The sequence below is a fragment of the Rana temporaria genome, chromosome 10 (assembly GCF_905171775.1).
Source record: "Rana temporaria chromosome 10, aRanTem1.1, whole genome shotgun sequence".
In the NCBI taxonomy this organism is placed as follows: domain Eukaryota; kingdom Metazoa; phylum Chordata; class Amphibia; order Anura; family Ranidae; genus Rana; species Rana temporaria.
In genome coordinates, this window is record NC_053498.1 from 17,301,601 (window position 1) to 17,445,779 (window position 144,179).

At 45.0% G+C, this 144,179-nt stretch overlaps 1 protein-coding gene across 1 annotated transcript; it reads left to right on the top strand.

Moving 5' to 3' along the window:
* Positions 1–29,704: 29,704 nt before the first annotated feature.
* Positions 29,705–65,471, top strand: DEDD2 (death effector domain containing 2). The gene is made up of 5 exons (XM_040327313.1): positions 29,705–29,822; positions 44,714–45,254; positions 48,925–49,035; positions 49,786–49,908; positions 63,574–65,471. The coding sequence occupies exons 2-5, from the start codon at positions 44,804–44,806 to the stop codon at positions 63,945–63,947; spliced, it is 1,059 nt and encodes a 352-aa protein (XP_040183247.1). The 5' UTR covers positions 29,705–29,822; positions 44,714–44,803; the 3' UTR covers positions 63,948–65,471.
* Positions 65,472–144,179: the final 78,708 nt, after the last annotated feature.

Here is a 144,179-nt window from a genome sequence, read left to right on the forward strand (position 1 = left end):
AAGGTCCGAACGAACGGCGCATGCGCCGTCACGTGATCGCATCCCCCCGCGTCCCACTGCGCATGCGCCCCAATTCGCCGATCGTATTCCCCCCCACGATAACCCAGCCCACCGTTTCCGCCCAGGGCATAAATCCGCACGGACATGCGCCAGTCAAGTGCAAAAGTACACCTGCTGGTTTTGGTCGTTTGGTGTGGCTACTTTTGCTTTGTTCAGATCAAAAAAGATGTCTGAGGCTGGCACGAAAGATAGGAGGGAAAAAAACTTTATTATTGAGGAGAAGGCGGTGATTATTGATGCCATGAGGAAGTATAACAAGTTCCTCCACGGCAAGGAAAGTGGCTCGACCAGCAAGGTCCGTAAGGATCAAATCTTGGCACAGATTGCAGCGGAGGTGAGTGCCCTTGGCTATGCCAACCGGACCCCAGACAAGATCGCCAAGAAGATCAACGACCTGCGGCGTCTTGTGAAGGAGAAGGTGGCCAAGATAAAAAAACACAGTAGGGGCACCGGAGGTGGACCAGCCCTGAAACTAAGACTGACACCTGATGAGGAGGTCATTGCCAGGTGCCTGGAGAAGGAGCAGGTGGAGGGCCTGGAGGGCTTCGAGTCAGTTGATCAGCCCTTGAGGACAGGTGAGTGTGTTTTTTCTTTAATCTGGTGTATAGCATGTGGGGGGGGGTAGTGAATATGTGACAAGTGTGTGGGTCCACCAACATATTACTGTTTTGTGTCATCCACAGATATGCAGGATGAAGCGGGCCCATCCTCGGCTGCTGGCCAACCAAGCCCATCCCAGGATACCAGTGTCCACACCTCTCCATTAGAGGAAGTGGAGGAGGAGCACGGGCACCTGGATGATGGCATATATCTGGGGGATGAGACCACCGTCGCTGGACCCTCCCATACCTCCATAGGGGATACCCCCCCAAGGGACTCAAACTTTATTGTAACCCCCCCAAGGGCCTCAACCCTTTTGGGAAGCCCCCTAAGGGCCTCCGACCTTTTGGGAAGCCCATCCTCCCTAAGGGAAGTTCCCTCAGGGTCCTCCCCATACATTCGTCCCCAAGCCTCACCTGCACCCAGGAAGGCAATTAGGAAGACGAGGGGTGATCCTGATGCCTTAGAAGCCACTTTGGCTATGGACCTGGCCAGGCAGACCCAACATGTGGGTTCTGTTGCATGTGATATGCGCCGGGTGGCAGCCAGCCTGGCCTCCATGCAGCAGACCCAGGCTGCTTTCACTGCCACCATTAGTGAAAATGTGCAGGAGGTCAGTGCCAACAGCACTGCGTTGGTGACCTGCGTTAGGGACCTGGATGACACTAATTCAGGCCTTGTGGCAGAGGTCAGGAGTCTGGGAGTGGCCATACAGGCCAATACAGCAGCCATTGAGGCGGTGGGGAATCAGACCACTGCGGTCCTCACCCGCATAGCCCTGGCTTTAGAGGGTATCCAGGCAGCCAGGGAGAGACCGGGGGATGTTCCTCCTCCCAATGACCCACCCCCCCCACCCGCGGCTGCCCCCAGGCAACAGAGGGCACGGAGCCTTGGCACTAGGCGTAGTACACGTCGGGCCAGATGAGTGCCATTTAGAATATTTTATTTTTATATTCTATTTGATTTTTGGTTATTAATTGATACTCATGATATGAGTGATATTTTGTTATTATGATACTCGATTGGAGTTGTATTTATTTTATTATTATTTGGGATATATATATTGACAATTATTTTCTGAAAAACATACAGCAACATAATTGGAGCCTTGACGTGGCGTTGCTGCTCCCAAGTACCGCACGGTGTACTTCGGTCTAATCCAATTTATTGGTGTTTGGGGGGGGGGGTGTGTTAGGGACCACAGTGGGGTGCATGCGTGCATTAGCATTGTGACATGTTTCATGTGCGTGTTGCACGTGAAAATAAGCCTACCACGAGGCATCTCCTGACTGCTCTTCCCTCAGCAGACGGGGGACCCTCGGGTGGGGGGGGAATGTCTGGTTCGGGGGTCAGGTCATGACGGACTTCAATCTGCAGGCCCCTTCTCATTGCGAAATTGTGCAAAATGCAACATGCACCGATAATCTGGCACACAAAGTCTGGGGCATACAACAGTGTACCCCCAGACCTATCTAGGCATCGGAACCGTGACTTCAGGAGGCCAAACGTGCGCTCCACCACTCCCCGGGTACGTATATGAGCCTCATTGTAGCTTCTTTCTCCTGGGGTTTGTGGGTTCCGGAATGGGGTCATCAGGTGGGGTCCCAGGGCATATCCAGAGTCACCTGTAAGGGAAAAGACAGGAGGATGTTAGTCATGCATGTGCCCCTCGTGATGTGTGCATCATGGGGGGGGGACAGTCATACCTGACACCCATGTCACTCACCAACCAGCCAGCTGTCCCCATACACGTTCTCTTCAAATTGTCTTGGGATGTCGCTTTGCCGGTAGATAAAGCTGTCATGGGTGGCCCCAGGGTGTTTAGCACAGACGTGCCATATGAGGCCTTGAGCATCGGTTATTACTTGTACATTAATGGAATGCCAATTCTTCCTGTTACGGTACATATGCTCAGTGTCACGGGGGGGCTGGAGTGCCACATGAGAACAATCAATGGCCCCCACAGTGCGTGGAAATCTGGCTATTTTATAGAAATCGGTTCTTGCCTTTGCCTGCTGGACCTCCTGGGTGGGTCTCACAATGTGGTGGGACATCCGTCTCAGGATAGCGGGTACAACTTGGTGCACGCACCTACTCATTGTGGATTGGGACATCCCAGCCAAATTTCCACTGGTTCTTTGAAATGATCCACTGGCAAAAAAATGCAGGGTTGCCATGACCTTGAGCAGTGGCGGCACTGCTTGTGATCGATGTGTTGGGTTGGTGAGGTCATCCTGCAGGGATCGTACTATTTCTATTTCCTTCAGTGTCAAATCTCAACAAGCGAAACACCTCCGATTCAACCATGCCAAAGAGGTCCATGCGATCTCGGGGTACCCTCTCCTGTGCCCTCCTCCTCCTGCGTGCGCGTAGACGCCGTAGTACTATGACCACGGCTGCCCCTGACATGTTGGCACACAGATGTGTTGTCCTGCAAGTGTTGTTGCTCAGCTCCTCTGTCACGCTGCTGCTGTTGCTGCTCTCCAGCTGACCTGTGCAAGTCCGTTGCAAAGTTACCCCTGCTTTTATGAAGGGTAACTTTAGATCGGGCTAGCAGCTTACGCGCACCGCGCGTAGCCTACGACGGACAATCGTACGCATGTGAATCGGCATTTCTCCCTCATTTGCATAATTGAATAGCTAATCAATGGGAACGAAGAATACGCCTAGCCTAAATATGCGCCTAAGTTTCGCCGGCGGAGGACAGTTGCGTTGGACGGGTGAAGCCTAAGTTCACGTGTATGTGCTTCTGTGGGTACCGCGCATCGATACGACGGCGCACATCTACACTTACGCCGCGTATCTCGAGATACACTGTCGTATCTGCTTCGTGAATCTGGGCCTATATGTGGGGAAAAAAGGATGTCAATTTTGTTTGGGAGCCACGTCGCACGACCGCGCAAATGTCAGTTAAAGCGACGCAGTGCCGGAAGCTGAAATTTTACCTGGGCACGAAGGGGGTTTATGTGCCCAGTAAGCAAGTGGTTAAATAATCTAAAACATTAGTAACTATAAGGCCTCATTTAGATGTGCATTTGAGGGGGGGGGGGGGGGGGCGGTAAAAATGCACGGTTAAGGAAAAATTCTGCCGCCCCCAAATGAAGATCATGCTTCAGAGGAAAGGTAGATTTAGACGCACATCTAGATCTACCCTAAAAGTAAAAGGGCTGGTGACCAAGTACACTTTGGAGATACATTTTACTACCTGAAGTAGGGTTTTGAATATCATTTTTTTTTTTTTTTTATGATATACTATAAATACTATATAGAAAAATATTTCCTGTTTTCCTTTAAATAAGAAATTATGCATATATATGTTTTGTGTTTACATAACCAGCCAGCAGGTGGAGATCTTGTCTCCTTTTTATGTTTTTTTTTCAGGCTATCCTCTAAGCCAGGGGATTCCAAACTTTTCAAGCAAAGGGCCAGTTTACTGTCCTTCAGACTTCAGGGGGGCTGGATTCCGACCAGTGGGGGCAGAAAATGCCTCGGGCCAAGCATCAGTGAGAATAAACACGGCCTCAGTGTTGGTGGTCAGTAGGAGCAGGAATAGTGCTCCATCATTGGTGTTAGTGGAAGAAATAGTGCCCCATTGTTGGTGTCATTGGGAGGAATAGTGCCTCATATCATTGGGAGCAATACTGCCCCAAGGGCCGGATGAAGGCTAGCAAAGGGCCACATTCAGCCCTCGGGCCGCAGTTTGGAGACCCCTGCTCCAAGCTGAATTCCAGGAATTCAGCTCCTTTGTAAGAAGTAAAGGCACACTATGAGTTAAGTCCAAGGAGGTGCACAGCAACATCTCCTGGGCTTATCTCCATTATTTACATCTGAAAGTTTTTTTTTTGCAGCGGCTATCACCATATTTCCAGGAGCACGATGCTAATGCTTCAGGTCTCAGCATCTTTAACATTAGAGTCAGTTCAGCTGCTATTCCTGCCCCTCCCGTCCTCCTGCCCGATCAAAGTTGCCTTTGTATGATGAGAAATTATTCATAAAATACAAAGGCTTCTCTGAATGGGCAGCAGAGGGGAGGGGCAGGCAGAGCTGCTCTGTGTGCCTCTTTCTCCTCTTTCACAAGCCCCAGGTGTCAGTGTATGCTCCATCAGAGCCATAAACCTGTTAGATATAAATAATAGAGATAAGTTCAGGAGATGTACTGGAATTTAGCTTTAAAGCCCGACTCTGGTAAACTTGAAAATTCTCCCTTGCTGTCATGAACAATCTCGGCCACTAGATGGCAGTAGCGGCACTTTGGCGCGCACGGGCGCGCGCACTAGCAATCGCGGCGCAATCGCGGCACAATCGCGCACCGTAATGCTTGTTAAGGTCTAGGGGCATAGAAAAAAAGATTTACTTACCCGAACTTCCATGCTGCTGGACCAGTCCCCTCAGTGTCTTCTCTCCTTCTCCGGTGCGCTAAGGTCTTGATGTCATCAAGACCAATGCAGGGTCAAAAGCCTTCCGTTGGACGTGATACCAATGAGATACAGTCCACCACTGTAGCACTCTCCTGTAGAATAAGCGAGTAGTTAACCCTTGCAATGCAGGTGCAGCCCCCCACTGTAAGGGAGAATTTTCAAACTTCCTAGAGTTGGGTTTTAACCACTTCCTGCCTGCCATATAGCAGAATGACGGCCGCAAAGTGGTTAAGTTAACCTGACTGGGTGTCATAGGACGTCCAGCAAGATAAGTCGCTTGCGCACGCTCACGCTCTGACACACCGTATCTCCGCTCCTGGTAAAAGGCCTATGATGTAGGTTCTTTACCATGTGATCGGCTGTGTCCAATCACAGCTCATAACATGATAACAAGGAAGTGCCGCCTATCAGTGTCCATCAGTGCTGCATATCAGTGCCCATCAGTGTTGCTTATCAGTGCCGCCTATCAGTGCCCATCAGTGCTGCATATAAGTGCCTCATCATCAGTACCACCTCATCCGGTCCGTCAGTGCAGCCTCATCAGTGCTCATCAATGACGGAGAAAACATACTTATTTACAAAATAAAAAAAAATCATTTTTGGTCTTTTTCTATTTGTGGGAACAAAATGATGCACAGTTTTGATCCCCTGCAGATTTTGTAAGGAAAATGTGCTTGATTGTAAGGATGGTGTTCTTGGAGTCGTGGTCAACATTTTTCTCTTCCTCCAAACACGATGAGTCAAGTTAATACCAAAGAGCTCAGTTTTGGTCTTATCTTCCACAGCACTTTCTCCCAATCCTTTTCTGAATCATTTAGATGTTCATTGGCAGACTTGAGACGGGCCTGTACATGGAACTTGCGTGCACTGCAGGATTTCAATCCATGACGGCGTATTGTGTTACCAATGGTTTGTTTTGTGACTCTGGTCCCAACTACCCTGAGATCATTCACAAGCTCCTCCTGTGTAGTTCTGGGCTGATCCCTCACTTTTCTCATGATCATCCTCACCCCATGAGGCGAAATCTTGCATGGAGCCCTAGACCGAGGGCGATTGATGGTTATTTCCGAATGATCGTTCCAACAGTTGTCTCCTCTCCAAGCTTCTTGCTGATGGTCTTGTAGCCCATTCCAGCCTTGTGCAGGTCTACAACTGTGTCCCTTTTGACAGCTTTTCGATCTTGCCCATGATGGTGAGGTTTGAATAGAAGAAAGATTCCGTGGACAGGTGTCTTTTATACACATAACGAGTTGTCGTTGGAAGCACCTTCTTAAAACGGAAGTTCACATTTTTAAGATTAGATTCATGCTCATTTTGTCTAGGGGAATCGGCTAGTTTTTTTAAAAACGAAGCAGTACTTACCGTTTTAGAGAGCGATCTTCTCCGCCACTTCCGGGTATGGTCTTCGGGTCTGGGCGTTCCTTCTTGATTGACAGGCTTCCGACGATCGCATCTATCGCGTCACGAGTAGCCGAAAGAAGCCGAACGTCGGTGCGGCTCTATAAGGCGCCTGCGCACCGACGTTCGGCTACTTTCGGAAAATCGTGACGCGATAGATGCGACCGTCGGAAGCCTGTCAATCAAAAAGGAAAGCCCAGACCCGAAGACCATACCCGGAAGCGGCAGAGAAGATCGCTCTCTAAAACGGTAAGTACTGCTTCGTTTCTAAAAAAAACTAGCCGATTCCCCTAGACAAAATGAGCATGAATCTAATCTTAACATTTTTTTTGCGGATGAACCTCCACTTTAAATTGACAGGACTAATCTGTGTACCACATGAGCACCTACTGTAGCCAGTCTGTGGGAGCCAAAATTATTGTTGGTTGGTAGGGGGTTAAATACTTATTTCTCTCACTGAACTGCAACTCAATTTATAATATTTGTATCAGTTTGTATGAGTTTTTTTCTGGATTTTTGGTTGATATTCTTTCTCGATCTTTTAAAAAAAAAACACTTATTATAACAATTATAGACCCTTCATTTTTTTGTAAATGGGCAAACCAACGATTCTTCTCCTTTCTCCTGTACAACTCCATTTGATTCTTCGTTGGTCTGTACAGCTCTGATTGATCCATCTTTAGTAGCTAACAGCCTCTGTTAGATCAGCAACAGCCCCTTACAGGCTTGGAACTCTCAGTCCCTTAGGAAGTAGCACAATGCGGTCTCTGTTAAATCAGCAACAGCTCTTTACAGGCTAGGAACTCTCCCTTAGAAAGTAGCATAATATGTTGTAAACTGCATCCTGGAATAACTTCAACTCCCTTGAAGACACTGGTCCCAGCTCTACCACTGCAAGAAATGATAGCCCACTGGCTGCTTCTCTTCACCAGTCTACCCGACTGACCCTTCTTCACCAATCTACCTGACTGACTTTCTGGAGATCTCCCAGGGCAAGGTAGGAATGATTTAAACACACCGCTATCTTCCAGAAGAACCTGCTACATGTGGCATTCTCCCCCCTTGTAGGTCCCTGCACCGTGCTGCAGTACTCACACTGTCCTCTCCTTGCTCCCATTGCCTCTCAGGAAAGCCTCCTTGCAAGTTCTTCTGTGGTAGGATCCTTCCAGGCCAGCCATCTGAGCCCTGGTCTGAGGTAGAACCCCCTCCCCACCAGGGGTCCCTTGAGGGCCACGACAGTTTCCCTCAGCACTGCATTTCCATCTTCCACCCGACTCTTAAGGGCTAACCCAACCACCAGGCCACATCACCCGTTGATTGGTCAAGCTGACCTAAGGATGCAGATCAATTCTCTTGGCCTCCACCCACTAGCCTCTAGAAGTTTCTCCAAGCTTCCAGACCCAGGGGGAGGCACCAGAGGCTTGTCTGCATGAGTCACCCAGCCTTGAACTTGACCCAGATTAAGACTCATAGGGTTTAAACATGAGTCAGAATATGTTTTACCTACTCTACCACTAGTAGCACACTAGAGGGTACTACACCGTCATACAGGAACCTTGGGTTAAGAGTTAAGGTTACGTTTTAGGCCTCGTACACACGACCGAACATGTCTGCTGAAACTGGTCCGCGGACCAGTTTTTCGCGGACATGTTCGGTCGTCTGTACGGCCGACCGGACAATTTTCGGCGGATCGGACAGGTTTCCAGCGGACAAATGTTTCTTAGCATGCTAAGAAACATGTCCGCTGGAAGCCTGTCCGTCGGACATGTTCAGTCGTCTGTACGACTCACCGGACATGTCCGCTCGGCCGAAAGCCCTCGCATGCGTCGAAGTGATTCGACGCATGCGTGGAAGCATTGACCTTCCAGGGTCGCGCACGTCGTCGCGGCGTGGCCACGTCACCAGGTTCGCTGTCCGCGGGAAATTTGGTCTGATGGTGTGTACAGCCATCAGACCAAAATCCGCCAGCGGACATGTCCGATGAAAACGGTCCGCGGACCGTTTTCATCGGACATGTCCCGTCGTGTGTACGAGGCCTAAGGGTTATATTCGACATTGTGGAAGGAAGTACCAGGTAATTAATTTCACTCTGGCAAACAGAGATTGGAGGGGTGAAGGAAAGGTGAGTAGAAGGCAAGGTCAGGTAAGACATTTCAGGTTTTATGGGAGAAGGGGAAGGGGTGTTTAAAGACAAATTGATCCCGGTCACAAAAAGCACCAGAAAGGAACAGATTCTGGCATGACTATCAGGTATTTATTTGCATAAAGAAAAAATATTGTATATTTAAAAAAAAAATGCAGGGTATCATAATAGATTATAAGGCACCATATAAGAGCAGTTCCTGGTTGGAGTTTACATACAATTTAATCAATTTCTTTCTTTCTCATCACACATTTTATGGCTTTTCTTTGATGCCTTTTCTCCAATTATATTAGAATAAGGAAAACCATAGTATAAGCACATTCTCCCTATAGGATGCAATGAATTTTTATGACATGCATATCGACCACAAAACAAAGACATATTGCTTGAATCAAATGAGAAATTACAGTTCAAATCCACTTGTCTGATGTAGGTCATTCAGCAGGGACAAAAAGAGATTCAACAGGGAGACAATTAAGGAACAGGTTGGTCAGGTAAAGCTCTGCATGGAGCAATAAAGTAGGTTTTTAGTTTGAAGGATGTGCTGGCAAATACCTTTGTGGGGGGAAAAAAATTAACTGTTCTATAAAAGTCGCACCTTTTATGTGTAACGAGAAAAAATTACATTGCAAGGTTTTAGGTCTCTTTTGAACTTCATACATCCGGATCAATATAGGGAAAAGTACTGATAACATCAGAAGGTTATATACAAATATCTACACCACCTGGCAACTACAATGTCCTGATTTGACAGTGTCTATGGATAGAATGGAAGCTTTTGACACTGTGTATTGGAAATATTATAATGCAGAATATGGGCATTGGTCTATCTTTTCTATGGTGGGCACGGCTTTTATATGCAAACCCAAGTGTAGGAGTGCGCTCCAACTTACTGTAGATGTGTCAGGACTGTTCTCCCCTCTGGAAATGAACTAGGGTTTCCCATTATCACTACTTCTATTGACTATTGTAAGGTAAGGTGACCAGATTTTTAAAATGAAATCCGGTGACATATTTTTTCTTTACTAGTAATGGCAACAATCAGCGACTCTCTGCCCGTCGCCGCCCACCTCACAGCCTCTCAAGTCTTACTCTTCAGGCCCCCGGCTACTACTGGATGGGGAGCGGAGGAAGATCACTCTGCCAGGGAAGGCAAAGAGATAGGCAGGTGGCTGGCCAGGATTTAAGTCTAGGCAGAAGAACATGCGAGCGGAGCTGAATGGGCATGCGCCCAAAACTGAAGAAATATTCCCTCCGCTCCGACCAGCACATGGTCATCAGAAAGGGGCACAGATAATGGGAAAAACACAACCCCCCTATGCTAGTATGCACGGCGGAGCGGGGGTGTGTAATTCAATTCTTTTAAAGCGGTGGTTCACCCTCCTTAACAACAGTATAGCATTAAATTCGGCATAGTAGCGCGAGCTACAGTATGCCGGTCTTACATTTTTTATCCCCGTACTCACAGTGCTATTGTACATTGAAGATTCCGTCTGCCGCGGGGAATGGGCGTTCCTATGGAGAGGGAGGATGATTGACGGCCGGCTCTGGCACGTCACGCTCCCCGAAGACAGCCGGAGTAGGTCTCGGCTCTTCACGGCGCCTGCGCACAGGATATGCGCAGGCGCCGTGAAGAGCCAAGTCTATTTCGGCTATTTCCGGAGAAGCGTGACGTGCCAGGGCCGGCCGTCAATCACCTTCTCTCTCCATAGGAACGCCCATTCCCCGGAATCTTCAATGTACAATAGCACAGTGAGTACGGGGATAAAAAAATACAGACAGGCATACTGTAGCTCGCGCTACTATGCCGAATTTAATGCTAGAGGAAAATAAATGTTTTTTTATATAGGGTGAACCACCGCTTTAACTCTGCACTGACTGTCTTTGAAATTGCCCCTGCCCCCTATTAAATCCAATCTGGGGACAAAACCAGGGACAGACTTGGTCCGGGGACAGTGTCCTCAATCAGGGGACTGTCCCCTGAAACTGTATGTCTGGTCACCCTATTGTAAGTGAACCCTTAGCATGCCAGCAACAGCAGTAGGCCAGTCGGATCTAGCACAGCTTCAGGCGTATCTTGTTTTGTGGATACAAAACAATGATACGCCGGAGCAAAATAGAATTTACGCGGCGTATCCATAGATACGCCAGCGTAACTCTTTTGTGGATCTGGCCCTATGTTTGCAGAAGTTTAACCCTAATGGCAGCCTCCATCCTTTCCAGGCACAGAGCTCACACTCTGAGGAGCTGAGATCAAAGGGGATTGTCCCCTAAGACCCCCTGTAGGTTTAGCCCAAGACTAAAGGAATTTTATGATCATCCAAACACTGTATGGTAGGTCTTCAAGGTTGTTAGATATCAAGGCCTACTAGTTTTCCATTAATATCTTGGAAAACATCATTATGGACTCTCAAAATTCTAAAAAAAAGGTCATGCCTAAAGCTAAACTGCTGGATGTCCCCAGGTCACGTGAGTGTTCACAGCTGTTTTAACCTTGTTTTTTTTTTTCTTCAATATACCTATTGCACTATCAGAAGCCTCTTTTTTGTGTCCTGAGCATTGCACACTTATATGCTGTGACAAGAACATACCGGTACTGATTTGCCAGAATTATATCCATCTGCACAGAGTTCAATATCATAGAGGTAAACAAGTTTGAATTCTTGGAGAGGAGCTTATAAAGTGCTTTTTAACTTACCTTTTAACAGGTCATCATTTTGACGTGGTGAGCTCCAGCCAATTAGGTTACAGCCTTGTACCTGGAGTACTGAGTGATACACATCGGTGGATTTATGGATTTTTCAAGATTGAACCAAGAGAGACAGACTATTGTCTCATGTTTTATTTAGTTGGATTTACACATTTTATTTTTTTACATTGTTGTTTTTATGTGCGTTGCCTATTATTATTTTAATTTTTTTCGTCGTTTATATATCTTTTATTAATGTGCGCAACACATATTTAACCACTTCAGCTCCGGGTAACACCTTCATGACCAGGCCATTTTTTGTGATACAGCACTGTGTTATTTTAACTGACAATTGCGCAGTTGTGTGACGATGTACCCAAATAAAATTGATATCCCCTTTTTCCCACAAATAGAGCTTGCTTTTGGTGGTATTTGATCACCTCTGCGTTTTTTTTTTTTGCGCTGTAAACAAAAAAAGACTGCCCAATTTTGATAAAAAATAAAAAAAATTACTTTCTGCTATAAAACATATCCAATAAATAATAAAAAAAATGAATTTCATCAATGTCATTTTATTGTTTTAAATATTTTTTACTAGTAATGGCAGCCATTAGCGACTTATAGCGGGACTTCAACATTGCGGCAGACAAATCGGACACTTATGCCCTGTACACATGATCGTAATTTCCAATGGGATAAAATCCGAATTTTCCGTCGGAATTCCGCTCAAGCTGTCTTGCATACACACTGTCAGACCAAATTCTGACCGTCTAAAACGCGGTGACGTAAAACACTACACTGAGCCGAGAAAAATTAAGTTCAATGCTTCCGAGCATGCGTCGACTTGATTCTGAGAATGCATGCTTTTTTCTCCACACAGACGATCGGAATTTACGATAGGATTTTTTTCCATCGGAAAAAAATGAAACATGTTCTATTTCTAAAGTCCGATGGAAAAAAGTCCGATGGGGCCCACACACGGTCGGAATATCCGTTAATAACTATAACTGCCCCCGCCGCCGCACCGATCATCCCTGACTGTCCCCTGTGTGTTTCTCCAGCTCCCCGGACTCTCTTCTGGTTTCTAGAGTCCTCCTCCCTCTTTCCGGTGTTCTCCTCCCTCTCTCCCCGTCCTCTACCGGTCCCCGTCCTCCTTTGGGTCCCCCTCTGTGCTCCCCGGCTCTCCGGGTCCTCCTCTTGTCCCCCCTCCTAGATCTGTCAGGAAGTAGAGAGGCGAAAGGAGACGGTATATGTGTCATCTACCAGCTCCTTCCTTTTCCGAATGCACAGAATCAGTGATTACTGACTCTGTCCATTCATAACTGAGCATTGTAAACTATGCCGCTGTCTCCTGTTCATTCATCTTCAGTGCAACTGAGGCTGCTGCTCACCAAAGACCCCCCCCCCCCCAACAGGGCTGATAATTAAAAAAGAAAAAAAGAGAGAGAATAATCAATAATTAAAGAGGTTAAATTGTAAAAAAAAAAAAAAAAAAAGCTGACCCCCCCAAAAAGAAAGCATTGTAAAAAAAACAAACAAATAATAATATATAAATTGTAAAAGATAATAAATAAAAAAAAAATTAAAAAAAAAAAAACAAAGAAAAAAATGCCTCACCAGTGCCGTCAGTGCTGCATATTAGTGCCGGTGTCACATGACATAAAAAAAAAGTATCGGTATCGGCGAGTACTGGAAAAAAAAGTATTAGTACTTGTACTCGGTCTTAAAAAAATGGTATCGGTGCAACCCTAGTGACTGTACTAATGACACTGGCAGGGAAGGGGTTAACATCAGGGGCGATCAAAGAGAAATGTGACCCTAGAGAGTGCTTGCTAACTGTGTGGGGGATGTGCTTTAACTGTGGGAAGACAGAGATCCTTGGCCCTACTTAGCAGAAACACAGGATCTCTGTCTTCCCTACTAACCGAACGGCGATCTGACTTGTTTACAGGCTGCCGTTCTGCCTCTGTCGGGAACGATCGGTGGGTCCGGTCTGCCGAACCCGCTGTGTCCAATCACAGTGGGAGCGGGTCGCCAGTGGTGCAGAGGAGCCACTGCCCTGCAGTACATGTACATGGGGAGATCGGCAACAGGTTAAAGCAGAACTTTACCCATAACAAGTTGATAAAAAATAATAGGGTTGATTTACTAAGAGCAAATATACTGTGGGCTATGACTAAGCATTAGTTGTTAATGCGAAACGCGTCAGCTGTCTATCCCACTGTATGCTGTTGTGTGCTGTGCATTTTTTCCTTTTTACAATAAAGAGCACGTCTTTTTTCAACAAGACTTTTTGGAGTGCGGCTGTCCATCCATTCTCCCACCTGCTTAATTCTATGCATTGCCAGCACCCGTGTGATTCCTGAGTGGACATTGATTACCTGCCTGTGCTCACCTGGAGCGGCGGTCTCCCTACCAAATATACTGTGCACTGCAAGTGCAGTTGCTTCAGAGCTTAGTAAATGAGGTAATACGTCACTTTGCAAAGAATACTCAATCAAATGCAAGCAAAATAAAATACATTTTTTTTGCTTGTACGTGATTGGATGATAGAAACTAGCAAGCTTTTCCTCATTTCAGAGCTTCCCCTCAGATCTAGAGCAAATGAACTTAAAGTGCACTTGCAGTGCACAGTATTACCTTTAGTAAATCAATCTTGTTGTCTTGACAGGGAGATTTCCCTTCACTTCTTATCCTGTATTCCCATATACTCAACAAGAATTGATTAGTTTTCTATTCAATGCAAGGTAGATCCCCTCTTAGACAGTTATGCAACGCATACATGCACATTATGCCTTTGCCTTGCAATTAAGGAAGGAAAAAAAAAACGTGCAGTGTACCTCTTTAAAATCAGGGGCGTGTGTATTTGAGACCGCGACTATAGTAGTGCCAATGAAACCACAGAATTTCATAACAACATTCTTTAGAATCTATGATTGTTTTGGGGAGTTGGAAATTAGTTGTGTAATTCAAAAGAATGGCCACACCTGCCACTTCAAAAGCAAGGAATGCGGTGAAGTATCTAAAGGCAAAGTTATGCCGCGTACACACGATCATTTTTCGGCATAAAAAAAAACGACGTTTTTCGGCATGTAGAAAAAACGTAGTTTTTTCCAACTTCATCATTAAAACGATGTTGCCCACACACCATCGTTTTAAAAAAATGCTCTAGCAAAGCGCGGTGACGTACAACACGTACGACTGCACTATAAAGGGGAAGTTCCATGCGGATGATGCCACCCTTGGGGCTGCTTTAGCTGATTTCCTGTTAGTAAAAGACGATTCACGCTTTTCTGTCTGTTACAGCGTGATGAATGTGCTTACTTCATTACCAATGGTAGTTTTACCAGAACGAGCGCTCCCGTCTCATAACTTGCTTCTGAGCATGCGTGGGTTTTAATGTCGTTTTAGCCCACACACGATCATTTTTTACAGGACAGAGAATGGAGTCGCACTCCATTGCTACAGCGCGACTCCATTCTCTGTCCTGTATCATTTTATGTTGTATAACATTTTTGAGTTGCTGCTCTATTTTCGTTTTTTCTTTGCAAGGTATGCGCAATTTTTTTTCCTTTTGATAATTTTTTACAACCCGAAAAATGACATTGTTTAAAACGTCGTTAAAAAATGCAGCATGTTCGGAAACCCGAAAAATGATGTGACGCCCACACACGATCATTTTAAATTACATTTTTTTAAAACATAGTTTTTTTCATGCCAAAAAATGATCGTGTGTACGCGGCATTAGGCCTCTGCGTTTTTGGAAAGGGTCGGGGACTTTTTTTCCTGCAAAAAGCAGCATTTTGCATGTAATAGAATTCAATGGACCCCCATCCAAAACGCAAGTACCACGTTTTTACCGCGATTTTGCTGCGATTTGCGGTTTGCGTTTTTTTTAACCTGTTTATAGCTTGTTGTTAAAGGAAATGTAAAAAAAAAAAATTGCCAGCTAAAAAAAAAGATGACCTCCTTCCTCTTCTTTTTTTGGCACTTTCTTGGGGGGGGGGGGGGGGGTTACCTGATTTGACAGGTACCAGTTTCCACTTCCGGTTGGATTGCCGAAGCAGACCCCCCCCAGAGGTTCTCAACCCCACATGTCACAGGTCCCAGAAGGCTGCAGGACCATTCACAAAGCATAGCCGGCTGCCCACAGTAAACATGATGGTGTCGGAGACCCAAAGAACCAGTTTGGAGGATGGCGCCGGATCCCTGGACAGGTGGGTGTGCTTTGATTAAAACTCAGCAGCAACATTATTTGTGGCTGCTGACTTTTAATATTTTTCAAACATGGCGAAGAACCTCTTTAAATAAGCTGGAGTTTTTAACCCCTTCACGCCGACATCACACAAATATCCGGCCCCTCTGAACTGGGCGTTTTGTCTTGGAGCTGCATATTTGCGCATCTCCCTCCCTTTGTGCTGGGAGCACGCCGCACAGTGTGCTCCCAGCAACGAGACCGGGGTCTCACCTTGAGCTCAGGGCCCCGTACTAACAATCGAGACCCGGAACTTCCGGATTCCAGGCCACCTGATTGCCATGATAGCCTATGATTGACTATCACAGTGATCAACCACTGTGAAGCCCGTCCCGTGTTTTCTTTTTCTGTGAATGGAGGAAACAGATACAGTGGGGGGAGATTTACTAAAACTAGAGAGTGCAAACTCAGGTGCAGCTCTGCATAGAAACCAATCAACTTCCAGGATTTATTAGCAAAGCTTAATTGAACAAGCTCAAGTTATAAACTGATAGGTTATTGTAAATCTCCCCCATTGTATCACTCTCTGTTCAACCCGATAGAACATCTTAGGGATGGATTCAAGCGGAGACTGCGAGCCAGGCCCTACTCATCCAACAGTGCCTGACCTCACAAATGCGCTTCTGGAAGAATGGTCAAACATTCCCACAGACACACTCCTAAACCTGTGGACCGCCTTTCCAGAAGAGTTGAAGCTGTAAGGCCCCGTACACACGACGAGCTTCTCGGCAGAATTCAGCCAGAAACTCGATCGGAGCTGAATTCTGCCGAGAAACCCGGCCTTGTGTACACTTTCAGCCAAGGTAGCCGACGAGTTCCTCGTCAAAACAAATAGAGAACATGTTCTCTATTTCCTCGTTGTTCAATGAGGAAAGTTGGCTCGCCGAGATCCTCGGCGGCTTCACACAGAACTCGACGAGCAAAACGATGAGTTTTTTGCCCGTCGAGTTCCTCGGACGTGTGTACGGGGCCTTATAGCTGCAAAGGGTGGGCCAACTCAATATTGAACCCTATGGACTAAGACTGGGATGCCATTAAAGTTCATGTGCGTGTAGGCAGGTGTCCCAATACTTTTGGTAATATAGTGTGTGTGTCCATGCATACACACTATAGCCATTTACAGGAGTTTAGGTGAAGAAAAAAAAAAACATCACTTGCATGTTCTGAGAACAGGCGTTTGACCTGAAAAAAAACATGCAAACGTGCATAAGTGAGCACTTATGCGCTTTGATGCACTAATGTATTATACGTGCCATAATAAATTAATATTCTGGCCAATAGTGCTAAATGCGCATAAAAACACATAAACATACATGCAAAAATGTGGCTTTACTGCATTTTTTTGCCGCTTTTCTTCTCTAAGAAGAAAATGGGTGTAGCGGGTGGTTGCTATGAGTTACAACATCCACACATTTCACCCTGCAGCCAGACATCCATTAGACATACTCCTTTAGTCAATGGACAGTCTTTTGCTTGTTTTTGTTATTTTATTAGGGGATTGAAGTTGGTTGGGGAAGGGACATGGGATGCCCATAGAACAGATGAACACTTGAAATGTTATAGCAATAGATGCGTTACACTTCTTGGAAATGATATGGAAACAAGTGCGTCACACTTTTCAGATAGGACAAGATGGCTGACAATGAACTTGACAGACTTTTACCTCAGAACATATCTTCCTCCTGCACACAGCTTGACAGACTTTTACCTCAGAACATCACTTCCTCCTGCACACAGCTTGACAGACTTTTATCTCAGAACATCACTTCCTCCTGCACACAGCTTGACAGACTTTTACCTCAGAACATCTCTTCCTCCTGCACACAGCTTGACAGACTTTTACCTCAGAACATCTCTTCCTCCTGCACACAGCTTAACAGACTTTTACCTCAGAACATCTCCTCCTGTCACTGTCTTAGTATTCCTGTCACGCCATCAAATATGACTAGGCCTCACTCTGAATAAGTCCCAGTTTAAGTAGTAGACAAAACCGCTGAAGGCCCAGGGCCTGCAGTACCCCCTCATGGCAGAAAACAGTTATTTTAGTAGATTTAATGGTGATGGACCATTGATCCCAGTGGTCCGACTTGCAGATATAATGGTTATGGACCATTGATCCCAGTGGTCTGACTTGCAAATCCTGTCTGTCCTCATGGCTGCATCAATGTGCTTCCACTCACCGACACCTGCCCTGGATCCTTTCTGAAGGACTTACACCAGACCTACGGACCAACTGTCCTTCCAACTTCTGTTCCAGCACACTTCTCCATGACCGAGTAAGGAGAGGCTCCATCCCAGCTCCTGAGCTCCTCCGCCGGAGTTACATCCCCCCCCCCCCCAGATGGGAGTGTTCCTCCTGCAAGACAGTCTAGCACTCCATCCTTCAGTTCCCCCAGCCGATAACTCCTTCCCCAGCAGGCTGACCATGGGTATATTTGGAGGCATGCCCCCTGCCAACCCTAGATGGGGATTGGTCAGTGCATCTCACATGTACCCCATGTCACTCCAGCACTTAGCCCTGCCCCTTTTCCAGAACATTATCCCTGAAAACAAGGGAGGTGCCCAAGAGCTACTACTCACCTACTGTTACACTAAGGCTGCTTTCACACTGAGGCGTGCAGCCGCGGTGACGGTATAGCCGCGCTATTTGTAGCGCGGCTATACCGTCGTATTTACCGCGATATTCGGGCGCTAGCGGTGAGGTTTTAATCCCCGCTAGCGGCCGAAAAAGGGTTAATACCGCGGTATTGCCGCGCTTTCCCATTGATTTCAATAGGAAGGCGCGGTATAGGAGCGGTGAACACACCGCTCCTATACCGCGGTAAAGATGCGGCTAGCAGGACTTTTGGAGCGCTCCTGCTAGCGCACCGCTTCAATGTGAAAGCCTTCGGGCTTTCACATTGAACACTACAGGGCATGATTTTTCATGCGGTATAGCAGCGCTATTTTTAGCGCTGTACCGCATGAAAAACGCCCCAGTGTGCAAGGGGCCTAAGGCTGCTTTCACATTGCAGCGTGGAGCCGCGGTGACGGTATAGCCGCGCTATTTGTAGCGCGGCTATACCGTCGTATTTACCGCGATGTTCGGGCGCTAGCAGTGAGGTTTTAACCCCCGCTAGCGGCCGAAAAAGGGTTAATACCGCGGTATTGCCGCGCTTTCCCATTGATTTCAATGGGAAGGCGCGGTATAGGAGCGGTGAACACACCGCTCCTATACCGCGGTAAAGATGCGGCTAGCAGGACTTTTGGTGCGCTCCTGCTAGCGCACCGCTTCAATGTGAAAGCCTTCGGGCTTTCACATTGAACACTACAGGGCATGATTTTTCATGCAGTATAGCAGCGCTATTTTTAGCGCTGTACCGCATGAAAAACGCCCCAGTGTGCAAGGGGCCTAAACCACTCCCCTGCCCCCAGATCAAAAATAAACAGGCCTAGCTCGCAGCATAGGCCTGCCTAAATTTACCTGCACTGGTAGCTAACACAAAAACCCTACACTTAGCACCTACCTAAGGTAGAGGGTGCTACAGGGGTCTTAAAGAATACAGCGTGCATGAGGCTTTAACATTAGAAAGAACATAAATTATTGTCATTATATCTGGGTTTTCCCAGCTTGGGCTCAAATCATCAAACCTGTACCAGACAGTGATTTCCTCACCACGTACGGAAACAATTGTGTTACATACATTCCTTTGGGGTAATAGAAAATTATTGAGAAATGAAGCTTAAAGACACAGATTTAGACATGTGCAGTTTGTTTGTAATAGTAACTAATTTAAACGAATCCAAAATAACGAAATTAAATTCGGATTCAAATTGAAAACAAAATCGAATTTGAAAACAAGAATAGAATAAAATAGAATAGAAAATAAAATATTATAATATAATAGAAAAGAATATCGTAAAACACAAAGAAATAGAATAGAAAATAAAAGTATAGAACAAAATAATAAGAATATAATCGTCTTCCGAAATTCGAATTTCAAATAGAATAAATTTGAATCTGAATAGAATAAATTTGAATAGAATACATTTCTCCCTGCTCCGGGTGCCTCCTTAGCAAGCCAGGTGCTATGGAGGCACATGTGTGTGCTTTCCCAAGGCAAGCTGTGCGCATCCATTGACACACACAGCACTGATAAGCCACATCTTCGCTCCCTCCTCACAAAAGTTAGACTGACAGCAGCAGGGGCATATGGCTCCTGCTGCTCTCAGTGTCCTCTGCAAGGTCAGGAAGGGATAGGAGAGGTGCTGGAGCTGGAGAAAATGCTGGAGCAGTGACAGGAGCAAGTGTTTAGGGACAGAGGGGTCCAGGAAAGATAGTTGGATGCTTTTTTTTACCTTAAAGGGGTTGTACACCCTTGTGGTTTTTCACCTTCTCCAACGGGGCACTCGAGAAGAGGAGGAGCCAGGAGCGCCGCTTAGAGTTTCCAGAAGAGGAGGATCAGGGCCACTCTGTGCAAAACCAACTGCAAAGAGGAGGTAAGTATGACATGTTTTTTTATTTGTATTTTTAAACCCAAACCTTTACAACCCCTTTAACCACTTCCCGACGGCCGTACGACTATATACGGCCGCCGGGTGGCTCTACTTCTCTGGGAGGCCGTGTTTTTACGGCCGCCCCTTTTCGCGTTCCCCGCGCGCGCTCCCGAGCGCGCAGCGGGGAACTGCTGTGCTGGCCGTGTCCCTTGGACACAGCCAGTCACAGATCGCCGTGAACGGCCAATCGGAGCGGCCGTTTCCTAGGCGATCTGTGCGGCCAATGAGAGATGATCTCATATGTTTACATATGAGATCATCTCTCATTCCCGGCTCTCGCAGACAGCGGTGCTGTCAGGGGAGAGAGGAGACGGATCTGTGTCTCTTGTACATAGGGACACAGATCGGTCACCCCCCCAGTCACCCCCCCTCCCCCACAGTTAGAACACTAATTAGGATACACATTTAACCCCTTCCTCACCCCCTAGTGTTAACCCCTTCCCTGCCAGTCACATTTATACTGTAATTAGTGCATATTTATAGCACTGATTGCAGTATAAATGTGAATGGCGCCAAAAATGTGTCAAAAGTGTCCGATGTGTCCGCCATAACGTCGCAGTCCCAATAAAAATCGCAGATCGCCGCCATTTCTAGTAAAAAAAATGTTTTATACAGTAATTAGTGCATATTTATAGCACTGATTGCAGTATAAATGTGAATGGCGCCAAAAATGTGTCAAAAGTGTCCGATGTGTCCGCCATAACGTTGCAGTCCCAATAAAAATCGCAGATCGCCGCCATTTCTAGTAAAAAAAAAAATTTATACAGTAATTAGTGCATATTTATAGCACTGATTGCAGTATAAATGTGAATGGCGCCAAAAACGTGTCAAAAGTGTCCGATGTGTCCGCCATAAACGTCGCAGTCCCAATAAAAATCGCAGATCGCCGCCATTTCTAGTAAAAAAAAAAAATAATAATAATAATTCTGTCCCTTATTTTGTAGGCGCTATAACTTTTGCGCAAACCAGTCGCTTATTGCGATTTTTTTTTTTTTTTTTTACTAAAAATATGTAGAATACGTATCGGCCTAGACTGAGGATAAAAAAAAACATAAAAAAAAAAAATTGAGCTATTTATTATAGCAACAAGTAAAAATATATTTTTTTTTTTCAAAATTGTCGCTCTATTTTTGTTTATAGCGCAAAAAATAAAAACCGCAGAGGTGATCAAATACCACCAAAAGAAAGCTCTATTTGTGGGGAAAAAAGGACGTTAATTTTGTTTTCGAGCCACGTCGCACGACCGCGCAATTGTCAGTTAAAGCGACGCAGTGCCGAATCGCAAAAAGTCCTCTGGTCAGGAAGGGGTTTAAGTGCCCAGTAAGGAAGTGGTTAAAGTAATTGTAAACCCTCACATATACTTAGTGAAGTGACTGGCGTCAGGTGATACACAGAGATTAAAAAAATCCTCCTACCGTATTTGCCGGCATATAAGACGACCCCCTATTTTTCCAGCTAAAATGTTGGTTTTGGGATATACTTGCCGTATAAGACTACCCCCTTCCTACTAGTCTGTCTGGAAGCTGAGGGGTAGCCAGAACAACCGTTGACTGGAACAACTGCTGACAGAAACAGGCAACTGTGCCGTGCCATTACATGCCCCCACTGTGCCATTCCATGCCTCCACTGTGCCATTCCATGCCTCCACTGTGCCATTACATGCCCCCACTGTGCCATTCCATGCCTCCACTGTGCCATTCCATGCCTCCACTGTGCCATTCCATGCCTCCACTGTGCCATTCCATGCCCCCACTGTGCCATTCCATGCCTCCACTGTCCATCACATGCCTCTACTGTGCCGGCCAAGACGATCTCCCTACCTTATATTTTTGCTGCGGACATCCATGTTTCAGGCTGCAGGCATCCATGATTCAAAAGCCACGCCTCCTCCTCAGACTGTTCCGTGATAGGCGGAACACTAATTTTCCCAGCGGGGCCTCTGTTCAGTGTTCCGCCTAACACGGACGTCCTCTCGTCCGAGGATGAGAAGGCATCCGTGATAGGCGGAACACTGAACAGAGGCCCTGCTGGGAAAATAAGTGTTCCGCCTACCACAGAACAGTCTGAGGAGGAGGCGCGGCTTTTAAATCATGGATGCCCGCAGCCTGAAACATGGATGTCCGCAGCCTGACGGTGACAGATCCGGCGTATAAGACGACCCCCGACTTTGGATGCATTTTTTTGCATCCAAAAGGTCTTCTTATACGCCGGAAAATACGGTACATAAGTTGTACCTGTTTATCTACAGCCTACGACCCTTCAAAAGTGCAGAATTTACACAAGCTCTTTCAGTACAGTACATCAGTAAGAAGAGCTCTGAGAGCTGATTGGTGGGAAGTGACCAGTGGCAGCTGGTGGGCTTTTCTTCTGGGGGTCGCGGCAAACAACCAGCACTGCCCCCCTTCGGGCAGTTTGGCACTGATGCACTCCCCTCGCACCAGGGGTGGCTGTAGGGCTCATGGCACTGTCAGCCAGCACAAATCCTCCACCCCCCCCCCCCCGGGAGGTCCGGCACTTAAGATGTGGTGGGCTGTGTCCTGCTCTCTTCTCCTCTCCTGCTGTGTCCTTCTCTCCTCTCCTTCTGTGTCCTTCTCTCCTCTCCTTCTGTATCCTTCTCTCCTCTCCTGCTGTGTCCTCCTCTCCTCTCCTCCTGTGTAGCGGCAGAGGTGGGTCCAGCTCCAGTGTGTCTCCTCTTTTACAGCGTAGGCATCCAAAAGGATCGCCTGGCGCCAAAGCGTCTCACTGACATGCCTCCTGATTGGTCGCACAATTAGGTGGGATCGGGGAGCCCCCCGAGCCCATCCTATTTTAAATCGCTAATCAGGTGCTACAAAAAACACACCACCGCCCACTCCCACACACAATACATGGGCCCCCACCTGTCACACAGCACACAGGGACAGAGCTGGGGCTGTCAATCTGCTGGAGTCCCCTCCCCTGTCACCTTTTTTCTCTTGGTGTCAGGAAAACTCGTCAGAAGTGACTCATGCTGATAGCAGAGGAATGAACCAGCAGACTAAAATGACACTTAGTGCTCTGGATTGAGACAAGTACACACTATAGAGCGAATGCTTTGTTTATATTTCATGTCTTAGGTTTACAATCACTTTAATGCAGAAAATGCTATTAAGCAGGCCATACACGGTCGAATTTCAAACAAATTTTCTTTTTAAATTCAGAAAGTTGTTTTTTTTTGCGATCCGATAATGCCACCATTGATTTTCGAAATTCGGCAGACCAAACCCTCATGTTGCCGGGAATATTCGTTTCTCTCCGGGAATATTCTTTTCTCTCCGGGAATATTCTTTTCTTGCACATACACTTTTTTTTTCTATTACATTTTTTACACGATTCTCCCATCATTGATCAGAAAAATCGGTGGTTTTTCAAAAAATTTCCAACATGTCGGATTCCTCAAATTTGTTTGCCGCACGAAAATCGGCTGTTGCTGCAGCCCACTAACGGTGCGCAATTCGTACGAAAATTCTTTGATACGATTTTCGAAAGAAAATTCTTTTCGAAATTCGAACCTTTAGATTTTAGAACCACTTTAAGATTCACCTGTGAAGAAAATCTATACACTTCTTGGATTTGACACTAAAGGGTGTAGTGGGTGACAAGAGAGCAGAAGTGGAAGTGTATAGAAAACCTTTTTCTCTGAATTGTCTCCTCCATGCCGACAGTTGCCATCCTAGACATGTCATTAGAGCAATTCTGAAAGGACAATTTATTAGAATTAGAAGAAATTGTACTAACATAGAGAGGTATTGGAGAAGGAATCAGCGACTTTGATGGACAGATTCCTGGAAGGAGGGCACTGGAAGGATTCACTAAAGCAGTACATTTATTTAGTACCCAAAAGAAAACATTTATTATATTGCAGCTTACCAAATGTTAGATGTGATGGCTGCATTCTAGGGCTGTTACTGATTAAAATTTTTGTGTTCGTGATTTTTTTTTTAATCGATTAATCGACTAATTTTGATTTATTATAACTGTAATGTCATCATCTCCCCCACTGTAATATCCATAGACATCTCCCCCACTGTAAAAAACACATTTCCCCCACTGTAATATCCACATCTCCCCAATGTAATATCCACAGACATCTCCCCCACTGCAATATCCACATCTCTCCCACTGTAATATCCACATCTCCCCCACTGTAATATCCACATCTCCCCCAATGTAATATCCACAGACATCACCCCCACTGCAATATCCACATCTCTCCCACTGTAATATCCATATCTCCCCCACTGTAATATCTACTTCTCCCCCACTGTAATATCCACATCATCCCCCCCACTGTAATATCCACATCTCCCCCACTGTAATATCTACTTCTCCCCCACTGTAATATCCACAGACATCTCCCCCACTGCAAATTTCCACATCGCCCCCCACTGTAATATCTACATCTCCCCCACTGTAATATCCACAGACATCTCCCCACTGTAATATCCACAGACATCTCCCCCACTGTAATATCCACAGACATCTCCCCCACTGTAACATCCACATCTCCCCCACTGTAATATCCACATCTCCCCCACTGTAATATCTACGTCTCCCCCACTGTAATATCCACAATCTCCCCCATTGTAATATCCACATCTCCCCCACTGTAATCCACAGACATCTCCTCCACTGTCATATCCACAGACATCTCCCCCACTGTCATATCCACATCTCCCCCACTTTAATATCCACATCTCCCCCACTGTAATATCCACATCTCCCCCACTGTAATATCCATGTCATCTCTCCCACTGTTATATCCACATCTCCCCCCTGTAATATCCATGTCATTTCCCCCACTGTAATATCCACGTTATCTCCACCACGGTAATATACACATCTACACCCCTGTAATATCCACAGACATCTCCCCCACTGTAATATCAACATCTCCCCACATCCCCCCCACTGTAATATCCACGTCACCCCCCCCCCCCATACTGTAATGTCCACATCTCCCCCCCATACTGCAATGTCCACATCTCCCCCATACTGTAATATCCACATCTCCCCCCCCCCCATACTGTAATGTCCACATCTCCCCCCATACTGTAATGTCCACATCTCCCCCATACTGTAATGTCCACATCTCCCAATAAAGAAAAATTATTCAGCGCTGGAATGTAAATATAAACTAAAAAATGCAAGCCAGCACTAAGGTAAATTCAAATAAAACACCTCACATTGACATCTAATATTAATAGTGCAGCGCAAAACAAACAATTTTAAACTATACATACAGAAAGTTAAAACATATGATATATGATATATAATTAAAAATGATATAATAAAGTCCATATAAAGTGCTCAAGTGCAAAAAGATGATCCAAATCGGAATATAATAGTGCAAAAATCCAAAGGGTGATATCCAGAAGGAACCTCCACCAAATAGCAGGAATGGCCTCTCACCTTACAACCTTCGACCTGCAATAGGTCACAAAGCATAATCAGAGAACCACCTGTTCTCAGAGGACAGCAAGCAATGCAGCAGTAGAACCACGATATCAGTCAGACTCAGGATCAGGACATGGCAATCAGGGCATAAAAAACAAAGGAGAGGAAATCTAGTGCTCTCTGAAGCCAAAATACATTTATTTAAGAATAAAAAACGAATACACTCACTGTATAAGCACTCTCAAACGAGTGCAGCGAAACAGCATAAAACATCCATAAGAGCATGGGTTTCAGTCTAGGTCGGCGATCGCGGTTGACGTCGCATGTGGCCCCTTCCCCTCGTACGACGTTACGTCCCTATGAGCGGGACTTCATCAGCGTGGGGTGAAAAAAGGCAGCAAAAAAGGTTGCTGGGGTGAAAGGTTGCTGCCTTTTTTCACCCCACGCTGATGAAGTCCCGCTCATAGGGACGTAACGTCGTACGAGGGGAAGGGGCCACATGCGACGTCAACCGCGATCGCCGACCTAGACTGAAACCCATGCTCTTATGGATGTTTTATGCTGTTTTGCTGCACTCGTTTGAGAGTGCTTATACAGTGAGTGTATTCGTTTTTTATTCTTAAATAAATGTATTTTGGCTTCAGAGAGCACTAGATTTCCTCTCCTTTGTTTTTTATGCCCTGATTGCCATGTCCTGATCCTGAGTCTGACTGATATCGTGGTTCTACTGCTGCATTGCTTGCTGTCCTCTGAGAACAGGTGGTTCTCTGATTATGCTTTGTGACCTATTGCAGGTCGAAGGTTGTAAGGTGAGAGGCCATTCCTGCTATTTGGTGGAGGTTCCTTCTGGATATCACCCTTTGGATTTTTGCACTATTATATTCCGATTTGGATCATCTTTTTGCACTTGAGCACTTTATATGGACTTTATTATATAATTTTTAATTATATATCATATATCATATGTTTTAACTTTCTGTATGTATAGTTTAAAATTGTTTGTTTTGCGCTGCACTATTATTATTAGATGTCCACATCTCCCCCCATACTGTAATGTCCACATCTCCCCCCCCCCCATACTGTAATGTCCACATCTCCCCCCATACTGTAATGTCCACATCTCCCCCCCCCCCCATACTGTAATGTCCACATCTCCCCCCATACTGTAATGTCCACATCTCCCCCCCCCCATACTGTAATATCCACATCTCCCCCCCATACTGTAATGTCCACATCTCCCCCCCATACTGTAATGTCCACATCTTCCCCCCACCTACTCTAATGTCCACATCTCCCCCCATACTCTAATGTCCACATCTCCCCCCATACTGTAATGTCCACATCTCCCCCCCATACTGTAATGTCCACTTCTCCCCCCCCCCCCATACTCTAATGTCCACATCTCCCCCCATACTGTAATGTCCACATCTCCCCCCATACTGTAATGTCCACATCCCCCCCCCCCATACTGTAATGTCCACATCTCCCCCCATACTGTAATGTCCACATCTCCCCCCATACTGTAATGTCCACATCTCCCCCCCCCCCATACTGTAATATCCACATCTCCCCCCCATACTGTAATGTCCACATCTCCCCCCCATACTGTAATGTCCACATCTTCCCCCCACCTACTCTAATGTCCACATCTCCCCCCCCCCCATACTCTAATGTCCACATCTCCCCCATACTGTAATGTCCACATCTCCCCCCCATACTGTAATGTCCACTTCTCCCCCCCCCCCATACTCTAATGTCCACATCTCCCCCCATACTGTAATGTCCACATCTCCCCCCATACTGTAATGTCCACATCCCCCCCCCCCCCATACTGTAATGTCCACATCTCCCCCCATACTGTAATGTCCACATCTCCCCCCATACTGTAATGTCCACATCTCCCCCCCCCCCATACTGTAATGTCCACATCTCCCCCCATACTGTAATGTCCACATCTCCCCCCCCCCATACTGTAATGTCCACATCTCCCCCCCCCATACTCTAATGTCCACATCTCCCCCCATACTGTAATGTCCACATCTCCCCCCATACTGTAATGTCCACATCTCCCCCCATACTGTAATGTCCACATCTCCCCCCCCCCATACTGTAATGTCCACATCTCCCCCCCATACTGTAATGTCCACATCTCCCCCCATACTGTAATGTCCACATCTCCCCCCATACTGTAATGTCCACATCTCCCCCCCCATACTGTAATGTCCACATCTCTCCCCCCCCCATACTGTAATGTCCACATCTCCCCCCCATACTGTAATGTCCACATCTCCCCCCCCATACTGTAATGTCCACATCTCCCCCGTAATGTCCACATCTCCCCCGTAATGTCCACATCTCCCTGCTCTTACCAGAATAGAAAGTACAGCAGGCAGCAGACCCGTCTGCAGATGACACAAGCAGGCGGGTGATGATGACGTCAGCACGCCGCTACTAGGCCACCGCCGGGTGTACCAAGATTAGGGTGACCACATTTCCAAACTACCATTCAGAGACACCCCCCCCCCCCCCCTCTTCCCAAAAATCAGCTTGTGCTGTAACGAATCACAGCACAGTGATTGGACACAAGAGGCGGGATTTATGATTTCTCCAATCACAAGCAGGGGCCGGAATTGTTCTCCTCCAGGCATTCCCGGCCAAGACAAGTACTGTCAGTGAGTAAAGCGGTGATGTGGCGGCCTTTTTGGGGGCATCAGATTGTCCCGGGGGTTGCTGTGTCAGTTTCATTCCGGGACACGGTATTGTTCTGGAATGAAGGTGCCCGGGACAGACCTGCAAAATGTGGGACTGTCCCGGGCAATCCCGGACATGTAGTCACCCATAGGGGATCAAATACTTATTTCACTCATTACAGTGCAAATTAATTTATAGCTTTTTTAAAACACATTTTTCTGGATTTTTTTGTTGTTATTCTGTCTCTCACTGTTATAATAAACCGACCATTAAAATTATTGACGGATCATTTCTTTGTCAGTGGGAAAAAACATAAAATCAGCAGGGGATCAAAGACTTTTTCCCCCTCACACATTATAACCTTTCCTTGTTCTATCCAGAGTAAAAAATACAAGTTTTTCCTTTAGTTCTAGTTTATTGGCCTACACCTGATAAGGAACGTAGGCCCGGATTCACATACATCTTTTATACGCTACGCCGACGCAGCGCAGAGAGGCAAGCACCGAATTCACAAAGCACTTGCTCCCAAATCTGTGCTGGGTTTCTAAGGCGTAAGCCGGCGTAGGTGGAAGTGGGCGTGAGACATGCAAATGAGGCGTGACCCCATGCAAATGATGGGCCGAGTGCCAGACAGATACATATAACGAACGGCACATGCGCCGTCCCGTGGCCGCATCCCAGTGCGCATGCTCACAATCACGTCGAAACAACTGCCTAAGATACGTCGAATCACTGCCTACGGCGTGAACGTAACCTACGCCCAGCCATATTCACGTACAACGTAAAATACGATGGCTTGTGGCCCGGATTGTTCCCTGGTCCATACCTTTGCATGGGTTGCGCCTCATATATGGGGAATAACTTTACGCCGGACGTACGACTTACGCAAACCGCGTATATTATGCGCCGGGCGCAAGTACGTTCGTGAATCGGCGTATCTCCCTCATTTGCATATGTGCATAGAAAATCAATGGGAGCGGCAAATGCGCCCAGCGTAAATATGCGCCCACGATACGACGGCGTAGGCAAGTTACGTCAGTCGTAGGAAGCCTATTTTTCGGCGTATCTCAGATTGTGGGCACGGCGCATAGATACGACGGCGCATAGTTACACTTACGCGGCGTATCTCGAGATACATCGGCGTAAGTGCTTTGTGAATCTGGGCCGTAGTGTTTACGTTCTATTTTCAGAGGTAAAGCAACTCTGTGGTGTTTGGTGTCAAGTTTACGACATTGTCCATAACATTGACCAGCCGACGTCTCCATAGCGACAAGGCCGAGTCAGGCAGCTCAAACTCCGCAGTGACTCACAGACGCCCTTCCCCTACTCTCATAATGTAAACATACCGCGAGCTCTCTCTCAATTGGCCGCAGCATCCCCTGCGTCACGTGGGCTAGCTGCGTGACAGGACCTGAAACCCACCGCGGTCCGGGGTTGTGCGCCTGCGCGCGTCGCGAGATGGCGGACGGAGGCGTGGTTCGAGAGCTGTGAGTGACGGCAATCAAACCAGAGCGCATGCGCAGTCTGTGTTGGAACGTACGAGAAGCCGTTTATCGCTGCGGAAGGTCGGGATTGCGGTGTCCGTTCGGTGAGGTGTTCGGTCGGTGGTTGCTCTTGGTAAGGCTGGGTGTTGTGTGTGGGGTGTTGGGTCGGTCGGTGTTTGGTGGAAGGAGGAATGTTTACGGCGCAGTGAGGAAATGGCTGCCTGTGTGGGGGAGAGGGAGCTGTGAGGGGACAGCTGTAATGGCGGCTGGCTGGCTCTGCGCCCTGTCTGAGGTAACTGTGCACCCCATTGGCTGAGTGGACACCTCAGACAGGTCATTGTGCCCCTGATTCCTCCTCATAGAGAGACTATAGAAGATTATAAAGCGGACCTGTCACCTCAGAGAAGATTTCAGGACTTTGCTGTCAATTTTCTCCTCCTCACCTTTTGTGTTGTCAAAGATTTGTCATGGAAAACACAAATTTGGGATACAATGAACTAACTGTCTCTACCAGATAAAAAAAAAATCCTTTATTTTTTTTTGTTTACTTGGTCACATGATCAGCCACCCTTCTTCTGTTTACTTCCTAGAGGGGTCCTTTTTTGGGGTGTTCGCGTCTCTGCCTGAGTGACGTGGGCAATTCCCATTGGCCAGTCAGCCAGCCAAGGGGTTCTCTTGGGATCTAGAAGACTGCTGACATTGGACCGAGAGGCGTGAAGGGGCCCGATGGTGAGAGCTAAAGCCGTTGTAAACCGCTGCACTTTTTTTTCCCTTACCTGTAAGGCAAAGGCGCATATACTAGCTAGAGGTCGACCGATATGGGTTTTTCTCTGGCCGATGCCGATATTTGAAAATCTGGGCGGCCGATTTATTTATTTATTTTTTCCCCTCATCTCAAAAAACCTAGGATGGAGAGGAAATAATTGTTTAGGGTGGGGTGCAGCCTATCAGTGCCTACCAGTGCAGCCCATCGGTGCCACCTTATTAGTGCCCACCAGTGCAGCCTATCGGTGTCCATCAGTGCCACCTCATCAGTGCAGCCCATCAGTGCCACCTCATCAATGCCCACCAATGCACCAGTGCATCACATTGGTGCCAACCAGTGCATCACATTGGTGCCAACCAGTGCATCACATTGGTGCCAACCAGTGCATCACATTGGTGCCAACCAGTGCATCACATTGGTGCCAACCAGTGCATCACATTGGTGCCAACCAGTGCATCACGTTAGTGCCAACCAGTGCATCACATTTGTGCCAACCAGTGCATCACCTCATCAGTGCATCACCTCAGTGCCAACCAGTGCCCACCAGTACAGCCCAATGTCATTCACTCATCAATACCCACGTATCTGTATCTGTAAGGATTCTGTACTCTTCAGTCGATACTTTTTTTCACCTCCTTTTTAGAGATTTACATGACAGAAAAATGTGTTTTGTTTAAGATTTATTCTCATCAATGCCCACCACCACAAGACTCCATTCGTCCCTGACGTGCTGCTGCCCCGCCTCTGCCTACAATCCCTAGAATGCAGAGCGGGCCGTTGGCGGCGGCGGCGGCGGCGGCCGCCGCTGCTGACATCCTCCACTGTAAAGAAAACGTCCGCTGACTGCTGCGCGCCCTTCCTCTGCCTACAAGCCCCAGGATGCAGCGCGGGCCGGTAACTGCCGGCCCGCGCTGTATTCTGGGGTTTGTAGGCAGAGGCAGGGCGCGCAGCACGTCAGGGGACGTTTTTTTTTTTTTTCCAGAGTGGAGGATGTCGGAAGCGGTGGCCGCCGATTGGCTGTTACAGGCCGCCGCGCTGGGTGTACCAAGATGGCCGCGGCTCCGGAGCTAGGCCGAAGCCGCGGCCTTTCCTGATGCTGTGAACGCGGCGGCAATCCGCGGATTGCCGCCGCGTTCACAGCATCAGGAAAGGCCGCGGCTTCGGCCTAGCTTCGGAGCCAAGGCACCGCTAACGGCCATGTTAAATATCGTCCTAATTTGGATGAAAATCCGCCGATGCCGATTTCTCCAAAACGGCCAAATATCGGCCGATATATCGGTCGACCTCTAATACTAGCACATTATGTGAAACTTGCCTCAAAACAAAGCTTTCCAGCGATGCGATATACACTTCCATCTTCACCCGCCTTGCAATCCGGGGGTTTGCAGAACTTCGGCTCTGTGACCTGCCAGAGCCGAAATGACGTCACTCCCGCGCATGCACGCCGGAGCCGCTGGTCACGGCACAGGGCTTTGAAGAAATTACACGGGAGCGCCCGTACCTTCAGTGATGTCACTGCCTGCATGTACAGTAAATATCTCCTAATTGGCTTACAGTTAGTAGATATTTACAGCATAGAGAAACACATATGTGAGAGTCAAGAATGCGCTGCACACCTCAATACTGGTAATTGAAAAAATGGAAGAGTTTTCCCACAGGGTTTTTTTAGCAGCAAAATAAGTAAATGCATAGGCGTGCGCAGGGGGTGTGCCAGGTGTGCCTGGGCACACCCTAATCCTGAGGTTGGCAACCCGTCAATCGTGATCTACCTGCCGATCATGGGTAGGTGACAAGTAAACTGCGATCCTTCCTTGCCGAGCCTCAGAATCTGGACAAGAAGGGCAGCGGGGCTGGGATAAAGTGTAAGGATGAGCTCCGGCGTGTTCTCATAGAACACGTGCCGAGCCCGCCAGGAAGTCGGCACCCACGCTGCGCTAATCACAGCCAGGCAGACATTTCCCGATCTCTGCAGCCGAGCATCGGACAATGTCTGCCTGGCTGTGATTAGCGCAGCGCGGGTGCCGACTTCCTGGCGGGCTCGGCACGTGTTCTATGCGAACACACCGGAGCTCATCCTTAATAAAGTGGAATCGGTCTGTATTTTCCTCCTGCAGCAGCTGAAAGTAGACTTCTCCTCCCTCTCCCCGAAATTCAACTGCTACGGGAGCAAAATACAGGTACCAATATATGCCACCCCTCCTGTCCCTGTTCATCTCCTTTCTGCTGCCCGGGTCCCCCTTGCTCCCTACCATTGTTTCAGGATGGATAGTGGGGGAAAAGGCCAGTACATATGTGTTGGAGCTTTGAGGTGCACACCCTAATGATATAGGCTGCGCACACCTATGATAAATGGATATTGGTTTATAAAAAAAACAAGTTCTTTAAAGGGGTTGTAAAAGTACAATTTTTTTTTTTTTTCCTAAGTAGCTTCCTTTACCTTAGTGCAGTCCTCCTTCACTTACCTTATCCTTCCATTTTGATTTTAAATGTCCTTATTTCTTCTGAGAAATCCTCACTTCCTGTTCTTCTGTCTGTAACTCCACACAGTAATGTGAGGCTTTCTCCCTGGTGTGGAGTGTCATGCTCGCCCCCTCCCTTGGACTACAGGAGAGTCAGGGCGCTCTCTACGTTGCAGGTAGAAAAAGGAGCTGTGTGTTAGTGGGCGTCCTGACCACTTCAGCCCTGAAAGAATTAACCCCCCCCCCCCTGACCATCGCACTTTGCGCTTTCGTGCAACGTTGTACCCAAACAAAATTGACGTTGTTTTTTTTTTTTTTCCACAAATAGAGCTTTTTTTTTGGTGGGGTTTGTTAACCTCTGTGGTTTTTATTTTTTGCGTTTATAAACAAAAAAACACTGACGATTTTGAAAAAAAATTATGGCAGATACTTTTGACACTATTTTGGGGCCATTCACACTTGTACAGCGATCAGTGCTATAAAAATGCACTAATTATTGTGTAAATGTCACTGGCAGGGAAGGGGGTTAAACGCTAAGGGGGCGTTCAAGGGGTTAAGTGTGTCCTAGGGAGTGATTCTAACTGTGGGCTACCACTGACATGACAGCGATCACTGCTCCCGATTACAGGGAGCAGTAGATTTCTGTCATGTCGCTAGGCAGAACAGGGAAATGTTGGTAAAGCCGCTGCTGTGTGTTTTTTTTTTTTTTTTCCATACCTGTGAAGCAAAAGCCATAATGAGCTAGTATGCGCCGCATACTAGCTCATTATGAAATACTTACCTTGGAAAGAGGTTAGGGGAACTTACCTGGTCCACGCAGAGGGAGATGTCATCTTGCCTCGGCGTGTCTTTCGGGTATCGCCTCTCCAGCGCTGTGATTGGCGATGACGTCACTCCTGCGCAGGCTGCCGGGCCTTTAGCCAGCGGCGCATTGCGAGGGGAATATCTCCTAAACTGTACAAGTTTAGGAGATATTCTTTATACTTACAGGTAAGCCTTATTATAGGCTTACCTGTAAGTGGTAGTACAGAGTTTACTACCACTTTAAAGCTGAATCCCATGTTATGGTATTGTTTATATAGTCCTTATGGTTCAGCTTGGACCAATGTAAGTGTGTATGTGCCATAGTTGTGAGATCTCGGTAGAAGCTGGAAATCGGAGTAGGCGCCGCTACTACAGGGGGTCTCCATTTCCAGGTCCCGGGCAGAGAGGCTGCCCTGCTGTTTACTAAACACGTGACTCCATTAATAAACATTACATTACTAAACATGTGACTGGATAATTAAACACGTGACTACATTACTAATAGCATGACTACATGATTAGTAAACATGACTACATACTTTTATTATTATTTTTTTGTATTAAGAGTTTTAAGGCATTACAGGTAATCAATCCAAACAAAAACATACAAGTATCTTGTTCCAACAACATAGCAAAACACACATATACCAGGAGCAGAACATTCAGTGTAACGTAAAGGTAAGTGTGATTACTGTCTATAAGGCATATGTATCAAGCGTATTATCTAATCTAGCAGTATATGCAATAATCTAGTAAAGTAGAATAAGCATTTGAAAAGTCCATGTAATTAGAAGGCCTAAAAGATGCATCCATTGTATGTAAGGATACACTTGCATTAGGTAGAAGTAACCAATACCTTATTGGGGTGGATATAAATCAATGTTTTTTTAAAAAAAAAAAATATATATTTTTATATATTATATAATTTTTTTTTTTTTTTAATCAAATATTTTTTTTTTTTTTTTCAAATGTATTTTAATATATTTTTACTGCAAAAGTATTTTATGTAAAGATTTTACATATACTAGATACTCATTCTCCTGAAGAAGCACTTCAACGTGCGTAACATGTAGAGCGACTTCTCAACACGATCAAACCAAATTTGGATTTACATTGCTACATGTTTTAGCTATTGTACATTTATGTATATTTATGATTCAGTTTTTGTACTATAGGTGTAGTCATTGAAGTCATTCATTCACATTTTTTTTAATGTGTTTTACATACATTGGCCGAGATTCACATACCTCGGCGCATCGTTAAGCGGGCGTAGCCTATCGAATATACGCTATGCCGATGTTGCGCAGAGCGGCGAGCACAGTATTCACAAAGCACTTGCTCCCAACGTTGCGCCGGCGTAAGGTAAATTCGTAGGCGTAAGCCGGCCTAATTCAAAGTAGGTGGAAGTGGGCGTGATCCATTTAAATGAAGCGTGACCACATGCAAATGATGGGCCGAACGGCGCATGCGCCGTCCCGTGGACGCTTCTAGTGCGCATGCTCAGAATCACGTTGGAAAGTACTCCTAAGATACGTTGAATCACTGAACGTAACCTACGCCCAGCCCTATTCACGTAGTACTACGTAAACAACGTAAAATACGACGGCTGTTCCGTGGTCCATACCTTTGCATAGGTTGCGCCTCCTATATGTGGAATAACTTTACGCCGGACATACGCCTTACGTAAACGGCGTATATTACTGCGACGGCCTGAAGTAAGTTCGTGAATCGGCGTATCTCAGTCATTTGCATATTCAACGCGTAAATCAATGGGAGCGCCCCTTGTGGCCAGCGTAAATATGCGCCCAAGATACGACGGCGTAGGAAACTTACGTCGGTCGGATGAAGCCTATTTTCAGGCGTATCTAGTTCTATGGGCACGGGGCATGGATATGACGGCGCACATTTACACTTACGCGGCGTATCTCGAGATACGTCGGCGTCAGTGTTACGTGAGTCCGGGCCATTGTTTTTTACTTTATCAGATTTAAAACTTACATTTTTTGCATTTTAAGTCCATACTTCTATCCAACTTTCTTCTTAAATTATTTGGACGTTGGCACACCACTACCTGTGTATCCACACTATGACCCTGTGATGATGCATCAAATTCATCTTGTTTGTCTTTCTAAAGATGGTTTTCTATTTAAGATACCCTAATAATTTAGTTTATTCAGCATGGAATGGAGCTTAGTTATGTAGCATGAAGCTGTATATTCTGCAATATTTACATTTTTGGTAAACTCTTTGAATGAATCCAAGCTGAGATAACATGCACTGCATTGATGCATTAACACAATTTAACAGTAACCATGAGATAGAACAAAGTTCAGGAATCTACCTTTTATCCCATTGTTTTGCAAATCTATGTACACTACAAACTGTGATTGAATCTGTTCTGATATCGCTGTTTTACTAACCTGACAGCTTATTACTCTAAATAGAAAACTTTCATTTTGTTTGCAAATATCAAAGATTTTAACTACCAGCAAAAATCAGTCCTTACTTTTTACCACTTTAGCAGTGGCGACTGGTGCTCAAAATTTGGGGGGGGGGGGGGGGGGGCGCACAAACGGAAAAATAAATAAATTGCAGCCTCACCGTGCCCAGCAATTGTAGCCTCACTGTGTCCATCAATTTTCGCCACTGTGCCCTTAAAAATGCTGCCACTGTGCCCATCAATTTTCGCCACTGTGCCCTGTAATATGCTGCCACTGTGCCCATCAATTTGACGGCACTGTGCCCTGTAAAATGCCCCCTCCCCGTTCGGCACTTATCTTTCTGGGGTCAGCTATCCTGCTTCCACCGTCCCTCTATGTCTTCTCCCGCTGGCTCTGATAGGCACTTCCAAAGCCAACCAGCTGCCGTTATTTAGATGGTCGGCGCTCACCAGGGGGCCGGCCATCTGAATAGTGGGCGGCAGCAACAATACAAAGATTCATGCAATGCATGAATCTATGTATTGTATTTCAGTGGCGGTGCAGGAGTGAGGGGGCGGCGCTCCTGCGCCCTCTATGGTCGCACCGCCACTGCACTTCAGCCCCTGACCATTTGGCTGGCCAAAGATCGGAGCACTTTTTGCGATTCGGCACTGCGTCGCTTTAACAATTGCACTGTCGTGTGACGTGGCTCCCAAACAAAATTTACGTCCTTTTTTTTTTTTTTTTCCACAAATATAACTTTGTTTGGTATTTGTTCACCTCTGAGTTTTTTTTTTTTTTTGTGTCTTTTCTCTAATCAGCAATGTTGGCTGTATGCCCAGACATCACACACTGTGTTAATCGGGAAGAGAAAATCTGAACTTTCTAAACGGTATATAAATGGGAAGACAGCAGATATACATGTAAAACCTATGTAGGGAGATTTGGTTTATCCCTGTGTATCATCTGAGGCTGTTCCCTTCACTGGGTGTATGGAGGGTTTACATCCACTTTAAGGTCTGCATGAAGGGAAGGGTGATTGTGCTCCCCCACTGCCATACATTGCCCTTTAAAGGAACATCAGGCAGCCACCTTGGCACACAGCCTGCCCATAGTCTGCACACATCGATCAGCTTTGGAAGTCTAGCCAAGGCTGCAGGGATTTCCAGTGATCAGAAGCCCATCTACTGAACTGTGGCCTAAGGGGTTCAGCAAGTGTGTGTGTGTATATATATATATATATATATATATATATATATATATATATATATATATATATATATATATATATATATATATATATATAATGTGTGTGTGTGTGTGTGTGTGTGTGTATATATATATATATATATATATATATATGTATATATGTATGTTTTTTTCCCATTTCATACAGTATGGCTGAAGGGACACATGGTGCCCTCCTTATTTTTATTTTTGCCTTTACAGCTACTTTAACCACCTTTCAATTGCGAAGATAACCACAACAAACTGCTTTGATCATTCTTTGATTAAAGCAATATTAAAGTCTTGTTTTAAAAAATAAAAATAAAATGAATACAAATAAACTGTTCTACTAACCTGCTCTGTGCTATGGTTTTGCACAGAGCAGCCCGGATCCTCCTCTTCTCGGGTCCCATGCCGGTGCTCTTGCTGGGTGCCCCCAGCAGCTTCACACTGATCCACTGTGCTTTGGACTTAGCACGGTGTTGTCTGCTGTTCCCTGCTGTTTAGCTGGGCTTTCCCATAGCTTTCTAATATGTCCCCACTGTGTTGATGGAATTTCTGAAAGTGCACCAAAACCGCAGGGCATAATAGAAGTCTATAGAAAAGCACGGCTAGCCTGCACCATAACTGTGTGCACATTGCGCTGCAGCCAGAGTGCATTGGGGTAATGTGTTAAATGTTGACTTTGCAGTCGAATATTTTTTATTTTTCTCCCAGGTGTCTTCCAGGACAGCCCCCGAGAGATGGAGCTTCTCCCACTGGGGCTGGAAAAGCATTGCCACCAATCTTTTAAAAGGCGGTCCTACAGGAACCTTTAATAAGTCTGACCAGTTATATTGATTTAGGGTGTAGTAATAAAAATGTTTGTATTATTATATCAAAAATCTGCTCATCCTTATTTGGAGTTGGCAAGTCTGACAGTGCTACTAAAGTATGTATGGTATCTTAAAAACATATAGACATTTGCTGGGCGTAACACACACACACACTCTTTTTTTAACATTCAATTTTTTATTTAGTTATCAGAACATAAAATAACAGACAACCGCAAGGCCCCACTGCCTGTTTCCCTTAGTACGAATGGCGGCGCCGGCACCCGATCCGATGGACAGGGGGGGGGGGGGGCGACATTGCGGGCACCCTGGACAGGTAAGTGTGCTTATTAAAAGTCAGCAGCTACAGTGTTTTTAGCTGCTGACTTTTTTTAAAAAGATAATTTTTTTATTTTTTTCAGCTGGAACACCGCTTTAGGTCAATATAATAATCGTAAAATAAACACGCACCCATTCTTTTGCTGAAGATAAGGAAACTTCCAAATCTCAAAGGTGGAAATGACCAGTTAGGGAATGTGGCAGATGGGTCTCGTTGTACTATCGAAAACGTAAAAGAAGCCAGGGGCCGGTGCATTGCCATGAAATGAGATTTGCCATGGAATGAGATGGTCCGCCTCCATCTCATCCTATTGGCTCACTCATGTCACGTGACAAAACATCAGTCACAGCTAGGCTATCATAGGGAGAGGATCTCCTCTCCCTGTGATAGCCCGATAGCACTGTCAGCAGCGTGCCTCCCGCTCCCCGATTAAGTACACCCCGCGCCCGCTCTACTCCCCGTCCCCCGCACTCTACTCCCCATCCCCCGTTAAGGCTCAGGGAACGGGGCGAGTCTACGCTATTAGCGTAGACCTAGCGTTGGATACGTTAGTAGCGTAAACCTCATGCGCAGGTTTACGCTACTAACGTAGCCTACGCTAGGTCTACTGGGCTGGTGTTGTAAATACTGCGCATTCGCAGGTTTACGCTACTAACGTATCCAACGCTAGGTCTACGCTAATAGCGTAGACTCGCCCCGTTCCCTGAGCCTTAACGGGGGATGGGGAGTAGAGTGCGGGGGACGGGGAGTAGAGCGGGCGCGGGGTGTACTTAATCGGGGATCGGGAGGCACGCTGCTGACAGTGCTATCGGGCTATCACAGGGAGAGGAGATCCTCTCCCTATGATAGCCTAGCTGTGACTGATGTTTTGTCATGTGACATGAGTGAGCCAATAGGATGAGATGGAGGCGGACCATCTCATTCCATGGCAAATCTCATTTCATGGCAATGCACCGGCCCTCAGCCTCCTCTTTTATAACCAATTTTACATTTGGGTGAATGGAACCTTTAAATGGATTGGTATCTCTCCTATGTTACTCTTATAAAAGCCAAAGGGGGTTGTTGTTACACTTCGATTTATGTAGCCTTAAACTCCTTTCTTCCAGTGCACAATGTAATGTTTGTTTGCCATTCAAGATGAACTCGGTCATATTCAAATCCTTGTCCACATCCTACCGGGAAGCTGTCATCTGTCCTGTGCCACTCATAAGCGGTCACTGCGCTTTCTGCCCTGTAGCCACACATTTACAAAGTGTGTGTGTGTGTGTGTGTGTGTGTGTGTGTATATATATCTACAGCTGTAGAGAGGGGAATATCTTGGTGCTAATTATTGGCCCAGTACAGTGGCCCCTTGCTGGTGGGATCACTTTGGTAGGTTTGGACTAGGATCTGAACACGGCTGAGCTAACCCCTACTAGCATTGCATCCGATGTGAGTATTTGCTGCTGTAATTGAGACATTAACATTTGGAATTGCCTAAAATGTTTATACAGTACTGATGAAAAGTTTAAGACCACTTGAAAAATGGCAAAAAATCATATTTTACATTGTTGGATCTTAACAAGGTTCCAAGTAGAGCTTCAACATGCAACAAGAAATGAGAGTGAGACAAAACATTTTTTGAGCATTCAATTTAATGAAATCAACGAATAAACTGAAACAGGCTGTTTTTCAGCTGATCAAAAGTTTAGGACCACACCTCCAAAAAAAACCTAAACCCCCCCTCCAAAACAGAAATCCAACTTCCAAACATGAACTCAGTAATGAGTAGCTCCGCCGTTATTGTTGATCACTTCAAAAATTTGTTTGGGCATGCTTGATGCCTCGCGTTTCCATGAGGTGAGTGGGAACATTTCTCCAAGTGGTGAAGACAGCTAAGAGAGCACTCGCCAGCACGCTCGCCGCTCATGGAGAACTGCAAACCATCTGCTGTAATAGTAGCTGTAGTTCATTCACAGAATTATGTAAATTAATGATACAGCCATGTAGGCAGAGCCCCTCATGGCCGCTCTGTTTTTAAATTGTGACAGTGGGTGTGGGGAGAAAAACCTCTGTCCACGGTCATGAGAATGCTGGAGCACGTTAAGTCTTAAAGGTGAACTTGTCCTTTTAAGTTATAGGTAGTAGTTGAAAAAGTAGCACAGCCTAGGCACCACTTCTCACCATCCATGGTAATCACAGCTGCTGCCAGTTTCCATTGACTAGCGTAAGAATTACAGTGAGTTTGGGGGTAATAATCAGTGTTGAGTCTCTCAGTATGAGCCAGAGGGGTTAATGATGATTGTTTCACCTTGAAATAAGAGCCCAAAAGGTGACAGCTGAGTGTGCGCTCTCCTCTCCACACTCCTCTGGAATAATACGTATTATTATCCTTTTATTTCTAGCTTGTGGTGGTTAATGATGGTTGTTGGTTCTTTCAGTTTGTGCTCGACAAGTTAAAAACAGACTGATATTCTGCTGGCACGTTTCAGATTCACTAGGTGCTACCAGTTCTGCCAACATTCATTTATTGGCTCCTTTGCAGAAATGACTGAGGTGAACTGAGTTTTCTGTAAAGAGCTATAGAATATGGCAGCAGTTTATGAATTAAAATAAATGGACTTAGGAGATATATATATATATATATAATTACACTAGATGATAACCTGTTAGCGTGGGCAAGAGTTGGAAACCCTATCCAAAACTAAGAAAAAACATTTTGATTGGACATGTACCGTATTTATCTGGGTATTGCGCGCTATTTTATTTGAATGATCTCATTTGTCTCTGGCAGGTTTTGCAGTAGTTGCGACCCTTTTTATCCCTAGGCATTCTTGTTTGTTAAAGGATAAGATTACCTAGGGTTGTCCCGATACCAATACTAGTATCGGTATCGGGACCGATACTGAGCATTTGCGCGACTACTTGTACTTGCGCAAATGCTCCCGATGCCTGACCCGATACTTTTTTCGTCAGCTGGTGGAGAGGGGGTGGAGAGCAGAGCAGTCCTCGTATAGAGGAGAGCTGCTGCTGGAGGGACACAACGGCTTTCATTTGAATAGCTGTGTGTTCCCCGCCGCGCCTCTCGTGTATAGACACTCCCCCTTGCCCAGAAACTTTGAAAGACAGATCACCTGTCCCAGGATTGGACGAGTGATCTGTCTATCAAAGTGTCCGGGCAAGGGGGAGTGTCTATACATGAGGCGCGGCGTGGAACACACAGCTATTCAAATGAAAGCTGTTGTGTTCCTCCCCAACCCATCCTCTCCCTGCTGTACTTGCCACTTAGCTGTTAGGACTCCTGCACTCATTCCACTGATCTTGTACTGCCAGGATGAACCAGAGGGAATCTAATTGATCAGCGTCCCCCAGTTTAGGATGGCGCTGACCAATCAGAATCCATCTTGGCAGTGCAGGAGAGTGAGCAGCAGAGATTTCAAATCCCTGGACTGGTGGAGCCTGTGTGGGAGCCCTTATAGCTAAAGATTGCTGGTGTTCACCTTTTTTAGAGAAAAATTGTAACGGTGACCTAACACTTCAAACATTGCTGCTATTTTGGTTGGTTCTTTCTGTGACTTGGCTTTCTATTAGGGGACACAAGACTGCATTATGCACATGGCTGCATTTGGGGACACAAGGCTGCATTTAAAAAAAAGTATCGGTAATCGGTATCGGCGAGTACATGAAAAAAAAGTATCGGTACTTGTACTCGGTCCTAAAAAAGTGGTATCGGGACAACCCTAAGATTACCTTTTAGAACATTTTTGCATGTGATAGGATTAATGTAAAAAAACTAATACATTTTGCTTTTCACTTTATACATATTCATCATTTGCAATAACGCAACTTGCACCACAGGTTCCAAAGACTGGCATTTTATTTCTGGTCTCCTAGAAAAGTCCTTTATCTTTCCATAGAGCAGGGTTCGTTGTGTTGAGCAAATTCAATGACAGCTTGTAGGTTTGGAATCTCTTACTATTGGACCTGTGGGTGAAACACTCTGCGTTTTATCTGTTGGTGGAGGACACACCAGGGTATTGGATTGATATTAACAGTTGTATAAACATCATTGATCAGAGCTGGGTTGAATTAACACTTGTTGTATATTTATAGATTGATGGAAATGAGCCATATATCCCGCGTCCTTATTAAAGCACTTTTGTCAGTATGGGGAATATATATGATTCGCCTGTGGGGTAATGAAGTCAGAAGTGATTAATGAGTGGCTTATGGATGGGATTACTCCTGGTTTATTGATCATTAGACATTCCATTCACAGCATTGTGCTAGTAAATCTCTACAGGTTTCTGGTGCTTCAGAAAAAGGGCCCCATGCAGCAGTTGGCAAGAAAGCCATCTTATTAAATCTCAATGTATTTTCCAAAAGTACATCAGAGGAGTGCTAAAAATATAATCTTCTTTTTTTTTTTTTTTTCTTAGCAGTTTGAGTAAACATAAACGTTTCACTGTAGCAGAAAAGGATTTTACCATTCTCCCCCAAAAATCGTATTGCCAACTATAATATTTTGCATTCCTTACAATTATTTTGCACGTTGTATGCCCACGCTGGCTGTCTATATGCACATTTCCTGGGTTTATTTAGTTCCAGGTAATTGCTTGATGGTTTACTTTTAAAGATACAAATACTGTAGCTGCTGACTTTTAATAGAACTACACTTGCCTGTCCAGGGATCCAGCAATGTTGTCGCCTGAACCGATTCTTCAATCGGCTTCGGGTCGAGGCGCCATATCACTAGTAAGGGAAACAGGAAGTGAAGCCTTATGACTGGTCCCGTAGTCTTCTGGAACCTGTGATATGTCCCAGAAGACTGCAGGGGAAGGGGGTGGCCAAACCTCTGGTTCAAATCGGCATGGTAATTGTAGCCAGAAGTGGGAGTGGCTACCTACTCATGCGCCTCCCCCCCAAAAGAGCTCTTGTGTGTTTTTTTTTTTTTTTTTTTATGGTAACCCAGCTTGTTCAACTACGGAGACCTGTTGCAGCATTGACTGTCAACATTAAAGCGGATGTGCCAATAAAAAAAAATATTAAAAGCCAGCAGCTACAAATACTTCAGCTGCTGACTTTTGATATTAGGACACTTGCCTGTCCTGGAGTCCAGCACCGTCCGCAGCAGAGGACAAGCGATCGCTCGTCACTCTGCTGCTCCCCCCGCCATCCTCAGTGAGGGAACCAGGAAGTGAAGCTCTCCGGCTTCACTACCCGGTTCCCTACGGCGCATGCGCAAGTTGCGCTGCGCCGCTGATTGGCTCCCGCTGTGCTCTGGGACCCGAGTGTTCCCAGAGCACAACAGGGGGAGGACGGGAGGTGACGTTTTGCCCGCAGTAAACCCAAAACAGTGTGGCCGGAAGTGGGTGCAAATACCTGTCTTTAGACAGGTATCTGCACCCCCCTTCCCCTGAAAGGTGTAAAATGTGACACCGGAGGGGGGGAGGGTTCCGATCAGCGGGAGTTCCACTTTAGGGTGGAGCTCCTCTTTAAGTTTTGGGGGCCTCACCTGCGGCCCCTAACTTAATTTTGAGGGCCACAAATCTTAATGTAATGCTGGAGAGAACTGTAAGATGCCAGAATTTGCTAAAGGAAATGGCCAGAGACTGGGTATAGCTTGTTAGAAAAGACCGTGAGCTAGTGGGGATGGTATTGAGGCTATTGCACCTTTTTACAAATCAATACTTTCACACAGACTGTGTAATCAGACAGGGCATCCCATGTTAATCCAACCATCAGCTAGCTAGGAGATATGTGCTTTGATAGACCATGATTATCTTGGGCTCCAAGTGCTTGCCCGAGACGGGGGGGGGGGGGGGAGACATGCCATCAGGTGCGTTCACCTCGGGGCTGAGCATAGGACAGCTGACAGACTATCCTCCTCGCACATTCACCTTTCGTAGCAGGGGAAGGGAGGCGTGCTCCCTGTACATAGAGGTGGTGACAGCTGTGCTTTTACCCACCAGAAACACTAACCCCTAATTCAGCACAAACCAAATGGAACTGGGGAAAGTAAAAAAAAAAAAAAAAAGTATAACAAGTTTACAAATGCTGTTTATGCCCTTGGGACTTTTTTTTTTTGCTCTTTGGCAGCTAGAATCCACACATTTATTTGTTTTATATTGTAGGCATTCAATTTGGAGTGTTTTGATAGCATTGTTTGGCTTTGTAATCTTGCATTCATAATAATTTTGTTTTCTGTCTTGTTCAGGGCTTATATTTTGCAAGACTTTCCTACGTTGAGTTGTCCTTTTCTAGTACCCTGATCTGCTGTTAAACTAGAGTTGAAATCCATATCAGGATGGCTGATGTTCCGAGTTCGGTATATGCTTATTCCTGGGAGGAAGATGAGTGCCTGGAATATTATGGCATGCTTTCCTTACATCAGATGTTTTATGTAATCGGTTCCCAATTGACCGAGAGTGATGTTGATGCCCTTTCTTTCCTTTTGAATGAATCCTACCCTTTCGCTCACCCCCTGGACCCTAGCATCTGGACAGTGGAAGAAGCCGATGAGATGCCTAGCAATGCCTTACTGTCTGCCTGGAACAAATGGAACCGGTGCTCCAAACCTAGCAATGATTTGGAATTTTCTGAGGCCCGAAGGCCTAAAGATGGCATTGAGCTACTCTATGAATTGGAGAGAAGGGGGTATTGTGCTGAGGACAACTTCCAACATCTGTTTCAGCTTCTAAGGGTATTGACACGACATGATCTCCTTCCATACGTCTCCTTTAGAAGACGTCGTACAGGTAAGACCTCAACGCCATCACTAACATTTTTCTTTTTTTTTAATTACATAGATTTGTTTCTAACCTTTTTAGTCAAAAACAAAATCCCACCTTTTGCACTTAGCCGGCTTTAGCATCCCTTTTCTTTAGTAAATCAACAGCATTATGGCTGACCTGCCTGGCTAGTGATCTTCTTCGGCACTGGCCATGGCCGCTGCCATATGGGGTCTTTGCTGTCTTTAAAAATTTTTATCTTTTTATTAGGAGAGTGTAATTCCGCTTTAATACAAGGTGCGTGTATGTCCGTACAGCCGCTGCATCTCCATTAACTAATGCTAGGTTAGGATGTGTTAATACAGTGATCTGTGGTGGTGTTTTTTTTTTTATTTTTCTATTTCCTTCAGCCTGCTGGGGTTAAACCCCAAAAAATTTAATCTAGTGCATCTTCTAGTGTGTACCAGTCGTGTCGTCTTTGTAAATGTAAACAAAGGCTGTACAGGTCAGTGTACACATGGGAATGAAGCCCGAGAGCCGATTCGCACACAGGCGTCCCGACTTTGGGGGCGACTCGGCAAGGCGATATCAAGGCAACTTGCAAAATAACTTCTGTATTGAAGTCAATGCAAGTCGCCCCTAAAGTCGTACAAGAGCCTTTTTCTAAGTCGGAGCGACTTGCGTCGCTCCTATTAGAACGTTTCCATTGACTACTGCGGACCGCGACTTGCCAGGCCTCTGTGAACCGGCTCTTACAGTTTTCAACTTTATTATTTCGACTCTATTTTTTTCAATGCATGTTAATGTTTAGACAAAAAAAAAAACTTTTCTGTGTATTGTTTCTGATTTATAATATGTACATGGGCGCAGGCTTTTTTCTTACACGTATCATGCACTGCTGTGTGGTTGTGCTTTGCCACTTTTCACAGTGCAGTTCAGTCATCTGAATACAGTGCACTTCTGCCTGTGAAATAGAAATTGTGGCAAATCGACATTTATACAAGATAGTTTGCAAACCTCTATATTTATATATTGTACTGTAAATGTGGAGGGCTCTGGGCTAAAAATACATAGGCGTTATTATTTGGATCTTCTGCTGCTCTAATATTACTAGTTGTAATTTTATGATGAATGACGTTGGCATGTATTGAGTCCATTTGAGAGCCCAACCTAGCTGTAGTGTACAGAGTGCTCTAGCTCTGCAGCCATCTGTAGCGTCCCCCCCCCCCCCCTCCTTTTTATTGACAAGTGAATTGCAATGCTTGTAGAATAGGTTGGAATGTTTTTAAGCATATCAGTGTTGGATCTTCTGCATATGGGCTTATCTGAAAAAGCAATGTTTACAGAAATTTTTACAGGGTATTGGCAAAGCTCTATTCGTTTTTAAGTAGCTTCCATCAAGCGCAATATCCGTCTTCCTCAAACTGACGGTGCTTTTAAAGTATATGTCGGTGTTAATTTTGGCAGAAAATTTCGTTTTAGTCTTGGGACTAAAATGGCATTTTTAGTTTTTAGTCCCATTTTAGTCTTCTGCAATTGTTTGTCGTATTTAGTCGACTAAAATCTAATAAGTGTAATTAAATTGTAATGCATTAGTTAACGTTTCTCTACAATTTCCAAACTCATATACTGCTGGAGTGAAAAATCGAAAATTTTATTATTTATGGTATTGAGGTATGAACATGCTCTACAGACCTGTGTTAATTTTAAAGTCAAATTTCAATTTAGTTTTAGTCTTGGTCTTTTGACTAAAATGGCATTTTAGTTTTTTAGTTGTATTTAAGTCATCTCAATTGTTTTAGTTAGGGCCGAAAAAACGAATCGATTACAATTTTCATAATCTATTTATCGGCCTGTAACATAATGGGGTTAAAAAAAACTAGCCCTTTATAGTACAAAAAAGCAAATCGCTACTGTAAATATTACTTTCACTGTCCCACAGTAAAAAAAATTAACCCCTTGGGCCCTTTTCACATGGGGCGGATCAGTAATGATCCGCCCCGTGAACCTCTGCTTGCTTAGCAGGGATCGTTCCGTTGCCAGGGTGGTCCCCGCACACTGTGCAGGGACCGCCCTGTCTTTTCTCCACTCTCCCCTATGGGCGGATCGGATAAACACGGACCGTCTGTCCGTGTTCATCCGATCCGCCAGACAGATGGAAAAGTAGGTTTTTCCTCCGTCACACTTTGGCGGGTCGGATGTCAGCGGGCATGTCACCGCTGACATCCGCGGCTCCATAGGGGAGCACGGAGCGCCCGTTCAGGTCCGCAAAAAAAACTGTCAGGCGGACCTCGACGGGCCGCCAGTGTGAAAGAGCCCTTACAGTAGCTATTATTTGCTCTTTTTGTTTTTGTTTTGTTTTTTAACCCTTATTATGTTACTAAACCTCTCACGCCTGGGTTCGCACCTATGTTTTTTGGTGCTTTTTGCAGAAACGCACTACAGTTCATTTACATGATTTTTTTTCAGCTGCTGCGTATTTGGAAAGGGCAAGTACTTTAAAGCAAAACGGTGCTATTTTTTTTTTTTTTTTGGTTCAATTATACTTCAATGGAGAAGCTGCAGAAAAGCATGTAATGTGTTTTTGCAGCAATTTGTGTTTTGTATTCTGCCCAACAACAAATTGGCCCAAGAAAATGTAAAAATGCAAATATATATATATATATTTTTTTTAACGCTATTATGCGATTGATCGAAATAATCGGCTAACTTATCGATTATGAAAATAATCGTTGGTTGCAGCCCTAGTTTTAGTTGACTTAAATGTTTGTCGTTTTAGTCGACAAAATTAACACTGGTATATGTGAACCCTTAAAGTGTAAAACTACTCAAGAAGCTGACAATGCTGAGATGGATGTCTCTCATGCCTACTGTGATCAATGTGAAATGGGGGGGTGGGGGGGCTTGCAGGTCTGCCAGGAATTTCTCCATACAAGGTGAACAGAATGCTCTTATACACAAGTACATGGTACCATGGGCATATTTCAGGAATATGAAATGTTGGGGTGACCTATTCTTTAAAAGACAAGTATGGGTTTTCTTTTATTTTTTTTCCATCGTATTTGCCTAGGTGGATGCAGCATCGGACCAATGTTGCATCTGTCCCCCCCCGACACCTCTGCACTGAGCTGTAGAGGGGTGGGAAGAGCAGCCGTCTAAATCTCTCAGCTGCTCGCTGAGAGGCTGAGACAGGAATCAGTCCAGTGATGATGGCAGTAGAGAGCAGACTTCAGTCTGCTCTCTGCTGAAAACAGGTCACAGGGGTGCAAAATGAATTGAAGTCACTCTGGGTGACTCCTGTCACCCAGAGGAGAAGCCCAGCAAAATGAGCTCAGTCTGTACTTCTCCTTTTTTAATGGCTTCAATAGTGCTTATCCAAAGCTCTGCCAATTACAAACGCTGTTAGCATAACGTGCTGTAACCCAAATGCAGATGGCCTAAAAGCAGTGAGAAATTGAGACCATCATAAAGACATCATGTCTATTACATATTTTCATGTACTGTCTGCCAAATGTTTTAACAATTTGATATGCATTTACCAGTTTGTGGTAAGAGTTTAAGATTTGTTTGTTTTTCCTTTTTTTTTTTTAATCGTTTCACTCTTTGCATGTGCAAAAGGATTTTTTGCCAATTTTAGCATTCTGCAACTCCTGTCTGAATGTCAAGTTTTTCAAATGTGTTTATTTTTACTCTCCAGTATCCCCTGAACGGTATAACTATGGGCCTTCAGTTACGGACTCAAAAAAACAGATGAATGGATGTCTTAATCCAGCAACATCACAATCCAATGAAGAGAACTGGGAAACAGGTAGGCTGTATGAGTAGAATAATTTGTGTGTGTGTGTGTGTATGTATATGTATATATATATATATATATATATATATATATATATATATATATATATATATATATATATATATATATAATCTACAACCGTTGTAGAGATTAACCGTTGTAGAGAAAAGCGCATGTCATATTCACCAACTTTGTATTAAAATTATTATTATTTTATTTTCTCTACAATTGTTAAAGAGAAAGTAAACCCTCTGGGAGAAGTTGCACCTACAGGTAAGCCTAGATTAAGGCTTACCTGTAGGTGTTTGCAACACCCATGTCTATGGCGCAGGCGCACTGGGAATGCCGGATTTGTTAATGGCTAATGCCGGCATGGATAGCTCTGCGAGGAGTGACGTCTTCGGCACTCCGGCCAATCGCAGCGCCGGAGCTGTCGATACCCGGAAGTAACCTTCCGGAGAGATGTCTGCGGCCAGGGGTGGAGACTACGACGGCTTCAATCTAAGGTAGGTATTTCATAATGAGCTAGTATGTGTTTTTTTTTTTTTTTTTGGGAGGGGGGGGGGGGGGTTTACAACCGCTTTAACCTTACCCATTTTTTTTTTTACGGTTAAGCATGTCGTATTTACCAACTTTTTTTTCCTTAAATTTACTTATGTGTAGATAATGTTGCTAGGGAAGTAAGATATGAGCACAAACTAAATGCACAGCCTGTCCTTCTTTTATATTTATTCTAAATTATTTTGTTGCCTCTTTTTATAGGTTCTACTGCTAAAAAGAGAAAACGAACAAATGTAAGGCGGGGTCGCTGCCAAAAACCAAAAAAGTGCAAAGTGAGCAGTGCTCCTGAACAGGCTGAACCCACCCAGAACAAAGTCACATGTGGTGAGTACGCCCATAAATTGCTTTGTGTGTTCCATCAGCTTGCTAAACTCTCCCTGTGAGAGGTTAACATCACTCATAGTTTACTGTAAATCATGACCCCCGATGGGAGGAGTTTACATGTATAGTCCTGCAGGATGCCACAGCCAAGCCACAGTGGAAGTTCTCTTTTAGCCCTGGCTGTGGTTTAGGCACTTTCAGTTGCTCAGGTTCATTTGTGAAGTGACATGCCCTGGTGTTTCCCTTCTAACCTCTCGTCCCCTGCTGCAAAAGATTCCTAGCTTCTCTGACCGTAACTTAATCTCTGCACTTCCAAAATGACATTTTGGTTAGCTGACATTGCATGGATTAGTGTCTGCAAACTATTTTGGTGCTGCCTAATATGTAGAGAGCAACACTGCATTGTTTACTTAAAGTCGCTTATCCACAATCTCCACTAACTAGATGGCGTGTCTGCACTTCAGCGTGTTGCCAGGGAAGGTTTTCGTGGTCCTTCTGTGCTCTGCCCCTACACACTCTTCTAAAGCTGTGTGCATTCAGTCTACAACAATGCTCTGCTTTCCTCTTTTGTATGGGTCTAAACTGGGGAAAAAAAACACAGCATCAAGCCTTACATGCAACTTATGTTTTTCAAGTTGCCGAGGACCTTGACCTTATTATGTTGAAATAACAATGCAAATTTTTTTTTTTTTTTTTTTTTAACTACAAATTTGGTTTACCACGTTTGAAGCATGAAAAATGTTGTTTAAACACTTAACTCAAATCGGATCCTAAACTGATATCTAGCTGCTTTTCCAAGTAAACCGGACCATCTTGCACTATTTGAGGGCCTGTTTACACCAGAACATGGTGCAGGAAACTCGCGTCCTGTGCACGCCTCCCACACTGCATTCATATTGCACTGCAGTTGTGATATGCAGCGGGTGTTGATAGTAAGTTAATGACACACCAAACGCAGGTTGCAAAGGCAGTACGTGGGCCTGCACAAAATTGCATGGTATAAAAGTACCATGTGATCCGGTTGCAGTGCTTTTTTTTTTTTTTTTTTTTTTTTTTTTTTTTTTTTTTTTTTTTTTAATTTAGTGCAGGGATCTCAAAGCGGTGGACCTCCAGCTGTTATAGAACTAAAAGTCCCATCATGCCTCTGCCTATTAGGCCTTGTACACACAGTCGGACCAAACCGATGAGAATGAACCGAAGTTCAGTTTCATCAGACCAAACCGACCGTGTGTATAGGCCATCGGTCTGTTTTCCTTCGGTCCAAAATTTTAAAACAATCTTCAAAACCAACCGAACCGATGGACCGCTGCCCCATCGGACCAAACCGATGGTTAGTACAGAAAAGCATCGGTTCAAAACCCACGCATGGTCAAAATCAAGTCGACGCATGCTTGGAAGCATTGAACTTCGTTTTATTCAGCACGTCGTGTGTTTGATGTCACCGCGTTCTGACCCGATCGGATTTTGGACTGACGGTGTGTACACATATCAGGCCGTACGGCCACTTCAGAGGTGAACCGATGAAAATGGTCCCACAGACCAGTCGCATCGGTTTGGTCCGACCGTGTGTACAAGGCCTTAGAGTCATGCTTGTAACTGTCAGCCTTGCAATGCCCCATGGAAATTGTAGTTCTGCAACAGCTGGAGGGCCAACAGTTTGAGATCCTTGATGTAGTGTATGCACTACTCTTGCTGTAGTCCAGTGTAATTCAAAATGGATGGGCTCAAACTGCACCACATGTTAAGGAATTCGTTCTATTTGATTCCCAGTATGGACTGGCCCTAAGTTGGTGAAACTTGGATAAACATGTCTGATAACTGAAGCTCTTCATTACTAATTGCAATTTAATATGAATGGAGCAGTTGTACCCCATTGATCTCCAGGGCATTTCAGACATGTAAACATTGTTCCCAGTATCTTGCTGCTGTGTTTTGTAACCTGTGGGGGAAAAAAAAAATCTTCTCTGAAAATTACTAATCTTTTTGTCTCGGTCATTAATTCAGCCTTACGGGTTTTTTCATTACCCCATGAAAGTCTGTTAGCTATTCATTCCACATATTTCCCTAGAAGAAGGTGCCTGAAATGTCTTGTCTAATCTGTCTCTGCTCCAACATTTTCTCACATTTTGACACTTGCAGGAAATGAGTGCATAAGAAGACATTTACTAAATAAAATAGTAAATACATAATTCAAATCTTCACACCTGTGCTACCTGGATGAAACAGTAAGACCTTTCAACTCTTCAGTGTTGTGCTTTTCCTTTTCTTTAACCCTCTGTCACTGGCATATGGGCCTCCTTGTGCAAAATTCTGCAACCCTGTCTGTCAGTGACGGAAGCAAGTATTATGTAGAGATCTACAGAGCTGGAGAGTTCCATTGCATGTTACACAGTCTGACCTCTTTGGTAGTAAACATTCTTTAATAGGTCATTTGAACATCCTTTGGTTATACCAGCACTTTCAAAGAGACTGATCTCTAAATATCACAATATAAGTGTTTTTGGTCCTTTTTAAATTTAGCAATTTAACATTCTTTGGCAAATAAATGATAAAGGTATCCTACTGGAGATCTAATTGTAATTGAGTTTTATTTGGAGGCTTTCCTACAGTTCAAGTTCTAACTAACGTCATGATCAAAAATATTTTTGAGTCGTTAGAGCACCACAATTGATTGTTTTGGCACAGCTCTAGTATGTTGCATCGCCAGCTTCTTACCCGTCTTGGAGATTCAAGTGGTGAGATTTTGCAGTGTCCTTCCTCGCAAGGTCCTAGCAAAGTGTGTGTGTTTTTTTTTTTTTTTTTTTAAATGGATGCATTGGTTAATGCTGAAGTATCTTCCCACTTCAGTCCCCAAGTTGCATAATTAGCCAGTTTGTGGATCAAACTAGCCAACAGCGATACAAAAATACCCAGTTTGGGTTGGGCTAGCTATTAAATCTGTAAACCTTGCAAAAGTTTTTTAAAATTAAGTCTTGCCTAATACCAGTTGTAGCTCTGTCAGCAATTTTTCTAGCTGGTTCTGGTTTCAGAAAGAAAGTTACCGCTCCAGGTGGCTTGTGTTAGGATGATCAGTGTAGTCTCAGGAGATCAAGGGTGCTGGCAATGCACAAGACAACAAATGGAAAAAGAAAATGTGGACAGCCGCACTCCAAAAAACCTTGATGGTTGTCTTTATTTAAAAAAAAAAAAAGGAAAACTGCACTACAAGTCGCAGCACACAACACGGGAGTAAAACAGCAGATGCGTTTCGCATTATAAATTAGTGCTTAATCATAGCTGTGATTAAGCACTAATTTATAGTGCGAAACGCGTCTGCTGTTTTACTCCCGTGTTGTGTGCTGCGACTTGTAGTGCAGTTTTCCTTTTTTTATATAAATAAAGGCAACCATCAAGTTTTTTTGGAGTGCGGCTGTCTTTTTCCATTGGTTCTGGTTTCAGTTTTTAATGAGGACTGTTGCAGGAACTAATCCCTGCTCGCCCTCCTTTTCTCTGCCTAGTGAGCGGGTGCTCTGAAAATGTTCTTATTGAATACCAACACCCTCTCACTAGGCAGGGAAAAGGAGGGCAAGCAGGGATAAGTTCCTGCATCAGTCCTTATTAAAAACTGAAACCAGAACCAGCTAGAAACAGGGGTGTCAAACTGAATTTCATTGTGGGCATCAGCATCATGATTGCCCTCAAAAGGGCCGGTTGTATCTGTAAGGTTAGATGTCCAGCGCATCCCCTCCCCTTACATTAAATGTCAAGAGCCACCCCACCTTTAGAAGTTGAGTGCCCTACTCTCCCTTACATCACAGTGCACCCCCCTTTCCTTATGCTGCTGCTTGGAAGAAGCTGGATGCATTGCTTAAAAGCAGAAAGTAAGGGTCTGGAAGAGGGGCTGGAGGGCCGGATTCAGCCCGCGGGCCGTTTGTTTGACACCTATGAGCTAGAATGATGCTGACAGATCTATAACTGGTATTAGGCAAGACTTGTAACGTTAAAGCTTTTGCAATGTTTACAGATTTAACAGCTAGCTCAACCCAGACTGTGTATAGTTGTTGGCTAGTTTGATCCACAAACTAGCCAATTATGCCACTTTTCAAAGTAATATGTCAACTGCTAACTCGGTCTGGTCCTAAGTTTCAGTTTGTTAACAAAGACACAACTGACTTGAACGCTAATCCACACATGTCTTTGTTAACAAACAAACAAACTTAGGACCTGACTCCAAACTTAGGACCTGACTGAGTAGAAGCACAGATGGTAAACCTATTTCTTTGAAAAGTTTAAAGTTATGTGTTCTCTTCATATCATTAGATCATAAGCTTAAAGGGGTTGTAAAGGAAAACATTTTTTTTTCATAATAAGCATCCTTTACCTGCAGACATTCCTCTTTTCACTTCCTCATTGTTCGTTTTTGCTCAGAAGTTGCTCTATTTCTTCTCTGTTCTGTTCACTTCCTGCTTGTCTGTTTTTACTGACCACCGTGATGGGAGGCTTTACTGCGGTGGTCAGTAACGTGCTCACCCCCCTCCTGGAAACTACATCTGTGCGGCAGGACGCTCTCTACGTGTTGGAGACTTCAAGGAGGTGTGAATTACTGGGCGTGCCGCAATTCATACTGGGAAATGTAGTTCTTGCATGAACAAGCGCCGCAAACCAGGAAGTGAATGAGAGAACAGAAACTAGAACGCCGGAGGTGATATAGATGAAGCAATTTAATAGGTATTTACTCGTTTTTTAACCGAATCATTACACTATTCTGTCTGTCTACCTTGCAGACATTAATTTTAGGCAAAAGAAAATGTTCCTTTACAACTCCTTTAACTAACACTGAGCTTACTCATCTTTGCTGACTCATTGGCTTCAGTACATTCCGAGTTGCTGACCTGGAGTTTCTACTTTATTCTGATTTCCAGATTGATACAGAAAGGTTTGAAGCCAGAGATTTTCAAGCAACTAGTATTTTGAGGTCAGCAGTGGCAGTCCCCTCCGTACAGCTTTCCATTGTTCTATTTAAATGGCCAAATGTCTGCAGTAGGTCCGCAGTCTGAGACTCGGGTCACAAATATGTGGTGCAGAGAACACAGCAAATCCTAGCGCGTTTCCCGCTCCGCATTGAAATCGAACTGCATTGAAATCGAACTGCTTTCATGTGATCTGCTGCGGGTTACAATGTTAAATTAATAACTCCCTGAAACGGCTCACAAACCGATTCCGGTGTTTCCAAAAAAAAAAAGTCCTACACCATTTTGCCGCAATCTCATTTGTGCCATACAAAATGGCTCAACTCGAACTGCACAGACATCACATGTTTTAGTTTTGTGATATTCTCCCTCAAACTGCGGCACAGCATACCAGCGAATAATATATACATGGTGTATATCCCCCTCTGCTTTTTTTTTTTTTTTTCCTTGGTAAAATGGCATGCTGTGAAACTTGAAATGTAATGTAAACCCTAAATCTTTTTTTTTTTTTTTATCATGCCTCCATAGAATACAGTTTTAAATTTTGTTTTATTTTAATATGTTGCAAAGTTTCTTGCCTGATCCTGCATTAATGGTCAAAACACCTTATCGTTTATATTTCAAGCTGACAATACAAAGTCACTACTTTACAGTTAGACCCCTTTCACACTGAAGGCGTTTTTGAGCCGCATTAGCGCTAAAAATGGCACCTGTAAAAAGCCTCATCTGCAATCGCAGTGTGATAGCCCAAATGCTTTTACTCTGTGGCTCTGCGCTGGCAGAACGTCTCAAGTCCTGCAAGCGACTTTTGAGGTTCTTTTAGGAGTGGTGTATACACCGCTCCTAAAGCACCCCTGCACATTCCCCTGCACATTGAAATCAAACCCCAAGCTAAAAGCTTGTTGCAGCGTTTTGTATTTTATTTTATTTTTTTTACAGCCAGGCTCGGAACCACAGGCAGTTGTGTGTGTTTTTTTCTTCTCAGCCCCTAGACGCTTATGCTTACAAACTCCAATGAAAGTTTGTTTGCATGGGCACATTGGGGTTGATTTACTAAAACTAGAGTGCAAAATCAGGTGCAGGACAGCCTTTGCATTGAAACCAATTGGCTTCCAGGTTTTATTATCAAAGCTTAATTCAACAAGCTGAAGTTAAAAGTTGATTGGCTTTCATGCACAGTTGCACCAGATTTTGCACCTCCCAGGTTTTAGTAAATCGACCCCATAGGCTAACATGGAGGAGAGTTTAGAGGCAGTAAAAAGAAAAAAAAATGCAAGACGCCCCTGGAAGCAGCTGCAAAAACACCCTGTGTGCACGAGCCCTCATTGTAAGTTGGTGGCTTGGCATTGTCAGTCTGCATCAGGAAGTGCTGTCACTAGCAGGAACTCTAGGTAAGAAACATTGCTACAGATTCATGAAAACCATGCTTTAAAAAAAGGCTATAGGGGGTTATTTACTAAAGGCAAATCCACTTTGCATTACAAGTGCAAAGTGCACTTGGAAGTGCAGTCGCTGTAGATCCGAGGGGGACATGCAAGGGAAATAAAAAAACAACATTTTAGCTTGCACATGATTGGATGGTAAAATCAGCAGAGCTTCCCCTCATTTCAGATCTACCCCCTCAGATCTACAGCGACTGCATTTCCAAGTGCACTTTCAGTGCAATTTTAAGTGCACTTTTGCTTTGCACTTGTAGTGCAAAGTGGATTTGCCTTTAGTAAATAACCCCCATAGTGAGGCAATGCCAAATCTAGTACAAAAAAATGGTTTTGAGTTTACATACACTTTAAAAATGTAATAGAAACAAATGTGCCCATCTTGAGCAGCGTTTGTTTCTTTAACCACAAACCGTTAATAGAATCATTTCTCTCCCATTACTCAACACATGCCTTCGTATGCTGCAAGTTAATGTGCGCTTATTAAAAGTGCACCTATTTTAAATGTATGTCACCATGTCAGGTGTTCGTGTCCCTTTTTTTTTCCGTTGAAGCACTCCTTAGACGTATCCTCTGAAATGTCATGGTGTTATGTTGCTGTTCTGTTCAGTCGACTTTCTCTAAAATTTAAATTCCAGGTTTACTGAGCAAAGGTTGATGCTTGAGAGAGCAAATCTCTCTGTTAAGGAAATGATCATGCACGCTGCCCTGCAAAAATACAAGCGTACCGTAATAAAAGGTAAATGTGGAAAATGTATACCTTCTGCAAGTGAGAGACGATTGAGACAGATAGCATTTTGTAGACTCCAGTACAGCATGGCCATCACATTTTTTCCTTCTGCATGCAGATACTGGAACTAGTTAGAGAACGTTTGAGCCTGTGTAGATTTTTTTTTTTTTATATCGTATAGCAGCAGCTGATGTCCATATCCAGGGTTCAGCTTATCTAGGCGGACATATTTATTTAACAAGATATTTGCATAACTTTCAAAACAGATATAATTGAAATGTTCTATATCTGCCTGCTGTTAATGCATATACCATAGAGTCCTTACTGCACTATTTCCTGTGTACTGCGGATACCAGAAATAAGAGGTCCTCTTGTATCTGCTTTTAAAGGACAACAGAAATTTTCATAGGCTCAAGACTGGCGTTTCACTGGCAGCAATTTTATTATTGTTCGTATAAAATTTAATACGAAAAAAATATGATCAAATATCTTTAATATTTTCATTTTTAAGGATGGAATTTTTTTTTTACATTGTTAAAAAGGAAGAAACGGCTGTGAAACACCACTGTTGTTGGTGAAGCCTTATAAGTTAATTTTTTTGGATTCTCATAAGTTCAATATTGCCTTGTTAATGACAAGACCCCTGTTCAGTTTGATGGCAGACCTCTTTTATCTTCTGATATCTGCGGCAGTTTTTTTTTTTTTTTTATTAGCCAGACTTCTGCATTCTCAAGAAGAATATTTTATAAAAGTAGAATTGAAACAGCCCTTTGTTGTGAACGTGAATACTTGCTACTTAGAAAAGAAATGTTCTGTTTTTTTGTCAAAAGCTCAACCTGTCTCTCTCGGTTCACAGTTAATACCGCCAATGGAAAACCTCTTAAAAAGCTGCTCTGACAGCCTGGCACTGCAACTCAATGGTAAACATGGGAGCAAAAATTACAAGCTTGTTCCTGCTTCAGCCTGCACTGTTCTTTACAAGTTGCTCCATTCATCAGATATGATCACTACCTTTATCATGGACGCTAATTTTGTTACTCTCTAAAGTACAATGTCTTTGGCCTTTCTTTTGTGTTTAATGTGGTTTATTAAAGAGCTACCTTTCTGCAAAACTGTTGAGCAATGTACAAGATAATGTTCACAAACAATGCACAAGTGTGTATCGCCGCACGGGTACAAGTGCTTTGACAGTCTATAGGCTAGTGACTTTGTGCCAACAAGCCAATCTTTGAAGGTAATGACTTACTATGGGGCTTATGTGTGAATCTGAATATTCAATCCTAAATTATAATTGTTCGTACCTATGTAAGAAAGATGCATATTTGCTCCCTTTTGGCTATATTTGCTTGGCCTGTGTCTGACACTTTTAGATTGAGTCACCTAAGTCATTCAGCGGCTCCCCTGTCCACTTCCTGGCCTAACGCTGTCTCCCAGCCTCTGTTTGTGAGGTGCAGATGTTGACGGGCAAGTAGGTTTAGGAAGGCTTTTATACTGTGCCCTGAAGAAGGAAGGGTAAACGTTTTTTTAAAAAAAGTACAGTTATCCTTTTAACATACCACTGCTTAGGCCAGGGGCATGCAACCTCGGCCCTCCAGCTGTGCTGAGACTACAAATCCCATCATGCCTTTGCCTCTAGGACTTGCAATGTCTCATGAGACTTGTAGTTTCACCACAGCTGGAGGGCCGAGGTTGCCTACCCCTGGCTTAGGCTAAAGAAACCTTCACCTGCTTGTGTGTTTACCTGAATTGGAGGCAGCGCTGCAAGAATCTAGAGAGCCTCTGGAAAAGATCTTTCTACTGTCTGCATTCAATCTATTATATAGGTTTGGGGGAAAGACCATCTTAGTCTGGAGACTCTGAAGGTTTCTGTTGGCTGTAGTAGTCTGATTAAGTTAAAGCGGGAGTTCACCCGATAAACATTTTTTAACAGTAGATTGGGCCTAATTACGGGAAGCAGAATCGGGTGTTTTGTTTAAAATCAATGCAGTACTTACCGTTTTAGAGATAGATGTTCTCCGCCGCTTCCGGGTATGGTCTTCGGGACTGGGGGTTCCTATTTGACAGCCTTCCGACGGTCGCATACAGCGCGTCGCCGAACGTCGATGCGGCGCTATACGGCGCCTGCGCACCGACGTTCGGCTACTTTCGGAAACTGGTGACGCACTGTATGCGACGGTCGGAAGGCTGTCGATCAAATAGGAGCGCCCAGTCCCGCAGCCCATACAAGGAAGCCACGGAGAACATCGATCTCTAAAACGGTAAGTACTGCATTGATTTTAAACAAAACACCCGATTCTGCTTCCCGTAATTAGGCCCAATCTAATGTTAAAAATTGATTTTTTGGGTGAACCTCCACTTTAAGGAAACGGTTTAAGCTGAAAAAGTGGGCCAAGAGGATAACTGTACTTTCTTTGAAAGTGCGTTTATCCTAAAAGAGCCGGACATCTAATTTTAGGCTGAATTGGGGGACAAATATAGGTCTTTCAGAAGTTATAATGTAAGACTGAATGTTTAAGTGCTTGCATAAGCCCTGTAATGCTTTGTTTTTTTAAATAATGCATCTGTATTCACTCGGGTTTAAAATTTTAGGCTCTGCTCACATTTGGTGTTTTGGGATCTGGGGCAGAATTGTTGCGGTTCTGCCTGCAATCTCAAATCGCACTGCTGTCACAAAAGGCATGTTCAGGTGCCATTCATTTTTAATGACGCCTAAAATGTGGTGCAGGTGTTTCACGATTATCGTGGCAAACCGCAACACACGAAGCTCATCACCCAAATTAAGCTCCTGCTCCTTTTTTGGGGCGACAAGCTTTGCCATTTGCTGTGTGATTTATCGCAGCAAAACTGCACTGTGTTTTTAGGCGCCATTGAAAATGAATGCCACCCAAACATGTGTTTTGCATTGTAATTTGAGATTGCAGGTAGAATCTTAGCCATTCTGCCTGAGATGCCATATGTGAACTGAGCCTTCGTGCACATGGTGGTGGTTATTTACTAAAACTGGAGAGTGCAAAATCTAGTGTAGCTTTGCATTCAAACCAATCGGTTTCCAGGTTTTAGCCCAGGTTCACACTGAAGGCGGGTTTGAAATTGTGCGAGTTCAGCTGAGTTTGCACGATTTTTAAACCCGCATTCCATTTTGACTTCAGGAGAGATTTCAGAGACATCTATGCGGGTTTATGCACAGATGTCTATTGAAATTGCCTCCAGGTTGCCAAAAATAGTGCAGAAGCTACTTTTGGGAATCGTGCAGCACTGCAAAGTCGGTGTCGCACAGATTTGATCAGTGCCGGCGATTTTATGTGCGATTTGACATGTCACATCACATGTCAAAACGATCTGATGTGAACTGGGGGCTTATTGCCAAAGCCTAATTGAACAAGCTGAAGTTAGAAGCTGATTTGGCTACCATGCACAGCCGCACCAGATTCTGAGCGCTCCAGTTTTCATAAATCTCCTCCGGTAAAAAAAATAAAAACACCGATCGTGTTTCTGGCTGAAAAATTTGCCACCTTTTTTGAATTCAGCAGCCACCATTCGGCTTGGAATATAGAGCAAAAAAAATAAACGCAATAAGAGATGAAAGTGATTTCATAAATCGGATGAATTTGACCTTTCTGAACAGATTTAATTTTCCATATTCTTCCGAATGTGTGTTCAGATTTGTCCATTGACAATTTATGCATCCTTGTTTTTTTTTCTGAATATACATATTCATGAGAATTATGTTTTGTTGGGATAGATCACACTTGATCCTATTCGGCCTCATCTCTTTCTAGTCATGTTCCCACCTCCTCCTAATTTCTGCATTCATACCAGAGGAGAAATGTGGGATCTGAGCTATTAAAGATGTAGTGCAACCAGCTTTGAAGCCATTCTCTTACCAAAAAGTTTTGCGTTAACGAGAGTGAATTTTACAGCTGAACATGTCTCACTTAAAGAAAATTTTAAAGGAAAAATTAAAGATTCTATGTTGTCTGATATTGCTTTTAAAGTGGTGTTGCAGCCAGAACTTTGTGTACATTTTGACTTGGTTTGCACCTCTGTCAGGTTTTTAATTGCAGTCTGTGTCTTTTTGAAAAGACTTCCCCCAGCCTTTTTTCCCCCAGGGACAACGCAAAGTGAGGAAGTTTTAGTTTGGACACCGCAATAAAAACCTAACAGAGCTTATTTGTCTGCATTTCCACTGTAAGTGTCTCTACAGATAAAACCTTTTTAATGTCTGCATACTATTCCCCAATACCCTTCTTTAAAATGCAATTTGCAGTTTTGGAGGAAGAGTATGAATGTTAAGGAATTGTAGAGTGGAGTTTAAAGTGTTCCTGTTTCACATTGAATGTGACTGGAACCGGCAGCGCCTCTGCAGGTCCTCTCATAATCTCTACTTTCTTTTACACATAAAAAAGGTGTATTCTGCCTGCAGCTCTGCTGCTTTGGGGTCACCTGCTTCAAATACCTACTCCAGAAGCAGAAAAGGAACGTTAAATCCTTTATTTTTATGATAAAACAGATCTTTCTTTTAGTATACCTCCTGGTTTTCCTTGATTTATAAGACTTGATATGTACTTTTTACATTTCTGTTCATGGGAAATCTAATAAAAGAAAAAAAAAATGGTTTCTGTGAAGGCCGTAACGCCGAAAGGGTTGCACTGCTGGAAAAGGCTAAAGTTTTCAGTGCTACATCTGCAAGGTAGCTCTTCAGCAAATGTAAATTCATCATCTATTCCCTTGTAGCTGTTTTTTACAGACCAGGCCGTTGATTACTGTACTTACAGTAATATCACAACCACTTAGACCACTCTGATGTGCTTGGCGCGTTCTTCTGACAAACAGGGCCCATAGTTGTAGTTCAGTAAAACATTCTGAAATGTAATTTCATCCATAAACAAAAAGCGTTTCAAGTAAGTGGGCCTTTAGTAAAATGCCCTGAAAAGGCATGTCTGCCTGTAGAAATGCACATCAGCTGATAAAAATAAAACCCAGGTACAGTTGTTATGTATTTTATGAAAGATAGTCATAGTGCAAAATGAAACTATTGTATCACAGATGATATATCTGCATTACGAGATATCTGATGTGCTGTAAAGACACATAAAGTGCTCCCTGTACGCCACATTGACTGCTAATGCACAACCATGGTACAATCTCTGCTTTCTGCAGAACCAAATTGTATATTCTCTTAAATACTACATATAAAATGTATTCATCCTATAATGAAGTGTCTATTGAAATGAACAAATAAACTTGAAGCTGGTTATCTTGCAAATAGTTACTCCAAGCAGTAAAGGCCCTAAACAAAAAGGGGGGGAAAAGGACGATTAAAAAATAAAAAAATTAAAGAAAGCTACGCATGAATATAATACATCGGACCTCTGTATTGGTTAACATTTGTGCTTTTGTAGATGGTTCAATGGCTGATTCGTCAAAATCAAGAAGTATTAGGTCTTGTGTCATTTTTTGATTGTGCTCTGATACAACTAAGGAATTTTTGTTCTCATAACTATAATGTAAAAGACCAGTGATCTTGACGGAATGTCCTCTGTAACTAAGATTTTGCTACTGTATTTTAGTAAAGGTGCAAGGGCTTCTAGATCTGCATCCAATGACCCTACAGTCCAGTAGAACATCTCTGGAGCAGTGCACTTATAAAGTTGCTTGATCTAACTTAATACTGCTTTATTAATAGCAGTGTAAGTGACTTTGACCATAATTGCCAGCGTCAAACATCTGTAGTAACTTCATAGAAATTGACCATTTTTTTTTTATTCTGTTTCCCATTGTCCCTCTTGAGACATGGGAATAAAGTTTTGAATTGAATTCTTGCACCGTTTTCATTAGCGACAAGGTCAATATCTGACAAAATTCCTGGTCTGTCACTTAAACAAGATAGGGTTGACACAGTATTCTTCTGAGTTTCTGCCTCTCCTTTGCAGCAGTCCTGCATTTTGGGGAGATGTTTTTTTTATGTAAACCCAAAATTTTCTGTTTTGCACTCTCAGTTAAATGCATCTGCAGGTTGACCTTCAGCAAGAAAAGCGAAAAGTTAAGAGGAAAATAATCACTTATAAGCGTATGTAACCAGCCACCAGTGCATTCTTCTACAATATATTCGTTCTCTTCAACCCTTCTGGTTTTTGTTCAGTCTTTCCCCAACAATTTTCTCTGTTTTTTAAAATCTGAATTAAATCCAGCTATTTCATATTTCTCATTTAAGCCAATTTCTCCAAACATATTTGCTGAATTCTACAGACTTTGTTATAGCAACATTTAATGATGGGATAAAAGTATGGGTGGTTAGACGTTGTCAAATCAAGTCTGTTACCATAGGATACCCATAATGCAAATATGATATTGGCTACATTTAACGAGTTGTTCAGTGCTCTAGAGCATCATAGCTGTGCTGGTCCTTCGTATCTTGAAGGTTAAATCAGAACAACTTAGGAGTGTTTTTATAGTTGCATGCCACTGGATTAGAAATCTTCTGTTAGTTCATATGAATTAATTTGTTTTTCTTTCTCTTCCTTATTTCCCTCCTTTTTGTTTTCCTTTCCAGGAATAAGGCTGCGTGTTCGAGCAGAGTATTGTCAGCATGACTCGATCTTGAGCCAGAATGTTCTGTCTGTGAAGCAGGTTCCAATGGAGAGGCGGTTTGATCTCTTTAGCCAATCCAACACCGTTCTGAAATCTAGAGACCTTGGCTCAATCATCTGCGATATAAAATTTTCAGAACTCGCCTACTTGGATGCCTTCTGGAACGATTACATGAACGGATCCCTACTTGAAGCTCTGAAGGGGGTTTTCATTACAGACTCTCTAAAGGAAGCTGTCGGACAGGAGACCATACAGCTTCTTGTCAATGTAGACGAGGATGATTATGAAGAAGGCCGCAGGGTACTACTGGAAAACTTTCCTCAGCATTCTGGCTGAGAGCCTTTCAATACAGACTCTTCCTGTGCTCTTTGGAGTGCAAAAATTAAAAACCGTGCCTGCTAGTCGCCAGAAGTTTGAAGTATTTGACTCATTATTCAGCGATTTGTTTTTTTTCTTCCTCACATGAAGCCCCAATATGCTGCTCTTTTCAAAGGGTAGAAAACTACTTGAATTTCTTAGTCGTGGGAGAGCCTTGTGAATGAGTAACAAACTCTTCCGCAGTATGGCATAGAATAGCCGTTTTGTTGTCGGTGCAAAGATTTTGCATACCAGAAGCAAACATTCCTTTATTTAGACTTCTATTATGAAGGGTAACTTCGTTATTTAGTAGAAAGAGTTTATTACCTTTAGTAGAAAGAGTTTATTACCGTATCACATAATCTGACCTTAACTGACTTGACGTGCATTTAAAAAAAATAATAATAATTTTTTGTTTGAAGGCCGTTTTTGGGCATAAATATTAAATACAATTAATTTGGATGAGTCAGTGAGGCAGATTTAAATGGGTTTAGGTAAATGTTTGAGACATCTGAATATGTTTTTTTTCTTTTTACATCTAAACTCCTGGAAGGTATATTTTTGGAAGCAAGAGTATCATTTCAGAATTGACAAATTTTGAAAAGGCTTGCATAAATATTTACAGTGCAGAGGAGGACCGGGCTGCAGGTCCTATAGACTTACTGCCCTCTGCGACATCTTGATGCATTTGGAAGGCGCACTAAGTGAAATGTGCAGATGCTAATTTTGGGCCTTGCCCCCCCATGTTTAGGTTGGGGGATTCAAGCCTTCTCACACTTGGTTTGGTGGCAGCTGTATCACTGGTGGGCTGTAGATGTGCTCAGGTTTGGGGAAAAATGTCGCGTGTCCTGGCAGCCATTTTTATTTTTTTTTATGTTATTTTGTTTGTCCTAAAAAAGAATTAGGAGCTTGTGACCTCACAAATAGGGCATGAGCACACTTTTTTTGTTTTTTTCCATATTGAAATATGCATAGTGAGCCAAAGAAATGGCTTCTGCTCTGTGACCGAAACGCTTAGGGCTTGTGTACATAGATACTTGCATTAGAACTGCTTTTGTATCACCATGTAAGTTAGTGTAAAGGCAAGGCAGTTTGATACATGTCAAAGCAACTAAAGCGAGCCACTGTCTTATGTGTTTCATTCTGCTGCTATGTACACAAGTCCTCAAACCAATTTTCTAACAAAGTTCACCCAGTCTACTGCGTGCTGGTAGGTGTTGTGACATGTCAAACGCTGTCCATTTTAAGAAATTGCATTGTCTTGCAAGGATGTAGACCATATCCTGAATTTCTTAATGTCGACAAAGATGAATATTGCCACATCTTGTAGGGTTTTTTGTTACCAAACTACCTGCCATCCAATGAACAATTTAATATATAACTCGTGCTCTTTGTACTGGATCCCACGCAAAAGGGATTTTTTACTATGTAAATAAGCTTTCAGAGAAAGCTTTGTAAATGGTTTTTGTAAGACAAATATTTTGCATTGTCTTGTTTAAAAAATATATATATATATATAAGTATATATGTAAATAAAGATAAACAAAATGTACTTTTTCTGTCTGTGTCAGTTATTATAGCACACAATAAGTTTGGGTACAGTACATAAAAGCATACAGCATGCCTATGGATGCTTTTGCTCAACACAATTTAATGTTAAGACTGCTGGCTGGCTGTACTTGTATTCTGCACAAAACACGCCTGACTCGACCTCACCGCAGCCCACAGATGGTACACGTGTGCGTTGTGGTGTCCTGAAACACCTTTTTACCCAGGGCCGATCCTGGGCAAGGTGCACTGCTCCCAGGCACTGCAAGCTGAGGAAGAGGTGGGGCCCTGAAGCTCAAGTGGATTCGTATTTAGCAGCAGTGCTTCGATTTGCTCACACAGTGTTTCAGTATTTTGTTCCAGCTGGCCAAGACCCTCTTGTTTCACCACTGACCTCTACTGCCTGCACTGGTTGCTAGGATTGTCTGGCGTCTGAAAACCAGTGATGTCACGAGGCGCAGAGCGAGGCCGAAGCCACAGCATTCAGAACGGAGGAGGATTTTACTTCCTCCTTTGTGCTTAGTGAATTTTGGCTCCATCCACCTCCTCCCTCCATCTTCTCCAGCACGACTGCTTGCGCCTCTCAGACTGAGGGAAGGGAGATTAGAGAATGTCTGAAGAGTCGACCTGCACCTGCCTAAGGTGAGGTGGATGAATTAAAGTGTGTGTGTTTTATTGGGGAGCATGAGCTGGCAGAACATTTTACCAGCAGAGGGATGGGAGGAGGAAGTTACGAGGATAAATCTCAAGGATTCATACTGGGACTTGTAGTCCCTCACTTTTGGGGATGATACCCCAAAAGTGAAGGGCTACAGGTCCCAGCCTGAACCCATCAGAGCTGAAAATGCATCACACCCCCCCCTCCCCCCCAAACTAGTGAAGAACTACAGGTCTCACTGTCCCAGCACCCCTCAGAACTGGTGGTGGCCCCCAATTAGTAAAAGACTACAGGTCACAGCATGGACCCATGAGATCTAAGGGGTCACATCCAAAGATCTCAGGGGTTCATGCTGGTACTTGTAGTCCTTCACTTTTTGGGGGGGTCACAATCTTAAATCTCAGGGGTTCATGTTGGGACTTGTAGTCTGTCACTTTCGGGGCTCGGGGACCCTCCCAATAGTGAAGCACTGCAAGTCCCAATATGAATCCCCCCTCAGAGCTGAGGATGTCGCCCACCCCCAACTAGTGGAGGCCAACAAGTTCCAATAAGCGTATGTTGATGGTCTGTGCAAAAAGTATAGCGTCTACAAACTGGGATATTTTTATGTATTTTTTACGAATAGTGGCAGCAATCATCGACTTATAGCAAGACTCATTGCCATAAAAACATTTGTAAAGGGGAGGGGTTGGTAAGATGTCCACGCCCATGTGGGGGTGCCAGAAATATTTCTGCACCCAGGCGTTGTGGCTCTGTCTATGGCCTCCATTGAGGGACATAGTCATATACTTTCAGGTTATACTGCTGCCTATAGGAGGATTGAGCACTTAGGCACAAAACAAATCTGTAAGCTAGCCCAGGAATAATAATTTCTGTGTAGTGTGACCCACTTTCAAAACCAAGGGCTAGTTTACTGCCCTTCAAATATTAGGGGGTCGGACTGTGACCAGTGGGAGTAAACCGTGCCATGGGCTTGGTGGTCAGTGGGTGTAAATAAAATGGTGTCGGTGGGAAGAATAGTGCCCCATCATTGGTGTCAGTGGGAGTAAGGTGCCTCTTAGCAAAGGAAGGAATAGTGCCCAAGGGCTGGATAAAGGCAAACAAATGGCCACATCTGCCCCAGACCACAGTTTGGAGACCACTGATTTATACCACCATTCACTCAATACAAATCTTAAAGCGTAAAAATAATGCATCCAAAATAAGTGCACACATTTTTATGCTTTTTTAAGATCTTATTTTTTTCTATTGACTGAATGATGGTCCCAGCTTTTGGCTGGGAAAACCGACCGTTCGTATGCTTCCTCTCAGTTTTCCTGACAGGAAAACTGCTGGGAATCCCGGTGGGAAAATAGACAACCTGCTCTCTATTTTCCCACCGGGATTCCCGGCGTTTTTAAACCTGACAGTTTTCCTATGAGGGAGCATACACACGCAGGACTGAAACCAGTGCTAGAAGAAGCTGCTGCTTCTTGTCACATGTGTAGTATAAAGAGGGTGGAGCCAATGGGGGCAGCAAAATTTGGTTTTGCCTAGGGTGTCAAAAATCTTTGCACCAGCCCTGATCCTTGTTTTAGTTTCTGTGCCAGTTCATTTTCTGGAGTTGTATCACAACCTGTCCTGTGACTCCTTTGGGATAAGTAATGCCATTAGTTGGCGCTTGGTATCTATCAAATCTACTGTCCCTGTTTGGTGATACTCTTAACTTTATCAAGGAAGCTACTCAAGGTGGGGGTGCTTCTATCCCACAAAAAGCTTGAGCCTACTACTACTTTGGATACTACCTCTTCTTATAAAAGGAGTCCCTATGCTCTAACCAGGCATTCGCCTCTAAATCAAAGGTGGCTCTATTTTCATTGCAAGCCTTGGACCTCAAACCCTCCAAGCCTACCCAGAAACCCTCTTCACAATGAAGGGGTATGCTCACTCTCCAGAGTGGAGGAGCCTCAGGAATGAGCTCAGTTATCCTGCCAGGAAGTGGTCAAAGCAGACAACCAGTCATAGGTGGCAGAGGTGTTCCAGCCCTTCAGCCACACACATACATACCCCTTGTATACATGTGCCTGTGGGATAGGGCATGTATCTGCCACCTACAGACATCAACTTGCTATGAGCTGATACCTAGTTGGCATTTGGACCAGTGACATCCCAGATCTTTGGGTCCAGTCTTTTGTTTCCTGGGGCTACAAAATATTTTCTATCCTCATCTTCTCCATTCTGCCAGCTTCACCTCAAAGATGGGCAGACTGGATGACCTTCAGACACAAGAAGTGATAATACCAGTTCAAAAGGTTTTACCTAAACCTATTATAGTTCCAAAACTGAATACAGGCATTCACCCATTTTGGGCCTAAATTCTCTATGTAGATATCTGGGTGACCCCAAATCCTGCACAAAGTCCCTAGGATCTGTCATCGCTTCTCTTAGATTAGGGGAATTTCTAGCATCAGTCGACGTTTGAGATGCCCATCTTCATATTCCCATCTTTCCTGCACATCAATACTTTCTATGCTGAGGGAGACCAACACTTTCAATTTGTCGTGCTGCCATTTGGGTTCTCCTCTCTACCAGGAGTCTTCACAAAAGTACTGGCTCTGCTAAGATCTTGGGGCACCCAAGTCGCAAGGTACCCTTAATAGCCGTTCTGAAAAATTCCTCAGCCACAGTCTTGTCTTCCAACTATCAAAGGACATTTCAGTTCTTTCAAATCTTAGGATGGATTATCAATATTAAGAAGTCTGCCCTTCATCCTTCCCATCGCCTGGAGTATTTTGAGGCTGATTATGGACACGGACCAGGCTAAAATCTTGCCTTCCTCCTGAGGTCTGTCTCTTCATTTTACCTCATTGAGGATACTAACCTCCCTTTCCTCACAACGCGCCAATTAAATTTAATTCTACTGCCTAGATGGTTAGAGCAGATAGGGTCTACCTAACTGCAACACCTTTCTTCAGCAAATATGAGTCTCTGTTCTTCCTGAAAGTCTCAAGAAGGGACGTCCTGTTTTCCCTTCCAAGACTACTAGGTGCCACATGCAGCTAATTTGCAGCATAATTCTCAAAATAGAGTTCTGTCGTGTCTTTAGATCGATTGTGCATAAAGAAGAAAAGTAAATAAACAAAAAATCTTGTCCATATTATAAATTGCCACATGTAATCACATAAAATCCTAAAAAAAAAAACTTAAAGCGGGAGTTCACCCTTAAAAAAATTTTTAAGATTAGATTCATGCTCATTTTGACTAGGGGAATCGGCTAGTTTTTTTAAAAACGAAGCAGTACTTGCCGTTTTAGAGAGCGATCTTCTCCGCTGCTTCCGGGTATGGTCTTCGGGATTGGGCGTTCCTTCTTGATTGACAGTCTTCCGACAGGCTTCCGACGGTCGCATCCATCGCGTCACGAGTAGCCGAAAGAAGCCGAACGTCGGTGCGGCTTTATACGGCGCCTGCGCACCGACGTTCGGCTACTTTCGGAAAATCGTGACGCGATAGATGCGACCGTCGGAAGCCTGTTGGAAGACTGTCATTTAAGAAGGAACACCCAGTCCCGCAGCCCATACCCGGAAGTGGCGGAGAAGATGTATCTCTAAAATGGTAAGTACAGCTTCGATTTTAAAAAAAACTAGCCGATTCCCCTAGACAAAATGAGCATCAATCTAAGGTTAAAAATTGTCATTTCCGGGTGAACCTCCACTTTAAGTTTGTTCCACCACTATTGCAACAATGCACTCAAAGTCCATAAATATGAAATTTGTGTATCTAAGCGAGCTTCACCACCACTCCTTTAATGCAAAGTTCATATGCATAAAAGGCATCTATCCAAGTGAGCGTCACCACAACTCCAATAATCAGATACAAGCCATCCATGGGAAACAATATAGTGAATTCCACCATTGTGATATGCAGCCTCTTACTGCATTATTAGATGCCAAATTATGTCTAAATAGTGCTTTTCGACAGGGGTCTGGAGCCCCAATCATGGAAATCGCAGGGCACGGCAGCAAAATGTCTTTAAGAACTTGGGAGTCTCAGGGGACAATCGCTTCCTCGGCCATGCATGTCAATCCAGCAACAGAATTAAACGGCATTCCATACTGCAACCAGTTAACTTGTATTTAACTAGTGTAATGTGTATTGAGTCAAATAAGACCGCATCACATAATCATGTAATAGTTCCAGGATCGCCGCCACTTCCAGCAGGCGTGCTGATGTCAGCACAGGCTCCACCCCAGCTCATTTTCAGTGGTTCCTTCCTTTCCAAATTCCACCAGATCTGTCTGTTTTTTGGGGCTTTTCAGCATCGAGCATCCCTTGCACAGGTTTGCAAGGCCACCATCTGGTCTTTTATTTTTATTTTTTAATACTTTTACCATGTGCATCTCCAGGCCTCTGCTGATGTGAGCTTCAGCCACCAGATGCTTTAGGCTGTCATCTGATTTGGGGCATTGGACCCTTTTTTTTTTGTGGACCTGTGTGGTATGTTGTTGCCCAACCCTCAGTTAATGGCTTGGGGACGTCCCAATGTCTAAATACTGTGTGATTTAGATCATAGGGATTTGGACTTGCCTGTAAATTACATATCTTGTAGTACAGTACAGGACACAGGTTTCTCCTTGTTGCTTGCTACAAAACTGGAGACCCACAGAGAGGGTGGGGTTATATAAGTGTGGGGTATTCCTAGCAAAGCTTTTGCCTGTGTCCAATCACCTGAAGGTAGTGGCATATATCCCATTGTCTAAGACTTATAGAGAATAAGCTGTAATGTGTAAGATGGGTGTTCTTTTGTGCTTCAGAGAAACCGTTGAATAGACCACTGAAATATTGGAGGTGCCTTAACCTGCCAAAAGATTTGCATTTAACATTTGTGGCCATACAGTAGTCAGATTTACACAGTCCCTTCGTAGCACTGTCAGCCTGGTGTTTTAATACTTTTCGCTGCTACAGTTAAGGCTAGGTCCCCTTCCTGCCACCAGATTGCGACTGGACAGTGATGTAGCAGCAAAGACGCTGATCAGGTTATCGCTCTGCTCCCTTTTTTTTTTTTTCTTTTTTTTTTTCAGATTAAAGTTTTTAAGGCAGGTCCCAGCCTAACTGGTTGCTGCCTTTATGCAAAGCTAGTCAGATTCAAACAAAAGCTAGTCAACACCTAAGATATTTTGCAAGCCAAAATCTGTTACAAAGTCCAACCTCTACCTGTTCTAATTTGTATTACATGCATGTTTAAATGTAGTGAATACAAAAACCTGCATTTTCTGTGATATTGGGCCTTTAATTCCCCGTACAGTAGAACCTAGACTGAGAGACACAAACAGTGGTAGGGGCCAGTAAAAAAAAAAAACACCCCAAATGACGCACACCGTCAAAGCCCAAACGGTCACTATAGTAAGAGCAAAAAAAAGAAAAAAAGAAAAAAGAAAAAAACAGTGCAGCGCTAGTGAGTGATATTGTGCTCATATAAATTAATAATAAACAAAAAAAGTCATTCTGGAATAAACTGAAAATATAGCCAGAATAGGAAAAAACATAAAAATGCAGATGGATATATGAAGAAAAAGTCTTAAAAAGCCACGAAACAAAGTTCATATGACTCTATCCAGTAATTTTCCTTGTGAAAGAGAAGTGGATTGTGCAGACAATGTGAAAGACTCTTGATTGATGTGAGGTAAGCTGTCACCAATACACCCGTGAGGAAGGATAAGATTGCCTGCTTACCAGATGAAAAGACTGTTTTGCATCAGTCTAATAGGGCCTGTGGGAAGTCTGGTCTCCCAATACCTTAGCCGTCAAGATAACCACGGTATAGCTCAGCATACAATCCGAAGAGTCATAAACCAAAAAAAAGAGAAGAAGGACCTCTCATAGCGTATAACGTTTAAAAATAAAAGAGGGTTTAATAAAAATTGCACTTACAATTAGGCAATATAAATACAGCATGGATAGCAAAACGTCTCCGATCTCTTGTTCCGATGCTTCTCGCTACTCGGTCAGGAAAACACAGCCGGCGTTCAGGACGGAACGCGATGACGTCACGGCACCCTACGATCGTTTCGTCGCTAATGGACTTCAACGGGGGAGTAAGCCGGATGTTGACGTCAGCGCGCTAGGTGTTTAAATACCCACGGGTTCCATACTGGAAAACTCGGGGAGAGTCCTCATAGTGACTGAGGGCAAAATAATTGAGTAGCGAGAAATGGAAAAGTGTTCTAATCATGTTGTACATAACGTATCAGATTAAATAACGATATATATTAGTACAGAACGCGGGGGTGTTTAATAACTGGTAGCGGAGCATCGAATAATGAAAATAAGATCGGAGGTTAACAATATATGCAAAAAGATTGTATCATAAATTTGCATAATCATAAAAATCAATCTATATTTAATTAGAAAAGATCTATATCATAAAAATCATCTATATTTAATTAGAGAAGATCTATAAATTAATTTAAATTTTGATAATGATTATGATAATTAAAATTGGAATAAAAAATTAATAATTTTTTTTTTTTTTTTTTTTTTTATTATGAATTATTTAAAAAGCAGTTTATATCCCAATCTACGTTAAGTCCGAATGGAATAAAAGATTTCATAGAAAAAATCCAGCGAGTTTCGAGCCTAGATATGGCCCGAACCATATTAGTACCACGCCAATGAGGACGAATGTTATCTATGGCAAAAAAACTTGTCCCCTTTAATTGTCTCCCATGGAATTTATCGTAATGTTTCGAGAGGTTATGTTTAGGGAACCCGCTTTTGATCCTGCCCACATGCTCACTAAGACGTATATGCAGTTCTCTCTTAGTACGGCCGATATATTGCTTTGAGCATGGACATTGAATCATGTAAACAACGTATTTTGTTGAGCAAGTCATAAATGAATCTATGTCATAAATTGTACCAGTAGCTGTTGATTGAAAATTAGTACATTTCCGTTCCCTAAAGGAATTTACCTTGCAGATATTACATCTGCGACATGGGAAAAAACCTTTAAGGGACTGGAAAAATGACATAGTTCTTGGTGGATCTATAGCATTTGGTGCAATTTTTAGCCTTAAAGCAGGTGCCCCCTTAAAAATCACGATTGGATTATCAGGGATAAGTGATCCAATAATCTTATCACTTTTAAGAATGTCCCAATGCTTTTTTAAGATTTTTTTAATTGAAAAATGCTGATTTGAATATTTGGTAGTTAGGGACCAGCTAAATTTTTCTGAAGGAATAGGGTTCTTACTACTGTTTTTTACCAATAAGGATTCTCTATCCATCTGTTCCACCTTTCTCATGGTTTCGTTAATCAAAACTTCTTGATATCCTTTAGTCAAAAATCTTTGTTTCAGAACGTGTGCTTGTTCATGGTAGTCCTTAATATCAGTGCAGTTCCTCTTTATGCGTTGAAATTGACCTTTAGGTACTGCGGCTAACCATGAGCTATGATGACAGCTTGTGACAGGAATAAAAGCGTTCCTATCTGTCTCTTTGAAGAACGTGTTGGTAATCAGTTTATCTTCTTTTACATAAATGTTTAGATCCAAAAAATGGATGTGGGAGGTGCTAATATCATATTGAAGAGAAATACCCCTCGTATTGGAATTTAATTTAAAAAAGAATTCCTCAAGTGATGTTGTGTCTCCCTCCCATATGACTAACACGTCATCTATATAGCGTTTCCAAAGTCGTAATTGTGAGGGTGGTTGATCATCAATAGCTTCTCGTTCCCAATGAGCCATAAATAAATTGGCTAGGCTGGGGGCGAATTTAGCCCCCATCGCCACGCCACAGATCTGAAGAAAAAAGGTACCACCGAACCAAAAATAGTTATGTGTAGTTGCAAATCTTAACAACTCCAAAATAAACTCCTTCTGTAAGGGTGGTATATCAGATTCTTGCTGGAGGTAAAAGTCCACTGCCTGCAGACCATGTTGATGTGAGATAACCGTGTATAAAGAAGCCACATCAGCAGTGGCAAGGATATAGCCATCCTTCCATTGGACCTCTTTTAATAGATTCAAGACTTCAGTGGTGTCTCTAAGGAAAGCAGGAGTCGATTTCACTAAGGGTTGTAAAAAACTATCTACATATTTACCTATCCTGGCCGTGACGGAATCTATTCCGCTTATAATTGGACGGCCAGGGGGTTTAACTAAACTTTTATGAAGTTTAGGTAAATAGTATATCACCGGTACTCGCGGTGTGATGGGTATGAGATGGGCATGTTCTTTTTTGTTAAGAATCCCCTTATGTAGGCCTTGATCCACAAGATTGGATAACAACTTCCTATATTTTACTGTAGGATTCGAAGGTAGGGGGGTGTATGTTGAACTATCAGACAATTGTCGATTCATTTCTTCAACATACTGGGACTTGTCTAAAATGACAATCCCCCCCCCTTTGTCTGCAGGTCTAATTACTATCTCATTCCGCTGACAGATCTTCTTGATGTTAGTCTGAATAGGGAAAACACCTCTAGGTTTAGTAATTTTAAGAGACAGAAGATCTTTTGTAACCAGTTCTTTAAATACTTGTATCGCAGGAGCAACAAAGCCTGGTGGATTGAATAGTGATGCATTCCTCAGATTGCTATGTTGAATAGGAGCACAAATGGTAGGTGGAACGTCGTCTGAATTGACTCCAGATCGTCGAATAGAAGATGGGGGAATCCTATGGATAACCTGAGTGCCATTTCCAATTGGATTTAAAATGAAATGTCTTTTAATATTCATCTTGCGGATGAATTTGTTAACATCAATAAAGGTCTCAAATTTATACCAAGTTGTTGTACACAATTTAGTGCTAGCAGCTATTTACATTTATAATTCAATATTTAATTTAGCGCAGCGTCAACCTTTTGGTTTTTGTTTATTTCTATAGTAAGAGCAGCCTCCGGGCAAAGACTCCATTCAGGCCATGCCCCAGACGCTTTTAACCCTGCCTACAGGGTATAGTCATGACTAAGCCCCGTGGGTGAGGAGAAATGCATGGATTTGGACGTGGCCTGAATGGAGCCTTTGCCTGAGGCTGCTCTTACTATGGTAACCGTTGGGTTTTGTTGGTGTGCGGCACCTGGGGCATTTTTTCTTTTTACTTCATCCTTCGAGCCAGGACAGGCTCTTCCCTAGCCTGCACCCTTAGTGGTAGTCACCAAATGTGTATAGACAGAAGCCTTGAGTGGCACCCTTAATTCTTTAGTGTGGGTTTGCAGTACTAGGGGCCAGTTATGTGATCTGCAGTGCACATGCACTGACAAGGAATACACTGAAGAGCCAATCAGGTTTCTGCTCCTAGGGGCCTGATTCACACAGGCTCTGATGTTCGTACACTATGAATTGGCATGTGATCGGCACAGGGCCAGTCAGCACTGTCCAGACAGAGTGTCAGGGGTCATGCAGCCTCATGGAACAGTCCCAGGAGAATGAAAATACCTACTACAAGCTTTACCCAGTGCTTGACCCGACCATACTGCTGATGAGAAAAGGTATTTAGCGTGAGCTCCTCTGTGACTCTCCTAGGGCTGAATGCTGGGACGCTGCATGGCAGTGTGGTAACCTGACTGTTGGTTCCCCTATACCTCCACTGTTTAAGTGCTGGGGAATTCTCTGCTGCAGTCTTCGGCTGATTATCTTCGGCTGTTTGCTCTTTAACATCAATTACCTGCCTTGATGCCTGCTCCCTAGCTGCCCTTATTCTATTGCTTTTACCAGCATAGACTTTTACCTACTTTTGTTCCCCCTTGTTCGCTACGGTGGACCTTGGTCAGCGAAACTTGCACTGCGGTCCCTGACTCCGGACTATACCTCCTGAAGAGACGGTTCGCCACAAAACCGGTAGAGGTTCCTCTAGGACTCCCCCACACAACTGCTGATACCTCACGGCTTCTTCCGTTTGAAATAACATCTTTGTATCTCTATGTGGGGTTGTTAGTCCTAGCCCTGTTTTATATATGGAACATTGTATGTTTTTATGTATAATAAATGTAATTTTTTACTATACCGACTCATGTTATCAGTACCGAGAAAGTCCATTAATACACATCCTTACTAGGTAATAGTTTGTGTGAGTCTGTGGTACTAGCAGCCACTACCCCTCTATTCCTGGTGTCCCTTTATTTCCTAATTTATTTCGGATGATGGTACATTTTAATTTTTCCCATTAAATCAATCTGAGGCTATACTCAAACTCTTTGCAAAAGGTATTTAGCCATTTATATTTACTAAAATAATTGCATTTCCGTGTACTGTGGGAGACCAGATATAGTGAATGCAGGCTCCTGGGTTTAGTAACACTTTGTTTAAGAGACCAAAAGGAAGCAAATAAGAGAAGTTTACAGTAGGGGTTTACATGTCTTAAGTGTCCTGTCCTTCAGGTGAAGGTGTTATTTCACCTGCTCATTGCCTTTTTTTAACCCACACCAATGAGGGTAGTTTCATTGCAGCCACATTCACTTCCATGGGCAGAGTCAGTACTGACCCACTGATCGCAACAGTGGTATGTGTATACACCCTTACCAGGGCCAGCCTTTGGGGTGTGCGAGCTGTGCGGCTGCACAGGGCGCCATGGGCAACAGGGGCGCTGTGCGGCCATCGCAGCTCGCAAAATGTGAGTCGCAGCAGGGCCGGGCGGTCGGCGCTACCACTAGGTGGATTAGGAAGGCAGCCTCCTAGGGTGCACTGCCACCTAAGGGCTCCGCTGACTCTTGCCTCACCTCTTCCTCCTCATTGTCACTCCCCAGGCTCCCGGCAGAGGATAGAGGGGCCCCGGACAGCCTCTTTGTGTATGTTTAGGTGACCAGGGGGCAAGGGGTGAAGATGGGGGGGGCACAGGATTAGCTCGCACAGGGCGCCTGAACACCTAAGGCCGGCCCGACCCTTACAGCTGCCTTTGCAACAACTGTGGACTAGGTTGTGTGTCAAGAATGCATGCAAAATTGCACGCTTTACCAACACGCAGATAAACATACTGCCCTATAGCAGAAGTGAGGTGGTGCCATTAATTGTTAATAATAAGACCCCCACATATCTGTAAATGCAGTTCGGTGCGGCACGATTTTGGACAACAGTCTGACTCTTTCGTCGTTTCTCGCACATAGGTCAGCCCATTGAAACGAATGCGGAAAGTATCAGTGCTTAGTTGTGAACCAACTCTTATGGTGTCCGCTTCAGATTGTACATTACCTGCTCTCCCTGCACAAGGTGGAAAAAAAAACTGAAAAAGTCAATATCTTGCTTTTCCGTAACTCCAACTCAATGTTATTACTTTTTGTCGGTATCCGTGGTGCTGTTAATCAGCAGATACAGGCAAGCATTCCTTTTTGCAGCAGAGGGGTTAATATGTGCGTGTCACACATGTAGGGAGCTTGCAGGCAATCTCCCAGGGTTTAATAAGGCCGTTCTTCATTTGAGCAAAGCGTAGATGTGTTCCCTGCGGGAGGCGCCCCTTCCTCCAGCTAGGCCGGATAACCAGGTGGTCATTTATTGAAGGGAGTGGGGACATTTTCTCTGCGTTATTAATGCTTTTTTAATTAATGCTTTTTGCTGAGAGTGGTCAGAGATTTCCTGTTAGCAAAGTGCAGCAAAACAGTGCACTGCAGCACAGATAGGGAGCAGACGCAGCAGGAGGGAATCTCTCTTAAAGAGAAGCTATATTTATTCCCTTTAAAAAAAAAAAAAAAAAAAAGTTAATCTTTTTTTTTTTTTTCTGCTTTTTAAAAACATGTAGTCTTTCCTCCTCTCCTCCTTTTTGATGTGTGAAGCTGGACTCTTGCGTTATTAACCGGTAGAGTGATCGAAATACAAAATGAAGGGGGATGCTGTTTGCTTTCCCGGTGAACCTCAGCGAGGCATGATTTAAGTCTCAAATGAGGGTTGATAAGATGCCAATTTCTGATTGGCCCATCACCCTGCAATCTGATTGTGTGGCAAAGTAGGGAGAAAGCAAAGTGTTTCATTCAGAATCCTTGTTATGTGGCTGTGTGTGTAATAGTCTGATAATGCAAGTGGAGGGTAGTCTTATACCTGCCTGCTGCCAATGTAATACGAAGCCTTGAGGTAGGGCATAGTTTTTAACCCAAATGTTTTATTAATCTATCACAATCTTTCTTAACCTTTTCAACACAGGGGAACTCTTGAAATAACATTCCGGTCTCAGGGAACACCTGCTAAATATTACTAAATGTACAACTCATGACACATTAGTGTGATGGTCAGTGAGAAGAATGCTCCTTACATTTGTGGTCATTGGAAAGAATTACCACCTTACAGATGGCTAAAAAGGTCAATCGGAATTAGAAATTGCTCATTGCTTAAAGGGGTTGTTATGCCTTGTAAACACGGTCAAACTTTTGACCATGCAAAAGTCTGCCGTTAGTCCGTCGGAAGTCCGACGGAAAGATAGAGAACAGGTTCACTATCTAAGGTCCGTTGGACTTCTGACAAAAAAGTCCGATGGAGGCTACATGCGGCCGGACTTTCCGAGAAAAAAAGTCTGGTCATGTGTACGAGGCATAAAGGTTTGTTTTTTATTTTCTAAATAGGTTCCTTTAAGCTACTGCATTGTTGGTTCACTTACATTTTCCTTCAATTTCCCTTCTAAATGTTTTTTTTTCTTTGTCTGAATTTCTCACTTCCTGTAAGCTTGCCCCCATCATCCGAGCTGTTCTGGCTGGGGGTTAGTCAGCGTGCTCGCCCCCTCCCTTGGGACTACATGGGAAATTGAAGGAAAAGGTAAGTGAACCAACAATGCACTAGCTTAAAGGAACCTATTTACAAAAATAAAAAACAAACCTTTACAACCCCTTTAAGGAAACCTTATAACTTCATAATAATATCCATAATAGTGACTTTGACTAATATCACACAAGTTGCAAAGTGGTGGAAAAAAAGGGCCCGCGTTTAACCACCGACCTACAAATTAGTCTAATGGATGCTCAGGTCTGTTTACATGGCCATGATGCTTCTCAGAGCAGAAAATTTAACTTGGCACGCAGTGCCACCTGCTAAACGCGCCCATTGAATCCAGTGGTAATGACATCCATCGTATGAATGAAATGACTGCCACTCTTAATAACTCTGAGGAACAGTTCAGGGATAGGTGGAGGCCCTGGTTATATTTTACTTGTACCGATAGCTATCTATAGGAACCCTCACCTGGGTTGACAGAGAGTTGAGCCACCCATTAGGTCCTTTCAAGCTCTTTGGTCTTTCGCTGCAAATCCCCCCCCTGGAGAGTGACCCGCTTGCTCTATTCTTATCTTTCTTTTATTAATTTATAAATAATACTCTTAATAGTCTTGGGGTATAAAAATAAGTTAACTTCTCTTTACCAGAAAAATTTGGTGTATATCGCGCTGACATATATCTAGTAACAGCCAGCACAACACTAAGACAACTGTAAATCAAGGAATAAGTAAAAAGTGAAATTATGTGCAACGCTCAAAACATGGAAATACATATGTATATAAACTAATGTACACTGTGCAATGACCACAACAACTAATAATGAAAATAAGATGTGAAGTTCACACTCAAACTAAAGTCCATGTGCCATCATACAAAAGTTGTTTTAAACATAAACATAGCAGTCTTTGAATAAACGGTGAAAACAAATTATGTGACTAGGAGTGGGATTCCACGTGATATCAATGTTGAGGTGAGGACACAGACAATAGAACCACCACCAGTTAGCGAGGAGGCTTACCGGAGTGAGAGGACTCAAATGGGCATATGCTCGGTGAGTCAACAAGGCTTATGGCGCAACCACCAAAATATGGGACCTCCACGTCTGGGTTCAGATCAAGTTGTAAGGCAATCCAATTGGTCAAGAGCTGTCACCAAGAAGCGGTCTTCAGAAGCAGCCAACTTGTTAGACCAAATCCTCTCAAGTGTTCAAAATAGCATGACCAATAAAGAAAATACTCCACATAGTGTGAATCCGTACAAACGTAAAATGTATTAAAAGAAAATTGGAAACACTCTCATTTAAAAAGTGGATCAAGCGCTTATAATTGAAGTTTGTGGGTAACGCAATGACATCAGCAGGGCTTGTCCTTCTCTTTACCATACAAGATTTACAATGTTGGGTCTTGATAACTCCATGCAGCTAGTGTACTGGTTATGTAAGTCTTCTCCCATTTGTTTTGTGTATTACTCCTACATGATATGTTCTTTTCTCTCTAATATACCTGTGTTATGGGCATCACTGTCTTTAGGCGATCCTAGCACATTGAGCACAACAAGTATCTGATATGTTGATGATGTTCTGTGCATTAGTTTACCTGTTAGATATGATCTTCTTTTGTCTTTACAGTAATTGTCAACTCCCCTGTGTGAAAGGGGACTTTGTTTTGTTTACAAAAGCATAAACTTAGTGGTCACTTTTTTAGGTACATATAACCTGTATCCATGAACAGATACCGGATAGTAAGCAAAAATGCTTGGATATCAATCAAATGATGCTTAGATATAGACCTGTTAAGCAGTACCCTAAAAAATGCACTTCCGGGTATGTGCGTGTGCCTAGGCACTCCTGTGCCTACAGCTGTATATCTTCAGTGTGAGATCTAATTCACTGGTGGTCTGACTGCTAGTCTCAGGATATCGGAAATGAGATTTGGTGATGTCACTACTGGTGATGTCACTACTGTGCTGCTCATATTCTTGCTGCTGAAATGAGGAAGCAAGTTCCTGCCTCTACCACAATGGCCACCTGCAAACAGAAAACGCAAAACAAGGCAAGGTAAGTTAGTGTTAGAGAAGGATCTCCTGTAGGGGGGCCACAGGCAATTCTGGTGACTAGCCATTTGCCCTCTGCCTAACACTTTGGAACAGCTTCCCAAATTCAGTTCCTTCTTACTGGGATAAGTGGATGGACAACAGTAAGGGCCAGTTCACAGCAGACGCAGTTCCGTTCAGTTCCATGTGCTTTTTTTCTGCACAAAATGCGTGCACATTGTTTTCCAATGGCTCTAGTTGGCTCCAGTTCACACCATGCAATCAGTTTCAGGTCAGTTTCTGCACCGGAAACTGACTGCATGGTGTGAACTAGAGCCATTGGAATACATGGAAAACACATTGGGCCGGATTCAGATACAAGATGAGATGGCGTATCTCCTGATACGCCGTCGTATCTCTGAGTGCGGGCCGTCGTATCTAGGTCGAATTAGGTGGGCTTACGCCGCCACACATACGTTACGCCGCCGTAACTAAGGGCGCAAGTTCTTTCTGCATACGGAACTGCGGCCAAAGTTACAGCGGCGTAGCGTATCAGAGATACGTTACGCCCGCAGAAAGATGCGCTCATCTTTCTGAATCCGGCCCTGTGCATGCATTTTTAGTGCAGAAAAAATGCACACAAAACCTCAAACAAATTAGTGCCTAATAGGTTTGAAGTGCTTACTCTTCCTAGAAAATGATGTTCCAGACCTAGGCATGTACAGTTATGTAAATAATAAGTTGATTGCCTGCAGATTTTGTAATTGTGCCCACTTACAAAGAAATGAAGGGTCTATAGTTTTTTATCATTTGTGTATTTTAAATGATAGAGACAGAATATCATTTAAACCTCACTATCATGCTCAAGACCAAAGAACTGTCAAAGGACTTTAGGGACAAGATTGCAGACCTGCACAAGACTGGCATTGGCTACAAGACCATCAGCAAGAAGCTTGGGGAGAAGGAGACAACTGTTGGAGCAATTATTTGCAAATGGGAGAAATATAAAATAACCGCCAATCGCCCTCGGTCCGGAGCTCCATGCAGGATTTTGCCTCATGGGATAAGGATGATCATGAGAAAAGTGAGGGATCAGCCCAGAACTACATGGGAGGAGCTTGTGAATGATCTCAAGGCAGTTGGAACCACAGTCACCAAAAAAACATTGGTAACACAATATGCCGTGGATTGAAATCCTGCAGCACCCACAAGGTCCCCCTCCTCAAGAAGGCACATGTACAGGGCCGTCTGAAGTTTGCCAATGAACATCTAAATGATTCAGTGAAGGATTGGGAAAAAGTGCTGTGGTCATATGAGACCAAAATTGAGCTATCTGCCATTAACTCGAATCTCTGTGTTTGGAGGAAGAAAAATGCTGACTATGATCCTAAGAACACCATTCCTACAGTCACGCCATCCTTACAGTCAGGCACGGAGGTGGAAACATTATGCTTTGGGGCTGTTTCTCTGATAAAGGTACAGGCTGCATTGAGAGACCAATGATGGGATACTATTTCTCCTACTAATAAGAGCACTACTCCTCTTCATTTTGGCCACCAATCCTGAGGACAAATTAATTGTCACTGATGTCTGGTCCGGGACATTTTCTGCCCCTGCTGGCCACAATCCGGCCCTCCTAAAGTCTGAAGGACAATACACTGGCACTTTGTTTTGAAAAGTTTGGAGACCCCTGATGTAGGGGATCCATTTATTTATTTTTTGCCCAAGGTGGAGCTTATCTATGAAAATGATGGTGCCCTGGAAAGTTGCTAGGATGCCAGCAGGACATGACATCATTGGATTATTGGACACAAGGTGGCTGGTGCTGGGGGTTGCCTATACCATAACAATGATGCTTTGCGAACCTGGAGCTAAACTTGCATTGAAGAGAGTGTCCAGTATGGACAATAGCCACAAGGGTGATGTTCAAACAGTGCTTCTCATTTCTCAATTTCTCCAAATGTAACAAAGGCTGTCATGCTTTGCTGCCCTTTTCGGACTGATGATGTCCCAATATCATTGCACTACAAAAGCAAAAAATGAGGCTCACCAGCCTAGCCCTATCGAGAAAAACTGAATAAATGTGTAGCACCGTGGGGTTTAGTCAGGGATGCTCCTCACAAATTTATTTGCCAGGAGTAGTTACCCTGGTCAATTGTTAGAGATCCATTGATTTCTCCCTAAGCTTGACCTGGTTGTACTTTTCTCTTCTACCGCTAGGTGGCAGGGCACATTGTGGTACTGAGAAAGGCAACTCAAGGTCAGATTGTGGGTATATGGGGTATCTCAGCCAATGGGCAGGGGTTTTCTTGAAGCCCTTGGCCTGCTGGAAAAATCTATATATTTGGGTGGAGTCAGGTGATCTATGTTCTGTGCCACCTGGACGGCTGTCTGGGTGGACGTGTTTCGTGTGCCCCGGGCTGCTAGTCCGGAGAATGGGCCTATCCCAGGGGCATATGGCTACTAGGCTGTGTGAGGGACCATCCAGAAGTAAGAGAGCAGCGCAGAGTTGGGATTGCGGCTTGCAGTCCAACCAGAAGTGACGGTTCTGCCGGCTGGAGAACCTGTCAGTGGTCGGAGGTAGAAGTGAAGCTGTTTGCCACAAAGGGACCAACCACCTAATTACCAGGGACCACAGTGAGTAACTGAAGCAAGTACCGGAGCACTATTCTCACTGAACAGGTATGGTGAAGAATCGGGAAACTTCAGGCGGTGATCAAGTCAGGGACCCAACTAGCAGAGGTGACACTTGCAGAGCAGCCTTGTGAGTCAAGCCAGGGACCGAGCTGGTCAGCAGGGGTGAAGCTTGAGAAGAATCTGGAGTGCCAAGCTAGGGACCCAGCAGGGAAGCATGGTTGACGCTTGAGGGAGATACCACCGCAAAGATTGGAGGAGCTCAAGGGATTCAGAGTCAGTGAATTAGAAGGTCTAGTGAGAGACCAGGAGCTCAGTGTTGCAGAACTACAAGAGGCAGTTGTAGTGAGGCTGAAGGAGCTGTTACATTGAGTTAGGAACTGTTAAAGACTGTTGCCATAGGAGACAGCATTCCTGCATATGCAGTTGTAGTGCCTTGCTGGGGCCTTTCCCTGTATGGCTGTCCTCTTATAGAAGTCTCGGAGTCTTCTAATTAAATCTACAACTACTTAAAGCGGGAGTTCACCCATTTATTAATTTTTTTTTTTCTCCCCTTAGATTCCTGCTCGTTCGGTCTAGGGGAATCGGCTATTTGTATTAAAATATGAGCAGTACTTACCCGTTTTCGAGATGCATCTTCTTCCGTCGCTTCCGGGTATGGGTCTTCGGGAGCGGGTGTTCCTTCTTGATTGACAGTCTTCCGAGAGGCTTCCGACGGTCGCATCCATCGCGTCACTCGTAGCCGAAAGAAGCCGAACGTCGGTGCGGCTCTATACTGCGCCTGCGCACCGACGTTCGGCTTCTTTCGGAAAATCGTGACGCGATGGATGCGACCGTCGGAAGCCTCTCGGAAGACTGTCAATCAAGAAGGAACGCCCATTCCCGCAGCCCATACCCGGAAGCGACGGAGAGGATGCATCTCGTAAACGGGTAAGTACTGCACATATTTTAAAACAAATAGCCGATTCCCCTAGAGAAAACGAGCAGGAATCTAAGGGGAAAAAGTGCCCTCTAAGGGTGAACCCCCGCTTTAAGGGTGTCCTGACCCTAACCCTCTTTCCCCCAAAAATACAAAAAGGACTGAGAAATAAAGCCTCTTTTACATCCAATAAGTTTGTCCACCTTGCACCCACTATGCCTCACAACCAACCACATACAGAAGGATGTCAGCTATCTTTGGCTTGGAAAGTTCTCATTAGACTGGACAAGGCCAGAGACCTTGCTACAAATTTATACTCATAAACAACTGAAACACAGGCTCACCAAAATCCAAGGACAATATTGGCAGTCAACTGCACATGCTCCTTAATTTGGGAAGGTACCACCAGAAATAATCCAACTTACGCATTTCAAGGGGCTCTGTTAAAGAGGGGACCCCCTCAAAACACGTCAGCCAAATTGATCCAGGTGGCATCCTTATGAGCCTTAGTGCCGCCCCTCATCATGCCTCAGTAAGTGATGTAATTGGCCTCATGGTAAAAATTATATGCAATATATAATATTATTATTGACCCTGGTGTTTTCTTGCATAAAACATGTGTAAGGAGGTGGTCCTAAGGCAGTGATGGCAAACCTTGGCTAAGGTGACCAGATTTTTTCAATTATATCCGGGGACATATTTTTTTTTACTAGTAATGGCAACAATCAGCGACTCTCTGCCTGTTGCCGCCGTGCCCACCTCACAGCCTGTCAAGTCTTACACTCCGGGCCCCCGGCTACTACTGGGTGGGGAGTGGAGAAAGATCACTCCGCCAGGGAAGGCAAGGAGATAAGCAGGCAGGCGGCTGGCCGGGATTTGAGCCAAGGCAGAAGAACATGCCAGCAGAGCTGTATGGGCATGCACCTGAAACTGAAGAAATATTCCCTCCGCTCCAACCAGCACATGATCATCAGAAAGGGGCACAGATAATGGAAAAAATACACCCCCCCCCCCCTAAGCTAGTAGGAGTGGCAGAGCGCGGGGGGGGGGGGTGACACTGACTGTCTTTGAAATTGCCCCAGCTTCTGTTCAACTCCAATCCAGGGACAAAACCGGGGACAGACTTGGTCCGGGGATTGTCCCCGGAAACCGGGGATGTCTGGTCACCCTAACCTTGGCACCCCAGATGTTTTGGAACTACATTTCCCATGATGCTTAACTACACTGCAGAGTGCATGAACATCATGGGAAATTTAGTTCCAAAACATCAAGGGTGCCAAGGTTCGCCATCACTGTCTAAGGTGTCCATTTCATAAAAGAGAAAACATATACCTCCTGTGCATCACAAGTGCTGCTTTACAATCTTTTGCCATGTAACAGGTTTCCTTTATAATGGATACCCTCTATGGCTTCCAATGTATTTTGGCAACAGAAACCCTTTAAAAAAAACACAATACCAAGCACATTCTTAATGCATTTACTCCATTCGCAAATCCCACTAAAGAGATTTTAACCATAGAAAAAGACATTTCAGAATTTTTTTTTCCACCCGAATTGCCGCAAACCTCCTCCGCGTGATAACCATATGGACATATATAATGTGCGGTCTGTACACAACCGTAAATAAAATAAATAAATAAAAGCCGGAAGACTTACCTCCAGCTCCCAGGGGATTGTGTGATTTGGAAAGAAATAAAAGAGGATCAGTGTACCGAGAGAACAGGTAAAATTACACAAAATGACAAAACACGCTGATCCAAACCAACAGGAGGATTATGGGATATCCAGTCAGATACCAAGAATAAATAACAGCAAAAAAGCAGCGGTGTTGGAACAAGAGAGTGTAGCGTGCAGCATTGCCTGTGTGGAATATGTTCCATGGATAAGCAGGCACAACGGCGAATAAATTACAGCTTTTGCATTGGCTGAATGTCTACTACATACCAGTATAATATGCTGTGCAAATAATAGCAGTAATAGAGACGATAACCCACTTTATAAGTGTCTATAAAGCCAAAACGTATTTATTTTTTTGAGCCTTGGGTAGAATGTGGAAGGGTTAAATCCTCTGTCTGGGTTTTATTTCTGTTTGTGACCCTGCTGGGGAGATTCACCCAGTCATTGTCACCAGTATACAAAGAATGGGAAATCCAAATTTTTTTAACCATCGAAGGAACAGACGATAAGGAGAAGTCTTTCAATGTCCCAATGGGCAAACCTGTTTTGGTGGTAGCTGTCAATCAGGGGAAATCCCCTTACTTTGGAGTGATCTCTTAGGCCCCGTACACACGGTCGGACCAAACCGATGAGAATGGACCAAGGTTCAGTTTCATCAGTCCAAACCAACCGTGTCTATCGCCTATTGGTCTGTTGTCCTTCGGTCCAAAATGTTAAAACATGCTTCAAAACCGAACCGATGGACCGCTGTCCGATCGGTCCAAACCGATGGTTAGTACACAAAAGCATCGGTTCAAAACCCGTGCATGCTCAGAATCAAGTCGACGCATGCTTGGAAGCATTGAACTTCGCTTTTTTCAGCACGTCGTGTGTTTTACGTCACCGCGTTCTGACCCGATCGGTTTTTGAACTGATGGTGTGTACGCACATCAGGCCACTTCAGCGGTGAACCGATGAAAACGGTCCGTCGGACCATTCTCATCGGTTTGAAACGACCGTGTGTACAAGGCCTTACTTTCTATCGTGTTTCTGGGATGAGAAGTAAAGGGGAAATCTCCCTGACGGAACATAGATAGCAAAAACAAAAAGCTGACATTTTCAATTGTAGCGCCCCCTTACTTTCAGTATGGGCACTACGCTAAAGTTAGTGGGGAATGGGAGAGTTATTTTGCTCCCATTCAAAATTTGCTAAATTGGGACTTCTGTCACTCCAGAAACGTCCACTGGGTCAGTCTGGGCTCCAGGGATGTAATACTATCCCTGGCCAGCAGTTGGCACCAGAGGGGTTCTGGCAGAGCAACTTTCCCCAGCAGCCAAATAGAGGAGCTTTTCCCTTGCGGGGCATGCTGGGGGAGGGTATATCTGTGACAGGTGTCATGTGCTAGGTAAGCTTTTGCGCGGTCCCGGTTCCAGGTGCGGCATCCACTTTCAGGGTGCGCGCATCCATGGACCCCGCCAGCGCGGCCCACCAGGCCAGAATTGTAGGCTACACAAAACCTCATCCGGAGGTAAAAGGGGACTCCAGTGACTTACTGGGTCCCCAGTTCTATTGAAAGGATCCCAGGCTGGGTGCCGTTCGATTGGGGGGTCGGCTTGAGAGGAACCCCGGGGGCAGGTTGTCCAACAGGGCTTGAACGAACCAATCGGGGATCTGGTGACCGGAATGCTGACAGGTACGCTTTGCTGTCATCTGGTGACCCAAGCTAAAACCTACTGGGAGGATTTGCTTCATTTATCCATCTAACTCACCTAAAGTAATTGGCCTGTGGAAGAGGCCCTAGAGCCAGGTCTGTGAGAGAGATCTGTTCCTCCCAGCAAATCCAAAGTGACACCTCGGCTGCCAGGCTTGTGAGAGGGGTCTGTCCGGGGGCACTTCACCCACTCAGAAAGAGTGGCGACGAATCACATGTTGATACTACTAAAAGCAGGACTGCTTGGTTCATATCCAGGTCCGATATCGCAAGGTTCTCCCTTTCTCCTCATCAACCTTTTCTTCCTATTTGAAGTTGATGTTGGCTGTGTTGGCCAGGAAATAAAGCATTGGAAAAACCCTTATTCACTGTCTGGGCCTTCGCTCACTGCTTTGTTCTCCAACTGCACCCATACGCCACATTAAGGTAACTCAATATGCCGATCCCAAAAACAAATCAGCGGCTCCTGCGGGGGTAGCGCTACACAATTATTACCTAGTCTAGCGGCTCTCACCACCGGGCCATGGTCCACTGCTGGGCAATGGCGTCCTTCTTCCCTTGTCTGAAGCCAATGGAAGATCCTTTAACCTCCAACAGGGCTTTCAAATTCCCATGGTGCCCCCAGCCTCCCACAGGCCCCCCTGCCTGCTGCACAGCTTCCAGATCTTTTTAGTAATCTCCAACAGTGTCTCATAGTGCCCCCAAGCTCCAATGGTGGCCCGCAGTGCCCCCTGAGAGCCCTTAGCCTCCACGGTCTCCCTAACCTCCTAGAGAGCCGCCCAGCCTCTCACAGTGCCCCCCAGCTTGCTGTAGAGCCTTTAGCCCTCCATAGTGCATCCAAACTCCAAAGCAGTGCCTCTAGCCCTCCTAGACTGCGGGAAGTCGGAAGTCATGCTCTTCGGAAAGTGGTTCCTGCCTTCTTCTGCACCCATACCGTTCAGCCTCAAAGCGGATTTCATCAAAATTCTTGGAGTCTGGTTTGGAGCGGAGGGCGCAGCCCTGAAGTCCTGGGAGGAAAGACTGGCTAAGATGAGACAGAAGTTTGGACTTTGGAGCAACAGAGTACTTACCATTGAAGGGAAAACACTGGTACTCCGCAGCGAGATTCTCCCTGTGTTGCAGTACCTCGCCCAGGCCTGGCCCCCCCGGGACAACACCTGCAAGGCCATCACCAGGGCGGTGTTTCACTTCATCTGGGGCTCCAAAATGGACAGAGTAAAGCGGACTGTTATGTTCAAGGAACCTCTCAAGGGCGGTAAGGGCGTGCCCGACATCGCCACATTACAGAGGGTGTTTTTTTGCCTGTAACTGCATCCGCAGGACTTTGGTTGACAGAACTGTGGACTCTGGCGGTAACTCCATGTCCCGTTTTTTCCTCCTGCCTCTTTGGAAGTCTCTTGGATGGGACAAATGGGACAGTTCCATCCCCTACAACTGGGATGCTCCATGGTATTACTTGGATACTTTCAAGTTCATCAAGGAGCTGGGACTGCATGGAGTTAAGCCCGACTTGTGGAAGCCAAAAACTATCTACAAGTTGATCAGAGCATCGGACATCTTGGAGTCGATTCCAGGCCTCCCTTCAGCCACTTGCAAAATGGTTTGGAGGAATGTTTCTTCAAAGAGACTCATCAACAGGCACAAAGATCAGGCATGGATGGCAATCCAAGGGGGATTGCTACTCAGGACATTCTTGCATGCCAGAAACCTGTGCAGATACAGGCACTGCCCCTTTTGCATCATCCAGGAGGAAACATCATACCATGTTTTCTGGGAGTGCCCCTTTGCACAGGGCCTGTTGACGGCCTTGGAACCTGAACTTAAAGACTTTGTACCACAGACTGCTATTACACACTTTGGTGTGTTAAACGGACTCTTCTGTGGAACTCATTCACAGGAGGACATTGACAGTGCCTGGCGGGTGCTGTGTTGCTTTAAAGACGCTTTATGGTACGCCAGGAATCGCCGCGTACACCATCGTCAGAGGATGTCCATTGAGGACTGTCGCAGACTGACCCTCAGTCTGCTGAGAGACTATACCTTGATAGACTTTAAGGAGGAAGAGGACGTCTAAAGATTTCCCCTTCCCCCTGACATTGACATTTCTTGACACGTTTTTTTTTTGAACTACTGTTTTCAGGGTAATGCGGCGTCATGCACGATGTGATGTTTCGGGGTTTCACAACTCTGCGCAACACATCAGGCATCATACCGCAGAATGGGTTGAATGAATGTAATTTAATTGTATGCTTGCAACTGTATTGATATGTAGTGTATTTATGCGCTGCGTCGCAGTACAGAGAATGTACCCTGTCAAAAGTATTTGATTTTTGTATATTTGCTTTGCAAAATAAACTTAAATATTGCCTCTAGCCCTCCTGAGAGTCCTCAGCCTCCGAGGTCTCCCGAACCTCCCAGGTGTGTTGCCAACCGTCAGTAAAAAATGGGCACTTTTCTCCTGCCAGTAAGAGGAAAAGGTTGCCAGTAAAAAATATGGCTGTGACACTCGGCTCAGAACTGCACATGCACAGTTCCGGCCTGGAGGTGGGCGATACCATCCAAGTGCCTGCTACAGTGTGTTCTGTTGGTGTTGGCAGGGGGCAGGACTGGTGGAGGTGGTGCCTGAGAGTGTTGTGTGATGTCATGATGCAAGGGAGCAAGTGGAGCGGCCAGAGCCTTGTGTGCGTGTCGGTGATCTGTGCTGCTGCACATTGCTTTCAGTGTTGCTGTGAGAGTCCATTTCATGTTTGTGTGCCGCCCATTCTAATTTCGTGCCCTCCTGAGTCCTGTCCCTGAGCTACTTACTTACTATATCGAATGTAAAATATGAAATATGTTGTTGCCTTAATTTCTACTTTAAATCACATTTCTAATTGCATATTGTACTTATTTGTAGCCTAAATACTGAAATTTGGACCTAAAACTGTAATTTGGTAACTTTTTGAAATGCCAGTAAAAACTTGGCTGTGCCAGTAAATTTTGGGTGTCGTGTCAGTAAATTTCATTTTGGTAGGTTGGCAACACTGCCTCCCAGAGGGCCACTCATTGCTGTAGAGCCTGCAGCCCTCCATAGTGCCCCCAACCTCCAATGGTGGCCCGCAGTGAATAATTGTCCAGCCTCCACAGACTACATTATACTGTATGTATACACCCCTCTGCTCTCCCAGATGGGACACAGATGGGTAAAAAAAATCCCGACAGGTGATAGAACCCTTATTTTCGGCATCCAAAATGAAAAAATAAATAAAATACTTTTACCTTACAGGAGGTTTACTTTCCATAATATCCACATTTGGTACAATGAACTTTCAACTATCCCTCTATTGGAACAACCCCCCCCCCCCCCCCACACACCCCTTTTTATTCAGTTGTCCTCTTTTTTGCCTAAGGGCTTGCTGACACTAGTGTCGTCTGGCTTTTTTTCAGCAGGAATGCAAGAGAATGCAGTTCTTGCACCTCCAGCACTGAATATATGTAATGACAGGGGGAGCTGGTGTGTGTTAGAAGGTCTATTGATGCTGGCTACTGGGGAAGATATTGTTGCTGGGGAGGTCTATTGTTGCTGGTGGGGCATATATTGTTGCTGGGGGGGTCAATTGTTGCTGGAAGTGATCTACTGTTGTCTATTGATGCTGGCTGCTGGGATATATATTGCTGCTAGCAGGAGCAGGAGTGAATCTTTTTTTGCTGGGGGACATTTTGCTGTGGGGGGTCTATTGTTGTGGGGGTGGGTCTATTTTTGCTGGGGAAACATATTGTTGCTGGGGGTATCTATTGTTGCTGGTGGGTTTCTATTGTTGCTGGCTGCAGTGGATCTATTTTACTTATTTTTTTGTTATCATTAACAAATTCAATTTAAATTACTTAGCACCACAAAAAGATACATGGTTCTGTATTCTCCAAAAGGGGTAATACTGGGTGGTGGGTAGGGAATGAAACCAAAGGATGGTGCTCATAGGTGGGTAGAGAGGGGAATCTATGGACTATGCTTGGAAGTGCTTAGGGGGTAGAACCAAGGGACAGCGCTTGGATGTGGGTTGGGGGGTGGAGGCAGGGGAAAGTGATCAGAAGTGGGTAGGGGGTGGAACCAGGGCATAGTGCTCAGAGGTGAGTCGGGCGGAGACAGGGGACAGTGCTCCGAGGTGGATAGGGGGCAGAGCGAAGGGACAGTTCTTGAAGATGGGTAGATGGTGGAACCAAGATAAGGGACGGGGCTCTGAGGTGGGTAGGGGTGGAGACAAGGGACAGTGCTCAGGTGGATAGAGGCAGGGACAGGGACGGTGCTCAGAGGTGGGTAGAGGTGGAGACAAGGGACAGTGCTCAGAGGTGGGTAGAGGCGCAGACAACGGACGGTGCTTGGAGGTGGGTAGAGGCAGGAACAAGAGACGGTGCTTGGAGGTGGGTAGAGGTGGAGACAAGGGATGGTGCTTGGAGGTGGGTAGAGGCAGAGACAAGGGACAATGCTAGGGGGTGGGTAGAGGCAGGAACAAGGGATGGTGCTTGGAGGTGGATAGAGGCGGGGACAAGGGACGGTGCTCGGAGGTGGGTAGAGGCGCAGACAAGGGACAATGCTTGGAGGTGGGTAGAGGCAGAGACAAGAGACGATGCTTGGAGGTGGGTAGAGGCGGAGACAAGGGACGATGCATGGAGGTGGGTAGAGGCGGAGACAAGGGACCGTGCTTGGAGGTGGGTAGAGGCGCAGACAAGGGACAATGCTAAGAGGTGGGTAGAGGCAGGAACAAGGGACAGTGCTCGGAGGTGGGTAGAGGCGGAGACAAGGGACAATGCTTGGAGGTGGGTAGAGGCAGAGACAAGGGACAATGCTAAGAGTTGGGTAGAGGCAGGAACAAGGGACGGTGCTCGGAGGTGGGTAGAGGCGGAGATAAGGGACAATGCTAAGAGGTGGGTAGAGGCGGGAACAAGGGACGGTGCTCGGAGGTGGGTAGAGGCGGGAACAAGGGACGGTGCTCTGAGGTGGGTAGAGGTGGAGACAAGGGACAATGCTAGGAGGTGGGTAGAGGCGGGAACAAGGGACAATGCTAGGAGGTGGGTAGAGGCGGAGACAAGGGACAATGCTTGGAGGTGGGTAGAGGCAGAGACGAGGGACAATGCTAAGAGGTGGGTAGAGGCGGGAACAAGGGACGGTGCTCGGAGGTGGGTAGAGGCGGAGATAAGGGACAATGCTAAGAGGTGGGTAGAGGCGGGAACAAGGGACCGTGCTTGGAGGTGGGTAGAGGCGGAGACAAGGGACGGTGCTCGGAGGTGGGTAGAGGCGGAGACAAGGGACCGTGCTTGGAGGTGGGTAGGGGCGGAGACAAGGACATCCCTGAGTGTTTCCCTCTGAAGAACAATCCCAATCTTTTAACCCCTAAAAACCCACACCACCGTGCCCCAACCGCATGCAGTGGCTTGAATTCCATGGACTTTACTGCCCACCAAACATGACAGGCGGCTGTAAACGCATCCTTCAGCTAGATGCATTGGGGCACCATTTAGACTGGAATGACACTGCATGGAAATAACACTTCCCCAGGCCCATAGGAGGTATTGAGGCATGAGGCACATAAAGCCTCAGCCTGCTCTGATGATGTCCCTATGTCCTCCATACCACAGTGGTGCCCTGGCCTTGTCCCTAGTGGAGGTGACAGGCTCCCTTTATTCTGTGGACAGGTCACACCTTGCAAGCCAGCACACAGCATTGTCTCTATGGAGAGGCTGCAGTTCTCCGGCTCACAGATAGGGGTCCCCTCGGGCTCTCCTACATATGGTTTCTATGGGAACCCTTTCCCTCCGGCCCCGCAGCGGCTGTGCTGAGAAGCGCCCACCGATGGAGGCAGCTGGTAATAATCTCCCCCTTCTCCGCCCGGCCCCACCCCGCGCGTACACTCTGCATACTCTGCATAATATGCACCAATCAGAGCGCGGAGCCGGGGGAGTGGGTGCGGCCACGATGACTGATTAGAACGTCAGGGGGCGGGGTTCATCATGGCTCTGAATTAGCGCGCTCACCTGAGGAGAGAGGAGGAGGGGAATGGCAGTATGAGGAGAACCTGTAATGTGAGGTGTGGGGCTCTTTCTGGTGATATTTTCTTATTTGTAAATGAGAGTGTATGGAGGAAGCTTCCAGCACACACTGGGGTAGATTCAGGAAAGAATTACGCCGGCATATCCATAGATACGCCGCGTAATTCCAAAGCTCCGCCGACGTATCTATTTTCTGTATTCAGAAAGCTAGATACGCCGACAGTAGCCTAAGATACGACTGGCATAAGTCTCTTACGCTGTCGTATCTTAGGGTGCATTCTCACGCTGGCCGCTAGGTGGCGCTTCCGTAGTTGTCAGCGTAGAGTATGCAAATTACATACTTACGCCGATTCACAAACGTACGTGCGCCCGGCGTTCGTTTTTTACGTCGTTTGGGTTAAGGCTTTTCCGGCGTAAGGCTGCTCCTGCTATTAGGAGGCGCAGCCAATGTTAAGTATGGTCGTCGTTCCCGCGTCGCGATTTGAATATTTTACGTCGTTTGCGTAAGTCGTCCGTGAATGGCACTGGACGCCATTTACGTTCACGCCGAAACCAATGACGTCCTTGCGACGTCATTTACCGAAATGCAATTTAAATGATCCACGCCCCCCTACCGGATCATTTGAATTACGCGCGCTTACGAGGGCCCCTTTTACGCTACGCCGCCGCAAATTACGGAGCAAGTGCTTCGTGAATACAGCGCTTGCTCCTGTAATTTACGGCGGCGTAGCGTAAAGACTATTCGCTGCGCCGCGTATCAGTGCGCGCCCCTACCTGAATCTACCCCATCGCTATTTATGTATTGTATGTAAGTCGCTGTGCGATTAACTTACCTCACTGTTGATCCCTAAGGAATGTGCGTTTTGCTGGAAACATGGGAACATTGGCAAATTTTATGTCTAATGAATGGATGTGAAAACATCTTTATAGGGCCAGATTCACGTACAGCTGTATATATTTAAGCGGGCGTAGCTCATATGCGCTACGCCGACGTAAAATAGAGAGGCAAGTACAGTATTCACAAAGCACTTGCTCCCCAAGTTACGTCGGCGTAGCGTAAATGGGCCGGCGTAAGCCCGCCTAATTCAAAGTAGGCAGGTAGTGGGTTGTATGTAAATGAAGCGCCGAACGAACGGCGCATGCTCAGAATCACGTCGAATTTACGCCCTAAGATACGACGGCTCAATGGCAACGACGTGAACGTAACCTACGCCCAGCCCCATTCACGTACGACTTACGTTAACAACGTAAAATACGACGGCTGTTCCGACGTCCATACCTTTGCATGGGTTGCGCCACCTATAGAGGCGGTTTATCTTTACGCCGGACGTACGCCTTACGTAAACAGCGTAGCTTACAGTGACGGGCGCAAGTACGTTTGTGAACCGGCGTATCTCGCTCATTTACATATTCAACGCGTAAATCAATGGAAGCGCCCCTAGCGGCCAGCGTAAATATGCACCCAAGATACGACGGCGTAGGAGACTTACGTCGGTCGTAGGAAGCCAAAATTCAGGCGTATCTTCGTACAAGAATACGGCGCAGAGATACAACAGCGCATCCATGGACTTACGCGGCGTATCATTAGATACGCCGGCGTAAGTCTTTCTGAATCGGGCCCATAGTGTATATCCAGCCATAACATGCAGCAATATTTATGCCTGAGGCGGCCATTTTTTGCATTTTAGCCCTCAGGCCAGGTATAATCACTGGCGGTGTCCCTATTACCGTGACAGCCCACCCACAATCCACCAATTCTTGTTCCGTGGATTGTGAGTAGGTTGTCATGTTAACGGGTCACCCACCAGAGAGCGTATGGGGGCATGTGACTGTTTTGCTTGCTAGAACACTAACAATCGATGACACATTTGCCCAAACACCAGTGGCCTAGCAACCAATGATGCTGTGTGGCTGTGTGTCATTGGTTGCTAGGACGCTGACGTCTGGGTTGCACAATGTCGTCATTTGCTAAGACGCAGGCGGCTGGGCTGCAGAACATATTGCTAGGACACAGGTGTCTGGGCTGTACGTCCTTATCGGTTGCTGGGATGCAGACGACTGGGCTGCACAACATCACTGGTTGCTATGAGACAGGAGTTTGGGCTGTACATCAACATCGGTTAAGAGGATGCCGGCGACTGGGCTGCACAGCATCATTGGTTGCTAGGATGCAGCTGGTTGGGCTGTACAGTGTCATTTGTTGCTAGGATGCAAGTGGCCGAGCTGCACAAGATAACTGGTTGTTAAAGGACTGGAGGCTGGGCTGAATAGCATGATTTATTTCTAGGATGCAAGTGGCTGGTCTGCAGTGTCATTGATCACTAGGAGACAGGAGGCTGGGCTGCACAATGTCATTGGTTATCAGCAAACAGGAGGCTGGGCCGCACAGGGTCATTGGGTACTAGGAGACAGGAGGCTGGGCGGCACAGGGTCATTGGTTACTAGGAGACAGGAGGCTGGGCGGCACAGGGTCATTGGTTACTAGGAGACAGGAGGCTGGGCAGCACAGGGTCATTGGTTACTAGGAGACAGGAGGCTGGGCTGCACAATGTCATTGGTTATCAGCAAACAGGAGGCTGGGCAGAACAGGGTCATTGGTTACTAGCAGACAGGAGGCTGGGCAGCACAGGGTCATTGGTTGCTAGGATACAGGAGGATGGGCAGCACAGGGTCATTGGTTGCTAGGATACAGGAGGATGGGCTGCACAGTGTCATTGGTTACCAGCAGACAGGAGTCTGGGCCGCACAGGGTCATTGGTTACCAGCAGACAGGAGGCTGGGCAGCACAGGATCATTGGTTACTAGGAGACAGGAGGCTGGGCAGCACAGGGTCATTGGTTACTAGGAGACAGGAGGCTGGGCTGCACAATGTCATTGGTTATCAGCAAACAGGAGGCTGGGCAGAACAGGGTCATTGGTTACTAGCAGACAGGAGGCTGGGCAGCACAGGGTCATTGGTTGCTAGGATACAGGAGGATGGGCAGCACAGGGTCATTGGTTGCTAGGATACAGGAGGATGGGCTGCACAGTGTCATTGGTTACCAGCAGACAGGAGTCTGGGCCGCACAGGGTCATTGGTTACCAGCAGACAGGAGGCTGGGCAGCACAGGATCATTGGGTACTAGGAGACAGGACGCTGGGCGGCACAGGGTCATTGGTTACCAGCAGACAGGAGGCTGGGCAGCACAGGATCATTGGGTACTAGGAGACAGGACGCTGGGCGGCACAGGGTCATTGGTTACTAGGATACAGGAGGTTGGGCTGCACAGTGTCATTGTTTACCAGCAGACAGGAGGCTGGGCAGCACAGGGTCATTGGTTACTAGGGGACAGGAGGCTGGGCAGCACAGGGTCATTGGTTACTAGGATACAGGAGGTTGGGCTGCACAGTGTCATTGGTTACCAGCAGACAGGAGGCTGGGCAGCACAGGGTCATTGGTTACTAGGATACAGGAGGTTGGGCTGCACAGCACCATTGATTGTTAGGACACAGACCACAGGCGGCTAGGTCTTTGGTTGTTATGGTGGAAGCAGGGCAGGGATAAATTCACTTCCCGGATGCAACGTAGGATCGTCTCGGTTATGGGGACGTGTTTGTGGAACATGCGCTCCTTCTTCAGGCCACACAGTGTAATTGGTTACTAAGAGACAGAAGTCTGGGCAGCAAAGGTTCATTGGTTGCTGATACACAGGAGGGTGGCGGCACAGGAAAAATGGTTGCTAAGAAACAGGAGGCTGGTGGCACAGGCTCATTGGTTGCTAGAAAACAGGAGGCTGGTGGCACAGGCTCATTGGTTGCTAGCAAACAGGAAGCTAGGTTTCACAAAGTCATTGGTCACAGGTGCCTGGGCAGCACATGGTCATTGGTTGCTAGGACACAGGAGGCTGGGCAGTACAGTGTCATTGGTTGCTAGGACACAGGAGGCTGGGCAGTACAGTGTCATTGGTTGCCAGGAGACTGGGCTGCACGGTGTCATTGGTTGCTAGGAGACTAGCTAGATTTCACAATGTCATTGGTCACAGGTGCCTGGGCAGCACAGGGTCATTGGTTGCTAGGAGACAGGAGGTTGGGCTGCACAGCACCATTGGTTGGTAGGACACAGACCACAAGCGGCTAGGTCGTACACTGTCATTGGTTATTATAGTTGAGATCGAATCACTGTTTACCTTTTACTTTTCTTTTTTGAATTGTCTCAAAATGATTTTTCATTTGACTCCATGCAGCGTGGCAGGTGAGTCGCACAGTGTAACAATGCAGACATGCAAACCACCGCACATGTATGCTGTGAACAGGACACATGGAGAACACATGAGGAGACAGCCCTCTGCCAATGACGTCAGTGAAGAAGATGGCGGCCTGAGACTGGAGTGGCCCAGGGTCCTCTGGACGTGTGACTATGTATAACACAGGGAAAAGGGTAAGAGAGAAAGGGAAGAGAGTTCCTCTTAAACTCCTAAGTGCCGGTTCTCGGTTTTCTGATTTCTGTTGTAAAACATATCCAATAAAAAAAAAAAAAATTGAATTTTTATTCGCAAATTTAGGCCAAAAAATATTCTGCTACATGTCTTTGGTAAAAAATAAATAAAAAATCCCAATAAGTGTATATTAATTGTTTGGTTTGTGTGAAAGTTACAGCGTCTACAAACTATGGTATATATATTGGAATGAAACTATACTAGAGGTCGACCGATTATTGTGAAAAATCGTCCGATTCGCGGCTAAAATATCCGGCCCACATGGCCGCCTGCCCTGCAGTACTGACCAGTGACCCCGCTCCCGCATTCATGTATCCGATTCCTTTATCCGCATGGCCACTACAGAAGGGACAGAGATTTCACTAGCATCGCGCCGCCCGCCGTGCCCCGCCCCCTCCCTGCTGTATTAGGGAGAAACAAACAATCATTGGCTTACAACTGCCGCCTGACTAATGTAACTCCCCTCAGCAGGAGATCGTGGCCAGCAATAGTTCTGTCTTCCTTCCCTGCTGAGGCGGAGCCTGCTGGCATTACACTAAGTTCTAATCAATGATTGGCTGGTCAGCTCATCAGCATGCACCTAGCCTATTCGGTACATGCAGATAGATTGATACCAGCATGTATGCACATTTCTTGTACAAAAATTGTCCGAAAACGGTACACAATTAACGAAAAACGTTTGTTCTGTTGCCGTCCGATAAATTTCTTTGGATTTTGTACGAATTCGTATGAATTTACGGAATTGGCTTTCAAAAGTTGTGTACACACTATACGAAAATTGTACAAAAATTCTTTGGTCGAAAATGTTCGACTGATTTTCTTATAGTGTGTACGAGCCCTAACAATGTGTAACGTGTGCTGATTTCACTTTAAGTGGGGTAAACACTATAAGAAAATCGGACGAACATTTTTCTCCATGTTTCACAGCAAATCAGAACCCACAAAATAAAATTTGTACATAAATTCTTATGTATATTCTCATACGACAAAGGCTTTTAACCACTTCTGGACCTCCGCACGCCGATATACGTCGGCTGTTTGAAGGGGGATATCTCTGTTATGGCAGCAGCTAGCTGCCATAACCCAGGTATCTTCTTCTTCAGCCGGTGGTCCAGTTTAAGATAATGGTGGTCTCTGCGGCGGATTTGCCGCAAGATCACCATTATTGGCGGTGGAAGAGGGCCCCCCTCCCGCCGCTCTTCCGTGCCCTCTGCCGCTTACTGGAGTCGGCTAGAGCGGCGGAGGCGATCAGGTCCTTCCTGTGGCTGGGTATGGAGACGAGTGAGAGAAAGATGGCCCTCACCCGTCTCCATACCATTGGATGGTTTGACAGTTTGGTTGAGAGCACAACCAATGGGAGTGTTACATTTCTGAAATACCTTTACAACCCCTTTAAGTCGCTGATCATGCCATTAGTAGTATTAAAAAAATAATAATTCCAATACACCTGTATATATTATAGTTTGTAGATGCTAGAACCTTCATGCAAACCAATCAATATACACTTGTTGGGACATGTAGCAGAATACATTTAAGCCATAATTTATGAAGAAATTATATTTTTTGTTTTGTTTTTTTATTGGATGTGTTTTATAGCAGTAAGTAGAATTATTATTATTATTATTTTTTCAAACTTTTTCCATTTATGTTGCAAAAAAAAAAAAAAACAGTGGTGAGCAAATACTACCAAAAGAAAAAAAAATGATATCAATTTCATTTGGGTACAGTGTTGCATGACCGCACAATCTCTAAAGTAGCGCAGTGCTAAATAGCAAAAATGGCCTGGTCCTGAAGGGGGTACAATCTTCCAGAGATCAATAATAAAATCATGAAATAGCAGCTAGTGCCAGTACCTGTTCTGGACTTCATATCGGCCCCCTGTTTTCCCCCACACAATAACACAAATACTGGGGGAGGCACCTGTAAGCTCTAGGAACCAATCAGGCTCTGCTGCCTTGTGCAGACAAGGAAAACACTGACTGCAGGAGAGAACAAAGTGAGCAGAAGGATGAGCTTATCAGTCTGCTTCTGTGCTTTCACTGTCCAATCACAGGCTAGAGGCAGGTAGAGTTTGTAGAGAAGCACAGAGACCTTAGCTAGAAATAAAGTATGCCATGAAAACAGAAATATTGTATTCAATAATTTCACTAACATGTTGATGAGGGTGAAAAGGAGGAACGAGGGAAGGGAAAATATACTTCAGCTTTAAAATACCATTCTACTTTTATAATAGACCAGTCTTTTTTTTTTTTTATATATATGTGAGTTAAGCGCAGTGTATTGCAGCCCGGTGGAAAGGTCACGTCGGAGGGGTCTGGGGGGTTTGCGTGGCCTGGAACAGCATTACATGCTCAGGTCTTTGACGACCAGCATTTATAGATGCGTCTGTGAAAGCACAGGTGATTCAATTAGTGAATCAATCACTGGGATTGACTTAACCCGATTCACTAATTGAATCATGCTTGCTTTAGCAGAGATAGCTTAAGGCCGGAGACGTTGAGGAATGAAATCTGCCGATGCTTGACTGCTGATATCTCATTGAGGCTGCGCAATATTAAAAGCATGTAGCGGCATGTACTATGTGAACTGCTGGTGTTTTCCTCTTTCCGTTTTTTTTTTTTTTTAAGGCAGTAGTAAACCCAAAAGCAAACATTTATTATATTGCAGCTTACCGATTTCCTAGATGTGATGGCTGCATTCATTTTTTTTTAGGTGATCAAGCCAGTAAAGCCTGATTTTTTACGGACAAAGGGGCAGATCCACGTAGAATTGCATGGGCGCAGCGTATGGGAGATACGCTACACCGCTGTAACTTACTTTTTGATGCTTCGAATCCAGAAAGAATTTGCGCCGTAAGTTACGGCGGCGTAGTGTATCTCTCGCAGCGTAACGGCGCCTAATTCAAATCGGCGAGTGGGGGGGCGTGTTTCATTTAAATAAAGCGCGTCCCCGCGCCGAACGAACTGCGCATGCGCCGTCCCTAAATTTCCCGCCGTGCATTGCGCTAAATGACGCCGCAAGGACGTCATTGGTTTTGACCTGGACGTAAATTACGTCCATCCCGATTCACGAACGACTTACGCAAAAAAAAAAAAAAAATTTAATTATACGCGGGAACGACGGCCATACTTAACATTAAGTACGCCACAAAATAGCAGCTTTAACTATACGCCGAAAAAAGCCGACTAGAGACGACGTAAAGGAATGCGCCGGCTGCTCGTACGTTCGTGGATCGTCGGAAATAGCTAATTTGCATACTCGACGCAGAAAACAAAGGGAACGCCACCCAGTGGACGCCGAAGAATTGCATCTTAGATCCGAAGGCGTACGAAGACGTACGCCTGTCGGATCTAACCCAGATGCCGTCGTATCTTGTTTTGAGGATTCAAAACAACGATACGACGCGGGAAATCGGTAGATACGCCGGCGTACTCTCTCTGTGGATCTGCCTCAAAGCGTAGGACTTTTGTCCGAAGGGCGCTGGCCAGGAATTTGTCTTGCATACAAACGGCACACAATTGTCAGCCAACAAACACGAAACTACATGTTTTTTCAGCTCTTTAGCGCCACTCTTTGGGCACCTTCTGCTAATGTTGTGTTTGATGAGCATTGCTTCTGAGCATGCGTGCTTGCACTTTGGACTTGTGTGCACACACGATAGGAAAACCTGACAACAGACAAATGTTAAAGCATGCCATCCAACATTTGTCCTTGGAAAATCTGACAACAACTGTCCGATGGAGCATACAACAGTTGGATTTTCCGCCAACAGCCTGTCATCACACAAGCTGTTGGCGGATCGTGTGTACAAGGCTTTAGGCTCCATTCACACTAATGCTTTTTTTGATGCATTTTGCATTTTGCAGAAATGCAGGGACATTTTTTAACATGGTTTCCTATGGAACATGTTCACATCAATGCTTTTTTGTGCCTCTGCGTTTTTGGAAGGGGTCAGGGACTTTTTTTCCTGCAAAAAGCAGCATTTTGCATGCAATAGAATTTAATGGACCTGCATCCAAAGCGCAAGTACCGCAATTTTGCCGCAATATTTTTAACCTATTTATAGCTGGTTGTTAAAGGAAAAGTAAAAAAAAAAAAATGACTGGCTAAAAAAAAAAAAAAACGCAAGACGAAAATCGCGGTAAAAATGCACATCAAAAAACACAGCAAGCACCGCAAAAAGCATTGCAAAAACGCTCAAAAGCAACATGCATAGGTGTGAATCGAGCCTTAGACCCCCTTTCACACTGGAGGAGTTTTTCAGGTGCTTTAGCGCTAAAAATAGCACCTTTAAAGCGCCCAAAAAAAGCCTCAGCTGCAATCCCAGTGTGAAAGCCCTAGTGCTTTTACACTGAAGCGCTGTGCTGGCAGGGTGTCGAAAAAAGTCCTGCCAGCAGCTTCTTTGCAGCGCTTTATGAGTGGTGAATACACCACTCCCAAAGCGCCCCTGCCCATTGAAATCAATGGGCAGCGCCGCCGAACCGCTGGCAAAGCCCCGCTTTTAACCATTTTTCGGCCGCTAGTGGGGGTTAAAAGTGCGAAAGACTAAAGCCTTGTACACACGGTCAGATTATTGGACGAATTTTCATCAGATTTTTGTTGGATGCTAGTCTCTAATCGAAAGTGAAGTGGGTACTCGCCATCGAAAAAAATTCGGACGACAGAATTCAACGTCAGAAGTGACGTAATGTGTTGAATTGTTTTGTATGTATTCTTTAGTTTCTGAGCATGCCTAGTCTTGCTCTTCAGAGTTTTTTTGCAGCCGGAAACTGTACTAATTAAAAGAAGATGTTGTGGTCACATCAGACAAGAATTTTGGAGCCTGCACATCCAGTTTTTGTCTGAGGAAAATTCGTAATCGGCTGTCAAAAGCAGCATACTAACTAACGATCAGAAAATCGTCAGATCGTTCATCGGACAAAATTTAACTTCAGATTTATTGACCGTGTGTACAAGCCTTTAGTTGCCACCTAGCAAAACTAAATTTACTAGCAGCCCTGTTTAGGACAAGGGTACTACATGTGTGAAAATCCCAGTAGATCGGCACTTTTTGGAATACTCAGACCAGCCCGTCTGGCACCAACAACCATGACACATTAACTGCTTGCCGACCAGCCGCCGTCATTCTACGGCGGCAGGTCGGCTCTCCTGGGCGAGAGCCCGTAGCTCTACGTCGGCTCTTTGAGCCGCCACTAGGGGCGCGTGCGCGCCGTCGGAGGCGCGCGCGCCCCCCGCTCGCCCCCGACTACCGTGTGTGTGCGACTACCGTGTGTGTGCCCGGCGGGCGCGATCGCCGCCGGGCACACGCGATCGCTCGTTACAGAGCGGGGACCGGGAGCTGTGTGTGTAAAATGCTGATCTTCTGTTCATACAATGTATGAACAGAGGATCAGTGTTTCCCCTAGTGAGTCCACCCCCCCCCCACAGTAAGAACACACCCAGGCATACTTCAACCCTTCCCCGCCCCCTAGTGTTAACCCCTTCACTGCCAGTGGCATTTTTATAGTAATCCAATGCATTTTTATAGCACTGATCGCTATAAAAATGCCAATGGTCCCAAAAATGTGTCAAAAGTGTCCGAAGTGTCCGCCATAATGTCGCAGTACCGAAAAAAAATCGCTGATCGCCGCCATTACTAGTAAAAAAAAATATTAATAAAAATGCCATAAAAATACCCCCTATTTTGTAAACGCTATAACTTTTGCGCAAACCAATCAATTAACGCTTATTGCGATTTTTTTTTACGAAAATTTTTTTGCGCAATTGTCTGTTAAAGCGACGCAGTCCCGAATCGCAAAAAGGTCTCTGGTCTTTGGGCAGCAATATGGTCCGGGGGGTAAGTGGTTAAAAGTCACTTAAATTCTCTTTCTTCCCCATTCAGATGTTCGGTTTGAACTTCAGCAAGTTGTCTTTACTACGTCTAGATGCCTAAACATTCACATCAGTTCCTGCCCTTAAGGAGCTTACAATCTAATGTCATTAACCACTTCAGCCCCAGACCATGTGGCTGGCCAAAGACCAGAGCACTTTTTGCGATTTGGCACTGCGTCACTTTAACTGACAATTGCGCCGTAGTGCGCCGTGGCTCCCAAATAAAATTTACTTCTTTTTTTCCCTACAAATAGAGCTTTTGGTGGTATTTGATCACCTCTGCGGTGTTTATTTTTTGCGCTATAAACAAAAATAGAGCGTCAAATTAAAAAAAAATAAGCAATATTTTACTTTTTTGCTACAATAAAAATCCCTAAATTAAAAAAAAAAAAAATGTCCTCAGTTTAGTTCGATACGTATTCTTCTACATATTTTTTGGGAAAAAAAATCACAATACGCGTTTATTGATTGGTTTGCGCAAAAGTTATAGCGTCTACAAAATAGGGGAAGAACTAGGGAGATGTTGGAGAAGACTAGGAAGAACGGGGAGATGTGTTTACACTGACATCTCCCTGTTCTTCAGCTCTGTGACCCGATCGCGGGACATCGGCAGACATCAAGTCCGCGGGTCCTGCGGACACGATCACGGAGCTCGCAGCAGGGTTGTGCGCGACCACGCGGTGGCAAATTTAAAGGGACGTACATGTACACCCACTTGCCTGTCCGTGCCATTCTGCCGAAGTAAATGTTTGTGCGGCGGTCGGCTTGCGATTAAGGCCCCTTTCACACTGGAAAGGGGCCTTATTGGGGCCATTGCAGGCGGTATAGCCGCGGTTTCCCATTGCTTTTAATGGGAAGGAGTGGTGGACACACCGCTCCTCTCACCGCTCCAAAGATGCTGCTAGCAGGACTTTTGGAGCGGTCCTGCTAGCGCACTGCTCCAGTGTGAAAGCCCTCTGGGCTTTCACACTGGAGAAACAGCATCCGCTGTTTAGGGACGGTTTGCAGGTGCTATTTTTTGCGCAATAGCGCCTGCCATCTGTCCCAGTGTAAAAGGGGCCTAAGTCACATTCATATATACACATAGTAGGGCTAATTTAGACAATTACCTTACGATCATGTCTTTGGAGTGTGAAAGAAAACCCATGCAGGTATAGAGCGGGAACATGCAAACTCCAAGCAGGTAGTGTCCTGGTTGGGATTCAAACCAACAAGCTTAGTGCTGCCAGGCTGAACATACAGGGATCGAAATTTGCCCAGTTCAGCAGAGACCCTGCTGTATGGGCACCCTGGTTGTACACAAGTCAATCTATCGATCTTCTTGTGTGCAATCAGCCTGTCTGCTTTTTTACAAACAATCAGTGCTGCTGGCTGCAGCCTGAAACACTAATCATTGTGTTCCATCGGCTGGGAAGGTTTTCCGCACTCCCCACCAGTAGAGCACAATAGCACTACAGGAGGGATTCCCTCATGAACACTGACTCTGTTGATGGGGGAATTGAGCGATTTTCTTTTCTTCCACCCCTGGTGGAAGGAAAGAAAAATGCATAATTTATGACCTGCCTTAGCCAGTGGAAATAAGATGGGTTCCCTTTTGGGCAGCTGTCACCAGGATAGCCCACATTAGAAGATTAAATTAGATTATTAAATTAGAAGATACTCTCCTCTCTTGTTCTGGTGACAACTGTAAAATTTTGGATAACCCATCACTTCCTATCTCAGTGACAGTGGTCACCAGAATGAATAGAGAGGGGAAATTACCATTGTCTGGTTGCACAGGGGCGGAAACAGAATGCAGGGCAGATACAAAACTGTTACATAGTTACATAGTAACTGTGTGTTTTTAAATTTATGTTTTATATACTGATTGTACATTCTCTAAACTCATTACAGGGATATGGTTTGTGGCTGTTTTAAATTGTAACAGTATTTGGTCAGGTTCTAACTCCTGGGGTTGTACAGCTATTGTCTTCATAAATATATTAACCACCTAAGACTCGGACCAAAATGCAGGTAAAGGACCTGGCCAGTTTTTGCGATTCGGCACTGTGTCGCTTTAACTGACAATTGCGCGGTCGTGCGACGTGGCTCCCAAACAAAATTGGCGTCCTTTTTTTCCCACAAATAGAGCTTTCTTTTGGTGGTATTTGATCACCTCTGCGGTTTTAATTTTTTGCGCTATAAACAAAAATAGAGCGACAATTTTGAAAAAAAAATGCAATATTTTTTCCTTTTTGCTATAATAAATATCCCCCAAAAATATATATAAAAAAAAAACGCTTTTTTTCCCTCAGTTTAGGCCGATACGTATTCTTCTACCTATTTTTGGTAAAAAAAAATCGCAATAAGCGTTTATCGATTGGTTTGCACAAAATGTATAGTGTTTACAAAATAGGGGATAGTTTTTTTGCATTTTTATTAATATTTTTTTTTTTACTACTAATCGACAGTAAACACACAGCTCTCCTCGTTCTTCAGCTCCGGGGACCGATCGCGGGACTCTAGCGGCGATCGGGTCCCGCGGTTGCGGTCACGGCTGGGCACTTAAAGAGGACGTACATGTACGTGCTTGTGCCCAGCCGTGCCATTCTGCCGACGTATATGTGCAGGAGGCGGTCCTTAAGTGGTTAAAGAGGACTTGTACCATCTGTGGAAGTGTGCCCAGAAAAATGCAAGCATAGGATAAAGGGCTAGTCACCAGTATTGAGTATACTAGAGTCCCTGTAAGGTCGGCCATACACAGAGCAAATTTATTTTCTGCAACCACGGGTTGAGACACAGACAGTGTTGATGCGTGAATCCCTCCTGCCGGGCCATTGTCGTCTCCCAGCGTGGGGAAAGCCGTCCCCGCCGGGAGAAGACAGTCTTTATTGCTGGCGGCTGTAGCAACTGCAAGAGAATCCGGCAAGCTGGTTGTACTCAAGTTGTTCGATCGATCAACTTGGTACATTCAGCCTGCCCATTAACAATTAGAATCTGGGAAGGTTCCTGCTGAACCGGCTGAGATTCAAACCATGTGTGGCCAGCCTAACTGATCCTTCCCCCATTACTAACATAAGCTGGCCATCAAAATTCAAATTTCGGCCTGGCAATCAAAATTAGGCCTGTTCAAGCAGGGATAGACTGAATTTTGATCCATCAATGGCTGTTCCCCTATGTGAGAAATCGATTCAATGATCAACTTTTTAAGAATGGGCTTGTTGGAACATATTTGTTTGATCAGCGATGCAGCCAGTTGACTGCATCACCTATCAGTGTATTCTGACAGCGGAGGAGTCTCTGCTGTCACAAAAGAATAGCAGAGTGGGAAGGATTCCCCCATCCACCTCACTGCGAATGGAGAAATACATTGAGCCCGCTGGCTGATCGAAAAAAAGAGATCAATGTATGGTCATCTTTAGCCTTGTTTCACACTGTGTGGAGGCAGCCAAGTTGGTAGAAGAACTGCTGGGCTGAAAGCTTCCTTGTATTAGAGAGCCCCCTGATGACTGGTGATCTAATGACTGATGAAGGAATAAACAATCACAGAGGTTTAGAAAGATCCACAGAATGAATGAAGCAGAAGCAGGGAGATTCTTGCCTGTAGAGCCTCAGGTACATCTTTCTCTCCAGCAAGAACCATGAGCAGCGTAGTAATGACATCACTAAATCTCCTGAGACTAGCAATCAACAGCATTGCCTTAGATCTCATTAAATATATACAACAATGAGGTTCAAGGTATTTAACACCAAAGGTAACATTTTTAGGGTGCTACCTAGACGCAATTAATACTTGTATACATGTATAAGACGTGTAATACTAGATGTTCCCTATAACATAGCGAACCCAAAACCTTTTGGGTTTAGGTCAACTTTAAGATTTCTGAAGTAATGTATTATTTCTTTGTTCTATTGATACATTTTTCTTTTGAAACACAGGACCAACAGCTGGCATGCTAAGACTCTACCTGACTTCCTTCAAATATGCATCTAACCCTAAATCACAGAAGACAGCAAGTGCTGGTAAGTGACAGTGGGTTGGGACCTATTGACCTTCAGAAAGTTCTGAACACTGTGGCTTATGCCGCATACACACGATCGGAATTTCCGATGAAAAAAATTCCCGTCTGTGTTTAGAAATAGAACATGTTTTATTTATTTCCGATGGGAGAAAAAAAAATAGGAAATTCCTATCATCTGTGTGCAACTCAGACGGACAAAAAACCCACGCATCCTCAGACTCAAGTCGATGCATGCTCGGAAGCATTGAAATTAATTTTCCTTGACTCGTCATAGTGTTTTATGTCACCGCTATTTGGACGGTTGGAATTTAGTCTGACAGTGTGTATGCAAGACTGATGCAAGTCAGCTTCATCGGAATTCCGACGGAAAATTCCATCGGATTTTATTTAATCGGAAATTCCGATCATGTCTACGCGGCATTTGAGTTCACCTTTGTAAAAATAATAATAAATGCACTTATTTTTGTAGGAAAAAATATGTACGGTATGTACTATTTTTTTCTTTTTTACAAGAACCTGAAAAGCATTGCATTTGCGATAAGTGGATTGCGGGTGCAAAATCAGACTGCTGCAGACAAGCCCTTCAGCTTTCTGCCCATACCTTCATATGGGCTGTCAGTTTGAAAGCTGCAGGGATTGTGAATGAACTAAGAAGGCGCTTATTAGCCTAAAAGCTGTCTGCTGCGATGGAAAACAGGACTTGCAGTTTTCTCATTCACAGATTGCTGTGAACGAATGATGTGGCTGTTCGGGTGGAGCCGATTTAAAAATGTGACAATGGGTACAGGGAAAGGAACCCCCCCACTCCCTGTCACAGGGAGAGGGGACTCTGGCGGCAGGAGGCAGGTGAATAGGGCATGTTAAATATCACACCCTAAATTTGGGTGTAACATATAACGTGCTCCTAAAGGTGAACTATAAGAAAACTATAATGGTGTTTGATCAGTTATATCTATTTGTTTTTATGTTTACAAGCTTATTTTTCATGTCACATTTTTCATTTTTTGCATCTTTAGTTTAGAAATATTTAGTACAAGGGGTTTCCACGTCACAATGTTTACAGATTATTTTGTACTTTTAAAAAAAAGCTTCCCAGATGTAGCTGCTCGCTTGTTATTCCTTTGACTCATTCAGTTGTGGGTATAGTGCTGCACAGCAGGGGATCAACTTACTCTTCTTATTAACAGACATATCAAACTAAAATATTAACACAAAACTTAAATATTAGCACAATCAAGATATATGAAATTAAAAATTGCAAAGCTGACCCGTACACTACAAAGAAATGGCTTATTTTTCCTATTTTCTCAGCGGTCAGTTTAATCGCTAGGTCTGCTCCCCCCCCCCCCAGCTCTGAGGGTGGGGGAGGAGTCTAAAATTATGGCTTACACCACTCTGGAGGCTCTGCTGCGCTGTAAAATCTGGCTGTATTGAAAGGGATACTCCCTACAGATGCTGCTGTCAATCTAGAGCTAGGCATGGTCTGGGAGATATGGCTGCATGCATAATCACAGGCTAACTACCAGAGCAGCCATTCTCAACCATGGTTCCTTGAGTTGAGGCTACTTGACCTTCCATGTGATGGTGCCTGCATAGTTCCTGGTCCAACACCACTTGGCAGATCCAGAGGCATTCGGACCACAAGCAGTCTTCCCACTGGCCACAACGTAAAGGGAAAAAATATGTGAACTACCCAAAAACAAAAATAAGTGTAACAAAGAATGAACCCTAAACCAGAGTGAAGCAGATACACAGGAATGTGACAAAACTCAGACAAACGTGGATGGTAATGTAGCGCTACGTGTGAGCCAAAAAGCAATGGCTGTATACACCTAATGGGGTGTGACCATATATTGTGACACAAAGGATGTAATGGCAAAAATTGCACCACAACAAAATGTGAAATTCAAATCAAAATTCAAAATTAAAGTGAACAATATAAGCAAAAATTAATGTAGTGTCCATAAAAAATAAAACGATGAAGATGTCATGAGATGGTGAGGAACTTCCCAACAGAAATCTTTAAATATGACACCAGTGTAAGGGTCATTTTCTCAATGACTACCAATGGACTAACCTTAGCAGCGGTTCCCTGAGACCTGAAAATCATTGACAGGGTTCCTTTGGAGTTAAAAGGTTAAGAAAAACTGTACTAAAATGTACAGGATCCAGTACGTCTGTATGCCGATAAGGAGAGGTGCTGGATGACTCTACAACGAGAAGCAACCTGGGCCCATGAGGATGGTGACATGAGGATCCAGGTAGGCTTACCAGGTAATTTACTAATGAAACAGATTATTATTAAATGACATACAGTTAAGTTTTATAGGGACATTCCATGGATATCATCCATGTTTTATGTTGGACACATAAATAGGGTATAACATAAAACATGATCTAATTCCCCAGCCCCTCACTCCACGTATCTGAATCATGGAGTGCTCCTAGCTGTTGATATTTGAATCCATTGCGGTTGTATCTGCTTAGCGTCATCCATTTATGGGAATCTGTGAATGAGAAGACTACAAGTCCCATCTTCCACCATGGCGGAGGGACTTATGAGCAAGGTGCAGCATGGTGTTGTGGGCAGTGAACACACAGAGTCCAAGTTTGGTAATAACAACATATTGTAGAAAAGTTCAGCAAGTACAAACAGGCCCAGCTGGGAAGCACACCTGACCGGTGCCACTTAGATTTGAGACAGCAGTGGAACAGCAGTATGAAGACTGGAAGCTGCCGATAGCATCTGGCACAAGGAGTGGAATTCAGCTTGGCCGGTCCACACTCAAAAAGGGGAGGCTTCCTAGAAGAGGTAGTCATAGTCCTTGCACTCTCTACTTCTCCAGGAATTTTTCCCTATCTCTAAAGTCTGTCCCTGCCGGAGGTGGGTTCTATCCCTAAGCTAGCCACTCGCATTAAAGGAGTTGTAAAGGTAAACGTTTTTTCACCTGAATGCATTCCGCCGGCTGTATCACAGCAGTGCACCTGCAAGATCTCAACACCATGTGAGCACGCGAGCATGAAGGTGTTGAGTCCTTGCGGGGGGAGCCGAGACAGCCACAGATGAATCATAGAAGACCAGGTTTGGGGCCACTCTGTGCAAAACGAGCTGCACAGTGGAGGTAAGTATAACATGTTAATTTTTTATTTATTAAATAACAATCTTTAGTTAATCTTTAAGCGCACCAATCCTGGGAGCTGGAGTCTTAAATAAACTCTGTCTGACTCAAGATGGCTGTCAAAGTCCTATATGGCACCAGCATCCAATCAGATAGCAGCCCCCCTGTGGCCGAAAAAATCATAGAGAAACAGAGTTCCCCTCACTTCCTCTCCCATCTGCACTGCCGCTGTAATTGCCACCTGCAGTAGAGAATGCACAAACTGCCCCTGCCTACAGACTCACAGATCACACCAACAGCAGGGTGGTGATATCGCTGCACTAGTAGTCCATTGTTCAGTTAAAGTCTAGATTTGTACGGGTGTTTTGCCATGGTGCGAATGGCAGTGGTAGCAATTTGATTTCTGCTGCTGTTTTTGACAGGTGTGAGCAGATAGCTGCAGCCATCAAGCCCCTACACTTCAAAGACAGGTTGTCAGCAGCCACAGCTATTCATGGCAGTGATCATTACTGCATGCACTTTGTACGCCTGACAAAAGATCTCTACTCCAAATGTACCTAAAGCAGGGGGGTAAACAATGCAGGAACCTGTGCATTGCACCCACAATACACTGGCCACTGTTCCAATGTTCTGCAGGCCTGAATGCAAAAATGTAATAAATGCAATTTATTTTTATTAATTCGTTGTTGGTGCATTTATTTTATTCCTTGGTTATTTTGATTTGGGTTTACCGACACTTTAAACATTTGCCTGAATTGAAGGGAAATAAGGGCCACACCTACCTCATATAAGAAAAACATAAACATTAATATTATTATCAGGACAGGACTCCTTTAATCAACCAGTCTGTTCCGTGGGTAGAAAAAAAAAAAAACAGTTATCAGATTTTTATTTAAAAAATGATGTACACCTATAGACACGGGGCTGTGCTTGCCAGACTTATGGCTGACTCCTCGGTTGAACAGTATTTTGAATAAATTGTGATTGCATTACCAGTAGCAACTTTCTCTACTGAAAAATTGCACCTCCAAAGAAAACGCCCGCAAAGGTGCCAGATCGTATCAAAACTATATCTCCAGGTGCAGGAAATGTGTGTTCTTCATACAATCACTCTGTTATATTAAGATTAAGAATTAGATATGTGGAAAAAAGTGTATCAGCCGCAGTTAAAAAAAATCCTGTTCAATATTTCAGTTGGCTGCGTATGTATGTTGCAGGAGGAATCGTTTGAATAATGTTTCTCTCAAAATCGCACAGGTCTTAGCACTGAGCTCCAGGAAAATGGCTTAGTACAGAGCTGTCCTGAACCTGCTGACTTATTTGTGATTCTATTTAACCAGTGTTGTGATCCGGACATCACAGCCAGGCCATGCAATTCCTGTGACCTTCTTGCAGACTACAGAAAGATTGAACAATACAGCTTGGTCTCGGACCCGCCCCAGCTTGTGATTGGGCAATGAAGAAGAAGTAGCACATTGATGAGGTCATCACTCTGCTGTATTCATCTGACCAGAAGCTTCCAGTGTTGGATGGACAGCATTCTGCGCTGCCATAGGGGCTGATTGACTTAGGCCTTGTTTACATAGATGGTAAAAACAGGTGGTTTAGCCACGAAATTTACAACCCCTCCTTTCCCCCCTGACTGCCCACCTGAAAGGTAGCATGCAGCTGGAGGAGAGGGTCCCCATCACATATCCTTTTCAGTGACGAGCACTCCATTAGGGGCGCAGGGGCACCTCCCCTCTAATCCATGTGCCTGGCACCTAATCTACCTGCAGGGTGCCGGTTGCATGGATTTCAATGTTTTTTTTTTTAAGCGCACGATTAGAGCCTGAGGCTTTAATTAGATTCAAAAAAGGTGGGCTCGGGGCACGCCTCCAGTCTCATCCCCCCTCTATGTTGGTCCTCTCTAGCTGTGTACTCCCTCTGTAGTCCTTCTATCCCACCTACGCGCTCAGTACAGCCCTGATCCAGGTTAATATACCTCACTGTAGGTCCCTCCTCGGTTTCCGGGGCTGACCTCACTCTCTCCGGACACACAGCTCCGACTGATCACACCTCCATATTCAAACTTCCCGCTGCAAATCTCTCATCCCTCTGGAGCCTATTGGCCTGACTAATCAAAGGGGACAGGTCCAGATGGCACACTATGCGCTCGCGATTGGACAGACTGCTACGAGGGTGGAGAATTGTGGTGGTGGGGGGAGATGTTTGAGAGGGCCAGGAGAGAGAAAGCGGTAGGGGAAAAATGGGCAGCAGCAGGAAGAGAGAGCCGACAGGGCCGCTGCTGTACCTGCAGCTCTTATTTCTATGACTCAGGGTGCCATCTCGCCATCTCGGGACAGCTTAATAAAAATCGTGGCAACTATGTGGGCAGCGTGGGTCAGGGTTGCCAACTTTCAGTAGATTTTTGAACAGTTTGTAAAATCAGTAATTTTTGCATGTCTGTGACTGTCCATTATGAACATGCAGACTGCATGTTCATAATGGACATTCATGGGCAGATGCAAAAATTACAGATTTTGCAAACTGTTTGTAAGTTTACTGAAAGTTGGCAACCCTGGCGTGGGCTCAAGGGGCAGCTGCTATAGGCCCAACAACAATGACTGGGCCTGGGACAGCTTCCCCTTTTGCCCCGTGTTAAAGATGGCCCTGGTTGGGGCCTGGGCCCCCTACATGTGTATGGGCTGTCCCCTCTGATGGCCAGCCTGGCTCCGCCTATCTTTTGTTGTTATGAAGGGTATTGTCCCTCTTTCTCTGTTGTATTTCAAATTTATTTTTCATCATGGAGAAGGAAGCAGGAGTCAGGGAGCTATATGATAAAAGCATGTGTAGCGCTACACCCTCAGGAGCCGCTGGTTGTTTTGGGATCGGCGTATTGAGTTACCTCTATGTGTTGTTTAGGGGTGAAGGTAGTGAGTAGAGCAATAAGCGAATGTCCAGTTCGTAGATAAGGTTTTCTGTATGCTTTATTTCTCGGCCCAACACGACCAACATCAACTTGAGGTAGATAGAAAAGGTTGATGAAGTAAAGAACTTTGGTAAAGGCTTGGATGAAAGGAAAGTAATCCTGCTCTCAGTATTAGTACAAACAGTTCGTCGCCACTCCAGCCTGAGTGGGTGAAGTGCCCCCGGACAGACTCCTGCCACGAGCCTGGCAGCCGGAGTGCCACTTTAAGGTTGCTGGGAGGAACAAGTCCCTGCCACGGACTTGGCTCTGATCAAATTAGGTTAAGATGCCAGATGAGGCCTCTGCCACAGGCTCAATGCTGACAATGTGAACAGCAGAGCGAATCCTCCTAATAAGTCACAATGGGGTCACCGGTTGACAGTTGAAGTGTACCTGTCAATGTCCCGGTCACCAGATCCCCGATGGTTTGTTCAAGCTTCTCAGACAACCTGCCTGCGGGTTCTCCTTGAGCCGATCCCCCACCGCACAGCACGTAGCTTAGGATCTCTTCAGTAGAGCTGGGATGCCCAGTAAGTCACTGGGGCCCCTGATAGCATCAGTTGCTCCAGGCCATGAGGGCCCAGAGTCAGGAACTCTGCGTTGCGCGCGACCCCAGGCCAGGTAGGCCATAGACCCCAGGCCAGGTAGGCCATAGTGGTGGGGGCCGCGATGTGCGCACACCCTAAAGGTGGGTGCCGCACCTGGAACCAGGAACCCGCGAAGAACCAAGAACAACAGCTTCCGCCACAGAAATACTCGTCCCCAGCATGCCCCGCAAGGGAAAACTCCTCCAATTAGCTGCTAGAAAGAAGCGGCTCCGCCTGGACCTCTCTGGCGCCACCTGCCGCCCATGGATGGTACTGCATCCCTAGAACGCAGTCTGGCACACAGAACAATCCAGATTTGGCGACAGCCAAATTTGACATAATTCGGAATGAGAGCAAATTATCTCTCTCATTCCCCCACTAACTTTAGCGTAGTGCCTTTACTGAAAGTAAGGGGGCGTTGCACATGGAAACGGGGTGAACTATTCTGTGGAACCCCTTTGTGAAATATTTAAAGACAGTGGCTAGTTTAGCCAAATAGATTCTACTTATAACTAAAATATTAGTGTTGGATGGACTAACCTTTTAACCTTACTGGCTATATAGAGGAAAAAACAGGCTCTCCAGACTTGACCTTCTTTAATAAATCATTGCCATGCTATCTTACTATGAATAGTGAAGTACAAGCGTTATGTTGTTACATTGAAGAGCTTTGGTTCTCTTTCGTTTTCAATGTGGCATTCTTGATTTGTTACAGTGAGTCACACATGAGTTTTACCTGCATATATTCTTTAGTTTTAGTATCATATTCACATAGAGCAAGGCTGAACATAATGGGAAAAAGTAGATTTTTAATGGGTAAAGGTTCCTCTACCTGCTAAATACCACTCCATTATCCACTAATGTTCAGAATATGCTTTCACGTTAAAGTAGACAGCTACTTAACCAGCCTTTTCTTATCACTCATGTATGGCCTTAGTACATTATAGGCAAACTGATATCGCTGTATAGAATGCCCAGAACTGCAGTGGTGTTTTACAAGAGCAGCATCATCGCATATACACAGTTCTAATAGGTCAGTATTATTGTTCTCTGTATAATATGTGAGCTCAGTAAAAGTCTAATGCCGCGTACACACGATCATTTTTCGGGTTGTAAAAAAGGGAAGTTTTTCAGGCTCTAGAAAAAAACAACGTTTTATTTCAACTTCATCATTAAAACGATGTTGCCCACACACGATCGTGAAAAAAAAAAATGCTCTAGCAAAGCGTGGTGACGTACAACACGTACGACGGCACTATAAAGGGGAAGTTCCATGCGGATGATGCCACCCTTGGGGCTGCTTTAGCTGATTTTGTGTTAGTAAAAGACGATCCGCGCTTTTTAGTCTGTTACAGCGTGATGAATGTGCTTACTCCATTATGAACGGTAGTTTTACCAGAACGAGTGCTCCCGTCTCATAACTTGCTTCTGAGCATGCGCGGGTTTTTCACGTTGTTAAAGCCCACACACGATCATTTTTTACAACCCGAAGAATGACATTGTTTAAAACGTCGTGAAAAAATGCAGCATGTTCGAATTTTTTTTTGGTCGTTTTTCAGAACCCGAAAAATGCTCTGAAGCCCACACAGGATCTTTTTAAATTACATTTTTAAAAAACGTTGTTTTTTACAACCCGAAAAATGATCGTGTGTACGCGGCATAATGCCTTGTACACACGATCAGAATTTCCGATGAAAAAAGTCTGACGGAATTTTTTCATCGGATATTCCGACCGTGTGTTGCCCCCATCAGACTTTTTTCCATGTAGAAATACAACATAATTTTTTTTCCTATGGAAATTCCGATCGTCTGTGTGGAACTCCGACGGAGAACAAAACACGGATGCTCAGAATCTAGTCGATGCATGCTCGGAAGCATTAAACTTCATTTTTCTCAGCTCGTCGTAGTGTTTTTTACGTCACCGCGTTTTGGACGGTTGGAATTTGGTCTGACAATGTGTATGCAAGACAGCTTGAACGGAATTCTGATGGAAAATTCCATCAGATTTTATCCTATCGGAAATTCTGATCGTGTGTACAGGGCATAAGGCTGGGTTCACACCGGTCTGGTTCGAATTCCAGCTCTATTTTCCCTGCAAAGAGTTTCACGTCAGTTTTTGATCAGGATCAGGTCAGGATTGCATCAGTATCAGGTCAAGATTGTATCCTGTTCACAACAGAACACATCTGCGAATCAGATGCGTGCCCATAGAAGATAATAGGCCTGAATTCGCACCTGAGCCAGACCGCACACATTTTTGGGGCACCGCAGATATGTGAACCAGCCTCATTCAAATAAACGTATTTTAAAATGTCATGCGAATTAGATGCGGCATAAGCTGCATCCAATTCGCATAGGTGGAAACCCAGCCTTAAGCAATAAGCATTTAGCTTGAATTTAGTCATCACTGCAGGTGTTCAGAGACTAGGACTAAAGAATCATTGTTGGGTTAGGAGACCCACCTGCACTTTCTCGATGTCACGTTAAAAATGATGGGAAGTGGGATGTCTTCTCAATCCTGGAACACATTGTGCACCCTCAGGATTCAGCATAGACTTATGAGCAGTTTGGCCAATTGGTGCTGGTGGCATTTAGGAGGCAACAGCTTGATTACCTTTTCTACATAGCAAGGGTCGCCAAAATTTCAGTGGCAGAAATAATGCCCCACTGTTGGTGTTAGTGGGATGAATTGTGCCACATCATTGGTGTCAGTTGGAGGAATGATGCCCCATCATTGGTGTCAGTGGGAGGAATAGTTCCCAATTGTTGGTGTCTGTGCAACAAATACTGCCCCATCATTGGTGTCAGTGGGAGAAAAAGTGCCCCATTATTAGTGTTAGTGGCAGAAATAATGCTCTACTGTTGGAGTCAGTGGGAGGAATGGTACCCCATTATTAGTGTTAGGCCCTGTACACACGATCAGTCCAAACTGATGAAAACGAACTGAAGTTCAGTTTCATCGGTTAACCGATGAAGCTGACTGATGGTCTGATGTGCCTACACACTATCAGTTCAAAAACCGATCGGGTCAGAACGCGGTGACATAAAACACAACGACGTGCTGAGAAAAATGAAGTTCAATGCTTCCAAGCATGCGTCGACTTGATTCTGAGCATGCCCGGGTTTGGAACCGATGCTTTTGCGTACTAACCATCGGTTTTGACCGATCGGTCAGGCGGCCATCGGTTAAATTTTAAAGCAAGTTCTAAAGTTTTCAACCGAAGGATAACGGACAGATGGGGCCCACACACGGTCGGTTTGGACCGATGAAACTGAACTTCAGTCCGTTTTCATCGGTTTGGTCCGACCGTGTGTACAAGGCCTAACTGGCAGAACAAAATGCCACACTGTTGGTGTCAGTGGGAGGAATAGTGCCCCATCATTAGACCCCTTTCACACTGAGACGTTTTGCAGGCGCTATAACACTAAAAATAGCGCCTGAAAAGTGCACAGAAAGAGCCGTTCCTTTCACTCCAGTGTGAAAGCCTGAGGGCTTTCACACTGGAGCGGTGCGCTGGCAGAACGGTAAAAAAAGTCCTGCTAGCTGTATCTTTGAGGCGTTGTAGGAGCAATGAATCCACCGCTTCTTAAGCGTCCCTGCCTATTGAAATCAGCGCCACTGAACCACCTACAAAGCACTGCTGCAGATGGGCTTTGCGGGCGGTTTTAACCCTTTTTTGGCTGCTAGCGGGGATTACAAGCTCCCCGATAGCGGCCGAATAGCGAAACGACGGTAAAGTGCCTCAGTGTGAAAGGGCTCTTAGTGTTAGTGGCAGAAATAATGCCCCACTGTTGGTGTCAGTGGGAGGAATAGTGCTCCATTAGTGGTTTCAGTGGGAGGAATAGTGCCCCATTGTTGGTGTCTGTGAGAGAAATAGTGCCTCGTCATTGATGTCAGTGGGAGGAATGGTGCCCTGAGGGCCATATAAAGGCAAGCAAAGGGCCTCATCCGGCCCCTGGGCTGCCGTTTGAAAACCACTGCTTTAAAGAAAAGGAAGATTTCATTATGATGTTGGAATAAAAATCTCCATCAATGACAGGAGGGTCTCATTTTAGTGCTTCTCTCCCGGCTGTTCCAGCTTGATGGTCAAGTGGGTTGAATTGCATGGCTTTATTTAACCCTCCTGGGCATTGTATCAATAAAACGTATTCATATTTTTATAATTGGTGCCTATAAAGTAAATTTGTGTCCATTTCCAACATTTGCTGTTTCCATGTATGGATCTAGGGATAAGCAGAGAGATTAATGAAGTAGGTGATTTTGCAAATCACATTTAAAAAACAAAAAAAACATACTGTAGTCATCTGGATTCCAAATTCCTTGGTTCTCTGCTCATCAGACAGTTTCCGCAAGCAAATACTCAGAATAAATAATAATTAGCATTTCGTTGGTGATGTTGAGCAAACAGTGGTGAAAAAGACACTCAAACAGGAAAATGTATGGTCAGATCTGACCACTGAAGGAGTGTAATGAAGGCGGTCAGTCTGCCCATAGCAATCTCATTTGTTGTTGTATCGGCAGTCTCCTCTGACTCTGTAGACTACTGGCTTTGTGCCCCCCCCCCGGTGAGGATCACAGCATGCATCGTGCCTCGGCGGTATAACTAGTTCCCATTGAATTGAGAGGATGCTTGGTTAGGCCTACTGGCTTACACACAGATGGGCTTATTCAGTAACAAAGATCAACTGTCATGCGCAGAGGGCAGTGGTCCACAAAGGGCAGTAATCCACAGCAACCAATCCATGGCAGCGGAGTGACTTTGTTGTTAGCATCTCTGCTTTGCAGCACCGGGGTCCTTGGTTCCAATCCTGGCCAGGACCCTTTTGTAGTTTTAATATTGTCCTTCTGGATACTCAGGTTTTCCTCCACACAACAAAGACATGCTAGTAGATTAATAGGTCTTATGCCCCGTACACACGATCCGAAAATCATACAGCTTTTTTCGCATAATAGTCGCAAGTAGATATTAAATAGGAATACGAAAATTCTCGTACAACAGAAAAAAAAAAATCATAAGTGATGTCATGTGTTGTAATGTAATGTATTTGTATTGTATTTTTGGACGACAACTGTACTGACGAAACGAAAATCGTACGATCTGGTATTGTACGAGAACATTTTTCATGCTTGTCCGATAAAATAATATCGGATGAACTGTCATGATCGGCTCTCGAAAGCTCGGTACTAACGATCCGATTATCGTACGATTCTTCCTCGGACGACATTTTTCCTACGATATTCGGTTCGCAAGTACGGGCCATTAGCTTGTATACACGTGAGATAGGGACTTAGGGCCAGATCCACGTAGCGGATCGTAATTTTAGTCCGGCGTAGCGTATCGTATTAACGATACGCCACCGCAACTTTGAGAGGCAAGTGCTGTATTCACAAAGCACTTGCCTCTAAAGTTACGGCGGCATAGCGTAAATCTGCCGGCGTAAGGGCGCGGAATTCAAATGTTAAAGATGTGGGCGTGTTTTATGTTAATTTTACTTGACCCGACGTAAATGACGTTTTTTTGTGAACGGCGCATGCTCAAAATTAACCCACAACAAGCCAACGTCATTCTACGCAAAGCCCTATTCGCGAACGACTTACGCAAACAACGTAAAATGTTCAAAATTCGACGCGGGAACGACGTCCATACTTAACATAGGATACGCCTCATATAGCAGGGGTAACTATACGCCGAAAAAAGGCCTTACGGAAACGACGTAAAAAAAATGCGCCTGCCGGACATACGTTCGTGGATCGGCGTATCTAGCTAATTTGCATACTCGACGCGGAAATCGACGGAAACGCCACCTAGCGGCCAGCGTAAATATGCACCTTAGATCCGACGGCGTACTAAGAGGTACGTCAGTCGGATCTAGCCCAGCTTCAGGCGTATCTTGTTTTGTGGATACAAAACAAAGATACCCCAGAGCAAAATAGAAGTTACGCGGTGTATCAATAGATACGCCAGCGTAACTCCTTTGTGGATCTGGCCCTTAGACTGGTGTGAATGAACGCAAAGCAATGCATTAAATTAATAAATTAATCAGATTAAATTTTTTTGAAGCTGTATCAGTAAATAATGAATTCTGATTGATTCCTGGGGGGGGGGTTCAGGTCATGGTGTCTGAAAGGTCTTCTCTACGACAGATGTGGTCATCCAAGGCGATGGCCGAGTCTGGGAAATGCGGGAGACGTAGCTGCTGAATGGTTTACATTGTGTAGTTGACAATGAAAGAGGTCCAGGAACCACATATATCATCTGACGATGGTTTGAATGACCACATCTTCCATCACGACCTTTCAGTGTCCATGTGGAAATGTGCCAGTCTCAGGAGTTAGGCGGAGTCCTTATACAGGCCGTATATAGGACAGTTATCAGCATTTCACGGGCGCCGTTTACTGCACTTTGCCCTTCACTTATTGCTATAGGCCTGAAAACAACTATAGTTGTGTCATTACGGCATTTTCACCTATCACACAATCACGGGTTCTTATCTGTGTCAGTACACGCTGCTTTTTTAATTTTCCCCTCTATTTATTTTCTTTCTTGTATCCCGAAATCCAATTCAATTTTTATCCCTCCTGTGCCTAATTCCTTCTGTCTTCCAGCGTTGCTGTTTCTCCTCCCCATTCCTCCTAATGACATGAGGGGGGTGGGCTGGGTCAGAAGCCCTTTGGCCCCCGGGACTATAGGGGGAAGGGGAGGCAGAGGACAAAGGCCACGGTGCAACTGTCCCTTTGTCTAAAAAGGAGTGACAGCAGCAGTACTGCCAGTGGCCTGCAGGTGGTGCCAAACTGATAACCAGAGAACAAGCACCCCTGTATGCTATAATGAGGATAACTGCTGAAGTGTACAGACTGTGCTTATATGGCAGTGATTTGTATTAAATATAGAAATGCATTTAACTTTATATATAAAAAAAAATGAGATTTGTATTGGTGTTTGTGTTTTTTTTATTCACAGGATGTATGTCCTGTTATAATATGATACTGTATGTATGTAAAGCACAAGTCTTCAGGCAGTGTTGTTTGTTACAGACATTTATATATTATATATACTAGTCCTCAAGGAGCTTACAATCTAAGATCTCTACATGCATTTATATAGTTATGATAATTTACACAGCGCTTTACAGACCGTACATCCATATCAGTCCCTGTCCTAAAGGAGTTTACAATATAAGGTCCCTACAGGCATTTACATAGTGATGATACTTTATACTGCTCTTTACAGACCATACATTCATATCAGTCCCTGTCCTAAAGGAGTTTACAATCTAAGGTCCCTACAGGCATTTACATAGTGATGATACTTTATACTGCTCTTTACAGAATGTACATTCACAGTATTACCTGTCCTTGAGGAGCTTACAATCTCTACATGCATTTACATAACGATGATACCCTATACTGCTCTTTACAGACCGTACATTCACAGTATTTCCTGTCCTCAAGGAGCTTACAATCTAAGATCTCTACATGCATTTGTATAGTGATGATAATTGACCCAGCGCTTTACAGACCATACATTCACATCAGTCCCTGTCCTCAAGGAGCTAACAATCTAATGCCTAGTACACACGATAGGATTTATCCGCGGATACGGTCCTCCAGACCGTTTCCGCGGATAAATCCTCTGAGGATTTTGATCCGATGGAGTGTACACACCATCGGATCGAAATCCGCGCCAAATTCCCATTTCGATGACGTGTCGCGCTGTCGCCGCGATGATGACGCGGCGACGTGCGCGACGCTGTCATATAAGGAATTCCACACATGCGTCGAATCATTACGACGCATGCGAGGGATGGGTTCGGACGGATCGATCCGGTGAGTCTGTACAGACCACCGGATCGATCCGCTGGAGCCGATTCCAGCGGATAGATTTCTTAGCATGCTAAGAAATTTTTATCCGCTGGAAATCGGTCGGCCCGGAATATATCCGCGGATAAATATCCGCTGGATCGTACACACCAGCGGATCTATCCGCTGAAACCGATCCGCGGATAAATTTCAGCGGATCGATCCTCTCGTGTGTAAGGGGCCTAAGGCAGACCATACACCGTTAGAATCTGGGCTGGTTCAGCCGGAGACGGTCGAGATTCGAATACTGTGTATGGGCAGGCTGAATGTATCAAGTTGATCGATCAACTTGGTTACAACCAGCATACCAGGTTTTACCTGCGATTAACGGCTGCTATAGCTGCTAGCAATAATCACTGTCTTCTCCCGGCGGGGGCAGCTTCTCTCGCAACACCCCCCCCCCCCCCCCCCCCACACACACACACACACACAATGGCCCGGCAGGAGAGATTCTTGCATCAATACTGTCTGATGGAAAAAAATGGTTTAGTGTAAGGCTGGCCTAAGATCCTATAAGCATTTGCAATGATGATGATGCACACTAGAGCCAATTACCCTACCTTTAGGGCCCTTTCAGACGTGCGGATGAAAAAGGGACATACATTGGTCCCTATGTGATTGCGGGTGTCAGCAGATAAACATCCGCTGACACCCGTAATCACCGCCTCCGCAAACATCCGATTTTGCAGACGGAAGAATGTCCTATTTTTTCTTCCGTCTGCTGATTGGATCGGATGAACACGGACACACGGTCCGTGTTAATCCGATCCCCCCATAGGGGAGAGCGGAGAAAAGACAGGGCGGTCCCTGCACAGTGTGTGGAGACCGCCCTGTCATCCGACGGCTCAGCGGGGATCTACGGAGCGATCCCTGCTGAGCTTACGGACACAAGGAGGCGGATCATTACTGATCCGCCCCGTGTGAAAGGGCCCTTATGCCCTTCGGAGGATACCAATGAAAACACAAAGGGAGCATGCAAACTCCAGGCAAATAGTTTCCTCACTAGTATTTAAACCAAAGACCCCAGTACTCCAAGCCAGAACTGCTAACCACTTGGCTACTGTTATTATACAGGATTTGTATAGCGCCAACAGTTTGCACAGCGCTTTACAACACAAGGGCAGACAGTACAGTTACAATACAATTCAATACAGAAGGAATCAGAGAGCCCTGCTCGTTATTCCTTACAATCTAAAAGGGAGGGTCAAGTGATACAAAGGGTAATAACTGTGGGGGATGATCTGATGGGGAAAGTGGAAATACAAAGTTGTTAGGTGGAGGCGGGATAAACTTCTCTGAAGAGAAGGGTTTTCAGCGATTGCATAAAGTGAACAGAGTAGGAGATAGCTGGACAGATTGGGGTAGGGAGTTCCAGAGTATTTGAGAGGCTCGGGAGAAGTCCTGGATGTGAGCATTGGAGGAGGTGTAAAGGGAGTTAGAGAACAGGAGGTCTTGGGAGGCATGAAGAGAACGACATCCAATCACAGTGGTCTCAACGATCCTTACCGCCCACCCCCCTCCCAGGCATACAGACCCTATTAAAGGTACCACGGGGATGGCCGAGAAGGGGTTAAGCTTGTATGTTTAATTCATTCATATACCAGTAACAGTCTGCACTGCTTTGCACAATTCATAGGACTGCTTACAGGAGTCACTAGCATGCAAGAAGATTGTAGTTTAATGTCGCTTACCCTTGTACTCAAGGACCATGTTGTTGGGAGGAAGGCCAAGTAATACATACAAACTCCATGCAGCCGCCCTCTTCTTTGTAAAACGCCTACCACTCTTTTACAGTCATACACTAGGACCGCACTTAACCAGGTCAGCTTTGGAGAGTAAACCTATGCATAAACAGAGAACTCTTACAAACAATGTGACTCTGGTAAGAAATGAACCCATGACCCCCAGGCCTGCCAGGTAATAGTGCTCCTCACTTCACACTTCTCTGTTATATTGCAGCTCATTGAGCTGAGAACGTTGAGCATGACCTTCATAATTGTTGTAAGCAGTGCATTGCATTTCTTTATTCTTAGGCCTTGTACTCACGACCGGATCTGTGCGCTGGAAACTGTCTGGCCGACAGTTTCCGGCGTACAAGGCTGATTTGTGTTTGGTTCCGCTGGCGTGTACACACCAGCGGACCAAATTCCCGTCGTACCGGAACGCATGCACGTAAACTACGTACGACGTCACTATAAAGGGGAAGACCAAACTTAATGGCGCCGCCCTCTGTTCCTCTTTTGCTAGTTACGGGTTTGCTCGTGTTAGTGAAGGTTTGGTTAGAGCTGATTCGCGCTTCTCGGTCTCCAGGCTTTGACAGCGTGTATTCACGGGTTCAGTGCGTGTGCTTGCGGTAACGTAGTTGTCATTCGGCTATAGGCTAGCAGGTTGTTTCTGCTTTAGCAGTTGCATCCTGTGCGCTCGTATCTGTTTGTCACGCGTTTGTCGCAGGTAGTGCTGGATTTGCGAGTGCTTTCTGTTTCAGTGTGTTCTTGACTGACCAGCCAGCCGGTTTGAGGCCATGATGGAGCAGCAGCGTCAATTTTCGCGAGTTGGTGCTGTTTATGGGATGGCTGCTGGATATGTTCATTTGTCCAGTACTTTGGCCAGAAACAGGGGGCGGAGGCGTTTCTGGACCAAGAATTGGTTGCGCCAGCGTGACCAGTTTTCTCATATGCCTCTGCTTAGGGAACTCCAGGAGAATAATCCTAATGACTTTAGGAATTTTCTCCGCATGACGGACCCCGTATTCAACAGTCTGCTGGAACTTCTGTCCCCCTATATCACGAGGCAGGACACTGTGATGCGCCAAGCCATCACGGCCGAGCAGAGGCTTATTGCCACGTTGCGGTACCTGGCGACTGGGAGGAGCCTGCAAGACCTCAAGTTCTCGACAGGCATCTCTCCGCAGGCGCTTGGGGTCATCATACCGGACACGTGTGCTGCCATCATCAAAGTTATGCATGAGGAGTATATTAAGGTAAGTTTCCTGGCTGTAATAATGTGGCCAACTAACTTTATTTTTAATTTCCCAGATATGCTGTGTGTTTAACCTTCCTGGCGGTATTCCCGAGTCTGACTCGGGGTTAGATTTTCCTGCTGCGAGCGGTAACCCCGAGTCAGACTCGGGCTTGCCTTGCTAGATCCACAGGCATGTTTTACTTACCTTGTCCCTGGATCCAGCGATGCCACCGCGCTGTGTGAGCGAGCAGGACCTCGCTCGATTCACACAGTGCCTCCGTGTGACGCCGATCTCCGTTCCCTGCGACGTTACGACGCACGGGGACGGAGAACGGCGCCAAATTCAAAAAAGTAAACAAACACCTTACATACAGTATACTGTAATCTTATAGATTACAGTACTGTATGTAAAAAAAAACACACCCCCCCTGTCCCTAGTGGTCTGTCCTGTGTCATGCATGTCATTTTATATAATAAAAACGTTTCTTTCTCCCTGCAAACTGTAGATTGTCCATAGCAACCAAAAGTGTCCCTTTATGTCAAAAATAGTTTTAGATCAGCTAAAAAACAGCGATAATAAATTATAATCACTTGCAGAATTGTGCGATAGCGATTTGTGGGGAAATTCGTCATAAAAAAAAAAAAATAATGACAGCAACAATTCTGCAACTGAGCAAATTTCAGTGATTTTGATTTGATTACATTATTGAATAATTTTTATTATAATTATATTATTATTTGTTATAATTATTTATAATTATTTATTATATTATAATTTATAATTTTGTTTTTAAAAAAATGTCATACCCGGGATGCCTATTAGAAGCTTGTTTGGTCAGATTTAAGTGAGTTATTTCTAAAAATTACAGACCTACAATATAAAACGCCAAATTTCCTTGCAAATAATGGTACCGCTTTTAGCATGTTTTTTCTGACAGAATCATACCGCCAGGGAGGTTAACTAACGTTACCTTTTCTCCCTATGCATGTTGATATCAGCTTTACATGTTTTATTCTTGGCCTACCTGCATATTTGTCCCTTACCCAATATTAACCTGTCCAGCATGCTATCCTAGGGACAAACCCACCTTGCCATTTTTTAAAACAGGACTTTTTGGTTTTTGTGTCCCCCCCCCCCCCCTTCAAACTTTTATTGTCCCCATCAGAGGGCTGTGGAGTCTCTTAATGAAGTGGCCCTATATATTTCATTTCCCAAATTCTCCATGCACATTTTTCAAATGCAATTTTAATACTGTGAACTGTCACAAGGATGCTTGTAGGATGTTTTTGTTACAAAGTACTAAATCTCTTTTTTTGTTTGTCCCCACAGCTACCCTCCACACCACAGGAATGGCAGTCTGTGGCTTCCCAATTTGCCCAGCGGTGGGATTTTCCAAACTGCGGTGGAGCAATAGATGGGAAACACGTCCGCATTGTGCCCCCACCCCGCTCGGGGTCCTACTATTATAATTACAAGGGTTATCATAGTATTGTGTTGATGGCGGTGGTGTCGGCACAGTATGAGTTTCTATATGTGGACGTGGGGAAGAACGGCCGGATGTCTGATGGGGGAGTGTTCGCACGGACTGATTTCTATGATCGTCTCCAAGCTGGTGGTCTGGCATTGCCACCAGATGAAGAGAATGTGGAAGGACTTCCGTTTGTGTTCCTAGCGGACGAGGCTTTCGGGCTTGGTCCTCACCTCATGCGGCCTTTTCCCCAGAGGACCCTCACCTCAGAGAGGAGTGTGTTTAATTTTCGGTTGGCCAGGGCTCGGAGGGTAGTCGAGAATGCCTTTGGGATACTCACCAACCGGTTCCGCCTGTTCAGGACATCGATACATCTGGCGGAATATAAATTGGACACCGTTGTATTTGCCTGCTGCATTTTGCACAACTTTTTACGCAGGCACTCCCAGACGTACCTACCCGACATCGGTTCTGAGGCAAGACTACCCTCAGATCCCCTTCCCGGGCTGGACACTGGTCGCGCTGGCTTGGCCCCCCAATCAGCTCGTGAGGTACGCGACAAATATGTTGAGTACTTCATGGGTCGGGGGGCCATTGCTATGCCAGATCATATTTCTTTCTAATTCGGCCCCCCAAAGAAAGGAATATTCACAGAAATAATAAATAATTAGACCATTGGACTTTATACAGTTGTTTGTCATTAATGCTTTTTCTCTTTTTATCTGTCTTCCTGGTTCTCTAACTAACTTCTTCAATTGTAATGCATAATTGATTTCTCCACTTTTAGTAACTAACCACATTTTGCACAGTATTCACTCATCTACAAACAGGGTATTGAGTCTAGAAATAAGAAGCAACTCCATTTGTAAATTTTGAGGTCAAGTATTTTAATTTTTGCTTGTTCATGACCCCAAAAATTATTTTATATTTTTTTCATTACTCCCTGCTTTTGTACTTAGGAGTCTACAAAATTTTTTTTTATTTTTTTTTTTTTCAGGTAATTCAACCAAAAATATTATGCAGATTATACATTTATTAACAAGTTCACATTTTTGTTTATCAAATATAGTTAGATTTATTGTTTACATATATATATATATATATATATAGACTATTTTTGGTGGGGTGTTTACCGCCTTAATTTTTTATTTTTGGCATATTTTTTATGCACAAAAACCAATATTTTTTTAACCATTTTTTTTTTTTTTTGGTGTGTTTTTCAAAAAGTAAATTTTTTGGTGAGATTTTGGAGTCAAATCTCGACTTCACTAAATTCAGTGATTAGAGAGATTTATAATTCTATATATATATATTTTAAATTTTTTGGCGTTGTTTATTCTTTATGGTCTAAACTTTATAGTATCCCAAAATGTTCAACATGGTCAAAAAGTAACAAAATCCAATTCAAAAAATATAAAAACTCACAACAGCAGTCAGTCATGGTGTGCTTTCACACTGGAACACGCCAAAATTGGAAGATACACACATTCAGTGCAAACTCGCCAAATGTCATTGGTTCAACAGACAAATGGCCACATGTGCTATCTGACATCATGGGTGATCAATGTCTGTGTTCTGTGGGAGCAAACCCTTCCTCTCAACTACTTGAGGATGGAGGAGGGGGTTGGACCCACAAAGCACAGACATTAGATATTCTGTGATGGCAGATAGCACATGTTGGCACACTGTGTGTGTATCTTCAAATTTTGGCGTATTCATTATTAAAACTGTAAAAATGTTTGTGGGGGCGGGGGATGGGCGGGGGGTGTTTCAGTCTTTGACACGGCCCATCATGTCAATAATGTTTTTAAAATTAGATTCGATGACCATCATTCTTTGCCGCATATTGTCCATTTCCGTGCAGCATTCCAAAAGGACATTTGTTAAATTCTCTTCCATGACAACCATCCTTTCACGCATATTGTGCATTTCAGTGCTGCACTCCATTACCTGCTGAATAATTATAGCAGCACTTGCACGTGAAAATATTGGCACACCATCCTCCTCCCCTAAAAACAAAAAAAAAATGGCATTTACAACATTATTTTTCGATGAGGCCTATCTACATATGTTTTTTTGAATCAAGCTAGGGTGACACTGACCTGATGGGCTTCTCCTTTCCACCTCTTCGACATCTTCTATCACTCCTCCTTCTTCCACCACCTCCCCATCATCTTCTATCACTCCTCCTTCTTCCACCACTTCCCCATCATCTTGGACTCCTCCTTCATCCATCAATCCACCTTCTTTCAATTCGCCAAATTGTTCTTCCGCCACTTGCCCTTCATCTGCTATAACTTCTAAGTCCAAAATTACTTCTTCCTCCTCTCTTCCTTCCTCCTTTCTTCCTTCCTCCTCTCCTTCCACATCCTCTTCTCCTTCCACATCCTCTTCTCCTTCCACATCCTCTTCTCCTTCCACATCCTCCTCCTCCTCCACATGTTGAGATGGCAGATTTTGGCCTTGTCTGGCCCTCTCTGCCTCCTCCAAATGCTGGCGACTTCTTTCCCCTGAAATAAAAAAATAAAAATGTAGACTCATCAGCACACAGATATTGGAGAGCATAAATCCCACACATTGCTTAGAAGATGCTTTCATTTAGTTACTTTTATCTTTCACCAAACCTACATTTTGCAATTACTTCTATATGGCAAGCTCTGATCCTGCCCCTTTTTAGCAAAGTGACACACATGGATGTCCCCCCTAAACTGTATTTCTGGGAGACCCTACCAAAACCCATTTTTGATTTGGGGAGACACAGGTGCTCTGCATTGCAGATGTGAAAACATCTGCTTTATTACCACTGTTTTTAGAATGAATCCTGTTTGCCTTTCCCATTCTCATAATTTTTTTTTCTAGAACTAGCTTTTACACAATGTTTACAAACAAAGTTTTTGGCCAGTGAGCCATGTCCAGGTGTGTTGTTCCTGGAATAACCGAGCCTTTCTGAGAAACTATGTGATGTTACGTTGTTTACTAAGAACACTATTTGTAAATATGTCAGTATTTAGGTCATAAAAAATAAATGACAACATGTCTTTAAAATTACAAGCAGGCCAAGGAGGCAGATGGTGAAATATACATGGCAACACATTATTGCAGACAATCACCCCCCCCCCCCCCAACCCCAATATATATTTACTTACTTTTACGCAGAATTTTAAGTATTTTCTTCATCTGATGTGGCTCCCTCAATTTTAAGTCTGACCATCGTTTCCTCAGCTGTTCCTTGGACCTGGTGATCCCAAACATCCTCTGCATTCTCCTCGCCACCTTGTCCATAATATGTGCCTTTCGGCGGTTAGGGGTCTTGTATGGCCCTAATTCACCATCATAGTCCTTCTTTCGCATGATGTAAACTAACTCCACCATTTCCTGGAACCGCATATTAGTGGCTTTATATCTTCTTTGCCTTGATCGGGACGTCCCTGCCTCTGTCCCTTCACTTGTGGCATGAGAGCATCGTGCCCGCTCGTGTGACATCGCCATCTTTCCTTTCCCACAGAGATTATGGGCGTGGAAAAGATGAATTCTTACGCCATGGGCGGAGAAGAGGGCGGCGTTTAATACATACGCGGAGTGTAGAGAATGCAAACAACGTGTTTACGTCGGTTACGCGGAGAATCTTCGAGCGCATCCAGAACATACACAGTTAACGCCATATTTCCTAAACTCATTGATTAGGGGCCTCGCAAAGGTGACGAGGGCGGGGTTTAATAAATACGCGGAGTGTTTAAAAGGTGCACGCCGTGATTACGCATCTTACGCGGTAATTAGGCGAGCGTGAGAAACGAGGAGCGAGAGACAGGAAGGTAAGGAAATTAAAAATGTGATCAGCAGAGGCCTTGAAAATGTAGACACATGGGATGGGGGTTTGGGCTGTTGGTTGCACCCTTTTTAAGCTATTCTGTCTATGGGGTACCACAATGTTATTTTGGTATCCAAATGCTTTTGGACACCTCACAAAATAGAGATGTGAACAATGCTGTACCTCATTGACAAGTTTTTGAATGGTGTATTCAGATCAGGCAAAGTATTGTTCAAGTGTTGGTTGTACAGAGGTCATTAGGAAGTGTCTTTTATGTCATCCATTGTCAGGGGCATGAGATTTACACATGAAAGAGTGCCTAGATGAATACTGTCATTTGTAAGCATTGTTTATTTTTCTATATTAAAAATATTTACTGCAATGTTAACAATGGCTCTGCATCTAGCAAATCAATGTTTGGTACAAGCAATGCGGCCGAGCTGCCAATCATTGTTTAAACAAGAGAGACTGTGTTTGTAATTAGATATAGGTAATAAATTTGAAGACACATATTAGATCAAGGTCAACGCTGATCCTTTTGAATATTTATTTTTCTGTGGTTTATGTTTTTGGAATCTAGACTCAAAAAGAAATATAATTTTTCTAACAATTCAATGGACCTCCTACAAACCAAGGAAGCTATAGAGGCCTTACTCCAAAAATATCAGGAGACGCCCATCCTGTGGAATTCCAAACACGCATTATATTGCAATAAAGAGGTACGAGCGGCAGCACTAGAAGAGCTAGCAAACTATATGCAAACTTGGGTGCCAGGATGCACTGCCAAAATGGTGAAGGATAAACTTGCCAACCTCAGAAGCACATACAGGAGAGCATACAAAGCTAATAAAAGCAAAAAATCGGGAGCAGCAGCAAGACAAGCAAAGGAACCCAAACTGTGGTATTATAAACAGATGGCTTTTTTGCGGGACGAAATGGAAGGCAGGAAAACGATGTCGAGTCTTTCTTCCAACCTTTCCTCCATGCTACCTTCCAGCGGACCTTCCCCAGATGACCACAGCCCTGCAGAGTCGGAGGAAGAGGGCCTGGCTGACAGAGATGCAGATCTGCCACCCTTCGATGAGGAGGTATAGTAGTTTCCTCTATATTTCTTGCGTAAATAATTCTTGGTGGATTAATGATTAGATATTGTAAAAAAAAAGCCAAGCTGGGAAAAAGCAAAAAAAAAGGTGTTCAGACAAATAGGTGTCAGAGATGACAACTGCAGGGGTCAGAAGTAGAGTGTATTCAAGTAATAATGAACAGAAAATACTAAACGAAAAACATGAAAATGAGTGTGGTTTTATTTAGCGAAATTGTAAAAAATGTCCTTTTTTTTGCACACAGGAAGAAGAGATCAGCCAGGAGGTGGCAGATCCTCAGGTGTCTGTCAGCCAGGAGGAGGCCGGGGTCAGTGGCAGCCAGGAGGAGGCCGGGGTCAGTGGCAGCCAGGAGGAGGCTGGGCCCAGTGGCCTGCAGCAGGTCCCCCCGGCCAGGAGAACCACCACCAGCCAGTCTTCTCCCCCCCAGGTGAGGCCATCAGGCCGAAGGAGGCAGTTGAGGCCTGTGGAGGAGGCAAGCCTCCGCATGATACAGGAGGCAAGCGCCATCATGAGGGCCCCCCTCAACCCCACAGAGGCCTTCAGTGCCTCATTGGCCCATGATTTAAATGAAGGGGAGGAGGACCAGAGAAGACTGGCAAAGGCCCTGATGAACCAGGTCCTTTGGTGGATGCAGAGGGGCCTGCTGACCCCAGAGACTGGGCTATGTGACCCGGCCCGGCTTGCGGAACACCATCCTCCTGCTGCCACATCGACCCCACCTGCAAGACCCCGTGTTAGATCCGCTGGAAGGCTGCCTGGAGGGAAGGCTGGAAAGAGGAGGAAACGTTGATTTTCTGCCTTCCATTTCCTTCCACATAAAGGACATCTTGTTTGTACTACCACAGTTTGGGTTCCTTTGTTTGTGTGCTGCTGCTTCATATTTTTGTGTTTGGCTCCTGAGGCTTGGAAGTTTATCCTTCACCATGTTGGAAATGCAAGTTTGCATATAGTTTGCTATCTATTCTAGTGCTGCCGTTCTTTTTATTTTTTGTGATGACATTTGCCTGAATAAAAGGCTTTTTGCTTTCATTTGAAAACATGTCTATTGTTTGTTATACTGTGGGGATTATTAGGCAGCAAACCTTTAATAAATATACAATGGGTAATTTACAAAGGACACACTCCTTGGGGGGGGGGGGACATTTGGTGTGCCAACATGGTTTAATATTCTCTAATGAAACACAAAAAAAAAAAATTAAAAAAAAAATAAAAAAAAAAAATAAAAAAAAACATGTAAAAAAAAAATATTTTAAATGGTGACATAACTAGAAACAACAAAAAATAAAATAAAATATGCACATTCCTTTACAAAAATGACTACTATAAATTATGGAGGACCACCAACCAAAACACACGTCTGGCATAGAAAACATTATTAAAGGATTACATCACAAGCAAGAAATGTGACATTTCAGTATGGGACAACTCTATTGAAATTGCATCAGCAAGAGAACGGGGTTATTCTAGCAAGAGAAGAATTAATAAAACGAGGCAAGAAAATGTGGTTTAGTGCGCCTTTTTAAGACATTGTTCTCTTGCTAGAATAAAAGGTTTCTAATGACGAATGTGCCATATCCCAAACAAACGCGAGTTTTACCTGAACGAGCGCTCCCGTCTCCTCATTTGGACTGAGCATGCGCGGGGTTTTTGTACGCTGCTTTTGTGTACAGACGACCGAACATGTCTGACGGACACGATTCCAGCAGACTGTTTTAAAGCAAGACCAGGAAACAGTTGTTCGTTGGAAAACGGTCTGGCCGACGATTGTTTGCTGGAATCCTGTACGTTACTGCCTACACACGAACGAACATGTCCGCTGAAACTGGTCCGCGGACCAGTTTCAGCAGACATGTTTGGTCGTGAGTACGGGGCCTTAGAGGTAAATATGTGAAGCATCATCCAAGTCTGGAACAATGTATCCGCTCTCATTGACAACCTAGACTCTTGTGTTTGCTCCTCAGTCCTGGTTTGTGTAGTTTTAAGCTGAAGACTAGTCTGCTTACATTCTGCCTTCCCTGGTTCCCTCTATCCTGCCTCATCAACATGCTGATGACATTTAAAAAAAATATATATATATTTTAATTTACATTCGTCATTTTAGACCCAGTGACATCATCGCTAGGTCTCTGTGCTTATCTATGCAATACAGACAGGTCATGGCTGGTGGGAGTGGCCTGCTGGGTGCTTTAGCCACTTAAGACCCGGACCAAAATGCAGCTAAAGGACCCGGACAGGTTTTGGCGATTCGGCACTGCGTCGCTTTAACAGACAATTGCGCGGTCGTGCGACGTGGCTCCCAAACAAAATTGGCGTCCTTTTTTTCCCCACAAATAGAGCTTTATTTTGGTGGTATTTGATCACCTCTGCGGTTTTTATTTTTTGCGCTATAAACAAAAATAGAGCGTCAATTTTGAAAAAAAAAAAATATTTTTTACTTTTTGCTGTAATAAATATCCCCCAAAAATATATAAAAAAAAATGTTTTTCCTCAGTTTAGGCCGATACGTATTCTTCTACCTATTTTTGGTAAAAAAAAATCGCAATAAGCGTTTATCGGTTGGTTTGCGCAAAATTTATAGCGTTTACAAAAAAGGGGATAGTTTTATTGCATTTTTATTATTATGTTTTTTTTTTTACTACTAATGGCGGCGATCAGCGATTTTTTTCGTGACTGCGACATTATGGCGGACACTTCGGACAATTTTGACACATTTTTGGGACCATTGTCATTTTCACAGCAAAAAATGCATTTAAAATGCATTGTTTACTGTGAAAATGACAATTGCAGTTTGGGAGTTAGCCACAAGGGGGCGCTGATGGGGTTATGTGTGACCTCATGTGTGTTTACAACTGTAGGAGGGTGTGGCTGTAGGTGTGACGTCATTGATTGTGCATCCCTATAAAAGGGATCACTTGATTGATGCCGCCGCCACAGTGAAGAACAGGGAAGCTGTGTTTACATACAGCTCTCCTCGTTCTTCAGCTCCGGGGACCGATCGCGGGACTCCAGCGGCAATCGGGTCCCGCAGTCGCGGTGCTTCGGACCGGCTAGTGGGCGCGCGCCCGCGACCCACGACTGGGTACTAGCACAGGACGTACCTGTACGTGCATGTGCCCAGCCGTGCCATTCTGCCGACGGAAATGTGCAGGAGGCGGTTCTTAAGTGGTTAAATAGCTTCCTAAAATACTCACAACATCCTGCCTCAGTACTCCTCTTAAAGCGGATGTGCCACTAAACAAATATATTAAAAGCCAGCAGCTACAAATACTGCAGCTGCTGACTTTTAATATAAGGACACTTACCTGTCCTGGAGTCCAGCGGTGATCGCAGCAGATGACGAGCCGATCGCTCGTCACCCTGCTGCTCCCCCCTCCATCCACGGTGAGGGAACCAGGAAGTGAAGCGCTCCGGCTTCACTGCCCGGTTCCCTACGGCGCATGCGCGAGTCGCGCTGCGCCCGCCGATTGGCTCCCGCTGTGTGCTGGGAGCCGAGTGTTCCCAGCATACAACGGGGGACGGACGGGAAGCAAGGAAAAAACCCGTCCTTTGCCCGTATCGTAGGGCCGGAAGTGGGTGCAGATACCTGTCTGTAGACAGGTATCTGCACCCCCCTCCCCCCTGAAAGGTGTCAAATGTGACACCGGAGGGGGGGAGGGTGCCGATCAGCGGGACTCCACTTTAGAGTGGAGATCCGCTTTAAGATCAATCATAGTGATAGCAAAGCTTTCTTGTCTTTTTTATATTATATACTTTACCTGCTCTGTGCAGTGGTTTTGCACAGAACTGCCGTGATCTTCCTTTTCTCGGGTCTCCCGCTGGCGCTCCTGGCTCCTCCCCCCGCTGAGTACCCCCATAGCAAGCTGCTTACTCCAATTTCGATCCATCTATGGCTGGTCCTGTCCTGTTGATCTACTGATCGACTGCTTATGAACAGACTTGCTGGAAAAAGTAGAATCAATCAGCTCTGCCGCCAATAGGCCGCAGTGCTGATCAGTATATTCTGACAATCAGGGGCGGACTGACCATTGAGTCACTCGGGCACTGCCCGAGGGCCCCATGCCACTAGGGGGCCCCATGCGGGTTGCCAGGCTCAGTAAAACCAGGGACAGTATGTAAAAATCTGTGTTTTTTTTAGATCTGTCCCTGATATGTCCGAAAATTACATGCTTTTAATGTGAATATCACAAGATTTTAGCTGCCCGCCTCTGCACTACCTCCTGGCGTGGTGGCCATCTGTAAGCCAGAGGGGCCCCATACTCTTCTATTGCCCGGGGGCCCCATGAGTTGTCAGTCCGCCCCTGCTGACAATAGAGGAGTCCAGCTGTTTCCTCCCCTGTGAGAATACAATGACACAGCAGGGAGGTTTCACGCATTCCACCTCAAAGGTGTGGATGGGCGAATTGGTTCTGTTTTTTTTCTTTTTGATTCAGGCCACTGGTTGAATGAAAAAGATTGAGCCGTGTGTGGCCAGCTTAAGAGTGTGAGGTCAGGCACTGTGAGCCAATAATCCTACATTGAATTGCACATTGTTGTCAGTAAAACATGTTTTCAGGCACTGGGGGACATTTATGTAGCTTACAGGAAGTGTAGAGGCTCAGAGTAATAGTGTAATAATGCTCTTTCATAGCCCAGTGAGGTGACACAGGACCAGGGCTGGATCTAGGGGTGTGCTGGGATGTGCCACACCATATTTTAGTTGACCCCTCCCCCTGGTCACTGAATCATGAGCAAGTCTAATGCAGATACTTGATGTAATTAGGCACAATAATGGGGAAAATTCGTGTAAGGGGGCACTCTGATGGAGACACCTGATGTAAGGGGGCACTCTGATGGAGACACCTGATGTAAGGGGGCACTCTGATGGAGACACCTGATATAAGGGGGCACTCTGATGGAGACACCTGATGTAAGGGGGCACTCTGATGGAGACACCTGATGTAAGGGGGCACTCTGATGGAGACACCTGATGTAAGGGGGCACTCTGATTCGGACACATAATGTAGACTGGCACTCTGATGGAGACACCTGATGTGAAGGGGCACTCTGATTCAAATACCTGATGTAAGGGCCACTCTGATGGGGAAAACTGATATAAGGGGGGACTCTGATGAGGACCCTGATGTAACGAGACACTCTGTTGGGAAACTGATGTAAAGCGGGACTCTGATGGGGACTCCTGATGCAAAGGGGGACTCTGATAGGGACATCTGATATAAGAGAGTTCTGGCACCTCTTGCTGCTGGAGTATCTATTTTCTATGGAGGGGATCTATTGTTGCAGGATGACAATTGTGGCTGGGAGGGATCTACTATTGAGCGAGAAGTCTATTGATGCTGGGTGCTGGGATATCTATCGTTGCTGGGGGCAGGTGTTGTTTTAGGGGGTGTCTATTGCTGCTGGGGGATCTATTGTTGCTTGGAAGGGGGTCTATTGTTTGTGGGAATCTACTATGTTACTGTTTTCCTTGTTATCATTAACAAATTCCATACAAATTATGTAGCAAATTATGTAGCACCACAAAATGATACTTTGTTCTGTATTTTCCAAAGGGGGTGACACTAGGAGGTGGGGGTGGAACTAAGGGACGGTGCTCAGAGGTTACGATGGCGTATCTACTGATACGCCGGCGTAACTGTCTCTGAATCCAGCTAAATGTGTGGAAACACAGAAACCAGAAGTTTCGGGGCAATAACACTTCCCCTTCATCAGGGCTTAAAAAGTGGAATAGAACTTGTATGGACTCAAGGAAAATTCTAACCAAACAGATCTAGATCTAATCTGACATTAACTCTCCTTTATAACTGCAATTGTGCTCAGCGGCAGTAATTCTCTCTGGAGTACAAGGCCCTTGCTAGGATTTTTTTGAAGTATTATATTAAAGGTAAACAGGAAAAAAGAGCACCACACAATTTTTACAGCCCAGAAAAATTTTGTTGGCCAAAAAATTATTCCGATGCATTTCGGTGGCAGGGGTATCCTACTCAATTTCATTAGAGGCTTCATCATCATTATGATTGCCTTCAAAAGGGCCGGTTTTACCAGTAAGGCCTCGCACACACGATAGGATAGCCAGAGGACAACGGTCTGAAGGACCTTTTCATCAGTCCAAACTGATCGTGTGTAGGCCTCATAGGTTAGTTAACCTTAGGTTAAAAAATTGAGAACGTGCTTTAAAATTTAACCGATGGACAGGTCAAAACTGATCGTTGGTATGCAAAAGCATCGGTTAAAAACCTGCGCATGCTCAGAATCAAGTCGACGCATGCTTGGAAGCATTGAACTTCGTTTTTTTCAGCACGTCGTTGTGTTTTACGTCACCACGTTCTGACACGATTGTTTTTTTAACTGATGGTGTGTAGGCGCGACGGACCATCATTCAGCTTCATAGGTTAACCTAAGACAACGGTCCTTCAGACCGTTGTCCTCTGGCTATCCTATCGTGTGTACAAGGCCTAGGACTAGATTTCTAGAGCACCCTCCCACCTTAAATCAGAAGTCAAGAGCTCCCCACCCTCCCTTACATCACAGTGCACAGGGAGGGGTTACCTTTGCTGCTGTCTGGAACAGGCTGAGGGGCATAGCTGATAAGAAGAAAGTGCCAGGTCTGGAGGAGAACCAGAGGAGGACTGGAGTCAGCTTCCAGAGTCTGCTGAGTGCTGAGACCAGGGGAGGTGGAGATGAGGTTATGCTGAGGCTGAACAGAGAAGCACAGGATCTATAGGAGTTCTGTGCTTCTCTCTGCTGCCAACTGCTGAGACAAGGAGCCCTGGTTCACACTGAGGTGATGCAGAAACGCATAAGATTCGCTGCAATTCCCTACATTGCATCGCAATGCTTGGCAATTTCATAGCATCAATGCGATCTGCTGCGGGTGTCAATGTTAGATTAACGACACCCTGAAACCGATTGCAAAACGCAGTATGATCGCAAGAATCACATTGCATGGGTGTGAACACCCATGCAATGTGATTTCGGTGCAAGGAAAAAAAGGATCCTGCGCCATTTTGCTATGGATGCGATCTGAGCCATACAAAATGTATGGCTCAAATCGCACTGCACAGAAATTGCATGTGATGTGCACAGGAAGGCAGTGCAATTCCAGTGACAATCACACGCACTGTTTTGCATGCACCAGTGTGAACCTAGGCATAGGGGGCAGAGAAGAGGGGGTGCTGTAGCTGTAGGAGAGGTGTGAGGGCTACATTCAAATCCTTTTCATCAGGGCTTGAAATGTTATTTGGACAGGAACATATCTGGACAAAATTTCCTATAATATCCTATCCTATATTTGATCATTTGTATCTTTTGGTTGCAGGTTTAGCATCCTGGCTTCTACACCAGAGAATGTAGCAGCCTCTGAACCACGCATTCCATTTGTTTACACCCACTGCTAGTCTTCAGTGTGCTGCCTATGTCTACAGAGTAGTGCCTAGATTGACGTACGTTGCCGCAACTTTGCGGCGGCGTAGCTTAAGGCATTTAAGCTATGCCGCCGTAAGTTAGCGAGGCAAGTACATGATTCACAATGTACTTGCCTGCTATGTTACGGCGGCGTAGCCTAAAGCGGGCGGGCGTAAGGGTGCCAAATTCAAATGTGTGTAAGGGGGGCATGTTTTATGTTAATAAGGCTTGACCTTACGTTTTTGAAGTCTTTTTTTTACTGTGTATGCGCCGGGCGCCTACATTTCCCAGTGTGCATTGCGGCTAAGTACGCCGCACGGGCCTATTGATTTTGACGTGGACGTAAACAACGTAAATCCCGATTCACGGACGACTTACGCAAACGACGTAAAAATTTCGAATTTCGACACGGGAACGGCGGCCATACTTAACATTACTATTCCATGTAGGGCTAAGCTCTAACTTTAGGCGGCCTATCTCTAACGTAAACGGTGTAAAAGTACTGCGTCGGCCGGGCGTACGTTTGTGAATCGGCGTATCTACTCATTTACTTATTCTACGCCGACCGCAATGGAAGTGCCACCTAGCGGCCATCCGAAATATTGCAATCTAAGATAGGACGGCGCAAGCCGTCCTATCTTAGATATGTTTAAGCGTATCTCTGTTTGAGCATACACTTAAACATAAGTCGGCGTAGATTCTGTGTTAGGTCGGCTTATCTACTGATAAGCCGGCCTAACTCTAACTACGGGGCTGTGTCTTGAATGTCTCTTCCCTTGGGAGATCACCGACCTCGACCAGGACACTAAAGACTTGCTGCAGAGGATGCGCTTTGTTTTAAAGTGCACTTGTCCTTTAAAGTGTCTCCAGCTAGCTAGGTATGAATCTCCCTGCTTGAAGACTCTCATGCTTCTGTAGCCCCCTGGAATTTAGGCAGGGTTGCTTCTCACAAATTTACTTTCCGGAGTAGTTATCCTGGTTGATTGTTAGAGATCTATTGATTTCTTCCTAAGTTTGGCCTTATTGCACTTTTCTCTTCTACCACTAGGTGGCCGGGTACTTGGTGGTACTGTATATGAGAAGGGCAACTTAAAGCGGATCTCCACTCTAAAGTGGAGTCCCGCTGATCGGAACCCTCCCCCCCTCCGGTGTCACATTTGACACCTTTCAGGGGGGAGGGGGGTGCAGATACCTGTCTACAGACAGGTATCTGCACCCACTTCCGGCCCTACGATACGGGCAAAGGATGGGTTTTTTCCTTCCTTCCCGTCCGTCCCCCGTTGTATGCTGGGAACACTCGGCTCCCAGCACACATCGGGAGCCAATCGGCGGGCGCAGCGCGACTCGCGCATGCGCCGTAGGGAACCGGGCAGTGAAGCCGGAGCGCTTCACTTCCTGGTTCCCTCACCGAGGATGGAGGGGGGAGCAGCAGGGTGACGAGCGATCGGCTCGTCATCTGCTGCGATCGGCGCTGGACTCCAGGACAGGTAAGTGTCCTTATATTAAAAGTCAGCAGCTGCAGTATTTGTAGCTGCTGGCTTTTAATATATTTTTCCCGTGGCACATCCGCTTTAAGGTCAGGTTTGGGTATATGGGGTATCTCAGCCAATGGGCAAAGGTTTTCTTGGCTTCTTTGTCCTGCTGGGAGAGCCTATAAATGTAGGTGGAGTCAGGTGATCTGTGTTCTGTGCCACCTGGACGGCTGTCTGGGTGGACGCGTGTTCGTGTCTTCCCCAAGGCTTCTAGGCCGGAGATTGGGCCTAGCAGCATATGGTTGCTGGGTTGTCTGAGGGCCTATCCAGAAGTAAGAGAGCAGCACATGGTTGGGATTGCGGCTTGCAGTCCAACAAGAATTGGCGGTTCTGCTGGCTGGAGAACCTGTCGTGGTCAGAGCTAAAAGGGCAGCCTGTCGCCACTAAGGGACCGTCCACCTCATTACCAAGGACCACAGTGAGTAACTGAAGCAAGTACCGGAGCAGTAGTCTCACCGAACGGGCACGATGGAGAATCAGGAAACTTCAGGCAGTGATCAAGTCAGGGACCCAGCAGAGGTGACGCTTGCAGAGCAGCTTTGTGTGCCAAGACAGGGACCGAGCAGGCCAGTGGGGTGAAGCTTCAGAAGTATCGGAAGTGCCAAGCTAGGGACCCAGCAGAAAGGCGGGGGTGGTGCTTGAGAAAGATACCACTGTGAAGATTGGAGGAGCACAAGGGATTCAGTGGCAGTGAATCAGAAAGTCTTGGGAGCTCAGTGTGCTGAAGAGCTACAATGAGTTGTAGTTAAAGCGGGGGTTCACCCGTACATAACAATTTTTACCCTTAGCTTCATGCTTATTTTGTCTAGGGGAATCGGCTAGTTGTTTTAAAATATGAGCTGTGCTTACCATTTACGAGATGCATCTTCTCCGCCGCTTCCGGGTATGGGCTGCGGGACTGGGCGTTCCTATTTTGATTGACAGTCTTCCGAGAGGCTTCCGACGGTCGCATCCATCGCGTCACGTTTTTCCGAAAGAAGCCGAACATCGGTGCGCAGGCGCAGTATAGAGCCGCACCGACGTTCGGCTTCTATCGGGTACTAGTGACGCGATGGATGCGAGCGTCGGAAACATCTGGGAAGACTGTCAATCAAGAAGAAACACCCAGTCCCGAAGACCCATACCCGGAAGCGTCGGAGAAGATGCATCTCGAAAACGGTAAGTACAGCTCATATTTTAAAACAAATAGCCGATTCCCCTAGACAAAATGAGCATCCATCTAAGGGGAAAAATTGTTTTATGGGTGAACTCCCGCTTTAAGGTGAAAGAACTGTTAGGTTTTGTTTTAGGAACTGTTAAAGACTGTTGCCATAGGAGACAGCATTCCTGCACGTGCAGATGTGGCTTCTTGCTGGAGGCATTTCCCTGCATGGCTGTTGTCCTATTAAAGTCTCAGAGTCTGCCAATTGAACTTGCAACTACTCAATGGTGTCCTGGCTCTAACCCTCTTTTCCCCATAAAGGTTTGTAAGAGAAATAAACATCTCTTTTGCATTCAAGAAGTGTCTGGCGCCCAACAACTTCCACCTTGCACCCACTATGCCTCACAACCCACTACATACAAAAGGATGTCAGCTCTCTCTGGCCCTGGAGGTTCTCATTAGACTGAAGGAGGCCGGAGACCTTGCTACACTTCTGTGAGCTGTTTAGGCCTCGTTCACACCGCTTTTCAAAGGGGACATTCTTCAGACCTATCTGCTGCTCTCCAAGTGCCTTGCTGACTTCTGAGAAAAGGGTGCATTGAGCCGAATAGCATTGTATGCATGAGCGCTCAGTGAAGTATTAGCTTTGCTTTGCCCTGCGGTGTCACTTGCAATATTTGCCTTGTGTCAGACAGACAGTGTAGGCCCATTGACTTTTATTGCTTCTTTCATTGCTTGCTCGCTGCCAGGACACTGTTGGAAAGCAAGATAGCCCCCCTCTCATGGAAAGGCCTGTCTGCTTCCTAGCAAATGTAAATTCTGCCATAGTGAGACTCGTTTTGGAAAGGAGGAAAAGTAGGAACGCCCGGACTCAGAGACTTCCTGCGTCTTGCAGGAGCAGGAAGTTGCAGTACAGCTGCCAGTTTTCTTTGTGTCTGGGAACAGCTGCACCTGCTAAATCCCTTTTGCTGCTTCATTGGTCTTGTTCACTGCCTGGTGAAAAAAACTCACTTGTGTAGTCATATGCCGCATACACACCATCACTTTATGTGATGAAAAAAAAACGAAATTTTCTGTGAAGTAAAAAACAACGTTTTTGAAACTTCAATTTTCCTACACACCATCGTTTTTCTCACAATGTTCTAGCAAAGCGAGGTTACGTTCACGTTTTTCCATTGAAGCTCGCTTCATAACTAGCTTCTGGGCATGCGCGGGTGTTTAAACGACGTTTTTTGCTACACACGGTCAATTTCTGTGAAGTAAAAAACGACGTTTTGAAAAACGACACATAAAATTGAAGCATGCTTCAATTTTTTGTTGTCGTTTTTCAGAAGACATAAAACGACGTTTCCCCCCACACACGGTCATTTAAAGTGACGTTTTTAAAAACTTCGTTTTTTTCATCACATAAAGTGATGGTGTGTACGCGGCAATATAATCGTAGAAGGATATACTGAATATAATATCCTACATAAGTTGGCATTGCAAATAAGCTGAAAGCCGAAATGCAAGCAAGCAAAGCAGCTAAATACACAGTTGAATTACAGATATATGTGAAATGTATTACCTGTCAAAGGATTTGAAGATTTGTTTAGCCAGTCTTGTGAGTCAGGTACCCCTGCCAGATAGTACAGCCTGGTTGAATAACTCACTTCCAGCTTGGTCATTGATTGACAAACCCCCTTGTTGATCAAGCAGCACACTGAGGCCGCGTACACACGATCGGTCAAAACGGACTGAAGGACCGTTTCATCGGTTAACCGATGAAGCTGACTGATAGTCTGATGTGCCTACACACCATCGTTTAAAAAAACTATCGTGTCAGAACGCGGTGACGTAAAACACAACGACATGCTGAAAAAACAAAGTTCAATGCTTCCAAGCATGCGTCGACTTGATGCGCGGCTTTTTGACCGATGCTTTTGCATACTAACGATCGGTTTTTACCTATCGGTTAGGCGTCCATCGGTTCAATTTTAAAGCAAGTTCTCTTTTTTTTTGACCGAAGGATAACTGACCGATGGGGCCCACACACGATCGGTTTGGACCGATGAAACGGTCCTTCAGTCTGCTTTCATCGGT

Bases quoted from the DNA above. Each gene is read 5' to 3' on its own strand.
- DEDD2 (XM_040327313.1), top strand. From the start codon at position 44,804: ATGGCTGATGTTCCGAGTTCGGTATATGCTTATTCCTGGGAGGAAGAT. The intron at 49,036-49,785 runs GTAGGCTGTATG...CTCTTTTTATAG, and splicing joins TGAAGAGAACTGGGAAACAG to GTTCTACTGCTAAAAAGAGA. The intron at 49,909-63,573 runs GTGAGTACGCCC...TTTCCTTTCCAG, and splicing joins CCAGAACAAAGTCACATGTG to GAATAAGGCTGCGTGTTCGA.